This window comes from Salvelinus fontinalis, chromosome 16 (assembly GCF_029448725.1).
Source record: "Salvelinus fontinalis isolate EN_2023a chromosome 16, ASM2944872v1, whole genome shotgun sequence".
NCBI classification, from domain to species: Eukaryota; Metazoa; Chordata; class Actinopteri; order Salmoniformes; family Salmonidae; genus Salvelinus; species Salvelinus fontinalis.
The window spans coordinates 38,548,486-38,692,664 of record NC_074680.1 but is presented as its reverse complement, the minus strand read 5'-3'; the positions used below and the strand labels follow the sequence as shown (position 1 = coordinate 38,692,664).

Genomic DNA, 144,179 nt, shown 5'->3' with positions numbered 1-144,179 from the left:
GGGGGTCAGAAGGATTACTTTATCCTATCCTAGGTATTCCTTAAAGAGGTGGGGTTTCAGGTGTCTCCGGAAGGTGGTGATTGACTCCGCTGTCCTGGCGTCGTGAGGGAGTTTGTTCCACCAGTGGGGGGCCAGAGCAGCGAACAGTTTTGACTGGGCTGAGCGGGAACTGTACTTCCTCAGTGGTAGGGAGGCGAGCAGGCCAGAGGTGGATGAACGCAGTGCCCTTGTTTGGGTGTAGGGCCTGATCAGAGCCTGGAGGTACTGAGGTGCCGTTCCCCTCACAGCTCCGTAGGCAAGCACCATGGTCTTGTAGCGGATGCGAGCTTCAACTGGAAGCCAGTGGAGAGAGCGGAGGAGCGGGGTGACGTGAGAGAACTTGGGAAGGTTGAACACCAGACGGGCTGCGGCGTTCTGGATGAGTTGTAGGGGTTTAATGGCACAGGCAGGGAGCCCAGCCAACAGCGAGTTGCAGTAATCCAGACGGGAGATGACAAGTGCCTGGATTAGGACCTGCGCCGCTTCCTGTGTGAGGCAGGGTCGTACTCTGCGGATGTTGTAGAGCATGAACCTACAGGAACGGGCCACCGCCTTGATGTTAGTTGAGAACGACAGGGTGTTGTCCAGGATCACGCCAAGGTTCTTAGCGCTCTGGGAGGAGGACACAATGGAGTTGTCAACCGCGATGGCGAGATCATGGAACGGGCAGTCCTTCCCCGGGAGGAAGAGCAGCTCCGTCTTGCCGAGGTTCAGCTTGAGGTGGTGATCCGTCATCCACACTGATATGTCTGCCAGACATGCAGAGATGCGATTCGCCACCTGGTCATCAGAAGGGGGAAAGGAGAAGATTAATTGTGTGTCGTCTGCATAGCAATGATAGGAGAGACCATGTGAGGTTATGACAGAGCCAAGTGACTTGGTGTATAGCGAGAATAGGAGAGGGCCTAGAACAGAGCCCTGGGGGACACCAGTGGTGAGAGCACGTGGTGAGGAGACAGATTCTCGCCACGCCACCTGGTAGGAGCGACCTGTCAGGTAGGACGCAATCCAAGCGTGGGCCGCGCCGGAGATGCCCAACTCGGAGAGGGTGGAGAGGAGGATCTGATGGTTCACAGTGTCGAAGGCAGCCGATAGGTCTAGAAGGATGAGAGCAGAGGAGAGAGAGTTAGCTTTAGCAGTGCGGAGCGCCTCCGTGATACAGAGAAGAGCAGTCTCAGTTGAATGACTAGTCTTGAAACCTGACTGATTTGGATCAAGAAGGTCATTCTGAGAGAGATAGCAGGAGAGCTGGCCAAGGACGGCACGTTCAAGAGTTTTGGAGAGAAAAGAAAGAAGGGATACTGGTCTGTAGTTGTTGACATCGGAGGGATCGAGTGTAGTTTTTTTCAGAAGGGGTGCAACTCTCGCTCTCTTGAAGACGGAAGGGACGTAGCCAGCGGTCAGGGATGAGTTGATGAGCGAGGTGAGGTAAGGGAGAAGGTCTCCGGAAATGGTCTGGAGAAGAGAGGAGGGGATAGGGTCAAGCGGGCAGGTTGTTGGGCGGCCGGCCGTCACAAGACGCGAGATTTCATCTGGAGAGAGAGGGGAGATAGAGGTCAGAGGACAGGGTAGGGCAGTGTGAGCAGAACCAGCGATGTCGTTTGACTTAGCAAACGAGGATTGGATGTCGTCGACCTTCTTTTCAAAATGGTTGACGAAGTCATCTGCAGAGAGGGAGGAGGGGGGGGGAGGTGGAGGAGGATTCAGGAGGGAGGAGAAGGTGGCAAAGAGCTTCCTAGGGTTAGAGGCAGATGCTTGGAATTTAGAGTGGTAGAAAGTGGCTTTAGCAGCAGAGACAGAAGAGGAAAATGTAGAGAGGAGGGAGTGAAAGGATGCCAGGTCCGCAGGGAGGCGAGTTTTCCTCCATTTCCGCTCGGCTGCCCGGAGCCCTGTTCTGTGAGCTCGCAATGAGTCGTCGAGCCACGGAGCGGGAGGGGAGGACCGAGCCGGCCTGGAGGATAGGGGACATAGAGAGTCAAAGGATGCAGAAAGGGAGGAGAGGAGGGTTGAGGAGGCAGAATCAGGAGATAGGTTGGAGAAGGTTTGAGCAGAGGGGAGAGATGATACACATAGTGTATACAGACACTACACTCTGTACCATATGTCACACACACTTTTCCCCATATGATACACATAGTGTATACAGACACTACACTCTGTACCATATGTCACACACACTTTTCCCCATAACCAGGGACTGATTGCAACTCCCCACTGGAGTGATTGTCTTCCCAGCTTGGTCAGACATACTCACACAATCACCAATATTGCGTCTACACACACACACACGCGTACTGAAAACACTCAGATTCCTCCCCATCACCCACCTTAACCATAGTGGATTTGAAACACTTTCACAACTCTGTTGAGAAATGGACAGTTCTGGCTAGGCTAGGTTTCACCACTTTAAATCCATTTGTTTTTCGATGTCAAGAAACACCACGTATAGTTCACTTTACACCCCCATAGGAACCGACACACACTCCTACAAACACCACATATGTCGAATGGTGGAAAATGTAAAAGGTTCTTTAGATCTGGGTTGAGCAGGCAAAGTGAAGTAAAGGCAGACAACAGTTTCAAACAAATTCAATATTTAATAGGACACGGCTTAGTTGGTTACATCTTAGAAGTTCAAGTCAAATTTCTTTAGTCAATGCAAATTAAAAATAATAACAAACACCAATCACAAAGGAGGACAGGAAGTGGTGCAGCCCAGGAGACAGGCATCCATTGCCTTTCACAGTTCATCTCAAATATCTCCTTAGTTACCATGTGTCTCACCAAACAGCTGCAACGTGCTGTCTGCCACCGGTGATCCACCATGACTCTAGACTGAAACACTCACTGTGTGTGGCTGCCTGGAACACTAAATAAACAGGGGTTTAAATACACACAACAGAAGTCAGATGATCATCAATTAGCCAATGGGAGTTCTTGGTTGAAAGCGCAGGCAATTAGTCACACCTGTGATATAAACACAAGACATATACAGCCCAGTCTTTACTTTATTCCTGTGTCCCTTACTACAATACTGGGAGACTAAATGACTTGTGAAAGACCCTGTTGGTGTGTGTGTGTGTGTGTGTGTGTGTGTGTGTGTGTGTGTGTGTGTGTGTGTGTGTGTGTGTGTGTGTGTGTGTGTGTGTGTGTGTGTGTGTGTGTGTGTGTGTGTGTGTGTGTGTGTGTGTGTGTGTGTGTGTGTGTGTGTTGTAGGAATAGTGGAAGAAGTGAGACAGCCATAAGGATGTAGTGAATATAGAAAGGTTTACAGGATGTGAGAAGTAGCTGAGTAGCTGTGTGTTAGCTGCGTTATGTTAGGTGCATTTTGTGAGGGAGAGTGACCAGCCTGCAGACACCAGACCAGATCACCTACTACTGTCCTCTCCTCTGGGAACTTCTACTGCCCCCTGGTGGGACTGGACACGCTCAGTGAATGACCCTTACCTAATGCATCATGGCTTGACTGTTGCCTCGGCTTCAACCCCTCCAGAGGAAGAAGCTCTTTGAAGGCCTGTGTAGGGATGGTTAAGGAAGTTTTGGCCTCAGAGAGATTCAGAGAAGATCTTTGGTTTGTCCTTTTGAAGGGCGCCTGCAGAAGTAGAGCCCCCACAGACAGACGGACAGAGGGAGACCGACGAAACGCATACACACCAGAGGGATCATTCCAGATCCAAGGAGAAATTCCACACACACACTAGCAAGACAAAGGAAAGTGTGTTTCTATGACTGGAAAATCAGGTTTTCTGGGCTGTAGCTGTAGAATAGAATGTCTGGGAATGGTGCAGTCACACAGCACTAGGTGAGTCAGCATACCTGTCTGTCAACACCTGTTAACGTGTGTGTGTGTGTGTGTGTGTGTGTGTGTGTGTGTGTGTGTGTGTGTGTGTGTGTGTGTGTGTGTGTGTGTGTGTGTGTGTGTGTGTGTGTGTGTGTGTGTGTGTGTGTGTGTGTGCGTGCGTGCGTGCGTGCGTGCGTGCGTGCGTGCGTGCGTGCGTGCATGCGTGCGTGTTGGGAACAGTGTGTGTTGTGGGTGACAGACTGGGACCTTCTCGGCTACCGGGTCATTTTCCACTGGGCTGCTTTGATGTCTCCTCTTGGAATGCACAACAGTTGGTCCCTCTTTGCCCCTCCGCCGTTACACTTTCAGACCACCCAGACCCTCAGGAACGTCCTGCCAGGTTAAGGTTTTCCTAGGAATGTGTCTCCCTCTGCCAGGCTCGTCACTGCCAGATACCAGCCCATCTGTACCTCTCTTAACCTGGGACACCCCACAGCGATCGCTGTCGCTGAGTGTGCTGTACAACGATATGTGTCAGGGGTGTACAACGATCAGTGTATTTGTGTGGTGTACAGTGATCAGTGTGTCTGTGGTGTACAGTGATCAGTGTGTGTGTGGTGTACAGCGATCAGTGTGTGTGTGTGTGTGCTATACAGTGATCTGTGTGTGGTGGACAGTGATCAGTGTGTGTGTGGTGTACAGCGATCAGTGTGTGTGTGGTGTGCAGCGATCAGTGTGTGCGTGGTGTACAGCGATCAGTGTGTGCGTGGTGTTCAGCGATCAGTGTGTGCGTGGTGTACAGTGTGTTTGCGTGGTGTACAGTGATCAGTGTGTGCGTGGTGTACAGCAATCAGTGTGTGAGTAGTGTACAGTGATCAGTGTGTGAGTGGTGTACAGTGATCAGTGTGTGCGTGGTGTACAGCGATCAGTGTGTGAGTGGTGTTCAGCGATCAGTGTGTGCGTGGTGTACAGCGATCAGTGTGTGAGTGGTGTACAGTGATCAGTGTGTGAGTGGTGTTCAGCGATCAGTGTGTGCGTGGTGTACAGTGTGTTTGCGTGGTGTACAGTGATCAGTGTGTGCGTGGTGTACAGTGATCAGTGTGTGCGTGGTGTACAGTGTGTTTGCGTGGTGTACAGCGATCAGTGTGTGAGTGGTGTTCAGCGATCAGTGTGTGAGTGGTGTTCAGCGATCAGTGTGTGAGTGGTGTTCAGCGATCAGTGTGTGAGTGGTGTTCAGCGATCAGTGTGTGAGTGGTGTACAGTGATCAGTGTGTGCGTGGTGTACAGCGATCAGTGTGTGAGTGGTGTTCAGCGATCAGTGTGTGAGTGGTGTTCAGCGATCAGTGTGTGAGTGGTGTTCAGCGATCAGTGTGTGAGTGGTGTTCAGCGATCAGTGTGTGAGTGGTGTTCAGCGATCAGTGTGTGAGTGGTGTTCAGCGATCAGTGTGTGAGTGGTGTTCAGCGATCAGTGTGTGTGTGGTGTTCAGCGATCAGTGTGTGAGTGGTGTTCAGCGATCAGTGTGTGTGTGGTGTTCAGCGATCAGTGTGTGAGTGGTGTTCAGCGATCAGTGTGTGAGTGGTGTTCAGCGATCAGTGTGTGAGTGGTGTTCAGCGATCAGTGTGTGAGTGGTGTTCAGCAATCAGTGTGTGTGTGGTGTACAGTGTGTTTGCGTGGTGTACAGCGATCAGTGTGTGAGTGGTGTTCACCGATCAGTGTGTGAGTGGTGTTCAGCGATCAGTGTGTGAGTGGTGTTCAGCAATCAGTGTGTGTGTGGTGTACAGTGTGTTTGTGTGGTGTACAGCGATCAGTGTGTTGCCTGGACCTTTTCATCAATATCAACTTAAATAGTATGTGTCTGTGTTGTAAGTTAATACATATTATCAAGTCTAACATGCCAATAATAATGTGTGATACTAATTCATAGAATACATACTGATGTCCTCATCCTTCATGTCAGGGGTCGGCAACCCTGGTCCTTTTGTTGGGGTTTTAACTGACCTGGAAGACCAGGTGTGTTGAATTTAGGTCATCACTGAACTGATCAATTAGCTCAGTTGGTCAGGTGTGGTGCCTAGTTGGAACATCATCCTGCAGGACCTGTGTCACTCCAGGAGGGATTGCCTTCACCACAGCAGCTTAACTACCACTGTTTGACAGTGATGTCTACCTGAGACTTCAAGCCAAACGCTACAGACTCTGCCGGTTCTTCATCCGCAACACTGATAACACTAGGAGTATCTATAGTCTGAATGAGCCTGTCGTGTCTGCCTGGCATCCTCTGGGGTAGACAGAGTCCTGTGACTGTCTGCCTGCCTGCCTGTCATCCTCTGGGATGGACAGACTCCTGTGACTGTCTGCCTGCCTGCCTGCCTGGCATCCTCTGGGAAGGACAGAGTCCTGTGACTGTCTGCCTGCCTGGCATCCTCTGGGATAGATAGAGTCCTGTGACTGTCTGGCATCCTCTGGGATGGACAGAGTCTTCTGACTGTCTGCCTGCCTGGCATCCTCTGGGATAGACAGAGTCCTGTGACTGTCTGGCATCCTCTGGGATGGACAGAGTCTTGTGACTGTCTGCCTGCCTGGCATCCTCTGGGATAGACAGAGGCTTCTGACTGTCTGCCTGCCTGGCATCCTCTGGGATAGACAGAGTCCTGTGACTGTCTGGCATCCTCTGGGATGGACAGAGTCCTGTGACTGTCTGCCTGCCTGGCATCCTCTGGGATAGACAGAGTCCTGTGACTGTCTGCCTGCCTGGCATCCTCTGGGATAGACAGAGTCCTGTGACTGTCTGGCATCCTCTGGGATGGACAGAGTCTTCTAACTGTCTGCCTGCCTGGCATCCTCTGGGATAGACAGAGTCCTGTGACTGTCTGGCATCCTCTGGGATGGACAGAGTCTTCTAACTGTCTGCCTGCCTGGCATCCTCTGGGATAGACAGAGTCCTGTGACTGTCTGGCATCCTCTGGGATGGACAGAGTCTTGTGACTGTCTGCCTGCCTGGCATCCTCTGGGATAGACAGAGTCCTGTGACTGTCTGGCATCCTCTGGGATAGACAGAGTCTTGTGACTGTCTGCCTGCCTGGCATCCTCTGGGATAGACAGAGTCCTGTGACTGTCTGCCATCCTCTGGGATAGACAGAGTCTTCTGACTGTCTGCCTGCCTGGCATCCTCTGGGATAGACAGAGTCCTGTGACTGTCTGCCATCCTCTGGGATGGACAGAGTCTTGTGACTGTCTGCCTGCCTGGCATCCTCTGGGATAGACAGAGTCTTCTGACTGTCTGCCTGCCTGGCATCCTCTGGGATAGACAGAGTCCTGTGACTGTCTGGCATCCTCTGGGATGGACAGAGTCTTGTGACTGTCTGCCTGCCTGGCATCCTCTGGGATAGACAGAGTCCTGTGACTGTCTGGCATCCTCTGGGATGGACAGAGTCCTGTGACTGTCTGCCTGCCTGGCATCCTCTGGGATAGATAGAGTCCTGTGACTGTCTGGCATCCTCTGGGATGGACAGAGTCTTCTGACTGTCTGCCTGCCTGGCATCCTCTGGGATAGACAGAGTCCTGTGACTGTCTGGCATCCTCTGGGATGGACAGAGTCTTGTGACTGTCTGCCTGCCTGGCATCCTCTGGGATAGACAGAGTCTTCTGACTGTCTGCCTGCCTGGCATCCTCTGGGATAGACAGAGTCCTGTGACTGTCTGGCATCCTCTGGGATGGACAGAGTCCTGTGACTGTCTGCCTGCCTGGCATCCTCTGGGATAGACAGAGTCCTGTGACTGTCTGCCTGCCTGGCATCCTCTGGGATAGACAGAGTCCTGTGACTGTCTGGCATCCTCTGGGATGGACAGAGTCTTCTAACTGTCTGCCTGCCTGGCATCCTCTGGGATAGACAGAGTCCTGTGACTGTCTGGCATCCTCTGGGATGGACAGAGTCTTCTAACTGTCTGCCTGCCTGGCATCCTCTGGGATAGACAGAGTCCTGTGACTGTCTGGCATCCTCTGGGATGGACAGAGTCTTGTGACTGTCTGCCTGCCTGGCATCCTCTGGGATAGACAGAGTCCTGTGACTGTCTGGCATCCTCTGGGATAGACAGAGTCTTCTGACTGTCTGCCTGCCTGGCATCCTCTGGGATAGACAGAGTCCTGTGACTGTCTGCCATCCTCTGGGATGGACAGAGTCTTGTGACTGTCTGCCTACCTGGCATCCTCTGGGATAGACAGAGTCCTGTGACTGTCTGGCATCCTCTGGGATAGACAGAGTCTTCTGACTGTCTGCCTGCCTGGCATCCTCTGGGATAGACAGAGTCCTGTGACTGTCTGCCATCCTCTGGGATGGACAGAGTCTTGTGACTGTCTGCCTGCCTGGCATCCTCTGGGATAGACAGAGTCTTCTGACTGTCTGCCTGCCTGGCATCCTCTGGGATAGACAGAGTCCTGTGACTGTCTGGCATCCTCTGGGATGGACAGAGTCTTGTGACTGTCTGCCTGCCTGGCATCCTCTGGGATAGACAGAGTCTTCTGACTGTCTGCCTGCCTGGCATCCTCTGGGATAGACAGAGTCCTGTGACTGTCTGGCATCCTCTGGGATAGACAGAGTCCTGTGACTGTCTGGCGTCCTCTGGTATGGACAGAGTCTTGTGACTGTCTGCCTGCCTGGCACCCTCTGGGATAGACAGAGTCTTCTGACTGTCTGCCTGCCTGGCATCCTCTGGGATAGACAGAGTCCTGTGACTGTCTGGCATCCTCTGGGATGGACAGAGTCTTGTGACTGTCTGCCTGCCTGGCATCCTCTGGGATAGACAGAGTCCTGTGACTGTCTGGCATCCTGTGGGATGGACAGAGTCTTGTGACTGTCTGCCTGCCTGGCATCCTCTGGGATAGACAGAGTCCTGTGACTGTCTGGCATCCTCTGGGATGGACAGAGTCTTGTGACTGTCAGACTGTCTGCCTGCCTGGTGTCCTCTGTTTTTTTATTTAACCTTTATTTAACTCGACAAGTCAGTCGAAAAAACCTGGACGATGCTGGACTCCCGATCACGGCCGGATGTGATACAGCCTGGATTCAAACCAGGGACTGTATTAACGCCTACGCCACTCGGGATGGCCTGGGTCCTGTGACTGTCTGTGTGTCTGGAGAGGGAGGATAGGACAGTGTCCTGAGACTGTCTGTGTGTCTGGAGAGGGAGAATAGGACAGAGTCCTGTGACTGTCTGTGTGCCTAGAGAGGGAGAATAGGACAGAGTCCTGTGACTGTCTGTGTGTCTGGAGAGGGAGAATAGGACAGAGTCCTGTGACTGTCTGTGTGCCTAGAGAGGGAGGATAGGACAGTGTCCTGTGACTGTCTGTGTGTCTGGAGAGGGAGGATAGGACAGTGTCCTGAGACTGTCTGTGTGTCTGGAGAGGGAGAATAGGACAGAGTCCTGTGACTGTCTGTGTGCCTAGAGAGGGAGAATAGGACAGAGTCCTGTGACTGTCTGTGTGTCTGGAGAGGGAGAATAGGACAGAGTCCTGTGACTGTCTGTGTGCCTGGAGAGGGAGAATAGGACAGAGTCCTGTGACTGTCTGTGGCCTAGAGAGGGAGGATAGGACAGTGTCCTGTGACTGTCTGTGTGTCTGGAGAGGGAGGATAGGACAGTGTCCTGAGACTGTCTGTGTGTCTGGAGAAGGAGAATAGGACAGAGTCCTGTGACTGTGTGTCCCTGGAGAGGGAGAATAGGACAGAGTCCTGTGACTGTCTGTGTGCCTGGAGAGGTAGGATAGGACAGCGTCCTGTGACTGTCTGTGTGTCTGGAAAGGGAGAATAGGACAGAGTCCTGTGACTGTCTGTGTGCCTAGAGAGGGAGGATAGGACAGTGTCCTGTGACTGTCTGTGTGTCTGGAGAGGGAGAATAGGACAGAGTCCTGTGACTGTCTGTGTGTCTGGAGAGGGAGAATAGGACAGAGTCCTGTGACTGTCTGTGTGTCTGGAGAGGGAGGATAGGACAGTGTCCTGTGACTGTCTGTGTGCCTGGAGAGGGAGAATAGGACAGTGTCCTGTGACTGTCTGTGTGTCTGGAGAGGGAGAATAGGACAGAGTCCTGTGACTGTCTGTGTGTCTAGAGAGGGAGAATAGGACAGAGTCCTGTGACTGTCTGTGTGTCTAGAGAGGGAGAATAAGACAGAGTATAAAAAACACTTCCTGACCCTGTGGAGGCTAGGACATTAAGACTGTTGTGTGAACGCACACACCTTTCTTTCTCTCTGTCTTTCTTTTCAACTCCCAGACATCCACAGTCATCCTAATACCAGCAAGTGCAGGTCTGCGTTAGAGAGGCTGGTTGTGACTAAGGTAGAGAGTGACTCACCAGCCACTTCCAGACATGTCGGCCTGTGTGAATCAGAGATGTTGCTTGGCCTCTGTCTGTCTGTCTGTCTGTCCTTGCTCTTTATCTGGCACCTCTGGGTTGATGTGGCTATGTGTCACCAAGTCATACTCAGTGTTCTCTGCAACGTTAACTAATGTCACACACTTGACTCACCTCAGTGTTACATCAGGACTTACGCACGCACACACACGCGCTTGTTGAATGATGTTAACACCAGCATTTACAGTACAGTATGTTTTTCTATGTTTTGTCAATGCCAACAGGTATACCTTTTATAGAGCTAGTCATTACCTCAACAAAACATTACCTCATCAAAACATTACCCAACAAACCACAGAGAAAGCAAGGGGGAGGAAAAAGCATGAGTCTGGTTTTTGGGAGTGATTCCTGATAGTTTTTTCCACCAAGGCTTCCAACCAACTGTTTTCTCTCTCTTACTGTGCAAAAAGCAAGTGAGATAAGTCATGCTTCATTATGCCCAGAGCTCTTTTTCCTATGTCTCCTGTCAGAAAAGATGTAAAAACAAGCATCCTATAAGAGTTTTCCCCTCACACCTAATGTTCCTTAAGTGGCGCTTTAAAACCTTTTACAATAAACCTCCCTGGCCGGCACACAACATTGACTGGCTGGTTGGGGCTTGAAACTGAGTCAAGGGGCGCATTATGTTCTCCTACGGTGCTGTGGCCAGCCAGGCCCCGGGCCCTATAGCCAGAACCAATAACCAGGCCCTATAGCCAGGCCCTATAGCCAGGCCCCATAGCCAGGACCTATATCCAGGCCCTATAACCAGGCCCTATAACCAGGTCCTATAACCAGGCCCTATATCCAGGCCCTATAACCAGGACCTATAGCCAGGCCTTATGGCCAGGCCCTATAGCCAGGCCCTATAGCCAGGCCTTATAGCCAGGCCCTATAACCAGGTCCTATAACCAGGCATTATAGCCAGGCCTTATAGCCAGGCCCTATAACCAGGTCCTATAACCAGGCATTATAGCCAGGCCTTATAGCTAGGTCCTATTGTGTGTCTGTGCTCTTTCATTCAACTGTGTGTGTGTTTACAGACCAAATCCATCCATCACATAAGGACTTTAGAGAGGTCAGAGGCAGACCCCTCAGGTAGACTTCCCCTGTGTTACATCACAATGGCTCTCAACTCTCCACTTGTCTGGTGACTGGTTCTGGGCCAATCAGAACACAGTGTGGTGTGTCGCCAGTTAGGGTAAATAGCACAGTGGGAAGGGCCTGTCATGATTAGTTGATTGATGTGGATTAGGAGTATTAGGCCTGTTCTCTCTCTGTATGTAGGTTTGGCACTGATACAAACACTACAAATCTCACAGATTTCAAATCTCACTGGTCACATCATCATGCCTTTATATCCATATCCTGGTATCCACAAAATGAGAGAGACAGAGTGGGATAGATGGCAGCCATAGTTTGTTTACACAAACCAAGCTGAGCTCCACAGCCAACATCAACATCAGTTACACGAAACAGATGCTGTTCCTCCCTTTAAATGATGCTCTTACTTTACTATTTCACCCTCTTTATAGACAGCCAAAGGCTTGCTTCCCGAACGGCACCTTTTTCCCTTATTAGTGCACTACTTCAGACCAGAGCCCTATGGGATCAGAGATTACTTCAAGAAAAGGGAGAAGGGAAGGACACATGTGGAACAAATCTGAACAAGGCCCTCGAACCCCACAGGGTTGGATCAGACTTTGATTGGAGTGAGAGGATGTTTTTTTTTATAACTAGAGAAGTTTCTCCCCTTAGGATATAACTGATTAACTGATGAATGACAGCTCAACATTGGCCTGGTTCCAATAACATTAGTCCACACTGGCCCAGTTCCAATCTAATTACATGTGTTCGTCCCAAATGGCACCCTACTCTCTATATAGTACACTACTTTTGACCAGTGCTATGTGGCGCATGCTATTTGGGACGTATCCTACATCTCTATCACACTTCTGTCACATCAGACTTTCCTGTAAATAAACCCAGTCTCTTCCCATTGGCACTCAGTTTCTCTACTGGGATTCTATACAAGCACATGGCCCTCAGCCGGTCTACTGGGATGCTATACACACACATGGCCCTCAGCCGGTCTACTGGGATACTATACACGCACATGGCCCTCAGCCGGTCTACTGAGATACTATACACCCACATGGCCCTCAGCCGGTCTACTGGGATACTATACACCCACACGGCCCTCAGCCGGTCTACTGGTATACTATACACGCACACGACCCTCAGCCGGTCTACTGGGATACTATACACCCACACGGCCCTCAGCCGGTCTACTGGGATACTATACACCCACACGGCCCTCCGCCGGTTTACTGGGATACTATACACCCACACGGCCCTCAGCCGGTCTACTGGGATACTATACACGCACATGGCCCTCAACCGGTCTACTGGGATACTATACACGCACACGACCCTCAGCCGGTTTACTGGGATACTATACACCCACACGGCCCTCAGCCGGTCTACTGGGATACTATATACCCACCTGGCCCTCAGCCGGTCTACTGGGATACTATACACCCATATGGCCCTCAGCCAGTCTACTGAGATACTATACACCCACACGACCCTCAGCCGGTCTACTGGGATACTATACACCCACAAGGCCCTCAGCCGGTCTACTGGGATACTATACACCCACATGGCCCTCAGCCGGTCTACTGAGAAACTATACACCCACAAGGCCCTCAGCCGGTCTACTGAGATACTATACACCCACATGGCCCTCAGCCGGTCTACTGGGATACTATACACGCACACGGCCCTCAGCCGGTCTACTGGGATACTATACACGCTGTCATGTTCCTGACCTGTTTTCTGTTTAGTTTTGTGTGTTAGTTGGTCAGGACGTGAGTTTGGGTGGGCATTCTATGTTGTCTGTTTCTATGTTGGTTTAGGGTTGCCTGGTATGGCTCTCAATTGGAGGCAGGTGTTTGGCGTTCCTCTAATTGAGAGTCATATTTAGGTAGGCGGTTCACAGTGTTTGTTTGTGGGTGGTTGTCTCCTGTGTCCGTGTCAATGTTTGCACCATACGGGACTGTATACGGTTTGTTCATTTCATGTAGTCTGTTCCTGTTCATTTCGTTCGTCACGTTGTATGTAAGTTCGTCGTTCAGGACTGTCTACTTTCGTTTTGTTATTTTGTATCATTTTCAAGTATAGTTCGTTTTGTCTTGTTAAATAAATTCATCATGTCATTTCAACGCGCTGCACCTTGGTTCCCTCAATACTCCTCCTTTTCGGATGAAGAGGAGGAGGATTATCGTTACAGAACCACCCACCTATCCAGAGCCAAGCAGCGGGGTAAACGGAGTAAGGGACAGCGCAAGAAGGAGGAATGGACTTGGGACGATGTATTGGACGGTAAAGGTTGCTACACATGGGAGGAGATCCTGGCTGGAAGGGATCGCCTCCCATGGGAACAGGTGGAGGCACTGAGGAGAGCAGAGGCTACTGGAGTAAAGAACCGGAGTTATGAGGGGACGCGTCTTGCACGGAAGCCCGAAAAGCCCGTGAGTAATTCCCAAAAATTTCTTGGGGGGGGGCTAAGGGGTTGTGGGCCAAGGGCAGGTAGGAGACCTGCGCCCACTTCCCAGGCTAACCGTGGAGAGCGGGAGTACGGGCAGACACCGTGTTACGCAGTAGAGCGCACGGTGTCTCCTGTACGTGTGCATAGCCCAGTGCGGGTTATTCCACCTCCCCGCACTGGTAGGGCTAGATTGGGCATTGAGCCAGGTGTCATGAGGCCGGCTCAACGCGTCTGGTCTCCAGTGCGTCTCCTCGGGCCGGCATACATGGCACCTGCCTTACGCATGGTTTCCCCGGTTCGCCTGCATAGCCCAGTGCGGGCTATTCCACCTCGCCGCACTGGCAGGGCGACCGGGAGCATTCAACCAGGTAAGGTTGGGCAGGCTCAATGCTCAAGAGAGCCAGTACGCCTGCACGGTCCGGTATTTCCGGCGCCACCTCCCCGCCCCAGCCTAGTACCTACAGTGCCTACATTACGCACTAGGCTACCAGTGCATTTCCAGAGCCCTGTTCCTCCTCCACGCACTCTCCCTGTAGTGCGTGCATCTAGCCCGGTGCCTCCAGTTCCGGTCCCACGCACTAAGCTACCAGTGCGTCTCCAGAGCCCTGAACCCACTGTATCTTCTCCCCCTACTAATCCTGATGTGCTTGTCCTCAGCCCGGTGTCACCAGTGCCGGTACCACGCATCAGGGATAGAGTAGGCTTTGAGAATACAGTGTGCCCTGTCCCTGCTCCCCGCACTAGTAGGAAGGTGCTTATCATTAGCACGGTGCCTCCAGTTCCGGCACCACGCACCAGGTCTACAGTGCGCCATATCCGGCCAGAGCCATCCGTCTCCCCAGCGCCATCTGAGCCATCCGTCTCCCCAGCGCCATCTGAGCCATCCGTCTCCCCAGCGCCATCTGAGCCATCTGTCTCCTCAGCGCCATCTGAGCCATCCGTCTCCCCAGCGCCATCTGAGCCATCCGTCTGCCAGGAGCCTGCAAAGCCGCCCGTCTGCCATGAGCCTGCAAAGCCGCCCGTCTGCCATGAGCCTACAGAGCCGTCAGCCAGACAGGAGCCGCTAGAGCCATCAGCCAGACAGGAGCCGCTAGAGCCGTCAGCCAGACAGGATCTGCCAGAGCCGCCAACCAGACAGGATCTGCCAGAGCCGCCAACCAGACAGGATCTGCCAGAGCCGCTAACCAGACAGGATCTGCCAGAGCCGCTAACCAGACAGGATCTGCCAGAGCCGCCAACCAGACAGGATCTGCCAGAGCCGCCAACCAGACAGGATCTGCCAGAGCCGCCAGCGAGCCATGAGCAGCCAGAGCCGTCAGTGAGCCATGAGCAGCCAGAGCCGTCAGTGAGCCATGAGCAGCCAGAGCCGTCAGAGAGCCATGAGCAGCCAGAGCCGTCAGAGCGCCATGAGCGTCGTGAGCCGTCAGCCTGCCATGAGCGTCGAGAGCCGTCAGCCTGCCATGAGCGTCGAGAGCCGTCAGCCTGCCATGAGCGTCGAGAGCCGTCAGCCTGCCATGAGCGTCGAGAGCCGTCAGCCTGCCATGAGCGTCGAGAGCCGTCAGCCTGCCATGAGCGTCGAGAGCCGTCAGCCTGCCATGAGCGTCGAGAGCCGTCAGCCAGCCATGAGCATCGAGAGTCGTCAGTCAGCCATGAGCTGCCCTTCAGCCTGAAAAGGCTAGATACCCAGAACTGCCTATCAGTCCAGAGCTGTCTCTCTGTCCGGAGCTGCCCTTCAGTCCGGAGTTGCCCCTCTATCCTGAGCTACCTCTTTATCTTGAGCTACCTCTCTCTCCTAAGCTATCCCTCTGTCCTGAGCTACCTTGTCCCAGAGCTGTCCTTGATTCTGGTGTTGCCCCTAAATTTAGGTGGGGTTATTTGGAGGGTGGTCATTGTGGGGAGGCTACGGAAGCGGGGATTGATTATGGTGGGGTGGGAACCACGCCCGGAGCCTAAGCCACCACCGTGGTCAGATGCCCACCCAGACCCTCCCCTGGACTTTTTGGTGATGCGTTCGGAGTACGCATCTTGAGGGGGGGGTTATGTCATGTTCCTGACCTGTTTTCTGTTTAGTTTTGTGTGTTAGTTGGTCAGGACGTGAGTTTGGGTGGGCATTCTATGTTGTCTGTTTCTATGTTGGTTTAGGGTTGCCTGGTATGGCTCTCAATTGGAGGCAGGTGTTTGGCGTTCCTCTAATTGAGAGTCATATTTAGGTAGGCGGTTCACAGTGTTTGTTTGTGGGTGGTTGTCTCCTGTGTCCGTGTCAATGTTTGCACCATACGGGACTGTATACGGTTTGTTCATTTCATGTAGTCTGTTCCTGTTCATTTCGTTCGTCACGTTGTATGTAAGTTCGTCGTTCAGGACTGTCTACTTTCGTTTTGTTATTTTGTATCATTTTCAAGTATAGTTCGTTTTGTCTTGTTAAATAAATTCATCATGTCATTTCAACGCGCTGCACCTTGGTTCCCTCAATACTCCTCCTTTTCGGATGAAGAGGAGGAGGATTATCGTTACACACGCACACGGCCCTCAGCCGGTCTACTGAGATAATATACACGCACACGACCCTCAGCCGGTCTACTGAGATACTATACATGCACACGGCCCTCAGCGGGTCTACTGGGATACTATACACGCACACGGCCCTCAGCCGGTCTACTGGGATACTATACACGCACACGGCCCTCAGCCGGTCTACTGGGATACTATACACGCGCACGGCCCTCAGCCGGTCTACTGGGATACTATACACCCACACGGCCCTCAGCCGGTCTATTGGGATACTATACACGCACACGGCCCTCAGCCGGTCTACGGGGATACTATACACGCGCACGGCCCTCAGCCGGTCTACTGGGATTCTATACACCCATACGGCCCTCAGCCGGTCTACTGGGATACTATACACCCACAAGGCCCTCAGCCGGTCTACTGGGATACTATACACGCACACGGCCCTCAGCCGGTCTACTGGGATACTATACACGCACACGGCCCTCAGCCGGTCTACTGGGATACTATACACGCACACGGCCCTCAGCCTGTCTACTGGGATACTATACACCCACACGGCCCTAAGCCGGTCTACTGGGATACTATACACCCACACGACCCTCAGCCGGTCTACTGGGATACTATACACCCACAAGGCCCTCAGCCGGTCTACTGGGATACTATACACCCACATGGCCCTCAGCCGGTCTACTGAGAAACTATACACCCACAAGGCCCTCAGCCGGTCTACTGAGATACTATACACCCAAATGGCCCTCAGCCGGTCTACTGGGATACTATACACGCACACGGCCCTCAGCCGGTCTACTGGGATACTATACACGCACACGGCCCTCAGCCGGTCTACTGAGATAATATACACGCACACGACCCTCAGCCGGTCTACTGAGATACTATACATGCACACGGCCCTCAGCGGGTCTACTGGGATACTATACACGCACACGGCCCTCAGCCGGTCTACTGGGATACTATACACGCACACGGCCCTCAGCCGGTCTACTGGGATACTATACACGCGCACGGCCCTCAGCCGGTCTACTGGGATACTATACACCCACACGGCCCTCAGCCGGTCTATTGGGATACTATACACGCACACGGCCCTCAGCCGGTCTACGGGGATACTATACACGCGCACGGCCCTCAGCCGGTCTACTGGGATTCTATACACCCATACGGCCCTCAGCCGGTCTACTGGGATACTATACACCCACAAGGCCCTCAGCCGGTCTACTGGGATACTATACACGCACACGGCCCTCAGCCGGTCTACTGGGATACTATACACGCACACGGCCCTCAGCCGGTCTACTGGGATACTATACACGCACACGGCCCTCAGTCGGTCTACTGGGATACTATACACCCACATGGCCCTCAGCCAGTCTACTGGGATACTATACACGCACTTGGCCCTCAGCCGGTCTACGGGGATACTATACACGCACACGGCCCTCAGCCGGTCTACTGGGATACTATACACCCACAAGGCCCTCAGCCGGTCTACTGGGATACTATACACGCACACGGCCCTCAGCCGGTCTACTGGGATACTATACACCCACACGGCCCTCAGCCGGTCTACCCGGATACTATACACCCACACGGCCCTCAGCCGGTCTACTGGGATACTATACACGCCCACGGCCCTCAGCCGGTCTACTGGGATACTATACACGCACACGGCCCTCAGCCGGTCTACTGGGATACTATACACGCACATGGCCCTCAGACGGTCTACTGGGATACTATACACCCACACGGCCCTCAGCCGGTCTACTGGGATACTAGAGCCACACGGCCCTCAGCCGGTCTACTGGGATACTATACACCCACACGGCCCTCAGCCGGTCTACTGGGATACTAGAGCCACACGGCCCTCAGCCGGTCTACTGGGATACTATACACCCACACGGCCCTCAGCCGGTCTACTGGGATACTATACACGCCCACGGCCCTCAGCCGGTCTACTGGGATACCATACATGCACACGGCCCTCAGCCAGTCTACTGGGATACTATACACGCACATGGCCCTCAGCCGGTCTACTGGGAGACTTACACCCACACGACCCTCAGTCGGTCTACTGGGATACTAGAGCCACACGGCCCTCAGCCGGTCTACTGGGATACTATACACCCACACGGCCCTCAGCCGGTCTACTGGGATACTATACACGCCCACGGCCCTCAGCCGGTCTACTGGGATACTATACACGCACACGGTCCTCAGCCAGTCTACTGGGATACTATACACGCACATGGCCCTCAGCCGGTCTACTGGGATACTATACACCCACACGGCCCTCAGCCGGTCTACTGGGATACTATACACCCACACGGCCCTCAGCCGGTCTACTGGGATACTAGAGCCACACGGCCCTCAGCCGGTCTACTGGGATACTATACACCCACACGGCCCTCAGCCGGTCTACTGGGAGACTTACACCCACACGACCCTCAGACGGTCTACTGGGATACTAGAGCCACTCTCTGTGTGACCGACAGAGGAAACCAAGATGTTTTTTTTAACTCTAAAATGGCAGATTTCTATACAGAGCGACTGGTTAAAGAAGCAAATGCGTTGAATATCTCACATATTTTCATAACCAGACGTCATGCACCTGCACAAACAGCATTCCCACTGTAATTCTCCTTATCTGACACAGGCCTAATGCTTTAATGCTTTCTATAGTACAGTACATTCTACAAGTTGCACCAGCGTTTCCCAAACTCGATCCTCGTGACCCCAGGGGGTGCACCTTTTGGGTTTTGCACGACCCTTACAGAGGAAGATTGCAGTTTGGAAACTGCAGTAAAAGTGCAGTAATTGCAGTCGATGATGGTATTTAGCACGCAGTAATCGCAGAATAACTGCAGTTGAGCTGCAAAATTACAGCTGTAAAATGTGTATTTCTTTATACTGCAATCTTTTTTCGTAAGTGTAACACTACACAGCTGATTCAAATGATTAAAGCTGGATGATTAGCTGGTTGTTTGATTCAGCTGTATAGTGCTAGGGCAAAAACCAAAACGGTCACCCATTGAGGTCCTGAGGACCGAGTTTGGGAAAGCCTTCCCTACTATGTCAAACACACACAAACACACACACCCTTAATGACATTCTGGAGTTTCTCAGGAGTCAGTGGCACACACACACACACACACACACACACACACACACACACACACACACACACACACACACACACACACACACACACACACACACACACACACACACACACACACACACACACACACACACACACACATTGGGGCCAGTTTGGACAGTCGGTTTGGAAAACTCAACAGTCAACTCTTCTGCTGTTGGAAAAACTGATTCCAACCTCCACATGATGTTGATGAGGAGGCTTTGAATGGCTGCAGGCCTTGCTTTGAAGAGATGCCTGTAGCAGTAATGTCAGCTTCAGTTGACGGTTAGGTTAAAGATCACTAAATGTTTTCTGAACATGTACAACTCTTCTTCCAGATTCTCCATTGGTGATCTAAGCTCAGCTCGTACCTACAGTATAGCGATCACACCACATAGTGCTAACATGGCTTTAACAATCCTCTACATTCCTCTGAATATATCTTCCCCTTCCAGGCGACCAGCTTCTTTACAGACTGACGGAAATTAAATCTATTCCAACATGTCTGGTTGTAGGATCAAGCTCGCTGTGTGTTAGTTAGCTATCTGGTTGTAGGATCAAGCTCACTGTGTGTTAGTTAGCTATCTGGTTGTAGGATCAAGCTCACTGTGTGTTAGTTAGCTATCTGGTTGTAGGATCAAGCTCACTGTGTGTTAGTTAGCTATCTGGTTGTAGGATCAAGCTCACTGTGTGTTAGTTATCTGTTTGTAGGATCAAGCTCACTGTGTGTTAGTTAGCTATCCCACATGGCCTTGTCTGGCCTAGACAGACAGACAGAACAGCCCTGGTGTTCGGAACTTACTTCCTATCAGAACCTTTCTATGACGTCAGAATGGGCTAAGTATAAGGATCCCCACTTCAAAGTAGTGGCAGTGAGGACTAGACTCCAGGGCTGCGTACCAAGTGACACCCTAATCCCTATGTAGTGCACTACTTTTGACCATGTCCCACAGGGCTCTGATCAAAGTAGTGCACTATATAGGGAATAGGGTGCCATTTGGGACTAGGCTCCAGCACTGAGCCTGGTCTGTTTGGAGCCCAATGGAGCATGCAAAGACATTAAGCAGACTAGGGCCACAGGCCAGGGGGACTGACTGGTATCTGGCTGGCATTGGAGCAGTGTGGCGGTTGAAGCATTAGAAGTATTGCCCAAAACCTAGTTACAATGGAAGAACAAGAGGCGAGAGGACAGATATCTATAGCAGGAGAGACATTCACACCTGCCAGGTCAAGGGGGGAGGAAAGATATCTATAGCAGGAGAGACATTCACACCTGCCAGGTCAGAGAACAGATATCTATAGCAGGAGAGACATTCACATCTGCCAGGTAGAGAACAGATATCTATAGCAGGAGAGACATTCACACATGCCAGATCAGAGAACAGATATCTATAGCAGGAGAGACATTCACATCTGCCAGGTCAGAGAACAGATATCTATAGCAGGAGAGACATTCACATCTGCCAGGTAGAGAACAGATATCTATAGCAGGAGAGACATTCACACCTGCCAGGTCAGAGAACAGATATCTATAGCAGGAGAGACATTCACATCTGCCAGGTCAGAGAACAGATATCTATAGCAGGAGAGACATTCACACCTGCCAGGTAGAGAACAGATATCTATAGCAGGAGAGACATTCACATCTGCCAGGTCAGAGAACAGATATCTATAGCAGGAGAGACATTCACATCTGCCAGGTCAGAGAACAGATATCTATAGCAGGAGAGACATTCACACCTGCCAGGTCAGAGAACAGATATCTATAGCAGGAGAGACATTCACATCTGCCAGGTCAGAGAACAGATATCTATAGCAGGAGAGACATTCACACCTGCCAGGTCACTCGAGATCCAAGGCGATATTTAACGTTTTGTTTTAACCCTATTCCAAACCTTAAAGGGATAGTTTGGGATTTTGACAATGAAGCCCTTTATCTACTTCCCCAGAGTCAGGTTGTTTCCCGAGCCAATGCTAACTAGCATTAGCGCAATGACTGGAAGTCTACGGAAACAGCTAACACTAGTCAGAAATTGCACAAACGCTAGATAGCAACTTCCTTCAAACTTCACGCAGAATCATAAAAACAGTATCCATTAGTTCACCTGACGCTGGGGAAGTATCCATTAGTTCACCTGACTCTGGGGAAGTATCCATTAGTTCACCTGACGCTGGGGAAGTATCCATTAGTTCACCTAACTCTGGGGAAGCATCCATTAGTTCACCTGACTCTGGGGAAGTATCCATTAGTTCACCTGACTCTGGGGAAGTATCCATTAGTTCACCTGACTCTGGGGAAGTATCCATTAGTTCACCTGACTCTGGGGAAGTATCCATTAGTTCACCTGACTCTGGGGAAGTATCCATTAGTTCACCTGACTCTGGGGAAGTATCCATTAGTTCACCTGACTCTGGGGAAGTATCCATTAGTTCACCTGACTCTGGGGAAGTATCCATTAGTTCACCTGACTCTGGGGAAGTAAAGGGTTTCATTGCCAAAATCCCAATCTATCGCTTACCTTAACCATTCGGAATTAATGTCTAAACTCAACTATTTAAATTTGTGTTCATCCCCCCCATGGACAAACATTGAATACTGAAGTCAACCCGTGAGATTTTGTTGTACACACACACAGACATTCAGTCTGTCTCTAGAGGAATGGAGAGAAGCTGGCCTATGAATGAGGGACAGCTTGTTGAAAGGGCCGCACTAGTTCAGCCAAGACCCCCACACACACACACGCACGCACGCACGCACGCACACGCACACGCACGCACGCACGCACGCACGCACGCACGCACGCACGCACACACACACACACACACACACACACACACACACACACACACAGCTCTCCAGGTACTTTTTAAAATATTTGTATTTATTTAACTAGGCAAGCCAGTTAAGAACAAATTCTTATTTACAATGACGGCCTACCGGGGAACAGTGGGTTAACTGCCTTGTTCAGGGGCAGAACGACAGATTTTTACCTTGTCAGCTCGGGGATTCAATCCAGCAACCTTTTGGTTACTGGCCCAACGCTCAAACCACTAGGCTACCTGTCGCCCCAAAGGTACTTGACAGAGCGTGTATTATATTAATGGTTTCTGTCAGGAGAGAAAGTGAGATCAGTTATTAAAATTAATGATTGCTGCTTCTCCTGCGGTCTGATGGTTGGAGCAGGGGTGTCTGTCTGTCTGTCTGTCTGTCTGTCTGTCTGTCTGTCTGTCTGTCTGTGCTACCTGAAGACGAAAGTAGCCGTGCTGTTAAGAGGATGGACACAAATAAGAGAACAACAGAATAAAGAAGAGAAAGAGTGAGTAATAAGGCCGATACCCACTAATTATCAAAATCCAGAAAAGAGCCGTTAAATACAACCACCTAAAAGGAAATGATTCCCAAACCTTCCATAACAAAGCAATCACCTACAGAGAGATGAACCTGGAGAAGAGTTCCCTAAGCAAGCTGGTCCTGGGGCTCTGTTCACAAACACAAACACACCCCACAGAACCCCAGGACAGCAACACAATTAAACACAACCAAATCATGAGAAAACAAAAAGATAATTACTTGACACTTTGGAAAGAATTAACAAAAAAACAGAGCAAACTAGAATGCTATTTGGCCCTAAACAGAGAGTACACATTGGCAGAATACCTGACCACTGTGACTGACCCAAACTTAAGGAAAGCTTTGACTATGTACAGACTCAGTGAGCATAGCCTTGCTATTGAGAAAGGCCGCCATAGGCAGACCTGGCTCTCAAGAGAAGACAGGCTATGTGCACACTGCCAACAAAATGAGGTGGAAACTGAGCTGCACTTCCTAACCTCCTGCCAAATGTATGACCATATTATAGACACATATTTCCCACAGATTACACAGATCCACAAAGAATTCAAAAACAAATCCAATTTTGATAAACTCCTATATCTATTGGGTGAAATACCACAGTGTGACATCACAGCAGCAAGATGTGTAACCTGTTGCCACAAGAAAAGGTCAACCAGTGAAGAACAAACACCATTGTAAATACAACCCATATTTATGTTTATTTATTTTCCCTTTTGTACTTTAACCATTTGCACATCGTTACAACATTGTATATGGACAGACAGACAGACAGACAGACAGACAGACAGACAGACAGACAGACAGACAGACAGACACCCCTGCTCCAACCATCAGACCGCAGGAGAAGCAGCAATCATTCATTTTAATAACTGTAATGTCTTTATTATTTTGGAACGTCTGTGAGTGTAATGTTTAATGTTCATTTTTATTGTTTATTTAACTTTTGTATATTATCTACCTCACTTGCTTTGGCAATGTTAACATATGCTTCCCATGCCAATAAAGCCCCTTGAATTGAATTGAATTGAATTGAGAGAGAGAGAGAGAAGCGTCAAACACACTTATGGATTAGAACACTGATGTTTACTTAACAATTAAAGCTCGTTGAATTTGAATATAGTCAAATGTGTGATAAAATGTGAAAAGGATGTCGGTGGAACACATGACTGTTTGGCAAGTTATCCTTTGAGATCAGTTTCACTTGAAATGTCTTCATACATTTTCCATTTAAAAACCGACCACAATAAGCATGAAAGCATGAAAAGCCTTAGTACCATTAGTTTAAAGCTTGCTCACTGAAACACTACCAGCACAATATCACAGCTGGTGGTGATTGAGAACAACGCTACATCCTGTAAACTTGAGGCACACTACTAGACATCCTACCTTAGCCCTCTTGTCTGTTGTGGCCTGGGGTGGATAATGATGTTGCCTTCACAGCACATTTAGCCTACATAGACACATGAAGCTAAGATGCAGCAATACTCTGAAGAAGGTGCTAGTGTATTGTGAGACCTGTAACCACCTACTCATTTGGAACAATTGAATAAGATAATGACAACACATTTGAGGGAGAGAGAAATTGTTACAATTCTTATCTTCAGCATCACAGGACAACTCTCTGTTTACCATCAAACACATCTGTGTACAACAATGCAAAGCACCGTGGGAAACATCCACTCTCTGCTGTGGCGCTGCATCTCGTTATGCAAAGCTTGGTGGGCGATAAGAACACGCCATGCAACCGTTTACATAACGGCCACAACCTGCTAGAGTATGTGTGTGTGTGTGTGTGTGTGTGTGTGTGTGTGTGTGTGTGTGTGTGTGTGTGTGTGTGTGTGTGTGTGTGTGTGTGTGCGTGCGTGCGTGCGTGCGTGCGTGCGTGCGTGCGTGCGTGCGTGCGTGCGTGCGTGGGTGGGCGTGTGCATGTGTGTGGCGAGAGGAGCGGCCTGGAAGACCAAATGTCCACCGTTCCAAACTGTCAACAGGCAACATCAAACATAGCACTCAGAACCTGATGTTTGTTTTGGCATCGACAGATGAGGGTTGCCAAGTAAACACACAGCTTGGTTGAGGTTGAGATCGGTTGAGGTCGATCACAAAGGCGGATGCACGGATGCAGGACAGAATATGGATTATATTATATGGGGTGTATTCATTAATGCACGCTGTAGCAAAACACTTCATAACAGACACCTTTGAAATGTGCGCACACCCAAAAGTAAACAGCATAAAAAGAACAAAAGAAAGTTGCACACTAAATATGCTCCCAACAATTGACTGTAGTAGATAAGTTGCACACTCTAAATATGCTCCCAACAATTCACTGTAGTAGGTAAATCTAACCAAGGTTTTAGCACTGGATTCTTCAGGTGTTGGTAGCAGTATATAGAGTACCATTTATTTATTTTTCTAGAGCTATATGCTCAAACAGAAAGGTCACTCAGACCAACCAGAAAATAGTTCCTCTTTGACTGCAGTGGGATTAATCAGGGTCACACAGAGTGTTTCTTGGTAGTTTTAAACAAATCTATAGAAAAGTATACACCTCACACACATGGTTATGGGCTTAAAAAAAGAAGACACCTGTACCATGTCAGACCTACAGTTGCAATGTATTAAATGTTGAGTTTGCACCCAGTGTAAGTGTAATCTATAACACACACCCTGGTCTTCTGTACCGTCCAAACCAGACCGGAGGAGGAGAGACCCGGTTCAGTTTGCCAAGCGGACCAGATGGGGAAAGAGTGACTCAATGAGTCCAAGTTTTCCATAGGTCTTCACTAGACACACACACACACAGACACACATACACACACACACACACGCACACGCAAGCATGCACACACACACACTGCCACTGTCTACGGCTTATACAACCTCACACCCCTGTCCTCATACCACCCTACAGCCCTGCCCTTATACCACCCTCCAGCCCTGTCCTCATACCACCCTCCAGCCCTGTCCTCATACCACCCTCCAGCCCTGCCCTCATACCACCCTCCAGCCCTGCCCTCATACCACCCTCCAGCCCTGTCCTTATACCACCCTCCAGCCCTGTCCTCATACCACCCTCCAGCCCTGCCCTCATACCACCCTCCAGCCCTGCCCTCATACCACCCTCCAGCCCTGCCCTCATACCACCCTCCAGCCCTGTCCTCATACCACCCTCCAGCCCGGCCCTCATACCACCCTCCAGCCCTGCCCTCATACCACCCTCCAGCCCTGTCCTCATACCACCCTCCAGCCCTGCCCTCATACCACCTCACACCCCTGTCCTCATACCACCCTCCAGCCCGGCCCTCATACCACCCTCCAGCCCTGTCCTCATACCACCCTCCAGCCCTGCCCTCATACCACCCTCCAGCCCTGTCCTCATACCACCCTCCAGCCCTGTCCTCATACCACCCTCCAGCCCTGCCCTCATACCACCCTCCAGCCCTGTCCTCATACCACCCTCCAGCCCTGCCCTCATACCACCCTCCAGCCCTGTCCTTATACCACCCTCCAGCCCTGACCTCATACCACCCTCCAGCCCTGCCATCATACCACCCTCCAGCCCTGTCCTCATACCACCATCCATCCCTGCCCTCATACCACCCTCCAGCCCTGTCCTCATACCACCCTCCAGCCCTGCCCTCATACCACCCTCCAGCCCTGTCCTTATACCACCCTCCAGCCCTGTCCTCATACCACCCTCCAGCCTTGTCCTCATACCACCCTCCAGCCCTGTCCTCATTCCACCCTCCAGCCCTTCCCTCATACCACCCTCCAGCTCTGTCCTCTACCACCCTCCAGCCCTGTCCTCATTATCTTCATGCCTTTATAAACCACATGTGATGTGGGAATGGATGTCTAGTGTCGCTGTGGTTGCTTCCTCCTTGATTCTTGACTCAATTGAAAACTTGCCAAGAAGAACACAAAGAAGCCCACAAAGAAACAAACCACGACACACAAACACACACAAGGTTTAAAGACAAATACAGCTGCTCCTGGGAAAGTGGATTCCATTAATACAGGTGCATAACACCCCCTTTCCATATTTGAGCTGGACTGTGGTTGGAGGAGAGATGGTAAAGTAAGGTACAGGTGAAAGAGGGTGGGACCTGACGTGTGCGTGTGTGTGTGTGTGCATCTTCAGTGGCAGAGAGGACACACCCTCTCTTACCTCACCTCACCTCGCCTCACCTGTGCTTCAAGTGAGCTCATATCTCTACTGGCAGGGCCGTGACTGAACTGAGGGCCAAGCCCTGAGCCCAGGGGCCAGCAACTGGCACTTAAAGGATCTGTCAAGATAAGTAATTAACCTAGATCCAGGCTTAAAAACACACAAACACACACAAGTATGGGTTTCTGACAGACACAAAAAAGGTGAGGGATGCAGTGTAAGGAGATGAAGAAGAAATTCCTTCAAGGCCGTAATGTCATTGACAATTTAAAAACAGAAGAAAGTAAATTCCCATGAAGATGAGGTGAAACAGGAAATTGTCTTAAAAGCCCAACTGAACACGTGGTATGTATGGTAACTGATATTCCTGCTTGTGCTCACACCTAACATCCCTTTTAGAGTACCGCTGATGCATTCCCCATTGTCCGTTATCTCACGCTGTCACCTGCAATTAGAGTTGCCTCTTTTGTCATGCTCAGATGAGAGCTTGCATCTGTATTAGTTAGCGATATTGATTATTTATGTTCATGCTTAGACCGAGGCATCTCTTATTTTGCCTAAAAAAACACTGTTTCATTTGTACCATCACTACCGCCATATCTAGGCCTAGGACAGTGGTTGCCTAGGACAGTGGTTGCCATATCTAGGCCTAGGACAGTGGTTGCCTAGGACAGTGGTTGCCTAGGACAGTGGTTGCCATATCTAGGCCTAGGACAGTGGTTGCCTAGGACAGTGGTTGCCTAGGACAGTGGTTGCCATATCTAGGCCTAGGACAGTGGTTGCCATATCTAGGCCTAGGACAGTGGTTGCCTAGGACAGTGGTTGCCTAGGACAGTGGTTGCCATATCTAGGCCTAGGACAGTGGTTGCCATATCTAAGCCTAGGACAGTGGTTGCCTAGGACAGTGGTTGCCATATCTAGGCCTAGGACAGTGGTTGCCATATCTAGGCCTAGGACAGTGGTTGCCAACCTGTGGTTCCTCTTTTCTTTAAGGAACTCAGTCCAGCTTTCAACTTCATTTTGAAAGTTGTAATATTAGAATGCACAAGGGGAAATTTCGAAATCAGTATTTCTCGTGTCATGTCAGTCATTGTAGACCTTAGAGAGCTCTTTATAACTTGCCAGAAACGTCCAGATCAACTAGCCCACGTCAGCTAACGCGTTTCTATCTACGTGCTTTAGCCCATAGATTTTGTAGTAACGTTCGAGTCACTCAAATATCACACAAATACACATAAGACATGGCAGAATGTATAGAATTGCAAGAAAATTAGCTTTACAACTGCAAAATGTTCTCTGTACCCCATGACAAAATGTGTAGAATTGCAAGGAATAAACTTTAAACCTGCAAAATGTTCTCTCCACCAACAAGAGAGTTGTGAACAGTGCTTGTGCCCATTGAAATAGATGTGGCGTTTGGGAACCCCTGGCCTAGGCTACTCACCAGTTTGAGAATCTCATGTTCTAGAGAGTGCACACTTTACCCACGTAGGCCTAGATCACCACCCATTCTGAAATGTCAGTGACATAATATTACGTTTTGTACTATTTCAAATGAATGTACTATTACCAATTACTTTTTAAAATGTAAAATAAATGTTTATTGTAGCCTATCTCGTTTTAAGGTGATATTTAAGCCATTTGCTCTTGGTGGTCGGGTTGGTTGGTCTAGTATAGAGCTCTTGCTTTAGCTCATGTATGTGTGAGTGTTTAAGTTTTTGCCTAGGCCTACTTTGGATGATTTTTTTAAACTACAACCATTTTTGATTACAACTACAACTATTTTGGAATTGAATTTGTAGGCCTACACTGTAGACCTAAATAAAACCATAATCCCCCGAACTGTGTGTTCCGAAACCCAACATGCAACTGGCAAAACAACCCCTCTGACAAAACAACCCCACTGATCTCATTATTTTGTAGTGAAAGAGCGATACCGTGTGGCAGAACAACGTTACTGCACTGCAACACTGTGCAGCTTGAGGTAGGCGAGAATGAGAAATGTCAAATCAAATCAAATGTTATTTGTCACATGCACCGAATACAACAGGTGTAGACCTTACAGTGAAATGCTTACTTACAAGCCCTTAACCAACAATGCCGTTTTAAGAAAAATAATAATTAAGATATAAAGTAACAAATAATTCAAGAGCAGCAGTAAAATAACAATAGCGAGGCTATATACAGGGGGTACCGGTACAGAGTTGATGTGCGGGGGCACTGGTTAGTTGAGATAATTGAGGTAATATATACATGTGGGTAGAGTTAATAAAGTGAAGTGACTCATCCATAGATAATAACAGAGAGTAGCAGCAGTGTAATGGGGGGGGGGGGCAATGCAAGAAGTCTGGGTAGCCATTTGATTAGATGTTCAGTAGTCTTAAGGCTTGGGGGTAGAAGCTGTTTAGAAGCCTCTTGGACCTAGACTTGGCGCTCCGGTACCGCTTGTCGTGTGGTAGCAGAGAGAACAGTCTATGACTAGGGTGGCTGGGGTCTTTGACCATTTTTACCGCCTTCTTCTGACACCGCCTGGTATAGAGGTCCTGGATGGCAGGAAGCTTGGCCCCAGTGATGTACTGGGCCATACGCACTACCCTCTGTAGTGCCTTGCGGTCGGAGGCTGAGCAGTTGCCATACCAGGCAGTGATGCAACCAGTCAGTATGCTCTCGATGGTGCAGCTGTAGAAACTTTTTGAGGATCTGGGGACCCATGCCAAATCTTTTCAGTCTCCTAAGGGGGAATAGGTGTTGTTGTGCCCCCTTCACGACTGTCTTGGTGTGCTTGGACCATGTTAGTTTGTTGGTGATGTGGACACCAAGGAACTTGAAGCTCTCAACCTGCTCCACTACAGCCCCATAGATGAGAATGGGGGAGTGCTCAGTCCTCCTTTTCCTGTAGTCCACAATCATCCTCCTTATGCTTGATCACATTAAGGGAGAGGTTGTTGTTCTGGCACCACACGGCCAGGTCTCTGACTTCCTCCCTATATGCTGTCTTATTGTTGTTGGTGATCAGGCTGACCACTGTTGTGTCATTGGCAAAATTAATGATGGTGTTGGAGTCGTGCCTGGCCATGCAGTCATGAGAGAACAGAGAGTACAGGAGGGGACTGAGCACGCACCCCTGAGGGGCCCCTGTGTTAAGGATCAGCATGGCGGATGTATTGTTACCCACCCTTACCACCTGGGGGCGGCCCGTCAGGAAGTACAGGATCCAGTTGCAGAGGGAGGTGTTTAGTCCCAGGGTCCTTAGCTTAGTGATGAGCTTTGAGGGCACTATGGTGTTGAACGCTGACACAGTCGTCCGAAACAGCTGGTGCTCTCATGCATGTTTCAGTGTTACTTGCCTCGAAGCGAGCATAGAAGTAATTTACCTCATCTGGTAGGCTCATGTCACGGGGACCTCTCAGCTGTGCTTCCCTTTGTAGTCTGTCATAGTTTGCAAGCCCTGCCACATCTGATGAGTGTCGCAGCCGATGTAGTACAATTCTATCTTAGTCCTGTATTGACGCTTTGCCTGTTTGATGGTTCGTCGGAGGGCATAGCAGGGTTTTCTTATAAGCTTCGGGGTTAGAGTCCCACTCCTTGAGAGCGGAAGCTCTACCCTTTAGCTCAGTGCAGATGTTGCCTGTAATCCATGGCTTCAGGTTGGGGTATGTACATACAGTCACTGTGGGGACGACGTCATCGATGCACTAATTGATGAAGTCAGTGACTGATGTGGTAAACTCCTCAATGCCATCGGGAGAATTCCGGAACATATTCCAGTCTGTGCTAGTAAAACAGTCCTGTAGCTTAGCATCTGCTTCATCTGACCACTTTTTTATTAACCAAGTCACTGGTGCTTCCTGCTTTAATTTTAGCTTGTAAGCAGGAATCAGGAGGATAGAATTATGGTCAGATTTGCCAAATGGAGGGGGAGGGAGAGCTTTGTATGTTCTCTGTGTGTGGAGTAAAGGTGTCCTAGAGTTTTTCCCCCTCTGGTTGCACATTTAACATGCTGATAGATTAAAGTCCCCGGCCACTAGGAGCGCCACCTCTGGATGAGCGTTTTCCTGTTTATGGCAGTATACAGCTCATTGAGTGCAATCTTAGTGCCAGCATCAGTCTGTGGTGGTACGTAGACAGCTACGAAAAATACAGATGGAAACTCTTGGTAGATAGTGTCGTCTACAGCTTATCAAGAGATACTCTACCTCAGGCAAGAAAAAGCTTGAGACTTCCTTAGATATCGTGCACCAGCTGTTGTTTACAAATATACATAGACTAACACCCCTTGCCTTACCAAAGGCTGCTGTTCTATCCTGCCGATGCAGTGTATAACACGCCAGCTATATGTTATTCATGTCGTCGTTCTGCCACAACTCTGTGAAATGTTCGGTTGGTCGGATATCAAATCAAATCAATCAAATCAAGTTTATTTTATATAGCCCTTCGTACATCAGCTAATATCTCGAAGTGCTGTACAGAAACCCAGCCTAAAACCCCAAACAGCAAGCAATGCAGGTGTAGAAGCACGGTGGCTAGGAAAAACTCTCTAGAAAGGCCAAAACCTAGGAAGAAACCTAGAGAGGAACCAGGCTATGAGGGGTGGCCAGTCCTCTTCTGGCTGTGCCGGGTGGAGGTTATAACAGAACATTTTATTTTTTATTTTTTTATTTCACCTTTATTTAACCAGGTAGGCTAGTTGAGAACAAGTTCTCATTTGCAACTGCGACCTGGCCAAGATAAAGCATAGCAGTGTGAACAGACAACAACACAGAGTTACACATGGAGTAAACAATAAACAAGTCAATAACATGGTAGGAAAAAGAGAATCTATATACAATGGCCAAGATGTTCAAAATGTTCATAAGTGACAAGCATGGTCAAATAATAATCAGGAATAAATGTCAGTTGGCTTTTCATAGCCGATCATTAAGAGTTGAAAACAGCAGGTCTGGGACAGGTAGGGGTTCCATAACCGCAGGCAGAACAGTTGAAACTGGAATAGCAGCAAGGCCAGGTGGACTGGGGACAGCAAGGAGTCATCATGCCCGGTAGTCCTGACGTATGGTCCTAGGGCTCAGGTCCTCCGAGAGAGAGAAAGAAAGAGAGAAGGAGAGAATTAGAGAGAGCCAAGATTTTCAAAATGTTCATAAATGACAAGCATGGTCAAATAATAATCAGGAATAAATGTCAGTTGGCTTTTCATAGCCGATCATTAAGAGTTGAAAGCAGCAGGTCTGGGACAGGTAGGGGTTCCATAACCGCAGGCAGAACAGTTGAAACTGGAACAGCAGCAAGGCCAGGTGGACTGGGGACAGCAAGGAGTCATCATGCCCGGTAGTCCTGACGTATGGTCCTAGGGCTCAGGTTCTCCGAGAGAGAGAGAGAAAGAAAGAGAGAAGGAGAGAATTAGAGAGATCATACTTAAATTCACACAGGACACTGGATAAGACAGGAGAAGTACTCCAGATATAACCAACTGACCCTATCCCACCGACACATAAACTACTGCAGCATAAATACTGGAGGCTGAGACAGGAGGGGTCAGGAGACACTGTGGCCCCATCCGATGATACCCCGGACAGGGCCAAACAGGATATATACGTTCTTTTAGATTGTCCAATTTATTTTCCAGCCATTATACGTTGGCCAGTAGTACTGATGGCAAGGGCAGATTAGCCACTCGTCGGCACCCCGATCTCTTCCGCAATATCTTTTCCGTCTCTTTCTCCTGCGAATGACGGGGATGAGGGCCTGTTCGAGTAAATCCCTCTCGTCCAGAAGCTCTTTTCGGTCATAAGAGACGTTTTTTTTCGATGCTAAAATGCTAAAAAACTAACAAAACAATATGGTTGGTTTAAAGAGCCCATGAAACGGCAGACTTCCTCTCCGGCGCCATCTTACACAAAGGCTCGTATTAGTAAAGTTCATTATTTAGGTAGGATAACTGCGTTGTTTACTTTCTAAATGACCACAGGACTTGAGCCGAGGAAATATGACTTTCCCATTTATCCTGTTTCACATCTATCTCAGTTTTTTATATCGTTTTGGTACTATTTTCACAGGTATGTGGTAAAATTTCACAACTCATAGTACAAAACTAAAAACAGACCATCAAAAAGGCTGGATTTTTTTTCCAAAACTTTAAGCACATTTCAATTGACTAAGTACAACACACAAAATCACACAATAACTTTTTCACCAAACTAATCAGTGTTTCATCTAGAAATACCTTTCATATAAAGTAATTGCCTTTTACAATGCAATGCTCATAATACTTCCCATAGGATTCTCTTCTCATTTGTTTAAACACATTTCACTTCATCCAACTGTGCTTAATGGTTGATCACTTAAATGTTTGGTAAACCTATAGTATTTAAACTAGTTTGTCTACTATATATAGATTTTAAACTGGTTTGTCTACTATATATAGATTTTAAACTGGTTTGTCTACTATATATAGATTTTAAACTGGTTTGTCTACTATATATAGATTTTAAACTGATTTGTCTACTATATATGGATTTTAAACTGGTGTGTCTACTATATACAGATTTTAAACTGGTGTGTCTACTATATATATATTTTAAACTGGTGTGTCTACTATATATGGATTTTAAACGGTGTGTCTACTATATATAGATTTTAAACTGGTGTGTCTACTATATATAGATTTTAAACTGGTGTGTCTACTATATATGGATTTTAAACTGGTGTGTCTACTATATATGGATTTTAAACTGGTTTGTCTACTATATACAGATTTTGAGAACTACAGAAATGAAATATGTGTTTGTAAAGTATAAACATCTAAATTACTACTCCTTCTTGCTAATTTATTTCACATAGTGGTAACCACAATTGGTCACCATATAAAATGGGGTGTGTGAACATTTGCAATTTCTTTTAACATGGAGCAAGATTGACAGCAAGAGAGAGGAAGAAATCAAAGAGCTCATGGACAAGGGGTCAAAGAGGTGGGCATGGGCCCCATCAAAGAGGTCAAAGAGATGGGCATGGGCCCCATCAAAGAGGTCAAAGAGGTGGGAATGGGCCCCATCAAAGAGGTCAGAGAGGTGGGCATGGGCCCCATCAAAGAGGTCAAAGAGGTGGGCATGGGCCCCATCAAAAAGGTCAGAGAGGTGGGCATGGGCCCCATCAAAGAGGTCAAAGAGGTGGGCATGGGCCCCATCAAAGAGGTCAAAGAGGTGGGCATGGGCCCCATCAAAGAGGTGGGCATGGGCCCCGTCAAAGAGGTGGGAATGGGTCTCGTCAACGAGATGGACATCAGAGCGAGGGAGGCAGACGGTAGGAAACTGGTTGTGTCTAATGAAGTCTGGGCCATCATCGTTGACCATGTGGTAAAAAGCCCTTAACATTGCAGTTTGAAGGAAATAGAGTTAAGAAAATATTTACGAAATAAAGTTCAAAAAGTAACACAATAAAATAACAATAACGAGGCTATATACAGGGGGTGCCAGTACCGAGTCAATGTGCGGGGTACAGGTTAGTCAAAGTAATTGAGGTAATATGTACATGTAGGTCGGGGTAAAGTGACAATGCATAGATAATAAACAGAGAGTAACAGCAGTGTTAAAACATTTTGGGCCGGGTAGCCATTTGATTAATTGCAGTCTTCAGCAGCCATTGAGGAGAACGATGACACCTTTGCCAATTTGGCATTCATAAGCCTACCAATAATCGCCTGGCTTTTGAGGAAGCAGCAGGTATCTATGAAACACATTTACCTGGTGCCTTTTGAGAGAAACAACGACCACGTGAAACAACTGCGGGCCGAGTATGTTCAGGTACAGCTCTAGTGTCACGCCCTGACCTTAGAGAGCCTTTTAATGTCTCTATTTGGTTTGGTCAGGGTGTGATTTGGGTGGGCATTCTATGTTCTTTATTTCTATGTTTTGTATTTCTATGTTTTGGCCAGGTATGGTTCTCAATCAGGGACAGCTGTCATTCGTTGTCTCTGATTGGGAATCATACTTAGGCAGACTTTTTTCCTTTGGTGTTTGTGGGTAGTTATCTTTGTTAGTGGCACTATAGCCCTGTTAAGCTTCAGGGTTGTGTCTACGCTTCTTGTTTTGTTGGTGACATTTACCTTACCACGCTGCACCTGGGTCTCCTTCCGACGACGGCCGTGACAACTAGATACTGTATTACTGTTACTAATTGCTGCATGTGCTACTTCACAATATCATATTGGAACTATCCTGTAAAAATAACTAACCAAAATATATTTGTAGAGGGTGATGGTGCTTGATGCTGTGAACCATGACAAGTATATCTTTGTTAATGAAGCATGCTTCAACCTGGCCAAAACTCGGCTGATGTGGTTCCGCCCACGGCGCCAACAGGTGACGGTCCAATGTCTGGACAACATTGGGGAAACATCTCCATGCACACAACTATCACTGAAGATGGTGTGATAGGACGTATGGTTGTGGTGAGAGATGTTTACAATCCAAATGTATGCACAATGACAGGTTTTGAAAGAAAGACTGGCTGTGTCACAAGTGTGAACAGTTTTGGAGTTTTGTTCTCAGAGTTGTGAAAATGTACCACAAAGTAGTGCCAAAGTGATTAAAATAAAGCCATAAAAAAAAAACTCAAATGAAATTCCTTGGCTGGCATAGAGCGGCCCTCATCTGAGACTGTAGTGAAGCGAAGTGGTTATTTACCTAACTCACAAATGTATTTTATAAAGCTCTTTTGAAATCAACAGTTGTCACTGAGTGATTTACAGATACCCAGCCTAAAACCAAAGAGCAACAGATTTTATGGTCAAATAAATAAATTTATTCCACAAACTATACACAATACATCGTTAAAATGTGTGATATAATACAGTGCAGTATTTCATAATAATAGTTTTTTTTTGTCAAACCAAGAAAACTAAGGTTTGGAAAAAAGTACACCTGACAATAACAGATTTTGTTACATGCATACTAAGTCTTAGGTTTATGTGGTGAGAGATCAGCCTCTCCCCCACCATCACTAAACATGCAGACACACACACACACACTTTCCATTGCATATTTCATTTCTGTGGCTTGTAAATTCTCATTACTATAATTGTATCATCAAAGCAATGGATTTCTTGTATAAAGACATTAGCAGCACCCAATGTTCTAGGCCTACTGACATATACCGGTAGTAGTAAATTAGACTCAAATAACCAGTTAGGGACTACATTTTTAAATACATTTTTAAATAAAAATTGTAAATACCTTCGGTGAAATTTTCACAAATATGTGGTACGTTTGCTAATCACTGAACTGTTTGTTAAACCTATAGATTTTAAAGTGTTTTGTCTACCACAGATTTTGTACATAATGAAAATGTATGTCTGTAAACTAGAAACACATAAAGTATAATATACAGTATACTATAATGCACTATAATGATGACTAGGATTTGACTAGTTAGTTTTAAGAAATCTGATATTAACCAGATCAGAGATGTGATGTATGTAACAAATGCACCCCCTATACAGTAAATGTGTGTCCAGAATGAAGTTGCTGGGGTCTTTTTGATGGGGGGGGGGTCACACCGCTTAAATAAAGTTGCATTGTAACTGGGAATGGGAATTGACCCCATAACTCTGGTGTTGCTTGTGCCGTGCTCTTATGAACTGAGCCACGTACAGGGCCACTATAATACATAAGTACAATTCAATACTGTAAAATACAATACATGATTACAATACAGGTAGACGATGTATGATTGCAATCCCCATGAGCGTACCACCCTCATTCAGGCCATGGATGAAGCATGCAGCATGCAGTGACATCAGACCTATGTAAAGCTTGGATTCACCATGCCAAAAGGTTTTTCCCCACGAGCATGAACAATGAGGAATTTTACTGCCATGTCGATATGAGCCTATGGCCAAATTCTCAAGACAACGTTTGATGCAAACTAATGCCTGTTAATTGTTTTTTACATTCCTTTCAATTGGTTACAATACACCTACAGTATGCTGCAATGATACTTGAACAGTACATTACATTTCTGCATCAATGATTGTGAAAGATGTCTTCAATTTTCACACCTTTGATCACACATGGTATAGAAATGATGGACATTTGAGGTTCAGTACATTTTAATGGGTAGTGCAAGTGTAATGTGAAAACAGTGTAATGTACCATCATTTATAGTACAGTAGCATGTTACATTCAAATGGCAATTTTTAAACATGTATTTTTATTTTATTTTTACTATTGATTAACTGGTTGTTAAAATAACTAAATTGAGAAGATATCATTGTTGTGTTCTGGTGATTAAATCAATGTTCTCATTATATTTCACAGTAAACTTGGATCTTTGAATCAATGGTTGTGTGGTGAAAGATGTCTTCAAACAAAATGAATGCACAAAAAGTTTTACAAGTTACAGTGTAACTGCATTACAGTTTGGAGTTTTGTACTGAGTTTTGAAAATTCCCCACATACTTGTGAAAATAGTACCAAAGCGATTGAAAAAAAGAAAACTATAATCGTTATCACTTTGCATTGTTGATCTACTGCTTGTGATTCCGCGTGGCTTGAGGTAGCCTGGTTGTCCCACACACAGAATGTAATTCTATCTCTAAGGTCCCACATCTGTTTGTGCTGTCTTGTCAAATCCTATGGTTGTTGTTGGTGCCAATATAATCTCTGAAGGAACACAGAACCAAATCTCGCACCAGCTCCTGGATTTGGAAGTTGGGAAAGATTTGTGGTAATACAGTATTCATATTATATTGGTCCCGTGTGGCTCAGTTGGTTGAGCATGGCGCTTGCAACGCCAGGGTTGTGGGTTCAATTCCCACGGGGGGACCAGGGTTCAATTCCCACGGGGGGACCAGGATGAATATGTATGAACTTTCCAATTTGTAAGTCGCTCTGGATAAGAGCGTCTGCTAAATGACTTAAATGTAAATATGAGACTTCAGATCAAGCTTTCAGGTGCTGTATCATATCAATTCCTAGAGCACTACTCTCCTGTAGGTTTTCACCCCAACCCTAGTCTACCGCACCTGATTCTAATAATTAGCTGGTTGATAAACTGAACCAAGTTCAGCAGGTAGCCTTGTGGTTATAGTGTTGGGCCAGTAACTGAAAGGTTTCTAGAGCAAATCCCCGAGCCGACAAGGTGAAAGGTGTCGTTCTGCCCCTGAACAAGGCAGTTAACCCACTGTTCCTAGGCTGTCATTGTAAATAAGAATGTGTTCTTAACTGACTTGCCTAGTTAAATAAAGGTAAAATAAAATGACAAATGGGGTTAGAGTGCAAATCCACAAGAGGGTAACTCTAGACATTGTCACGGTTCTGGTTCTGAACATAGAAATCCTGATTTCATTCATTTGGAAGAACAGTAGATACAGCCCACAGTTAATGTAGGTACCTGAGACATCATTCATATAGCAGGCTAGGGCATGTGCAATACATACAGTACATTATAAGAGTACACCTAACTGAGTTGTAGACTACTCTAAATCATGTGTAATACATACAGTACATTATAAGAGTACACCTAACTGAGTTGTAGACTACTCTAAATGAATTGCCTTTTGAACCAGACTGCAGTGCATACAGAACTCTATCACTAACTTTAGAAAAACATTCTCCACATGACAAATGAATTGAAGCTATTGCATTGCTTTAGGACCCAGTCAAATGTGATAGTCAACACAGAACTTACTTCAGATTGCAACCTGAAGATACATAACTACAGTACTTTGAATGTTGTTAAATAAAAATACAGTGTACATTTCCCAGAAGGAAGAGTTACGATTCAGGGACCGTTTTCTGGACCCAGATTAAGCCTAGTCCTGGACTAAAAAGCACTTTCAATAGAGATTATCCATTGAGAAGGCTTTTTAGTCCAGTATCAGGTTAATCAGTGTCTTTAAAACCGAACCTCAGTGTTCTTTACTCAGTCCTCAGTCCACTTTCAGGAAACCATTGACCTCTGTACCTCCTTGTTCACCCCGTTGTCTCCTCCCCCCTCCTCCCCCATCTTCTCCCCCGCCTGCATAAGACTTGACGTCCTCTGTTCCGTCTGTGTCCATCCTTAGCCGCAGTGTGATGCGTATAACCAGTTGCTCCATCATGAACGACGCACAGAGCCATGGCAGGGCGTACTCTGCCGTGATCAACCCCATGAAGTTATACTGAAAATGGGAATAATCCCAGGGACATGCCCCGAACTGGGTCAACAACAGCCCTGTACTGAACTCCCAGATGTACGTCCATAGGGTATAGATGAGGCATCGCAGCAGCAGGGGGCAGTGGAGAGCTCGGAGGGCCAGGTACATGTGCTCCACAATGAGGATGCAGGTCCCGTAGATGAACAGAGCCCACACACTGGTAACACCAGGGAACTTCCAGTCGCGGTTGACCACAAACTCCCAGGCGGCGGTGAACATGACCTCACAGAAGTAGCCGTGGATGGCGTACAGGTACCAGCGACACAGGACCGTCAGAGGCACCGGCGTAGGGGCTGTGGTTGCCATTGTAGTAGGGGTTATTTGGAATCGCCACGCCTTCGTGATGAGGTAGTCGTGCCTGAGAGTTTTATGCCCAAATGTCACTTTGAGACCTCAAGGGTTTTCTCTTGGTCTAATGGTTGGTTTGGTGTGTGAAAGGTCCCCTGTTCAATTACTCCATTATGACCATCCCTCTCCTTTTATCTAGTGGATGAGAAATACAGGTCTGAGAGGGATAAAGGAGAGAAAAGTGAGTTAGGCAGTGTGGCGTTATAGAACCAGACAGGAGTAGCAGAGGTTCTCTGGCTCTCTAAAACCTACCTTGTGTCCTTGTGGTGATGGTGCACAGAGTATTACAATGACTGTTTTAAGTACATACAATAGGCCTATTGTGGAAAGTACACTGACTGCTAATGATTCAACTGTAGGTGTGCAGAGGACTCCCATTCCCTTCTAACGTTGTTGGCTACCGGTCCTCAATCAACATCAGTTTGCATTTCAAACCATGTCACTTTTCAATTATAGAACCATGAGAAGCAGTAAAACGACTGAACATAAAGTTCAGAATAACCTTTATTCACCAAATACATTTACACATACTAAACATGTTTCTTGGTGATATGGTGCTGCTAGTGATAGACAACATTTAGAGATAGAACACAGACAGTGGAGTTTACACAAAGTTTACATACAGTACAAGTCAAAAGTTTGGACACCTACTCATTCAAGGGTTTTTCTTTATTTTTACTATTTTATGCATTGTTGAATAATAGTGAAGACATCAAAACTATGAAATAACACATGTAATCATATAGTAACCAAAAAAAGTGTTAAACAAATCAAAATATATTTTATATTTGAGATTCTTCACACCCTTTGCCTTGATCACAGATTTTTGTACACTGTTGGCATTCTCTCAACCAGCTTCATGAGATAGTCACCTGAAATGCATTTCAATTAACAGGTGTGGCTTGTTAAAGGTTAATTTGTGGAATTTCTTTCCTTCTTAATACGTTTGAGCCAATCAGTTGTGTTGTGACAAGGTAGAGGTGGTATACAGAAGATAGCCCTCTTTGGTAAAAGACCAAGTCCATATTATGGCAAGAAGGTCAGTCAATCCGGAACATTTCAAGAGCTTTGACAGTTTCTTCAAGTGCAGTCACAAAAACCATCAAGCGCTATGATGAAACTGTCTCTCATGAGGACCGCCACAGGAAAGGAAGACTCAGAGTTACCTCTGCTGCAGAGGATAAGTTCATTAGAGTTAACTGCACCTCAGATTGCAGCCCAAATAAATGCTTCACAGAGATCAAGTAACAGACACATCTCAACATTAACTGTTCAGAGGAGACTGTGAATCAGTCCTTCATGGTCGAATTGCTGCAAAGAAACCACTACTAAAGGACACAAATAAGAAGAAGAGACTTGGTTGGACCAAGAAACATGAGCACAGTGCATTGCTCTACTGACTCACTCTGACAGAGCTCCAAAGTTCCTCTATGGAAATGGGTTGAACCTTCCGGAAGGACAACCATCTCTGCAGAACTCCAACAATCAGGCCTTTAGCGTGGCCAGACGGAAGCCACTCCTCAGTAAAAGGCACATGACAGCCCGCTTGGAGTTTGCCAAAAGGCACCTAAAGGACTCTCAGACCATGAGAAACAAGATTCTCTGGTCTGATGAAACGAAGATTGAACACTTTGGCCTGACAGATGGAGCTGAACATGTTCAGCTGGGAGAGTTGGTCTTGTAGCAGTTCTGGGATGATGGTTTTGAACGCAGAGTTTAAGTTGACAGCTTCGTCCAACAACCTGTAGGCAAACTGCAGTGGGTCGAGGTAGTGCTGTTTTTGTGATGAGACAGTACCAGGAGCTCAAAGATTTTCATGATGAGTGAGGGGAGCGCTACAGGTCTGTAGTCGTTCTGGCAGGACATCTTTTGTTTCTTCGGGACTGGAACAACGATGGAAGATTTGAAACAGGCAGGAACAGTGCATTGCTCTACTGACTGGTTGAATGCGTCCGTGGAAACCGGGGAGAGCTGGTCAGTGCAGCGCTTAAGTGTGGCTGCATGAAGATACCTTATCTGGGCCGGCAGCCTTCCTGCTGTTCTGTTTTCTAAAGAGTCTGTTGAACTCCTGCTCTGTGATGACAAGTGGTGGGGGAAGTGGAGGGCGGCCTTGGACAGGCTGGGGGAGGGAGGGTGGGGGGTTCCTGGGATGGCAGTGACCTAGAGGAGAGAGGAACCTGGAAAGGAATGGGGGAGGGAGGGTGAGGGGTTCCTGGGATGGCAGAGACCTAGAGGAGAGAGGAACCTGGAAAGGAATGGGGGAGGGAGGGGGGGGGGGAAGTGGCAAGGAGGGAGATGTGGGTGTTATTGTCTTTGTGATTGAAAAGCCTTTGTGAGTCAAATCTGCATTAAAGTTGGTTTAGTTTATTTGGCAGTGAGAGGGTCTGATGCCGGGGAAGCTTTTGGTTTATCAACTCAGCAAAAAAAGAAACATCTTCTCACTGTCTGCAATGACAACAAGCTCAGTCCGATGATGCTGTGACACACCGTCCCAGACCATGACGGACCCTCCACCTCCAAATCGCTCCCACTCCAGAGTACAGGCCTCGGTGTAACGCTCATTCCTTCGACAATAAACGCAAATCCGACCATCACCCCTGGTGAGACAAAACCGCGACTCGTCAGTGAAGAGCACTTTTTGCCAGTTCTGTCTGGTCCAGCGATGGTGGGTTTGTGCCCATAGGCGACGTTGTTGCCAGTGATGTCTGGTGAGGACCTGTCTTACAACAGGCCTACAAGCCCTCAGGCCAGCCTCTCTCAGCCTATTGCAGACAGTCTGAGCACTGATGGAGGGATTGTGCGTTCCTGGTGTAACTCGGACAGTTGTTGTTGCCATCCTGTATCTGTCCCGCAGGTGTGATGTTCGGATGTACCAATCCTGTGCAGGTGTGTTACACGTGGTCTGCCACTGTGATGACGATCAGCTGTCCGTCCTGTCTCCCTGTAGCGCTGTCTTAGGCGTCTCACAGTACGGACATTGCAATTTATTGCCCTGGCCACATCTGCAGTCTTCATGCCTCCTTTCAGCATGCCTGAGGCACGTTCACACAGATGAGCAGGGACCCTGGGCATCTTTCTTTTGGTGTTGTTCAGAGTCAGTAGAAAGGACTCTTTAGTGTCCTAAGTTTTCATAACTGTGACCTTAATTGCCTACCGTCTCTAAGCTGTTAGTGTCTTAACGACCGTTCCACAGGTGCATGTTCATTAAATGTTTATGGTTCATTGAACAAGCATGGGAAACAGTGTTTAAACCCTTTACAATGAAGATCTGTGAAGTTATTTGGATTTTTACGATTTATCTTTGAAAGACAGGGTCCTGAAAAAGGGACGTTTCTTTTCTTTCTGAATTTAGTTAGTAATGTGTTTTAGTCCGAGGCAGTAGGCACCACTGGCAGTAGGCACCACTGGAATCAGGAGTCTGGAGGCCTTGGCAGGGATGGCATCCTTCAACCACTCTGTCATACAACCACTCTGTCATATAACCACTCTGTCATATAACCACTCTGTCATATAACCACTCTGTCATACAACCACTCTGTCATACAACCACTGTGTCATATAACCACGCTGTCATATAACCACGCTGTCATACAACCACTCTGTCATATAACCACTCTGTCATACAACCACTCTGTCATATAACCACTCTGTCATACAACCACTCTGTCATACAACCACTCTGTCATATAACCACTCTGTCATATAACCACTCTGTCATACAACCACTCTGTCATACAACCACTCTGTCATACAACCACTCTGTCATACAACCACTCTGTCATACAACCACTCTGTCATATAACCACTCTGTCATACAACCACTCTGTCATACAACCACTCTGTCATACAACCACTCTGTCATATAACCACTCTGTCATAAAACCACTCTGTCATACAACCACTCTGTCATACAACCACTCTGTCATACAACCACTCTGTCATACAACCACTCTGTCATATAACCACTCTGTCATACAACCACTCTGTCATACAACCACTCTGTCATATAACCACTCTGTCATACAACCACTCTGTCATACAACCACTCTGTCATACAACCACTCTGTCATATAACCAGTCTGTCATATAACCACTCTGTCATACAACCACTCTGTCATACAACCACTCTGTCATATAACCACTCTGTAATACAACCACTCTGTCATACAACCACTCTGTCATATAACCACTCTGTCATACAACCACTCTGTCATACAACCACTCTGTCATACAACCACTCTGTCATATAACCAGTCTGTCATATAACCACTCTGTCATACAACCACTCTGTCATACAACCACTCTGTCATACAACCACTCTGTCATACAACCACTCTGTCATATAACCACTCCGTCATATAACCACTATGTAATACAACCACTCTGTCATATAACCACTCTGTCATATAACCACTCTGTCATATAACCACTCTGTCATACAACCACTCTGTCATACAACCACTGTGTCATACAACCACTCTGTCATACAACCACTCTGTCATACAACCACTCTGTCATATAACCACTCTGTCATATAACCACTCTGTCATACAACCACTCTGTCATACAACCACTCTGTCATATAACCACTCTGTCATACAACCAGTCTGTCATATAACCAGTCTGTCATATAACCACTCTGTCATATAACCACTCTGTCATATAACCACTCTGTCATATAACTACTCTGTCATATAACCACTCTGTCATACAACCACTCTGTAATACAACCACTCTGTCATATAACCACTCTGTCATATAAACACTCTGTCATACAACCACTCTGTCATACAACCACTCTGTCATACAACCACTCTGTCATACAACCACTCTGTCATACAACCACTCTGTCATATAACCACTATGTAATACAACCACTCTGTCATATAACCACTCTGTCATATAAACACTCTGTCATATAAACACTCTGTCATACAACCACTCTGTCATACAACCACTCTGTCATATAACCACTCTGTCATATAACCAGTCTGTCATATAACCAGTCTGTCATATAACCACTCTGTCATACAACCACTCTGTCATACAACCACTCTGTCATATAACCACTCTGTCATACAACCACTCTGTCATACAACCACTCTGTCATACAACCACTCTGTCATACAACCACTCTGTCATACAACCACTCTGTCATATAACCACTATGTAATACAACCACTCTGTCATATAACCACTCTGTCATATAAACACTCTGTCATACAACCACTCTGTCATACAACCACTCTGTCATACAACCACTCTGTCATATAACCACTCTGTCATATAACCAGTCTGTCATATAACCAGTCTGTCATATAACCACTCTGTCATACAACCACTCTGTCATACAACCACTCTGTCATATAACCACTCTGTCATACAGGTCCATAGTGCTGTTGACACCGCAACACTGGCAGTCATAAGTCATGACCGCAGTCAAATTCCACGTGACCATTGAGCCACGGTAATGTCCTCTTATGTACTCTGGACATGTGTTGGCAGTACCCACTCGCTAACGACCATCAGATAGCTAATGGCCTGGTACGCAGGGCTCTATTGTCCCTTTAACCACTCTGACATCAATGCAAACGTATTCGAAAATCACATCAAACACTTATCATCAAAACAGTATTGTTCTTTTAAAACTCACATCACTGTGATGATCAATTTCAAGAAAGAAGTTCAAAAACAAGTTGAAACTAAGTGGAATACATGGTCCTTGTGGATGTTGTTTCAAAGCCCAACACAATGAAAATGACAGCGCTTTCTAAGGTGATGATTCGTTCAAAACTCCCATATGCATATTAGAGCAGATGCATATGCATAGGCCTATATATGAGCCCAAGCCCCACAAAAAAAACAGAATTAAAATAATGATTGTGCCATTATACAATACCAGATTTATTTATTTTGGCAGGGATGGCATCTTGTGAAGTTATTTGGATTTTTACGATTTATTACAGACTTTATAATTTTTTTACTGATTTAAAGATGTCTTTAGTACATAATTGGTCGAGCCTATACTCCAGAATGAAACAAATTCTATTAATCACCTTTCAGTGTGGACTGTATTATGATGCATACTGGATGGACTGGTTACCTTCTGCTACGCTCCAAACTTTATATCCATGAGTCTGGGGGAGAACTTATAGGCTGGGGGAGAAGTCTGGGGGAGAACTTATAGGCCTATGCTATGCTGTTGGTTCACCTACAATTACATATTTGATTTTGTATAACCTAGTAAAAATGCATATTTCTATAATGAATAGGCTGACACATGACCTTTAGCTACAGAATATCTATTCTCTGTGCGTTTCCATCTCTTCCTCTCTCTCCTTCATTCCTTTCTCCAGCACGCAGAGAGAAGGGCTGTCAAACAGTTTAATGAAATATGTTTTGTTGTGAAAACATGTTACTATTGATGTTCAAAAAACAGATTTCACTTGGTTTCCCAAATTAAGCACTGGTTAGCGGCAGGAACAGGGTTGCAGAGCTCCTGGCATACAGAGCACTGGTTAGCTGCAGGAACAGGGTTGGAGAGCCCATGGCATACAGAGCACTGGTTAGCTGCAGGAACAGGGTTGGAGAGCTCATGGCATACAGAGCACTGGTTAGCTGCAGGAACAGGGTTGGAGAGCCCATGGCATACAGAGCACTGGTTAGCTGCAGGAACAGGGTTGGAGAGCCCATGGCATACAGAGCACTGGTTAGCTGCAGGAACAAGGTTGGAGAGCTCATGGCATACAGGGCACTGGTTAGCTGCGGGAACAGGGTTGGAGAGCCCATGGCATACAGAGCACTGGTTAGCTGCAGGAACAGGGTTGCAGAGCTCATGGCATACAGAGCACTGGTTAGCTGCAGGAACAGGGTTGGAGAGCCCATGGCATACAGAGCACTGGTTAGCTGCAGGAACAGGGTTGGAGAGCCCATGGCATACAGAGCACTGGGGTACCTGTAGGAACAGGGTTGGAGAGCCCATGGCATACAGAGCACTGGTTAGCTGCAGGAACAGGGTTGGAGAGCCCATGGCATACAGAGCACTGGTTAGCTGTATGAACAGGGTTGGAGAGCCCATGGCATACAGAGCACTGGTTAGCTGCATGAACAGGGTTGGAGAGCCCATGGCATACAGAGCACTGGTTAGCTGCAGGAACAGGGTTGGAGAGCCCATGGCATACAGAGCACTGGTTAGCTGCAGGAACAGGGTTGGAGAGCCCATGGCATACAGAGCACTGGTTAGCTGCAGGAACAGGGTTGGAGAGCCCATGGCATACAGAGCACTGGTTAGCTGTATGAACAGGGTTGGAGAGCTCATGGCATACAGAGCACTGGTTAGCTGTATGAACAGGGTTGGAGAGCCCATGGCATACAGAGCACTGGTTAGCTGCATGAACAGGGTTGGAGAGCTCATGGCATACAGAGCACTGGTTAGCTGCAGGAACAGGGTTGGAGAGCCCATGGCATACAGAGCACTGGTTAGCTGCATGAACAGGGTTGGAGAGCCCATGGCATACAGAGCACTGGTTAGCTGCAGGAACAGGGTTGGAGAGCCCATGGCATACAGAGCACTGGTTAGCTGTATGAACAGGGTTGGAGAGCTCATGGCATACAGAGTTTGGGCAAAATATCACCAGTCCCACAGCAAGAGGCTGCATGCACCTCAAACAGTGGTTGATGCAGGGAGTGAAATAGTTGCCTACCTGCATTATTGAAAAACGAACCGTAGGAAAGTGGACTCCATTTTCCCCCTGCCCCTGTTCCTGACCATTTGATAACGGAGCATTCTGAATCTAAACTAATTTGACAAATTAGTAAAGACAATTAAACTGAGAATAGTCTGATGGGTGAAAATATGATCACTTGATGAGAGAACAGCGACTTTCTCAAATTATCAAGAGCCTCTAGTCACATCATGCAGCCCATATATATTTTTATTTAAGACATTCCAAGTAGAATGGCCTTACTGAAGAGGTCAGTGACTTTCAACGTGGTACCGTCATAGGATGCCACATTTCCAACAAGTCATTTTGTCAAATGTCTACCCTGCTAGAGCTGCCCCGGTCAACTGTAAGTGCTGTTACAGTGAAGTGGAAACGTCTAGGAGCAACAACGGCTCAGCCGCAAAGTAGTAGACCACACAAGCTCACAGAACGGGACCGCCGAGTGCTGAAGCATGTAAAAATTGTCTGTCCTCAGTTGCAACACTCACTACCGAGTTCCAAACTGCCTCTGGAAGCAACATCAGCACAAGAACTGTTCGTCGGGAGCTTCATGAAATGGGTTTCCATGGCTGAGCAGCCGCACACAAGCCTAAGATGATCATGCACAATGCCAAGCGTCGGCTGGAGTGGTGTAAAGCTCGCCACCATTGGACTCTGGAGCAGTGGAAACACATTCTCTGGAGTATAAATCACACTTTACCATCTGGCAGTCCGGCGGACAAATCTGGGTTTGGTGAATGCCAGGAGAACGCTACCTGCCCGAATGCATAGTAAAGTTTGGTAGAGGAGGAATAATGGTCTAGGGCTGTTCTTCATGTTTTGGGTGAAGGAAATTCTTAACGTTACAACATACAATGACATTCTAGATGATTCTGTGCTTCCAACTTTGTGGCAACAGTTTGGGGATGGCTCTTTCCTGTTTCAGCATGACAATACCCCCGTGCACAAAGCAAGCTCTATACAGAAATTGTTTGTCAAGATCAGTGTGGAAGAACTTGACTGGCCTGCACATAACCCTGACCTCAACTCCATCGAACACCTTTGGGATGAATTGGAATGACAACTGCGAGCCAGGCCTAATCGCTCAACATCAGTGGCCGACCTCACTAACGCTCGTGGCTGAATGGAAGCAAGTCCCTGCAGCAATGTTCCAACATCTCGTGGAAAGCCTTCCTAGAAGAGTGGAGGCTGTTATAGCAGCAAAGCTGGGACCAACTCCATATTAATGCCCATGATTTTGGAATGAGATGTTCAACAAGCAGGTGTCCACATACTTTTGGTCATGTAGTGTATATGTCGACTAGGTGGGAATCTTATGAGTAAAGAGGCTTCACACATAGCTTTTATTTTGACCCATAAGAGTAGGATTAGAATGTTTCTATTCTCAGAAATGTCCTACTCTGAGGCACTGTGGATACGGGCCAAGGTATTGACCCCCGGCCAGTAACTGACAGTTGTATGGCTTCCTAAGTCACTCTTTATTTATCATGATTTTTGCAGGTACTGGGTTCCTGTCATGTACTGCATGCAGCAGCGGTTCACACACAGCAGCACAAAAAAAAGATGTTCCAAATGAATAGGAAATATGTTTTCGACTCCTCCTGAACAGTCTCCTGTGTGTTTTAGTAGACAGTAGCTCTGATACAGTGAAGCCCTAATGGAAATGGAACACAGAAGGAATAGAAGAAATGAAACAGTGACCTTCCTGAGGTCACTGACTGTGAGAGTCAAACCCACTGAGAGAGAGAGAGAATAGGACTGTGAGAGTCAAACCCACTGAGAGAGAGAGAATAGCATGGAGGATTATATAAAAAGAACAGAGTGATACTGATGGAAGAGAGAGAGAGATTTTTGCTTAAAAAGCTCATGTAACACTCCAGTAGGCATCAGTTCTCCTCAAGGTGAATCCTAAACAAAACACGGAGAGAGAGAGAGAGATAGAGAGAATAGTTAGGTCTATATCATTTCGTCATTATTTTCTACATCAGTGGCGTGAAGCACACCAACAATCTGAGGGGGCACAAAGTATGCGAGGATGGTCCGGAGAGGGGCTAGGCCATCTGTAACGGTAGTCCTCCTCCTCTTCAACCGAAAAGGAGGAGTATTGAGGGAACCAAGGCGCAGCGAAGTTTGAACACATAATGATTTATTAAATAAACAAAATAGACAAAGACGAAAACGAACTATACTGGATATAACTAACAAAATAACAAAACGATGTAGACAATCCTGAACGACGAACTTACATACAACGTGACGAACGAAATGAACAGGAACAGACTACATGAAATGAACAAACCGTATACAGTCCCGTATGGTGCAAACATTGACACGGACACAGGAGACAACCACCCACAACAAACAGTGAGAATGCCCTACCTAAATATGACTCTTAATCAGAGGCAAACGCAAACCACCTGCCTCTAATCAAGAGCCATACCAGGCAAACCAAAACCAACATAGAAACAGATAACATAGAATGCCCACCCAACCTCACGTCCTGACCAACTAACACACAAAAACTAACATAAATAGGTCAGGAACGTGACAGTACCCCCCCCACAAGGTGCGAACTCCGGACGCACCAGCACAAAGTCTAGGGGAGGGTCTGGGTGGGCATCTAACCACGGTGGTGGCTCAGGCTCCGGGCGCGGTTCCCACCCCACCATAATCCATCCTAACTTCCTCCCACAAAGAATGTCCACCCTCTTTCTTCCCCCACACAATTCTCTTAATAATATATTAAATAAGGATAACACCAGGACAGAGAGATAAATCAAGATAGAGGGATAGATAAGACTATAGAGATAGATGAAGATAGAGAGGGAGATTAGGATAGAGGGGCAACTCCGGACTGAAAGGCAGCTCCGGACAGAGAGACAGCTCTGGACTGATGGGCAGTTCTGGGTATCCAGCCTTTTCAGGCTGAAGGGCAGCTCATGGCTGACTGACGACTCTCGATGCTCATGGCTGGCTGACGGCTCTCGACGCTCATGGCAGGCTGACGGCTCTCGACGCTCATGGCAGGCTGACGGCTCTCGACGCTCATGGCAGGCTGACGGCTCTCGACGCTCATGGCAGGCTGACGGCTCTCGACGCTCATGGCAGGCTGACGGCTCTCGACGCTCATGGCAGGCTGACGGCTCACGACGCTCATGGCGCTCTGACGGCTCTGGCTGCTCATGGCTCTCTGACGGCTCTGGCTGCTCATGGCTCACTGACGGCTCTGGCTGCTCATGGCTCTTTGACGGCTCTGGCTGCTCATGGCTCGCTGGCGGCTCTGGCAGATCCTGTCTGGTTGGCGGCTCTGGCAGATCCTGTCTGGTTGGCGGCTCTGGCAGATCCTGTCTGGTTGGCGGCTCTGGCAGATCCTGTCTGGTTGGCGGCTCTGGCAGATCCTGTCTGGTTGGCGGCTCTGGCAGATCCTGTCTGGTTGGCGGCTCTGGCAGATCCTGTCTGGCTGACGGCTCTAGCGGCTCCTGTCTGGCTGATGGCTCTAGCGGCTCCTGTCTGGCTGACGGCTCTGTAGGCTCATGGCAGACGGGCGGCTTTGCAGGCTCATGGCAGACGGGCGGCTTTGCAGGCTCCTGGCAGACGGATGGCTCAGATGGCGCTGGGGAGACGGATGGCTCAGATGGCGCTGAGGAGACAGATGGCTCAGATGGCGCTGGGGAGACGGATGGCTCAGATGGCGCTGGGGAGACGGATGGCTCAGATGGCGCTGGGGAGACGGATGGCTCTGGCCGGATATGGCGCACTGTAGACCTGGTGCGTGGTGCCGGAACTGGAGGCACCGTGCTAATGATAAGCACCTTCCTACTAGTGCGGGGAGCAGGGACAGGGCACACTGTATCCTCAAAGCCTACTCTACCCCTGATGCGTGGTACCGGCACTGGTGACGCCGGGCTGAAGACAAGCACATCAGGATTAGTAGGGGGAGAATATATAGTGTGTACAGGGCTCTGGAGACGCACTGGTAGCTTAGTGCGTGGGGCCGGAACTGGAGGCACCGGGCTAGATGCACGCACTACAAGGAGAGTGCGTGGAGGAGGAACAGGGCTCTGGAAATGCACTGGTAGCCTAGTGCGTAATGTAGGCACTGTAGGTACTAGGCTGGGGCGGGGAGGTGGCGCCGGAAATACCGGACCGTGCAGGCGTACTGGCTCTCTTGAGCACTGAGCCTGCCCAACCTTACCTGGTTGAATGCTCCCGGTCGCCCTGCCAGTGCGGCGAGGTGGAATAGCCCGCACTGGGCTATGCAGGCGAACCGGGGAAACCATGCGTAAGGCAGGTGCCATGTATGCCGGCCCGAGGAGACGCACTGGAGACCAGACGCGTTGAGCCGGCCTCATGACACCTGGCTCAATGCCCAATCTAGCCCTACCAGTGCGGGGAGGTGGAATAACCCGCACTGGGCTATGCACACGTACAGGAGACACCGTGCGCTCTACTGCGTAACACGGTGTCTGCCCGTACTCCCGCTCTCCACGGTTAGCCTGGGAAGTGGGCGCAGGTCTCCTACCTGCCCTTGGCCCACAACCCCTTAGCCCCCCCCCAAGAATTTTTTGGGAATTACTCACGGGCTTTTCGGGCTTCCGTGCAAGACGCGTCCCCTCATAACTCCGGTTCTTCACTCCAGTAGCCTCTGCTCTCCTCAGTGCCTCCACCTGTTCCCATGGGAGGCGATCCCTTCCAGCCAGGATCTCCTCCCATGTGTAGCAACCTTTACCGTCCAATACATCGTCCCAAGTCCATTCCTCCTTCTTGCGCTGTCCCTTACTCCGTTTAACCCGCTGCTTGGCTCTGGATTGGTGGGTGGTTCTGTAACGGTAGTCCTCCTCCTCTTCAACCGAAAAGGAGGAGTATTGAGGGAACCAAGGCGCAGCGAAGTTTGAACACATAATGATTTATTAAATAAACAAAATAGACAAAGACGAAAACGAACTATACTGGATATAACTAACAAAATAACAAAACGATGTAGACAATCCTGAACGACGAACTTACATACAACGTGACGAACGAAATGAACAGGAACAGACTACATGAAATGAACAAACCGTATACAGTCCCGTATGGTGCAAACATTGACACGGACACAGGAGACAACCACCCACAACAAACAGTGAGAATGCCCTACCTAAATATGACTCTTAATCAGAGGCAAACGCAAACCACCTGCCTCTAATCAAGAGCCATACCAGGCAAACCAAAACCAACATAGAAACAGATAACATAGAATGCCCACCCAACCTCACGTCCTGACCAACTAACACACAAAAACTAACATAAATAGGTCAGGAACGTGACACCATCCAACCGTATATTGGAGAATTTTGGATTTTTCAAATACCTGAAACAGTTTTTTTCTGCAATCTAGAGCCATAATCATCACATAAAAATGTCTGCATATCTAAGTATACCTCTTGAGCTTCTGTATGCTCCTGACTGGCGGTTCTTTTTTTTTTAAAGAAACTAAAGAAAAAAGAAAAACAATATATTGCTTCTCTGCATGTCTGCCAAAATCTGGGTAAAATATTGAAAGGAATGTGAGTCTTAATCAGCACATTTATTTATTGCTTTTCTAAAGTCTACCAAACTTGCCAGCAGTCATGCCAGCTATGATAGAGTAGCCAGCTTGTCAAACTAACTTGATTGATAGCCTGAAATGGCTTCTTGGTATCTAGTTATGAGGTTGGGAACCTATCTAGACTAGCTAAACTTCATAAAATTGCTAGGTGGCTAGTAGTATTACAGAGAAACTATATATATATATATATTTAAATAGGACAAATCTTAGGGGGAATGTGCCCCCTATGGGCATGACACCTCTGCTCTTCATGATGGGTATACAGTACATACATTGTTGCAGTGTGTTGGGGAGAGGTCCACATTCACATAATAGTTATCTGGAGGCAATGGGTTTAATTTCAGTCGGGGAGGTTTTCGTATTTGTTTTATTTTGTCCAGGGGAGGGTCATGTAATTTGTAATCAATTGAATGTCATATTGCTCAGGGTTTGAAAATTAGTTGCTTATTATAATTTCTCATGGGTGCCCAATGATGCCCCTCATCCATCATTCTCTGCTGGGCGTGCAATATCAAGTGCACCTGGTTTGGTCTCAGTAAAAATGATCCATAGCCTATACCGGCCTTTCTCAAACCCCGGGTCTGTGGAGGAATGCTTGTCTGTCTGCAGCATATTTGTATTGAATATGATTGGGGGGGGGGTTATGGTCTGCGCCCTATCAGATGGTCTGCGCCCTATCTGACTCGAATAAATACTTGCCATGGGCCTACCTTTGTAATGCACTGAACTATGCATGCCACAATAAAGAAAATTGTGTTGCCATGACTAAGTCTAGCTACACCAAAACACACACACACACACACACACACACACACACACACACACACACACACACACACACACACACACACACACACACACACACACACACACACACACACACACACACACACACACACACACACACACACACACACACACACACACACACACGCTCTCTCTCTCTGGATTTGTTTCAAACAGCTGCCCGCCAAAACCGGTCTTTGTGATATGTCAGATTGGCCTCAGCAACGATGTTATGACGCCATGGAAAATGCGCAGATATTTAGAAACAAAGCATCCACATCCCAAGGATAAAGCAGATCATTTATTATGATGTTTTTATCAAAAAAGAGATGAACCAACCAAACAACAATGCTGCACAATAGTTTCCCAGACAACGAGAGTTTACTGAAGACTTCATACATACTCTCTCATAACATTTCCAAGTGCCAGGCTCCTTTCACTATAGTTGAAAAGCTGGTCATGCCCTCAGTCGTGGATGCTTACCGATAGGTTTTAGGCCCAACTGCCGTTACAAAGATCAGTGAAATCCCACTTTCCAACGACACTGTCAATGGTAGAATCCAAGATATGGCCGATTATATTGAATCACATGCAGGTTTTAGACACAGCCCGCACATCAAATTGGTTTGCCTTCCAATTAGATGAGACGACTGACGTTTCAAATGCCGCTTCTTGTATATATATTCGCAACATGAAAAATGTCTTTGTTGTAAAGAATTGCCTCAGAATACAAATGCAGGTGAAATATTCTGTGTTCTGAATGAGTACATAATGGGAGATGGATTATGATGGGACCGTTATATCGGGATCTGTAAAGTCTACCAACGAGACTGTTGCTCAACCTATCCATGCAGGGATGCGCAAGTGACAATTTCCAAGCAAACAATAAAATTGCTGATTTCATGAAAAAAACTGGGCATTTGGAGAGACCGAGAGGATAGAATAATTTTCGATATGCTCCCCCTATTCTCAATTCTGGCTGACGTGGGTTATGTAGACATGGATCACATTTGTAAATTGATGAGGTCACATCTGAGCCAAACTCTGCTCAAATTCGAGGATTACTTCCCTTCACAACCTGATTTACACCCGGGAAAGCAGTAGATGTGTAATCCCTTCACCCTGTCCAGTGACCAAGGCCTGCCGCTCATTTGAATGAGATGAGCCTGTCCACATTCTGGCTGTTCAGAAGCAGAGAATACCCGCAACTCGACGAGATGGCTGTGAAGACGTCAATCCTCTTTCATTCTACCTACTTACAATGCATTTGGAAAGTATTCAGACCCCTTCTCCTTCTCTACATTTTGTTACGTTACAGCCTTATTCTAAAATGGATTGGACATGATTTGGAAAGGCACACACCTGTCTATATAAAGGTCCCACAGTTGACAGCTCCGGGTTGGCGCCCCCCCTTGGGTTGTGCCGCCTTGTCTCAGGATGGTAAGTTAGTGGTTGAAGATATCCCTCTAGTGGTGTGGGGGCTGTGCTTTGGCAAGTGGGTGGGGTTATATCCTGCCTGTTTGGCCCTGTCCGGGGGGTATCGTCGGACGGGGCCACAGTGTCTCCCGACCCCTCCTGCCTTAGTCTCCATGCTGCAGTAGTTTATGTGTCGGGGGGCTAGGATCAGTCTGTTATATCTGGAGTATTTCCCCTGTCTTATCCAGTGTCCTGTGTGAGTTTAAGTATGCTCTCTCTAATTCTCTCTCTCTTTTTCTCTCTTTCTTTCTCTTTCTCTCTTTCTTTCTTTCTCTCTCTGAGGACCTGAGCCCTAGGACCATGCCTCAGGACTACCTGACCTGATGACTCCTTGCTGTCCCCAGTCCACCTGGCCGTGCTGCTGCTCCAGTTTCAACTGTTCTGCCTGCGGCTATGGAACCCTGACCTGTTCACCGGACGTGCTACCTGTCCCAGACCTGCTGTTTTCAACTCTCTAGAGACAGCAGGAGCGGTAGAGATACTATGAATGATCAGCTATGAAAAGCCAACTGACATTTACTCCTGAGGTGCTGACTTGTTGCACCCTCGACAACCACTGTGATTATTATTATTTGACCCTGCTGGTCATCTATGAACATTTGAACATCTTGGCCATGTTCTGTTATAATCTCCACCCGGCACAGCCAGAAGAGGACTGGCCACCCCTCATAGCCTGGTTCCTCTCTAGGTTTCTTCCTAGGTTCTGGCCTTTCTAGGGAGTGTTTCCTAGCCACCGTGCTTCTACACCTGCATTGCTTACTGTTTGGGGTTTAAGGCTGGGTTTCTGTACAGCACATTGTGACATCAGTTGATGTAAGAAGGGCTTTAAAAATAGATTTGATGATTTGATTTGATTTGACAGTGCATATCAGAGCAAACACCAAGCCATGAGGTCAAAGGAATTGTCAATAGAGCTCCAAGACAGGATTATGTTGAGACACAGATCTGGGGAAAGTTACCAAAATATTTCTGCACCATTGAAGGTCCCCTAGAACACAGTGGCCTTCATCATTTTTACAGAAGTTTGGAACCATCAAGACCCTTCCTAGAGCTTGCCGCCCGGCCAAACTGAGCAATCGGGGGAGAAGCGTCTTGGTCAGGGAGGTGACCAAGAACCCAATGGTCACTCTGACAGAGCTCCAGAGTTCTTCTGTGGAGATGGGAGAACCTTCCTGAAGGACAACCATCTCTGCAGCACTCCACAAATCAGGATTTTATGGTAGATTGGCCAGACAGAATCCAATCTTCAGTAAAAGGCACATGACTGCCCGCTTGGGACTCTCAGACCATGAGAAACAAGGTTCTCTGGTCTGATAAAACCACTATATGGCCTGAATGCCAAATGTCAAGTCTGGAGGAAACCTGGTACCATCCCTACGGTGAAGCATGGTGGTGGCAGCATCATGCTGTGAGGATGTTTTTCAGCAGCTGGTACTGGGAGACTAGTCAGGATCGAGGGAAAGATGAAAGGCATAAAATACAGAAAGATCTTTGATGAAAGCCTGCTCCAGAGCACTCAGGACCTCAGACTGCGGCGAATGTTCACCATCCAACAGGACAACGACCTTAAGGACACAGACAATGCAGAAGTGGCTTCTGGACAAGTCTCTGAATGTCCTTGAGTGGCCCAGCCAGAGCCCGGACTTGAAACCAATCGAACATCTCTGGAGATACCTGAAAATAGCTCCCCAAATACAGGTGTGCCAAGCTTGTAGCTCATACCCAAGAAGACTCAAGTCTGTAAACGCTGCCAAAGGTGCTTCAACAAAGTACTAAGTAAAGAGTTTGAATACTTATATAAATGTGTTTTTTCCGTTTTTTTATTTTAGAAATGTGCTAACATGGGGTATTGTGTGTAGAGTGGTGAAGGGAAAAAAACTATTTAATCAATTTCAGAATAAGGCTGTAAAGTAACAAAATGTGGAACAAAAGTCAAGGGGTCTGAATACTTTCCGAATGCCCTGTATGTGAGACCAGCTTCTCATCTCTTGCTGCAACAAAATCTAAATATCGCAACAGACAGGCTATTGAAGACACCTCTGGGGTGTCCCTGGTACAAAAGTGTGAGAAAGGCTCGCCAATAATGTAGGCCTAGACTATGTGAAGCGCATACTCAAAGAAGTATACTTCCTTCCCGGGCATTACACACTGCAATGGATAGGCTATCCCAATCATGAGCCCTGGCATGCCCTGCTCTTGCTGATGTAAACCCTTTTTGTGCTGCCTAACCAATGACTGTGCTGTGTATGCTGGCACTTCAGGAGGCGAGTCAATTTGTCAACCAATAATGCAATATCTGTGTGCAATGACTAGGCCTACTGATGTCCTGTTCAGCTTGAGAGGGAGAGCGTGAAGAGGAGAAGGAGGACCGGAGGTGAGCTTACTATTGGTAGAATTTATTTTAATAAAAATAATGTTTCATTGCCCATAATGAAGCTATTTATCAGAGTTATTGAACTCACAAATAAACCATATTCAAGTAATTTACATACATTACTATGAAGCGGAAGCCACAGAGATGGACAGCACATGGGTGCTGAAAGTAGGCTAATTCGAGAAGACCTAATTCATTTAAAACAGTCTAATTTGAATTAGACTTTAGGCTACTAACAACTAGAGGGCTTTGTGTTGGAGCCTATTTCTTCCTATTAAATAAAAGGTAGGCCTACCTGTTTGAAAGACTAAATTATAGGCTACTGTCCATAGACAATGAACTCCTTAAATATCTCAGTGTCAGTTAAGGGCTTGGTGTGTTAAGTTAAAACCAGGGCTCCAATTGAGTGGGTATGTGAGGGTATTGTGGCTTTTGTTAAAGAAAATGGCTAAAAGCATAGGCCTACTCTCTGTTAACTTAAAATGAAAAAAAAATTTGAACTGATTATATAAAGGGATCTATAACGATGCTGGATGGAAAATGCTGGGGAATGACGTGACTCCGGTGCATATGGGATATATTTGGTTTGTCTCTATGACATTCAGAAGCTGCGCTACAACCTTCTGTAGCTGAGGAGGAGACAAAAAAATGACTTTACTAGGGAAGTAAGGATTCTGTCACTATCAATTGAGGTTCGCCATTTCAACAGGCTATTAAACAACATACTAACTCTAAATCTGTCAGAAGCAAGCAAGGTAGCCTAAAATTAAATATTTAGGCTATATTATTATTTCAATGCTATAGCCTGCCATTTAAGAATTCAATTGTGAAACATTTTTGACACGCTACAGGCTGTCAGGAGCACTCAGCATTTCAACAATACATCAACAACAACACATCAACAACAGCACATCAACAACAACACATCAACAACAACACATCAACAACAACACTTCAACAACAGCACATCAACAACAGCACATCAACAACAGCACATCAACAACAACACATCAACAACACATCAACAACAACACATCAACAACAACACTTCAACAACAACACATCAACAACAACACATCAACAACAACACATCAACAACAACACATCAACAACATCACATCAACAACAACACATCAACAACAACACATCAACAACAGCACTTCAACAACAACACATCAACAACAGCACTAACAACATGCCTATAATTGAGCATGTAGGCTGTACATTTTTTTTTTTTACAAAATAACTACTTAGATTTAAATATCAATGAAACGAAAAATGTCTTATTTGCCTTTGAATTCACTTTAAGAAACATGAGTTTGGCCAGTCTTTGGTTTGAGGATCATGTGGTGAGCTATGCATGCCTAGCTTGTTCATTTAGCCTAGCAGATGCTCTTATTGAACCACAGTCAACACAAATCTGTTATGTAACAACAATAAAATGGAATAAAATAGAATGAATTAGAAAATTATAGTTGCCAAATGAAAAATAAATTACAAGTGCACACCTGATGATATGTGTCTGCTGTGTTAATCAATTAATGGCTTTTTCATTCATTGACGATCAGATTCATTGACGATCAGATACTTCAGTTGTAACCCTTTCTGTTGCTCTACATTTTTACACTTGATGGACAACTTTTCTAAACTTAGACTATCTTCTTTTTTAACAATAGTCTGTATAGAAATCTAAACGTCTCTGGTGCTGCAGCATGCGCTCATTCGTTTTCATGCTCTGTTGTGGTATATATAATAATGTTTTTTAAAAACTTTATATGACTAAAAGAGTATGCAAAGTTTGATGCGAAAATGTGGATTCGATTTGGTAGGTTACTGTGCTGTGTGGAAATTAATTCAGTAAAATGAATTACTAGCCTGTGGCCCCGCCCCCTATCTCTAGCTCTCTCCCTCTCTCTGTGTCATTGAGTTCAGGGACCCTGAAAGACCCTGATATGTGGAGTTAAAAAACTAAGCCCTCCAACCTGTGACATGGTTTATATCCATGGGATTATGAATCTTGGACACTCAAATGAAAAGAGGAAGAAGAAGGGTTGGCCACGACACCTTGACCAGGCTTGTGAACGAGGGGGAGGGGAGACTGCAGCATTACTGCGCGGATGCAAGATTCTCCATCTCTCCTGTCCCGGTTCTAAACGCTGCATTGGCAAACTCACAAAGCCTAGCTGATAGTGGGGGAAATGTCGATGACATGACACAAATAGGCTACGGTGGCCTACCCTACTGAGTACTCCCCCAAATCAAAATATTGATTGCTGACGATGGCTTTGTGTGCATTTATTTTAGGCTACACTACATATTGCCAATGCGACAAACTGTTCCTATAAAATCAGCGTGAGAATAAACATGTGCGAATATTTTCTGAAGAAACTGGAAATATCGGTGGAAACTCTGGTTATAATCCTTATAGATAAACATGAATTGTCTTGTCCGTGATAATTGCAGTGTTGTAAAATAAATTGGACAGAGAAAAAAAAATGACAGCGAACCGCGGACACAAACTGGCCCATATTTTATTTGGCTACATTTCATTCCATTGGTTCAATATGTCACTGCTGCATACCCATATTATCCTCGGGTCGTTTTGCAAGGGGAGATTTAAGTCAAATAAATATTAATTACTGTTGTGATGAAAAAAGTACAGTCTTGCACAATGTCCTGTCCGGTTTCAAGTACATTAATTTAAAGTGTAACAAAAATTATTCAAACCTAAACATCTTACCGTAATATTGTCGCTGCGGTGGTCCCACCGGATGCAGCACAGTCAATAATTTATATGATATATGGACTAACAGTCCATGCGAAGTCTCACCGTCCTGTTACCGGCACACCGTTCCCGGTCCCTCCACTGTCCGATCCTTCACGGACTGCAGTAGTAGCCACTAGCCAGGACAGCCGCACATGTTTAGAGACGGCTCCAGCACCGGCTCTACTCACGCCGTTCTTGCATCTTAACTCTTTCGTCACCTCAACAGCACTCCGAGCTGGGTCTTGTTCAGTAGGGAGAAACATTTTGAAACTGAGTGAGAGTGGAAAGGAAAGGGGGATACCTAGTCAGTTGCACAACTGAATGCATTCAACCTAAATGGTTCTTCCACATTTAACCCAACCCCTCCGAATCAGAGAGATGCGGGGCTGCTTTAATCGATATCCAAGGTATTGGTGTAACAGTATAACTTTAAACCGTCCCCTCGCCCCGACACGGGCGCGAACCAGGGACCCTCTGCACACATCAACGACGGTCGCCCACGAAGCATCGTTACCCATCGCTCCACAAAGGCCACGGCCCTTGCAGAGCAAGGGGCAACACTACTTAAGTCTCAGAGCAAGTGACGTAACTGATTGAAATGCTACTAGCGCGTACCCGCTAACTAGCTAGCCATTTCACATCCGTTACACTCACCCCCCTTTCAACCTCCTCCTTTTTTCCGCAGCAACCAGTGATCCGGGTCAACAGCATCAATGTCACAGTATAACTTTACGTCGTTCCCTCGCCCCGACACGGGCGCGAACCAGGGACCCTCTGCACACATCGACAACGGTCGCCCACGAAGCATCGTTACCCATCGCTCCACAAAGGCCACGGCCCTTGCAGAGCAAGGGGCAACACTACTTTAGTCTCAGAGCAAGTGACGTAACTGATTGAAATGCTACTAGCACGTACCCGCTAACTAGCTAGCCATTTCACATCCGTTACATTGGCTCCCAGGGAGCAGTTATTGTTGGCGGTTAACTGCCTTGCTCATGGGAAGAACGACAGATTTTTCCAACTTGCCGGCTCGGGGATTCGAACCAGTGCTACCGGAACTTGTCCAATTAGAACAAGTGTAGTTTCAATCTTCCTTTGTGAAACGTTTTGCTACAGTGTGCCCTACTGAACAGGACCCAGGCCTTTCTACCCCAGGCAGCCAATTTGTCATGAGATAATCAGAGGACAGAGCAGATGGCCACTAACCTCCAGGGACCCTGACCTATTATTGATTGATATGATTTATTTAAGTGTCATACACCTACTACTAAACAATAGTACCAATTTCCTTGTACTCAAAACATGTTTTTTGTTTTTTACAAATTGTACAAATATACAATAATCGTACAGCCAAAAACAGTACATTTCTCCTTCTCCTCCAGTCATTGTGAACAAACGGTGCAATCTCAAACACTGAAACAAAAGTTACACCTCTGCTCGTCCCTTAACCAAAATACTTTAGGGTTAGCACCAGAAATGAACAAAAAAAGAACGTCTCAGATTGCCATACAGAGGGCAAAAAAACACTAGATCACAGTCGGCAAATTGTCACCTCTTCAGGCACTCTGTTAAATGTACCCGTATCTATAGCCAGAGGGAGGGTGACGGATCTGAGTTGTGCACAAACTGACCCATTGGCTTTTTGTTAGGTAAACCCATCTAGTACCAGGTCGGAGCCCCCTTCACCTCCAGAACAGCCTGAATGGTTGCACCTGGCCAGCAACAATGTTCAGATACGCTGTGGCGTTCAATCATTGCTCAATTTTTATCAAATGTCCTAACGTGTGCCAGAAAAACATTTACCAGAAGGTTAAACCACTGCCACGGATCAATGGAATCCTGTTGGATTCATTGCGGTTTACGCCAAACCCTGACTCTGCCATCAGCATGACGCAACAGGAACCGGAATTCGTCGGACCAGGGGATATTTTTTCCACTCAGCCTGTCTAAAAATACAACACCGCCCATTTAAGACAAAAAAACTCTTTACCTGACTAGCTTTTCAAAGATGTCTAGAAATGTATGTTTTGTGCTCTTGTAGGAAGCACTCACTTCCCTACTGCTGACTACAAATGATTTATAACATGGGGCTAATAACTCACTAACTAGCAAAGGATATGAACAAAATGTGCACACGTGGCTACATGCAGCTCTCATGCAGCTCGCTTTGATCTCAAAACAAAAAGGGAAAGGGGGATACCTTGGTTGCGGTCCAGACACACCCTCGTCTTATGCCCCGTGCAGAAGATGAATGTGCAAGTAGAGATACTGGGGTGCAAAGGAGGGAAAAAAACTATATGGGGATGAGGTATTTGGGTGGGCTGTTTACAGATGGGCTATGTACAGGTGCAATGATCTGTAAGCTGCTCTGACAGCTGATGCTTAAAGTTAGTGAGGGAGATATGAGTCTCCAGCTTCAGTGATTTTTGCAATTCGTTCCAGTCATTGGCAGCAGAGAACTGTAAGGAAAAGTTGCCAAAAAGGATTTGGCTTTGGGGGTGACCAGTGAAATATACTTGCTGGAGCACGTGCTACGGGTGGGTGCTGCTATGGTGACAAGTGAGCTGAGATAAGGTGGGGCTTTACCTAGCAAAGACTTATAGATGACCTGGAGAAGCGAGGGCCAGCCAACGAGAGCATACAGGTCGCAGTGGTGGGTAGTATATGGGGCTTTGGTGACAAAACGGATGGCACTGTGATAGACTGCATCCAATTTGCTGAGTAGAGTGTTGGAGGCTATTTTGTATATGACATCGCCGAAGTCAAGGATCGGTAGGATAGTCAGTTTTACAAGGGTATGTTCGGCAGCATGAGTGAAGGATGCTGTGCTGTGATATAGGAAGCTGATTCTAGATTTCATTTTGGATTGGAGATGCTTAATGTGAGTCTGGAAGGAGAGTTTACAGTCTAACCAGACACCTAGGTATTTGTAGTTGTCCACATATTCTAAGTCAGAACCGTCCAGAGTAGAGATGCTAGACGGGCAGTCAGGTGTGGGCAGCGATTGGTTAAAGAGCATGCATTTAGTTTTATATGCATTTAAGAGCAGTTGGAGGCCACGGAAGGAGAGTTTTATGGCATTGAAGCTCGTCTGGAGGTTTGTTAGCATACTGTCCAAAGGGCCAGAAGTATACAGGAGGGTGTCGTCTGTGTAGAGGTGGATCAGGGAATCACCTGCAGCAAGAGCAACATCATTGATGTATACAGAGAAAAGAGTCGGCCTGAGAATTGAACCCTGTGGCATCCCCATAGAGATTGCCAGAGCTCGGTACAACAGGCCCTCCGATTTGACACACTGAACTCTGTCTGAGAAGTAGTTGGTGAACCAGGCAAGGCAGTCATTTGAGAAACCAAGACTGTTGAGTCTGCCGATAAGAATGCAGTGATTGACAGACGAAAGCCTTGGCCAGGTCGATGCACAGTATTGTCTTTTATTGATGGCGGTTTTATTGAGGATATAGTTTAGGAACTTGAGCATGGCTGAGGTGCACCCATGACCAGCTCGGAAACCAGATTGCATAGCGGAGGAGGCACGATGGGATTCGAAATGGTCGGTGATTTGTTTGTTATCTTGGCTTTCAAAGACTTTAGAAAGGCAGGGCAGGATGGATATAGGTCTGTAACAGTTTGTGTCTAGAGAGTCTCAACCTCTTCCGTGGCAGCTTTCCAATCTTTGGGGATCTCAGACAATATGAAAGAGAGGTTGAACAGGCTAGTAATAGGGGTTTCAACAATTACGGCGGATAATGTTAGAGTGGGTCCAGATTGTCTAGCCCAGCTGATTTGTAAGGCTCCAGATTTTGCAGCTCTTTCAGAACATCAACTATCTGGATTTGGGTGAAGGAGAAATGGGCGAGGCTTGGGCAAGTTGCTGTGGGGGGTGCAGGGCTATTGACCGGGTTAGGGGTGGCCAGGTGGAAAGCATGGCCAGCCGTAGAAAAATGCTTATTGAAATTCTCAATTATCATAGATTTATCGGTGGTGACAGTGTTTCCTAGCCTCAGTGCAGTGGGCAGCTGGGAGGAGGTGCTCTTATTCTCCATTGACTTTACAGTGTCCCAGAACTTTTTGGGAGTGTGTGCTACAGGATGCAAATTTCTGTTTGAAAAAGCTAGCCATTGCTTTCCTAACTGCCTGTGTATATTGGTTCCTAACTTCCCTGAAAAGTTGCATATCGCAGGGGCTATTCGATGCTAATGCAGTATGCCACAGGATGTTTTTGTGCTGGTCAAGGGCACTCAGGTCTGGAGTGAACCAAGGGCTATATCTGTTCTTAGTTCAACATTTTTTGAATGGGGCCTGCTTATTTAAGATGGTGAGGAAAGCACTTTTAAAGAATAACCAGGCATCCTCTACTGACGGAATGAGGTCAATATCCTTCCAGGATACCCGGGCCAGGTTGATTAGAAAGGCCTGCTCGCTGAAGTGTTTTAGGGAGCATTTGACAGTGATGAGGGGTGGTTGTTTGACCGCGGACACATTACGGACGCAAGCAATGAGGCAGTGATCGCTGAGATCCTGGTTGATGACAGCAGAGGTGTATTTAGAGGACAGGTTGGTCAGGATGATATCTATGAGGGTGCCCGTGTTTATGGATTTGGGGTTGTACCTGGTAGGTTCCATGATAAATTGTGTGAGATTGAGGGCATCTAGTTTAGATTGTTGGACGGCCGAGGTGTTAAGCATATCCCAGTTTGGGTCGCCTAACAGTACAAACTCTGAAGATAAATGGGGCCGATTAATTCACATATGGTGTCCAGGGCACAGCTGGGGGCTGAGGGGGGTCTATAACAAGTGGCAACAGTGAGATACCTATTTCTGGAAAGGTGGATTTTCAAAAGTAGAAGCTCAAACTGTTTGGCCACAGACCTGGATAGTATGACAGAACTCTGCAGGCTGTCTCTGCAGTAGATTGCAACTCCACCCCCTTTGGCAGTTCTATCTTGGTGGGAAATGTTGTAGTTGGGGATGGAAATGTCATAATTTTTGGTGGCCTTTCTAAGCCAGGATTCAGACATGGCTAAGACATCAGGGTTGGCGGAGTGTGCTAAAGCAGTGAAAAACAAAAACTTAGGGAGGAGGCTTCTGATGTTAACATGCATGAAACGAAGGCTTTTACGGTTACAGAAGTCAACAAATGATAGCGCCTGGGGAATAGGAGTGGAACGAGCAGAGTCAAAAGAGCAGCAATAGGTGAACTAGCGGGCCGGGGCTAGTAGATGGTTCTTCGGCGATATCATAACAGAATAGCCTGTTGAGACCACATCGGGCGGGGCTCCGTGTCGACAATAAAGGGTCCAGGCCAATTGGCAAAGGAGGTATTGTAGCCCTAGAATTAGCTGGTATATGGGCTAGCTCAAGGCTAGCTCAAGGCTAGCTGGTGCTTGCTTCGGGACAGAGGCATTAGCTAACAGTAGCCACTCGTTTGTAGCTAGCTAGCTGTGATGATCCGGAGTAATGATCTGGTGTAATGATCCAGAGCAGCAGAAATCCGGTGATATGGTAGAGAGAAGCAGTCCGATATGCTCTGGGTTGATATCGCGCTGTGCAGACTGGAAGGTCATTGTCCGAGCTAAGGCTGGCTGATGCCGGGGAAAAAGTGAGCTAATTAATTTGCTAGCTATCATACAGTAGCCGTGTATTAATAATTATATATTTAAGTAGACATGCAATCATAATTGACTGTAGCGCATATAAAGCACCTACAAGTTACCGGTGGCTGAAAACACAATCAACGCGGATGAACGAGTGATGAATTTTCGGCCAAGGTTGGTACATTTAAAGATTATTCCTGCCACCCTCGCCCCTTGCCCTGCAAGTGTATACTCGTCACACGTCATGAGACGTCATCAGAAGTGTCCACTTAAGTTGAGGGGGTAGGGTGTGTCTTTTAAGTGTTTGGACCGTAGCCTCGTCAGTTGTACAACTGAATGCCTTCAACTGAAATGTGTCTTCCGCATTTAACCCCCTGAATCAGAGAGGTGCAGGTGGCTGCCTTAATCAACACCCACGTCTTCTGCCCCTGAGCAAGACAGTTACCCAACCCACTGTTCTCCTTGCGCAGAAGACATGGATGTCATTAAGGCCCCCCGGCACCTCTCTGATTCAGAAAGGTTGGGTTAAATGCGGAAGCGCATCTACTCACGACCGCTAATACTGTAAACACAGCCCAGTGTAAAGTAAATGGCACAGATCATTTTTGGGAATGGTCTATTTGCATATAGGCCTGCTGCAGCTCTGATTGTTTATGCTGCACCAGTCTGTGTAGAGTACGGGCTGAGTAGTTGGTGTCAATGCAGTAGAATTTTGTACAAAATAATAAAATGCAGTACTACAGGATATTTCTTAACGTAGCTCTTTATTGGCTAGCTATATTGGCTAGCATGTTCACGTATCTCCAACCATGATCAACTGACCATGACCTAACCATCTGGGTGGTCTTAACCAATCATAGCACCAATCATACGGCGGTAAAATGCATCCAATTATAATTCAGTATGTTTACACATATGAATTTTACAGACTGTATGATCACACCGGTAATATATCAGTTATTGTATTACTTGTGAAGCACAGCTGAGTGAGCATACATTTACATAATTAGCTTTGTATTTTACTAGGCTGATGGTGCCCGTATCTGATGGTCAGTCTCAGTGGAGGGAGAGAGCAGCAGACTGAGGGTCAGTCTCAGCAGAGGGAGAGAGCAGCAGACTGAGGGTCCGTCTCAGCAGAGGGAGAGAGCAGCAGACTGAGGGTCCGTCTCAGCAGAGGGAGAGAGCAGCAGGCTGAGGGTCCGTCTCAGCGGAGGGAGAGAGCAGCAGACTGAGGGTCCGTCTCAGCAGAGGGAGAGAGCAGCAGGCTGAGGGTCCGTCTCAGCGGAGGGAGAGAGCAGCAGACTGAGGGTCAGTCTCAGCGGAGGGAGAGAGCAGCAGACTGAGGGTCTGTCTCAGCAGAGGGAGAGAGCAGCAGACTGAGGGTCCGTCTCAGCAGAGGGAGAGAGCAGCAGACTGAGGGTCCGTCTCAGCGGAGGGAGAGAGCAGCAGACTGAGGGTCCGTCTCAGCGGAGGGAGAGAGCAGCAGGCTGAGGGTCCGTCTCAGCGGAGGGAGAGAGCAGCAGACTGAGGGTCCGTCTCAGCGGAGGGAGAGAGCAGCAGACTGAGGGTCCGTCTCAGCGGAGGGAGAGAGCAGCAGACTGATGGTCAGTCTCAGCGGAGGGAGAGAGCAGCAGACTGATGGTCAGTCTCAGCGGAGGGAGAGAGCAGCAGACTGATGGTCAGTCTGAGCGGAGGGAGAGAGCAGCAGACTGAGGGTCAGTCTCAGCAGAGGGAGAGAGCAGCAGACTGAGGGTCCGTCTCAGCGGAGGGAGAGAGCAGCAGACTGAGGGTCAGTCTCAGCGGAGGGAGAGAGCAGCAGACTGAGGGTCCGTCTGAGCGGAGGGAGAGAGCAGCAGACTGAGGGTCCGTCTCAGCGGAGGGAGAGAGCAGCAGACTGAGGGTCAGTCTCAGCGGAGGGAGAGAGCAGCAGACTGAGGGTCCGTCTCAGCAGAGGGAGAGAGCAGCAGACTGATGGTCAGTCTGAGCGGAGGGAGAGAGCAGCAGACTGAGGGTCCGTCTCAGCGGAGGGAGAGAGCAGCAGACTGATGGTCAGTCTGAGCGGAGGGAGAGAGCAGCAGACTGATGGTCAGTCTGAGCGGAGGGAGAGAGCAGCAGACTGAGGGTCAGTCTCAGCAGAGGGAGAGAGCAGCAGACTGATGGTCAGTCTCAGTGGAGGGAGAGAGCAGCAGACTGAGGGTCTGTCTCAGCGGAGGGAGAGAGCAGCAGACTGAGGGTCCGTCTCAGCGGAGGGAGAGAGCAGCAGACTGAGGGTCAGTCTCAGCGGAGGGAGAGAGCAGCAGACTGAGGGTCTGTATCAGCAGAGGGAGAGAGCAGCAGACTGAGGGTTAGTCTCAGCGGAGGGAGAGAGCAGCAGACTGAGGGTCCGTCTCAGCGGAGGGAGAGAGCAGCAGACTGAGGGTCCGTCTCAGCGGAGGGAGAGAGCAGCAGACTGAGGGTCCGTCTCAGCGGAGGGAGAGAGCAGCAGACTGAGGGTCCGTCTCAGCGGAGGGAGAGAGCAGCAGACTGAGGGTCCGTCTCTCAACATCCCTCTGCTCTCCCTTTCCTCCGCGGACCAAAAAGGGAGTCTTTCAGCTCATGGCGAAACTGGAATCGCACCGCATTATTTCTGTCTCACGTACAAATTACTGGTGTTACTACTATGAGTAGAGAAAGTGAAATATTCCTCGACACTCATAAAAAACAGCATCTCTTTGCTGTATTTGTTGAAGGTCTCTCTAGTCGTGGTTTTAAACGTTTTCAAATCTCACAGTATCAACTTTGCTGTAGCTTTCTTTAATGCATGCTACTTTATTGCAGACACCGTCATCTGTGCCATCCGATTGGCCAGTGGTAACTATATAATGCACTTGATTTGCTCTCTGGGCCCGCCCGGAAAACAGCGTTTTTGCCTTCAGACACATGAAATGGTTCAAAATAGCAACAATTCGCATACCCACTTGCAGAGCAGCTGAATCGGGTGCACCTACATACAACGGACCTAGACAAAAAAATAGGAACACAAGGCTTTATCGTTGGGTTTTTTACAGAAATGTTTGGCGATCTACTGGGAATGCTTTGGAGATCGACCAGTCGATCGTGATTGAGGGGTTGGTGACCACTGCTCTAGAAAGTTGAGTTAAATTACAATCTCGTGCTTCTCTCTGTGGGCTGATATTTCTGCGCAGCAGTCCCGGGGGAGCTGCACGGAAGCCTCGGTACAACTGCACGCGCGTGCAGTTTGGCTATAAGGTCCCAGTCGGACACTTGGCATATTTAAAATATGAATATTTTAGTTTTCTGCTGTGTCAACAGTTCAGGATATCAGGTGTTAAAAGCAGAGGTACCTCATCCACTAATTACAGTCACTTTACAAGAGAATGCAGAGTTTAGCTGTTCATTTCATTTCACAGGGAAACTTGAATTACAACCTCAACCCCTGTCTTTCTCCTTCACACAGACAAATGAGACGTTAGGTGACTGCCAAGGCAACATTGATTTTGGATGGGGGCAGGGCTAGACCTCTGGAAGTAGTACATACAGTTGAAGTCGGAAGTTGACATACACTTAGGTACACTCATGCTTTCCATCATGTTGTGGGAGTGCTTTGCTGCAGGAGGGACTGGTGCTCTTCACAAAATAGATGGCATCATGAGGTAGGGAAATTATGTGGATTTATTGAAGCAACATCTCAAGACATCAGTCAGGAAGTTAAAGCTTGGTTGCAAATGGGTCTTCCAAATGGACAACGACCCCAAGCATACTTCCAAAGTTGTGGCAAAATGGCTTAAGGACAACAAAGTCAAGGTATTGGAGTGGCCATCACAAAGCCCTGACCTCAATCCAATAGAACATTTCTGGGCAGAACTGAAAAAGGGTGTGTGAGCAAGGCCTACAAACCTGACTCAGTTACACCAGCTCTGTCAGGAGGAATGGGCCAAAATTTGCCCAACTTATTGTGGGAAGGATTTGGAAGGCTAACCGAAATGTTTGACCCAAGTTTAACAATTTAAAGACAATGCTACCAAAAACTAATTGAGTGTATGTGAACTTCTGACCCACTGGGAATGTGATGAAAGAAATAAAAGCTGAAATAAATCATTCTCTCTACTATTATTCTGACATTTCAAATTCTTAAAATAAAGTGTTGATCCTAAATGACCTAAGACAGGGAATTTTTTGCAAGGATTAAATGTCAGGAATTGTGAAAAACTGAGTTTAAATGTATTTGACTAAGGTGTATGTAAACTTCCGACTTCAACTGTATTCCACTTTTGGCTCCTGCGTGGCGCAGCGGTCTAAGGCACTACATATCAGTGCTAGAGGCTTAACTACAGACCATGGTTTAATTCCAGGCTGTATCACAACCGGACGTGATTGGGAGTCCCATAGAGTGGCACACAACTGGCACAGGGTCGTCCGGGTTAGGGTTTGGCCAGGGTAGGCCGTCATTGTAAATAACATAACTTGCCTAGTTAAATAAAATGTTAAATAAAAAAATTAACTTTGACACAGGACTTGGCCTTAGCATTGATTTGACTTCACCAGGTAAAGACAGCTCTTATGGAATTGACCCATATCCTGAACCTGACATAGAGCCTGGTCTCTAAAAAAGTCTGTCATCAACAGAACCTGGGTGACCTGGAAGTGGTTTAGGAGAGAGGGGGCAGGGCAAAACCTCTAGCAGTCGTATTTCAGTTAACAGTCATCATATTCCATATATAGTACACTACTTTTGACCAGAACCCTGTGAGCCCTATATAGTGCACTACGTTTGACCAAAGCCATGGTCAAAACAAGTGCACTATATAAGGTTTAGGGTGCCATTTGGGACGCTATCTAGGAGTTCCAGAACAGTAATCCCACACAAGGCGAAAAAAATCTATTATCATTTTAATTACATCATTGAAGCATAGATGCATTACTTGTGAAAAAGGTAGAAAAAACAGCATGTTTCAGTCTTTCTCAATAAGTTAAACCTCTCTGGTCAAATAGGGTCGGGCCTGCTCACAAAACAGAATCCTCTTGAAGATTTCAAAATAATAATACAAATAACCAAGGAAGTATACTTATGTCATTGAAATGAATGTTCATCTCCTTGCCATATGTTTAATAAACCTGTTAAAAAAAGATGCAAGTGGCTTATATTACAATACAGACAGTCCTTCTTTCACCCTTTTCCACAGGGGTTTTCCACGCAACAACGAAAGCAGTTTTCATGAAACTAAGTTTCATCTTTTTTTATTTTTTTATTATCAACAATTAAACTTAAGCTTCGGGTTATAGTTGGTAAAAAAAATTAAACTAAAATAAACAAAATAATAATTACAGTAATGACAGTAATAACAAGAAAGGTTAAGTAATAAACACAGTCCTGTACAGTCAGGCAGACTTCCGATAGGCCACAGCCTTAGTTCTATTCCTTCCATTCCAAAAGACGATTGGTTGGTTGGTCTTTGACAGTTTGCAGGCTCATGCTGATTGTGTGAGATGGTGGCCAATCAGTGATGGTGCTGCGGCCTCCAGCCCTGCTCCACTCAAATCCCCCCCAACTCCATCTTTGGATGTGGAAAAATGCCTTCCCATTTCATTTACCTGGGGTAAGAAAACACAAGACGAGGGTTGAGACTTAATAATCCACTTTATGGTTCTAGTGCACAATAGTGTATTATTTAACACACTGTAAATGGATTACTTTTGGAATATCTAGCATTTTATAAGCCCATCAGGACAAATGCATCTTAATACATAAAATATTATACAACGGGTGGTTCTAATCCTGAATGATGGTTAAAACCACATTCCAGCCGGTGTCTATTCCACAAGTTACCACCGGCTAAATCTATGACGTTAAAATGCCTATTTACTCTGTTCCATCTGACTGCGCAATCCACTGTCTCATCAGCCCAGCCAGGCAATTTATAAACTTGATCTCCACTATAACCCTAGACATTATCTCAAATTTATTTTAGACTAACATCTAGTTTTCAACAGCAGAGATTTGTATAAACCTTGCTGGCTGTCTCTGACATTTGCTATATTGTTTCAATATTCAAATTTGATCTCCAGTTGTCCCATAGTAATGAATGTGTTGGGAGTCGGGACGAGACACACAGGCAGGCAGCGTTTCTCATCCAGTCAAAATCATGAATCAGCTAGCATAATTTTTATGGATATAAACAAAGAAATGTCAATTGAAAAAAGGTTAAAACATTTTTTTTTTTAAGTGCAGCTAGTTTGCAGTTTTTCCAGCTTCAGTTTGAAGGGATTGTGTTGCTGTGTTGTTGGATCGCTCCTCTGAACAACAGTGTCCTGATGAGAGAGCACATTTTCTATGCCAGGCGAAATCGCACCTCATTAGGTCATTATTATGGATGTATCCAAATAAATGTCACTAGAAAACAGCTTAAACAAATTAAAATGTTTTTTGTTTTATTTTTTATTTCACCTTTATTTAACCATGTAGGCCAGTTGAGAACAAGTTCTCATTTACAACTGCGACCTGGCCAAGATAAAGCATAGCAGTGCGACAAAAACAACACAGAGTTACATATAAAAAACCGTACAGTCAATAACACAAAAGAAAAGAAAAATAGAAAGATCGATGCACAGTGTGTGCAAATGTAGAAGAGTAGGGAGGTAGGCAATAAATAGACCATAGAGGCAAAATAATTACAATTTAGCATTAATACTGGAGTGATAGATATGCAGATGATGATGTGCAAGTAGAGATACTGGGGTGCAAAAGAGCAAGAGGGTAAGAAATAATATGGGGATGAGGTAGTCGGATGTGCTATTTACAGATTGGCTGTGTACAGTGATCAGTAAGCTGCTCTGACAGCTGATGCTTAAAGTTAGAGAAGGAGATATAAGTCTCCAGCTTCAGAGATTTTTGCAATTCGTTCCAGTCATTGGCAGCAGAACTGGAAGGAAAGGCGGCCAAAGGAAGTGTTGGCTTTATGGATGACCAGTGCAATATACATGCTGGAGCGTGTGCTACGGGTGGGTGTTGCTATGGTGACCAGTGAGCTGAGATAAGGCAGAGCGTTACCTAGCAAAAACGTATTGATGACCTGGAGCCAGTGGGTTTGGCGACGGATATGTAGTGAGGGCCAGCCAACGAGAGTATACAGGTCGCAGTGGTGGGTAGTATATGGGGCTTGGTAATAAAACGGATGGCACTGTGATAGACTGCATCCAGTTTGCTGAGTAGAGTGTTGGAGGCTATTTTGTAAATGACGTCGCCGAAGTCAAGGATCGGTAGGATAGTCAGTTTTACGAGGGTATGTTTGGCGGCATGAGTGAAGGAGGCTTTGTTGCGAAATAGGAAGCCAATTCTAGATTTAATTTTGGATTGGACATGCTTAATGTGAGTCTGGAAGGAGAGTTTACAGTCTAACCAGACACCTAGATATGTGTAGTGCAGCTGCAAATGCAACTAATTTGCTGTTATTCTGGTTGTACTTTTTGACGTGACTGTAAGTTAGCCATAGTTGGCTAGCTAGCAAGCAAGGGATAAGAATGTTGCCAGTATGGCAATGGAAACATTTAGAACAAACAACAGGGTCGCGTCCATAGATACAGAACAAAAAGACTAAATGACTGGGTCGCGTCTCTGGCAACCGAACCGATAGATCAAACGACCAGCCGGCTTGGGTATTGACCCTAGATGTCGGGACTGTATCTTGTGGAAGGATGAAATCGTATGAATAAATTAATCAAAATGTACAAAAATATGTCAATCATTATTTAAATATGTTGGTAACCCGTTGTATAAAGTGATAATGCCCTCGGGCCTCCCAACACCCGTACCGACATATGCTCTGGTATTATCACTTCATTACACCACAGATCGACATCCCGTCAACGAGACAGTTGTAAATCATGCTGCGCGTTATGTCAAGATCTCAGATTTTAGAGAAACAACAAACGTCGATACATATAAGTGTCTTATATCGGATTAAAGATTCCATACTTGTTAATATAACTGCACTGTCCAATTTACAGTAGCTATTACTGAGAAAAAAATGCCATGCTATTGTTTGAGGAGAGCTCCTAACAAAACTGTTTTTTCACCGCGATAGGTTTGATAAATTCACCTCTGAAGGTGAAATGTGTATTAAATCAGAGCAAGATTTCAGAATGTTATCATCCAAAGGGTCCCAGATATAAAGTGTCGTTTTGTTAGATAAAATCATTTTTCATATCCTAAAAAGGTCCATATGGCATGCACGATCGATTTTGTATTTCCACTCTTTCAATTTGCAAAGAAAGGAATCTGTGAAAATCTCACTCTAAATGTTGTTTCAATGAGTCAAATCACGTTTGTTATCTATTCCTCAGAGATCCTAGAAGGTAACAAGACTTCACTATTTCATTAGGGGTGTAGTATATCCTATAGGACACCATATTTGGTCAGAGAGCGACGCCTTCATGGCACACCGATGACACGGGCGGCCATCTCTTGAACGACTGTAGCTTTGTCAAATAAGCACCAATCAGGGTCAAACAAAGCTAGCTAGATAGCCAATGAGCTGGGCTTTAAGGGAGTATCCCTAAACCATGTATATGTTGTAAAATGAAGCTTCTAACCTTGTACGATAGCATGCCTTTTCATTTTGAAACAAAAATTACGAGGATATTCAGAGTTATGAAGTAATGAAACCTGGTTGTTTTGCTAATGTTGAACTTATAATATGGCTACTAATACTTGGAAAGCTAAATCAAAGTCCAAGTATACAGATTTGATGATATTCTTGCAGAAAAATGGAATATGAATGCGAATGTTTTCTTCACGATTTGCCCAAATGTACCTGGGGACTTCACACTAAAAGTCTTGAGGATCAGTCATACTCCAAGTTATCCATCTGAAACTTTGCACATACACTGCTGTCATCTTGTGGACACTATCGGAATTACAACCAGAGTGATGGCTATAACAGTGACCTTTCTCTTGCATTTCAAAGATGGTGGTAAAAAAACACTGGTTGTTTTTTTCTTTGTATTTTCTTCTGTCAGATCTATTGTGTTATATTCTCCTACATTCAATTCACATTTCCACAAACTTCAAAGTGTTTCCTTTCAAATGGTACCAAGAATATGCATATCATTGCTTCAGGGCCTGAGCTAGAGGCAGTTAGATTTGGGTATGTCATTTAGGCGAAAATGGAAAAAAATGGGGCTATCCCTAAGATTTATTGAAGGATGTACATTTTTATTCTGTACAGGCTTCCTTCTTTTCACTCTGTCATTTAGGTTAGTATTTTATTTTTTTTACCTTCATTTAACTAGGCAAGTCAGTTAAGAACAAATTCTTATTTTCAATAGTGGCCTAGGAACAGTGGGTTAACTGCCTTGTTCATGGGCAGAACGACAGATTTTTACCTTGTCAGCTCGGGGATTCGATCTTGCAACCTTCCGGTTACTAGTCCAACGCTCTAACCACTAGGCTATTGTGGAGTAACTACAATGTTGATCCATCCTGTTTTCTCCTATTACAGCCATTAAACTCTGTAACCGTTTTAAAATCACTACTGGCCTCATGTTGAAATCCCTGAGCGGTTTCCTTCCTCTCCGGCAACTGAGTCAGGAAGGACGCCTGTATCTTTGTAGTAACTGTATTGAACATATAGAATGAACAACTGGGTCGCGTCCATAAATATCGAACTAATCGAACTAACGTCTCTAGCAACCAAAAGATGAGAAAGTGTGAGTTATCTTATAAAGAAATATCAACCATTTTTCCCCCTACTGGTAAATGTGTGCTTTAGTATTGTTTTCTTTGGCAACTGTGGTGTAAGCAGGATAAGCACCTCTGTTCTGTACATTACCTTGGAACAATTAACTCTGCAAAGGGAAGAAGTGCCGTTCATTATTTCCAAGGTAATGTACAGAACGTCGCCGTTTATGCCTTACATAATATACCATTTAGCAGACGGTTTTATCCAAAGCGACCTACAGTCATGCGTGAGTGTCCATTTTACGTCAAATCAATCAAATCAGACATCAATCAATTCATCCTTGAATGAGAGGTTTCCTACCTTATATGAAGGTTGTAGTGAGGTCCCTGCTGTAGTCAGTCAGTCCAGTTCATGTACCTCGTCCTGCTGCATGGGGGCAGAAGTGGTCCTGCCTGGCTCAGCTGTTCTCTTGGCCATGATGTCCCACTGTGGGGCTTTGGGCTTTGTTCCTAGCAGAGGACAGAGGGATATTAATTCACACACAAACACACACATGGCAAATGCACACAGCCACACTATATAGTCTATCCCTTTGCCGCATTCATCACTTTGTGACTTATGCTGATGGAGCAGCAGCAATAAAATATGACCTCTCCTGCCCCCTGGTGGTCTATGTAGAACTACATGTTCATGTCTGCCATGTCTCTCCCCTGCGCTGCAGGAGAGCCATTCTACCCAGTGACACACCTCTTGTCCCAAACCCCAACCCTGAGGACAGAAAGACATTGCTACAGAGAGACAATTATAGACTCAGACTAAACAGGACTCTAATCCAACTGCTCTGTTCATACAACATATCACTGAGATTGACTGAAACTTGCAGTAGCCTATACATGTTATTCATGTAGTAGTGCAGTCTGTGATGTGTAGAAGTTTCTTTAAGCTCAGAGGATGTTTCCAAAACAAAGGAGAGAAAGACATGGAGTGCCGGTCAGACTAGTCAGACAGCACATATCCATGGAGACTAGGCTCCCGTCCAAACTCCGAACCCAGAGAAGATGTCTGTAGCTACTAGCTAGTCTGCACTGTAGAACTAAAACAACCACTCAGTGTAGGTAGCCTAAAGGCTTATCTCCTCCTCCACATATCTCTCTCTCTCTCTGCAGACATATTAACACACATGTTTTATATGTGCTCTTCCTTGGACATAGTCCCTAATGAGTGTGGTCTGGTCCAGGAGAGGAGCAGGGTTATTACCGGTGAGGTCCCACCGGACCAAACTACCCCTATAGTCTCAGATAGTTCCTGGCTACCTTCCGTTACCATGACAACACCCACCATATAGCCTGGAGCTATATAAACCACAGGGAGAGAAACCAGCATTCACTACAATCTACTGAGATGGATATACAGAGACAAAGAGAGAGAGAGAGGAGATATGGAGAAGAGAGAGCGAGATGGCGAGAAAAAGCGAGAGATATGGAGGGAGAGAGTGAAAGAGAGGGGGATGGCGATGGAGAGATGGGGGGGAGAGAGATAGAGGGGGAGAGGGAGAGATGGGTAGATAGAGAGAGAGCAGGGAGGGGGAAAAATAAACTGGAGAGAAAGAAGGTTGGGGAAGGTAGAGTAAGAGAAAGAGAGTGAAAGGTGAAGAGTTGGTGAGAAAAAAAGTAGACATCCGTAACCACATTTACAGTAGTACAGTATATTGAGACTGAAAGGGAAACTGAAAGGGAGTGGAGGGGTGGAGAAAAGGGGATGGAGTAAGGTAGAGGTGGTGGAGAAAGGTTGAGGTGGTGGAGGGGTGTTGAAAGGGAGAGGTGGTTGAGGGGTGGAGTAAGGTTGAGGTGGGGGAGGGGTGGAGAAAGGTTGCGGTGGGGGAGGGGTGGAGAAAGGTTGCGGTGGGGGAGGAGTGAAAAAAGGTTGAGGTGGGGGAGGAGTGAAAAAAGGTTATGGTGGGGGAGGGGTGGAGAAAGGTTGCAGTGGGGGAGGGGTGGAGAAAGGTTGAGGTGGGGGAGGGGTGGAGAAAGGTTGCGGTGGGGGAGGGGTGGAGAAAGGTTGAGGTGGGGGAGGAGTGAAAAAGGTTGCGGTGGGGGAGGAGTGAAAAAAGGTTGAGGTGGGGGAGGGGTGGAGAAAGGTTGCGGTGGGGGAGGGGTGGAGGAAGGTTGAGGTGGGGGAGGAGTGAAAAAAGGTTGAGGTGGGGGAGGGGTGTAGAAAGGTTGCAGTGGGGGAGGGGTGGAGAAAGGTTGAGGTGGGGGAGGAGTGAAAAAAGGTTGCGATGGGGGAGGGGTGTAGAAAGGTTGTGGTGGGGGAGGGGTGGAGAAAGGGCGAGGTGGTGGAAGGGTGGAGAAAGGGTGGTGGAGGGGTGGAGTAAGGCTAAGGTGGGGGAGAGGTGGAGTAAGGTTGAGGTGGGGGAAGGGTGGAGCAAGGGTGGTGGAGGGGTGGAGAAAGGGAGAGGTGAGGGAGGGGTGGAGAAAGGGAGAGGTGAGGGAGGGGTGGAGAAAGGGAGAGGTGAGGGAGGGGTGGAGAAAGGGAGAGGTGAGGGAGGGGTGGAGAAAGGGAGAGGTGAGGGAGGGTTGGAGAAAGGGAGAGGTGAGGGAGGGGTGGAGAAAGGGAGAGGTGAGGGAGGGGTGGAGAAAGGGAGAGGTGAGGGAGGGGTGGAGAAAGGGAGAGGTGAGGGAGGGGTGGAGAAAGGGAGAGGTGAGGGAGGGGTGGAGAAAGGGAGAGGTGAGGGAGGGGTGGAGAAAGGGAGAGGTGAGGGAGGGGTGGAGAAAGGGAGAGGTGAGGGAGGGGTGGATAAATATTGAGGCGGTGGAAGGGTGGAGAAAGGGTGGTGGAGGGGTGGAGTAAGGTTGAGGCGGGGGAGGGGTGGAGAAAGGGTGATGGAGGGGTGGAGTAATGTGGAGGCGGGGGAGGGGTGAAAAAAGGTTGAGGTGGGGGAGGGGTGGAGAAAGGGAGAGGTGGGGGAGGGGTGGAGAAAGGGCGAGGTGGTGGAAGGGTGGAGAAAGGGTGGTGGAGGGGTGGAGTAAGGTTAAGGCGGGGGAGGGGTGGAGAAAGGGTGGTGGAGGGGTGGAGTAAGGTGGAGGCGGGGGAGAGGTGGAGTAAGGTTGAGGTGGGGGAAGGGTGGAGAAAGGGTGGTGGAGGGGTGGAGTAAGGTTGAGGTGGGGGAGAGGTGGAGTAAGGTTGAGGTGGGGGAAGGGTGGAGCAAGGGTGGTGGAGGGGTGGAGAAAGGGAGAGGTGAGGGAGGGGTGGAGAAAGGGAGAGGTGAGGGAGGGGTGGAGAAAGGGAGAGGTGAGGGAGGGGTGGAGAAAGGGAGAGGTGAGGGAGGGGTGGAGAAAGGGAGAGGTGAGGGAGGGGTGGAGAAAGGGAGAGGTGAGGGAGGGGTGGAGAAAGGGAGAGGTGAGGGAGGGGTGGAGGAGGGTGGAGGGGTGGAGAAAGGTTGCGGTGGTGGAGGGGTGGAGAAAGGTTGCGGTGGGGGAGGGGTGGAGAAAGGTTGCGGTGGGGGAGGAGTGGAGAAAGGGAGAGGTGAGTGTTGGAGGGGTGGAGAAAGGGAGGTGGGGAGGGGTGGAGAAATGTGGGGGAGGGGTGGAGAAAGGTAGAGATGGTGGAGGGGTGGAGACATTTTTAGGTGGAGGGGTGGGAAAAGAGAGGCAGCAAAAAAGGAGAGGGAGACAAATACAAAAGATACAATGTTGGGGAGCAGATTAAAACCAGAGGAGGGTTAAGGTTAGCCATGAACTAGGGCTGTGGCGGTCACAACCTTTTGTCAGCCTGTGATTGTCAAGCAAATAACTGTCGGTCTCACGGTAATTGACCGTTAATTAGCATAAACACATTTAGCATCTCCTGGTTTCCACACATAGCCTACAAGTCATTTAAAAAAGTCTAATAAATCCATGTAATATAGCCTGCAATGAATCCATTATTTATTTTAGACAGGTCTGAAGAAGCATGATATGAAGAAAATGTAGTCTATTTCAGAAGAACAGAATAGCATACTCCGAGTTGTCCTTATGTTAGGTCCTGATGTGGCTATGCCAAATGTGGGATACACTAGTTCATTTAGCAGTTTACTGACACCGGCCATATTCAACGGGTGTTGTACACACGTAACGTTAGCTAACGAGCCAGCCAGACAACATTAGCCATGGCATTATTTTATATTATTTTATTGTATGAATAATTCAATTGAACAAAGCTGAATAAATGTAAATATTTCCTCCAAACGATCTGAGGGAGTGCGCACATGCGGCTATTCTGTGTTGAGAGGTTAACAAAGAAATAAGTACTCCTGTATGCTTAATTTAGAGTTATTAATGTAACTTTAGTTGTTCTACAAACATTGGGCTATATGTAACTCACCACCTGGATTCAGTCTTATGTAGCAAAATTTGAAATGGTGTTTTTTACATTATATAAAAGTAGACTCAGAGCTACAAAATGGTATATAATACACTGTATTTGAAGAACAACGGGAAAGTAATTCTGATTTGAAAGTTGATCAACTTGTAAACTCACTTTTGAGAAAATCGCCTTTGAATGTTCTGCTAAAGAGCCATCTTCACCCATTCAGCATCGTTCACACCCTCACCCTAACCTTTAGCCCCACCCATCTCGTTTCGCTCTCGAAGTGCACACTTGACGCTCTGGACGATGATTTGTTTACCTCTGGATAACATGAAAACAGCCTAACCAGCTCTGCTGGCAACAATTTCATTACGCTTTTTTGCTGACACCGGCCATATTCAACGGGTGTTGTACACACGTCACTTAACGTTAGCTAACGAGCCAGCCAGCCAACGTTAGCTAGTTAAACAATAAACAGTGCCAACAACGCCACAGTGCTGGGATCTAATCAACCATGTTCAATGTTAGCTATCTAACATTAGGCTCTAACTAGATCAGCATACGGCTCTGGGAAACGAATAATAACATCAGCTCGGGAGCCAGCCAGCTAATGTTAGCTTGAAACCACTTTGTCAAAATTACAAAACGTGTTGCCCTTAGTTTGAAGATGTAACCCGGAGACTTCCATCTCTTTAGCTATCAAACTCTAATTACACTGATTTCAAAACTTGATCCTCCAGAAAGTGGACAGCCACACTTATGCAGCTCCACTACACAATACATAAAAAAAGCTGCGTTCGACAGGATTACCAACACAGACTGACGAGCTTATATGGCAGACCAATCAGAACTCCGCTCTCGGGATGTCCAGCCAACTCATTATCTCAGCAAATCATGGCTAGTAGGAAGGTTGCTGACTTTTTCTGTGGCTTAAATCAACAAGGCTCGTAATTTAACAATTGTATTCCTATTTACAGATGGCATACTAGTTTATTATCAAGGCACATGAAAGTTCACATGTTCAAGATGGCATTTCTGCAACAAAAAAACGCATTTTGATAAAAAACATTTTTTCACATTCAAACGGCTCTCCTGTTAAGTCGTGACTTGCGACAAACGCCGAGTTTCCTGAATCGGGTCACAAATGTTTTGATTTTTAATACATTGTGAGGCTCTATGATGATTTGAAAAAAGTTGCTTGAAAAGGCATGAGCTCTGCTTTGTTTTTTTTGCACAGGCTGTACACACTCCAATAGTCTCTCATTCATAATTTGACAAGCACTTGATAATGCCTTGAATTTCCCGGCGGCATCCCCTTTGTGGCCGTAATGCACCCTAAAAAGATCCATGGCTTTTGCGGACAGGGATGCAGCTGTGTGCCCTTCTCCCTGAGTGTGATGCGCAATCCGAAGCGTCTCTCATGGCACTCCGTCACGTGATCAGGTCTTTCTCACAGGCTACAAGACAGACACATCAGGGACGCAACTGTGCTTGTCCTTATCCAATTCTGAGGTGCATATTGAAGATATTGGAAGTGTCCACATTTACTTTTCATCAGCCAACAAGATGAGTAGGCCTAACGAACAGCAAAAGCACTGGCCTGTCTACTGTCAACATAGTACAGAATTTGACCTATGCTATGCGAGAAATAAAGCTATTTAATTAAGCCCCTTAAATTTTAATTGAATTGAAATAAATATTCCAAACAGTCTGGGACAGTTGTGGGATGCGATAGATCCCAAATTAATACAACCACTAGCATCAACAAAAACTTTTTTACGCAATGTGGCTGAAGCAACAGATTAGAACGTTTAGCTTAAAATGTTGATCAACTATTAGGCTATTTCTTCACATTATAAGCGTAGCAATGCACACATGGTAGTAGGCTATAAGCACAAATGTTCCATTAGCGGAAAACACCATTATCAAAAGTGACCACACATGCAATTATCCATGTAATTCTTTATTATAAAAGGTGCATTTTATGGTGAAAATGATCTTCCCCAAACTTGAATCACGCGCTGTATACTTATGCCAGTTAGGCTCCACACCCCTTGTAAAGTGGATTAATGTGCTTCATTTTAACAAGTTATTTGGCCACTTTAGTTGTGATACAAACCTTATTAAAACATATAGGCCTATGGGTTAGGCTACATGAGGTGTGGGACTATGATTAAAAAAAGTCGCAAAAAAAGGCATTGTTTCTTATGCTGGGCATCATTCACAAGTGATCATATATCATTCACAAGCTAATATTGTCACCCATCAGAATATTCTTGATTTAATATTGTCTTTACATATACTAAATAATATATGTGTGACATTTGTTATGATTTAGAATTGACCATAATCACGTACCTGTATCGAAACAGGGGCAGCGGGGAAAAATACATGTCATCTATGCACTTAAATAGCCAATGGAGGATGTTTTTCCCCGTGGATTATTTTCATGCCAGCCAGGTAGGCTATACTCCTGTTGTAAAGAGAAGCAATGTGCTTAACATCAGGAAAGTTGAGAAATAAATATAGTAGGCCTAGCCTATAGAAAGTTGATGGGATCCTCCTCTTTTTAATAGAGGCCATCACTCTGTTTTCTCCCACAATTGTATAGCCTATAGAAATGTGGCGCAACATGAGCTCATGGGCTCTCATGAAGTGTTTGTTTAGATTTTCAAAAACTTTTGCATTGATGTCAGAGTGATTAGAGGAACAATAGAGTGCTGAGTACCAGACAGTTAGCAAGTTTGGTAGGCTACTAATGACCAGCAGCAGCATCAGAGCTTGGAGAAAAGGGTCATGTGGAATTTGACTGCCTTCATGACTCGTGACCGCCGGTGTGGCGGTAATATGGTCACCGCAACAGCCCTAGCCATGACCACACTGTCTTCCATCTAGGTTATCCTCCTCCAGCCCCTCTCTACCTCTGAACCTCTCTCCCTCTCCCCGGTCTCTCACCGTCCATGCCGTTGTGCTGCTCGTAGGTGCGTTTGCCCAGGATGGTGGGTGATCCGTTGTTGAGGATGTTAGGCGTCGACTTGATGGGTGTCAGGCTGCCCGTGGTTACGGTCTGGCCGCGCGGGAGGTCAGGTTTGGGTGGGCACGGGTGGGCCTCTGGGCATGGAGAGAGGGAGGGGAGAGAGAGAGGGGAAGGGAGGGAGAAAGAGGAAGGAGAGAGACAGATGTTTGAGTTTAATCAGCAAAGTTATGAATTTCAAATCAACACTAGCTAAAACAGACTATTATATTTAATATATGCCATTTAGCAGACTGAAAATTAGAGACTTCTCTATAGATGTGTGAGAATGAGATTCCCACCAAGATATCGGACCACTGACTCCAGAGGCTTCCTGTCAACCGGTTTCAGCGGCAATGGCTTTTTGGGCTCGTCTGGCAACCGCAGTGCACCTGGAAAACACCACAGCACAGGGTTAGTATGTGTGTCACACAAAAAATTACAACAGAAAAGGAAAATGGCATTTCTTATTGGACAATTACAGTCTCTCTGTTTTACTCAGTTTCCTTTGTGTGGTGCCTTAATGATCAGGACCCAGGTCTACTTAGTACTCTCAATAGGCCATGATTTGACCTGTGTTGAGGGGGAGGTAGGAGTGGAGGGGGAAGGTAAAGGTGGAAATAAAATAGTGGAGGATAGGGGTGGAGGATTGGACGATAGGGGTGGAGGATATGGGTGGAGGATAGGGGTGGAGGATTGGACGATAGGGGTGGAGGATATGGGTGGAGGATAGGGGTGGAGGATTGGACGATAGGGGTGGAGGATAGAGGTGGGGGAGTGGAGGATATGGGTGGAGGAGTGGAGGATATAGGTGGAGGAGTGGAGGATAGGGGTGGAGGAGTGGAGGATAGGTGTGGAGGATAGAGGTGGGAGAGTGGAGGATATGGGTGGCGGAGTTTTTTTATTTTTTTATTTCACCTTTATTTAACCAGGTAGGCTAGTTGAGAACAAGTTCTCAATTACAACTGCGACCTGGCCAAGATAAAGCAAAGCAGTTCGACACATACAACAACACAGAGTTACACATGGAGTAAAACAAACATACAGTCAATAATACAGTAGAAAAATAAGTATATATACAATGTGAGCAAGTGAGGTGAGATAAGGGAGGTGAAGGCAAAAAAAGGCCATGGTGGCGAAGTAAATACAATATAGCAAGTAAAACACTGGAATGGTTCATTTGCAGTGGAAAAAGGTGCAAAGTAGAGATAGAAATAATGGGGTGCAAAGGAGCAAAATAAATAAATAAATAAATACAGTAGGGAAAGATGTAGTTGTTTGTGCTAAATTATAGATGGGCTATGTACAGGTGCAGTAATCTATGAGCTGCTCTGACAGCTGGTGCTTAAAGCTAGTGAGGGAGATAAGTGTTTCCAGTTTCAGAGATTTTTGTAGTTCGTTCCAGTCATTGGCAGCAGAGAACTGGAAGGAGAGGCGGCCAAAGGAAGAATTGGTTTTGGGGGTGACCAGAGAGATATACCTGCTGGAGCGCGTGCTACAGGTGGGTGCTGCTATGGTGACCAGCGAGCTGAGATAAGGGGGGACTTTACCTAGCAGGGTCTTGTAGATGACCAGGAGCCAGTGGGTTTGGCGACGAGTATGAAGCGAGGGCCAGCCAACGAGAGCGTACAGGTCGCAGAGGTGGGTAGTATATGGGGCTTTGGTGACAAAAAGGATGGCACTGTGATAGTGTGGAGGATAGGGGTGGAGGAGCGGAGGATAGGGGTGGAGGATAAGGGTGGAAGATAGGGGTGGAAGAGCGGAGGATAGGGGTCGAGAAGCGGAGGATAGGGGTCGAGGAGCGGAGGATAGGAGTGGGGTGGGGGATTGGAGGATAGGGGTGGAGGATAAGGGTGGAAGATAAGGGTGGAAGATAAGGGTGGAGGAGCGGAGGATAGGAGTGGGGTGGGGGATTGGAGGATAGGGGTGGATGATAAGGGTGGAGGAGCGGAGGATAGGAGTGGAGGATAGGGGTGGAGGATAAGGGTCGAAGATAGGGGTGGAAGAGCGGCGGATAGGGGTGGAGGAGCGGAGGATAGCAGTGGAGGATAGGGGTGGAGGAGCGGAGGATAGCAGTGGAGGATAGGGGTGGAGGATAAGGGTCGAAGATAGGGGTGGAAGAGCGGCGGATAGGGGTGGAGGAGCGGAGGATAGGAGTGGAGGATAGGGGTGGAGGAGTGGAGTGGAGGATATGGGTGGAGGATAGGGGTGGAAGAGCGGCGGATAGGGGTGAAGGAGCGGAGGATAGGACTGGAGGATAGGGGTGGAGGATAGGGGTGGAGGATAGGGGTGGAGGAGCGGAGGATAGGACTGGAGGATAGGACTGGAGGATAGGGGTGGAGGATAGGGGTGGAAGAGCGGCGGATAGGGATGGAGGAGCGGAGGATAGGACTGGAGGATAGGGGTGGAGGAGTGGAGTGGAGGATATGGGTGGAAGAGCGGCGGATAGGGGTGGAGGAGCGGAGGATAGGAGTGGAGGATTGGAGGATAGGAGTGGAGGATAGGGGTGGAGGATAAGGGTGGAGGATAAGGGTGGAAGATAAGGGTGGAGGAGCGGAGGATAGGAGCGGAGGATAGGAGTGGAGGATAGGGGTGGAGGATAAGGGTGGAAGATAAGGGTGGAAGATAAGGGTGGAAGATAAGGGTGGAAGATAAGGGTGGAGGGGCGGAGGAGCGGAGGATAGGAGTGGAAGACAGGGGTGTAGGTAGAGGTATAGTACGTTACTCACATTCTTGTTTGATTTGGGCTGTGTTGAGGGGGAGGTAGGGGTGCCTGGCGAGGAAGCGTGGTCTGATGATGTCCTGACAGACGCGTCGGGCGGCGCGCGTCACCCGAGTGGTCATCAGGTAGAAGGCCTGTTTCGTCTTCACAGCAAACTTGGGGCTCCCGCTGTGACGCATTGGAACACCGTGGGGAGACTGGATAGGAGGGGAGGGGGGTGGGAGAGAGAAGCCAGAGAGATAGAGTGAGAGGGGAGAGGAGGAGGAGGAAGAGGAGAGAGAAGCCAGAGAGACAGAGTGAGAGGGGAGAGGAGGAGGAGGAAGAAGAGAGAGAGAATGGACAACAATCAGACAAGAGGAGTCCAAGACAAAGAGTTATAGGTTGACATTAAGGAGGGCCAGGAGATTCTCTAGGTTGACATTAAGGAGGGCCAGGAGATTCTCTAGGTTGACATTAAGGAGGGCCAGGAGATTCTCTAGGTTGACATTAAGGAGGGCCAGGAGATTCTCCAGGTTGACATTAAGGAGGGCCAGGAGATTCTCTAGGTTGACATTAAGGAGGGCCAGGAGATTCTCTAGGTTGACATTAAGGAGGGCCAGGAGATTCTCCAGGTTGACATTAAGGAGGGCCAGGAGATTCTCTAGGTTGACATTAAGGAGGGCCAGGAGATTCTCTAGGTTGACATTAAGGAGGACCAGGAGATTCTCTAGGTTGACATTAAGGAGAGCCAGGAGATTCTCTAGGTTGACATTAAGGAGGGCCAGGAGATTCTCTATGTTGACATTAAGGAGAGCCAGGAGATTCTCTAGGTTGACATTAAGGAGAGCCAGGAGATTCTCTAGGTTGACATTAAGGAGAGCCAGGAGATTCTTTAGGTTGACATTAAGGAGGGCCAGGAGATTCTCTAGGTTGACATTAAGGAGGGCCAGGAGATTCTCTAGGTTGACATTAAGGAGAGCCAGGAGATTCTCTAGGTTGACATTAAGGAGAGCCAGGAGATTCTCTAGGTTGACATTAAGGAGGGCCAGGAGATTCTCTAGGTTGACATTAAGGAGGGCCAGGAGATTCTCTAGGTTGACATTAAGGAGGGCCAGGAGATTCTCTAGGTTGACATTAAGGAGGGCCAGGAGATTCTCTAGGTTGACATTAAGGAGGGCCAGGAGATTCTCCTGCTCAGTTTAGATTACTTGGGAAAACCTTCTCATCCTAATCATGATCTCAGTTTGTTGTTGTTGTTTACATGTTGTTTACCATGTTGTTGCGGTTGGGTCCAGGCCTCTCTCCTTCCAGTCTTGTTGGCATCTTCAGTCCTCCATACTTCTTCCAGTAGGTCCAGCAGGAGGCACATAGACGACACTGCATGTTGGGGGGACCCCACGAGTACCACTGGTACGAGCTGATGGCTACACACACAGAGAGAGACAGAGACACATGGGGAAGGACACACACACAGACAGACACATGCACACACACGCAGAGACACGTGCACACACACACACAGAGTTAGTGACATTCTTTAATCATTTAAGACTGAATTAATTAACACTAAAATAGCTCTGACTAGATTACACTGAGCTCACTCACTCCATCTAGCTCTCACGCACTCTCTCCAACTCCCTCCATTGTTAAAGGACAGCCATAGAGGCAATGGCTTGGAGCCTTACTACAGTATGGAATGAATCACTCATTTCCATGCGGTCTAAATGAAGCAAAAACACTGAGTGTGGGTGGAGTGGAGTGGTACTCACTGTAGCAGCTTTCACAAGCGCGGCCCAATCCTGGGGTCTGTCCTGGGGGCACTGGTAGCACCCCCGGGACACCCCCAGCTCCGACTGTGGCTCCAGCTGCAGCCCCGGAGCCGTTCACTAGGCCTCCCACAATGCCAGGCTTCACACTGTTAGCACTCAGCTGGTTGGGGTTAGGTTTGTTGCTATGAGGAAGTGGGCAGAGGATCAGAGTCTCAGAAACGCAACATACTGCAGCCAGTCCCATTTTGCTCCCTGAAAAGTGTAAGCAATATGGTGGAAGCTCCACCACTACACGGCTTATGCCTATACAGAGCCTTCCGACCTGCAGACTTCATAAGAGTTAACGTTAGGGGTTTGGGAGGAGCTCATTAGGACTTGCTGTCTCAGTCTGTAGATACTCACTAGTTGGGGATGTAGACTTGCTTCAACTTGCTCTCTGCCTCCGCTGCTTTTAACCGTTTCTGCTGTACGTATCTGTCTGTGGTCTTCCACATGTAGTAATACTCTATGATACTGGTCAGGGACTTCCAGGGCAGCTGCAGGGGAGGACAAGAGAGACAACATTCTCAGCATAACATTTTTCTCATCATGCTTTAAAAGGCACCACCTTTTGTATTTTCTATTTTCTCTAAATTTTTTCTATTCAATACAATCTTTGTAAAGTGATATTTTATAGTTGAATTAAGACCGCTCTCTTTAAAAAGTTTCAAAGAGGTAACTGAATTGTCAGAATACCAGAGCTGGCAGGCCCCAACCCTAATGGCAGCACGTGGTTTGCTGTGGCTGTGGGATTGGGTAGAACAGTGAATTACACTAACTGTAATTGACCACCAGGTGGCATGGTGATACACAGTGTAAAGACAGCAGAACCCTCATTTATTCCTTCGCCTCAGGGTAATAGCAGCATAGTATATATATATATATATATATATATATATATATATATATATATATATAGTATGGCTATATATCGCTATCGTCACCAAAGCCCCATTTACTACCCACCACTGCGACCTGTACGCTCTCGTTGGCTGGCCCTCGCTTCACACTCGTCGCCAAACCCACTGGCTCCAGGTCATCTACAAGACCCTGCTAGGTAAAGTCCCCCCTTATCTCAGCTCGCTGGTCACCATAGCAACGCCCACCCGTAGCACGTGCTCCAGCAGGTATATCTCTCTGGTCACCCCCAAAACCAATTCTTCCTTTGGCCGCCTCTCCTTCCAGTTCTCTGCTGCCAATGACTGGAACGAACTACAAAAATCTCTGAAACTGGAAACACTTATCTCCCTCACTAGCTTTAAGCACCAGCTGTCAGAGCAGCTCATAGATTACTGCACCTGTACATAGCCCATCTATAATTTAGCACAAACAACTACCTCTTTACCTACTGTATTTATTTATTTTGCTCCTTTGCACCCCATTATTTCTATCTCTACTTTGCACTTTCTTCCACTGCAAACCAACCATTCCAGTGTTTTTTACTTGCTATATTGTATTTACTTCGCCACCATGGCCTTTTTTTATATTTTTATTTATATATATATTTTGTTTGCCTTCACCTCCCTTATCTCACCTCACTTGCTCACATTGTATATAGACTTATTTTTCACTGTATTATTGACTGTATGTTTGTTTTACTCCATGTGTAACTATGTGTTGTTGTATGTGTCGAACTGCTTTGCTTTATCTTGGCCAGGTCGCAATTGTAAATGAGAACGTGTTCTCAACTAGCCTACCTGGTTAAATAAAGGTGAAATAAATAAATCGCTCAGCCAGTTGTATCTATCTCTATGGCTGAGAGAGATACACTACATGACCAAAAGTATGTGGACACCTGCTCTTCAAACATCTCATCCCCGAGTGGCACAGCGGTCTAAGGCGCTGCATCTCAGTGCAATCCCTGGTTTCGAATCCAGGCTGCATCACATCCGGCCGTGATTGGGGTTCCCATAGGGCGGCGCACAATTGGCCCAGCGTTGTCCGGATTTGGCCAGGGTAGGCCGTCATTGTAAATAAGAAATTTGTTCTTAACTGACTTGCCTATTTAAATAAAAATATATATTTTTAATCCTAAAACATGGGCATTAATCTGTGTGGACTTCGCTTTGTGCACAGGGGCATTGTCATGCTGAAACAGGAAAGGGCCTTCGCCAAACTATTGCCACAAAGTTGGAAGCACAGAATCGTTTAGAATGTCATTGTATGCTGTAGCGTTAAGATTTCCCTTCACTGAAACTAAAGGGCCTAGTCCGAACCATGAAAAAAAAACGGACTATTATTCCTCCACCAAACTTCACAGTTGGCACTATGCATTTGGGCACGTAGCATTCTCCTGGCATCCGCCAAACCCAGATTGGTCCGTCGGACTGCCAAATGGTGAAGCGTGAATCATCACTCCAGAAAACGCGTTTCCACTGTTCCAGAGTCCAATGGTGGCGAGCTTTACACCACTCCAGCCGACGCTTGGCATTGCGCATGGTCATCTTAGGCTTGTGTGCGGCTGCTCAGCCATGGAAACCCATTTCATGAAGCTCCCGACGAACAGTTCTTGTGCTGACGTTGCTTCCAGAGGAACTCTGTAGTGAGTGTTGCAACAGAGGAGATACATTTTTTTTACACACTACGCACTTCAGAACTCGGTGGCCCCATTCTGTGAGCTTGTGTGGCCTACCACTTCGCAACTGAGCCGTTGTTGATCCTAGACGTTTTCACTTCACAATAACAGCACTTACAGTTGACCAGGGCAGCTCAAGCGGGGCTGAAATTTTCCGAACTGACTTGTTGAAAATGTGGCACCCTATGACGGTGCCACGTTGAAAGTCACTGAGCTCTTCTGTAAGGCCATTCTACTGCCAATGTTTTTCTATGGAGATTGCATGGCTGTGTGCTTGATTTTATACACCTGCTAGCAACGGCTGTGTCTGAAATAGCCGAATCCACTAATTTGAAGTGGTGTCCACATACATTTGTATATATAGTGCATCTCTATGGCTGAGAGAGATATGACCATACAGTATCTATCTCTATGGCTGAGAGAGATATGACCATACAGTATTTATCTCTATGTCTGAGAGAGATATGACCATACAGTATCTATCTCTATGGCTGAGAGATATAGCCATACTGTATCTATCTCTATGGCTGAGAGATATAGCCATACTGTATCTATCTCTATGGCTGAGAGAGATATGACCATACAGTATCTATCTCTATGGCTGAGAGAGATATAGCCTTACACTATATATCTCTATGGCTGAGAGAGATATGACCATACAGTATCTATCTCTATGGCTGAGAGATATAACCATACAGTATATATCTCTATGGCTGAGAGAGATATGACCATTCAGTATCTACAGTATATCACAAAAGTGAGTACACCCCTCACATTTTTGTAAATATTTGAGTATATCTTTTCATGTGACAACACTGAAGAAATGACACTATGCTACAATGTAAAGTAGTGTGTGTACAGCTTGTATAACAGTTTAAATTTGCTGTCCCCTCAAAATAACTCAACACACAGCCATTAATGTCTAAACCGCTGGCAACAAAAGTGAGTACACCCCCAAGTGAAAATGTCCAAATTGGGCCCAATTAGCCATTTTCCCTCCCCGGTGTCATGTGACTCGTTAGTGTTACAAGGTTTCAGGTGTGAATGGGGAGCAGGTGTGTTAAATTTGGTGTCATCGCTCTCACACTCCCTCATACTGACTGGTCACTGGAAGTTCAACATGGCACCTCATGGCAAAGAACTCTCTGAGGATCTGAAAAAAATAATTGTTGCTCTACATAAAGATGGCCTGGGCTATAAGAAGATTGCCAAGACCCTGAAACTGAGCTGCAGCAAGGTGGCCAAGACCATACAGCGGTTTAACTGGACAGGTTCCACTCAGAACAGGCCTCGCCATGGTCGACCAAAGAAGTTGAGTGCACGTGCTCAGCGTCATATCCAGAGGTTGTCTTTGGGAAATAGACGTATGAGTGCTGCCAGCATTGCTGCAGAGGTTGAAGGGTCAGCCTGTCAGTGCTCACACCATACGCTGTACACTGCATCAAATTGGTCTGCATGTCTGTCGTCCCAGAAGGAAGCCTCTTCTAAAGATGATGCACAAGAAAGCCTGCAAACAGTTTGCTGAAGACAAGCAGACTAAGGACATGGATTACTGGAACCATGTCCTGTGGTCTGATGAGACCAAGATAAACTTATTTGGTTCAGATGGTGTCAAGCGTGTGTGGCTTTGCGGCAACCAGGTGAGGAGTACAAAGACAAGTGTGTCTTGCCTACAGTCAAGCATGGTGGTGGGAGTGTCATGGTCTGGGGCTGCATGAGTGCTGCCGGCACTGGGGAGCTACAGTTCATTGAGGGAACCATGAATGCCAACATGTACTGTGACATACTGAAGCAGAGCATGATCCCCTCCCTTCGGAGACTGGGCCGCAGGGCAGTATTCCAACATGATAACGACCCCAAACACACCTCCAAGATGACCACTGCCTTGCTAAAGAAGCTGAGGGTAAAGGTGATGGACTGGCCAAGCATGTCCCCAGACCTAAACCCTATTGAGCATCTGTGGGGCATCCTCAAACGGAAGGTGGAGGAGTGCAAGGTCTCTAACATCCACCAGCTCTGTGATGTCATTATGGAGGAGTGGAAGAGGACTCCAGTGGCAACCTGTGAAGCTCTGGTGAACTCCATGCCCAAGAGGGTTAAGACAGTGCTGGAAAATGATGGTGGCCACACAAAATATTGACACTTTGGGCCCAATTTGGACATTTTCACTTAGGGGTGTACTCACTTTTGTTGCTAGCGGTTTAGACATTAATGGCTGTGTGTTGAGTTATTTTGAGGGGACAGCAAATTTAAACTGTTATACAAGCTGTACACACACTACTTTACATTGTAGCAAAGTGTCATTTCTTCAGTGTTGTCACATGAAAAGATATACTCAAATATTTACAAAAATGTGAGGGGTGTACTCACTTTTGTGATATACTGTATCTCTATGGCGGCGAGAGATATGACCATACAGAATCTATCTCTATGGCTGAGAGAGATATGACCATACAGAATCTATCTCTATGGCTGAGAGAGATATGACCATACTGTATCTATCTCTATGGCTGAGAGAGATATAACCATACAGTATCTCTCTCTATGGCTGAGAGAGATATGACCATACAGTATCTATCTCTATTGCTGAGAGAGATATGACCATACTGTATCTATCTCTATGGCTGTGGAGGATATTTATTTTTCAGTGGGCATTGTGTAGATTCACTTTTTAATCCCCATGATGCGTATCAAAGTAGTGTAGTTGAGGTATACGCCGTATCAATTAACAAGGCGGATGGAACAGATCAGATTGCTTAAAAACCTCTTATGGCTGAGATTGGCTAAGATCCCGTTAACGGGATCGATATGACAACAGCCAGTGAAAGTGCAGGGCGCCAAATTCAAAACAACAGAAATCTCATAATTAAAATTCCTCAAACATAGAAGTATTTTACACCATTTTAAAGATAAACTTGTTGTTAATCCCACCACAGTGTCCGATTTCAAAAAGGCTTTACAACGAAAGCACACCAAACAATTATGTTAGGTCTGCACCTACTCACAGAAAAACACAGCCACTTTTCCAGCCAAAGAGAGGAGTACCAAAAAGAGAAATAGAGATTAAATGAATCACTAACCTTTGATGATCTTCATCAGATGACACTCATAGGACTTCATGTTACACAATACATGTATGTTTTGTTCGATAAAGTTCATATTTATATCCAAAAATCTCAGTTTACATTGGCGCGTTACGTTCAGTAATGTTTTGCTTCAAAAACATCCAGTGATTTTGCAGAGAGCCACATCAATTTACAGAAATAGTCATCATAAACTTTAATATAAGATACAAGTGTTTTGCACAGAATTAGAGATATACTTCTCCTTAATGCAACCGCTGTGTCAGATTTAAAAAAAACTTTACGGAAAAAGCAAACCATGCAATAATCTGAGTACAGAGCTCAGACACAAAACCAAGCCATACAGATATCCGCCATGTTGTGGAGTCAACAGAAGCCAGAAATAGCATTATAAATATTCACTTACCTTTGATGATCTTCATCAGAATGCACTCCCAGGAATCCCAGTTCCACAATAAATGTTTGATTTGTTCGATAAAGTACATAATTTATGTCCAAATACCTCCTTTTGGTTCACGTGTTTAGCCCAGTAATCAAAATTCATGAGGCGCGATCACTAGGTGCAGACAAAAAATCTAAAAGTTCCGTTACAGTCCGTAAAAACATGTCAAACGATGTATAGAATCAATCTTTAGGGTGTTTTTAACGCGCGGTCAGCTCATGGCACTCTGCCAGACCCCTGACTCAAAGAGCCCTCATTTCCCCCTCCTTCACAGTAGAAGCATCAAATAAGGTTCTAAAGACTGTTGACATCTAGTGGAAGCCTTAGGAAGTGCAATATGACCAATATCCCACTGTATATTCGATAGGCGATGAGTTGAAAAACTACAAACCTCAGATTTCCCACTTCCTGGTTGGATTTTTTCTCAGGTTTTTGCCTGCCATATGAGTTCTGTTATACTCACAGACATCATTCAAACAGTTTTAGAAACTTCAGAGTGTTTTCTATCCAAATATACTAATAATATGCATATCTTAGCTTCTGGGACTGAGTAGCAGGCAGTTTACTCTGGGCACCTTATTCATCCAAGCTACTCAATACTGCCCCCAGCCATAAGAAGTTTTAAGGAACAGGAAAAATATAGCGATACTAATGATAGACCTACCTGTCTTCTAGCAGAACGATATCAAGATTACTTGCATCAATCCAGTGCCCATTTGTTTTACAAACTCCATCTCATGTGCTACAGAAACACCACTAATCAAACAGTGCTAGGTGCCTGTGCACTTGATTTAAAGGGCAACTACACTCAAAAATCGAAATTTCTAATATTTTTCCCAGACCTCAAAAGTGGTCTCCTAAAGTGGTTTAGCATTGTTATTTACTTACATTTTGTTTTTTCTATTCTATTCTATTTTTAAAAAGTGTGAATGCGAGCAAAAACCTGAAAAAAAAATGAAAAACAGAAACTTGTGAATTTCTGACTCAGTTGACAGCCTCATTTATCTGTTTCAATAGTAGGCTTACTATTAGCCTACTGCACAGTACAGCTGACTGAGTACAAAGACCAATATGAGATTTATAATTTTAGCTCATTCAGAGTGTACAGTACCAGTCAAAAGTTTGGACACTTACTCATTCAATGGTTTTTCTACCATGTAGAATAATAGTGAAGACATCAACACTATGAAATAACACATATGGAGTCATGTAGTAACCAAAAAAAGTGTTAGATCAAAATATATTTTATATTTGAGGTTCTTCAAAGTAGCCACCCTTTGCCGTGACAGCTTTGCACACTTTTGGAATTCTCTTAACCAGCTTCATGAGGTAGTCAACTGGAATGCATTTCAATTAACAGATGTGCCTTGTTAAAAGTTCATTTGTGGAATTTATTTCCTTCTTAATGCGTTTGAGCCAATCAGTTGAGTTGTGACATGGTAGGGGTGGTATACAGAAGATGTCGTATTTGGTAAAAGACCAAGTCTTTTATGGCAAGAACAGGTCAAATAAGCAAAGAGAAACGACAGTCCATCATTACTTTAAGACATGAAGGTCAGTCATTCTGGAAAATTTCAAGAAAGTTTCTTCAAGTGCAGTCGCAAAAATCATCAAGCGCTATGATGAAACTGGCTCTCATGAGGACCGCCACAGGAAAGGAAGACCCAGAGTTACTTCTGCTGCAGAGGATAAGTTCATTAGAGTTAACTGCACCTCGGAATGCAGCACAAATAAATGCTTCACAGAGTTCAAGAAACAGACGCATCTCAACATCAACTGTTCAGAGGAGACTGTGTGAATCAGGCCTTCATAGTCAAATTACTGCAAAGAAACCACTACTAAAATACACCAATAAGAAGAGACTTGCTTGGGCCAAGAAACACAAGCAATGGACATTAGAAATCTGTCCTTTGGTCTGATGAGTCCAAATGTGAGATTTTTGGTTCCAACCACCATGTCTTTGTGAGAAACACAATAGATGAACGGATGATCTCTGCATGTGTGGTTTCCACTGTGAAGCATGGAGGTGGTGTGATGGTGCTTTGCAGGTGACACTGTCAGTGATTTATTTAGAATTCAAGGCATACTTAACCAGCATGTCTACCACAGCATTCTGCAGCGATATGTCATCCCATCTGGTTTGCGCTTAGTGGGACTATCATTTGATTTTCAACAGGACAATGACCCAACACACCTCCAGGCTGTGTAAGGGCTATTTGACCAAGAAGGAGAGTGATGTAGTGCTGCATCAGATGACCTGGCCTCCACAATCACTAGACCTCAACCCAACTGAGATGGTTTGGGATGAGTTGGACTGCAGAGTGAAGGAAAAGCAGCCAACAAATGCTCAGCATATGTGGGAACTCCTTCAAGACAGTTGGAAAAGCATTCCAGGTGAAGCTGATTGAAATAATGCCAAGCGTGTGCAGAGCTGTCATCAAGGCAAAGGGTGGCTACTTTGAAGAATCTCAAATATATTTGGATTTGTTTAAACATTTTTGGTTACTACATGATTCCATGTGTGTTATTTTTAAATGTTGGTGTTTTCACTATTATTCTACAATGTAAATAGTAAAAATAAAGATAAACCCTTGAATGAGTAGGTATGTTCAAACTTTTGACTGGTACTGTATGTCATTGTTTCTCATACAATTTTCCATGGCCAGGTCTGCAGTTTGAGAAATGTTCGGCAATATTAGAGTATACATACCCAGTTCTCTAGGAACCACTACAACACCAGATATAGCCATAGAAAAAACAGAAAGATTACTAATTTCCAAGATTTTTTCTTCAAGTTTTCACTCTCAAAATAACCCCCAAAAAATAAATACAAAGAAAATAATAATAATAATAAGAGAAATGTTGATTTATTAGTGTACTTACACTTTAATTCAGGAGCCACCAGCCAGACCGTTGTTTGGCTAGTGGTGTTTCTGTAGCCATAGACGGCACTTTAGTTTCAAGCATGGGGAAGCTTATTTTTACGATAAAAATTCACCTTTATAATAAATCATTCCATGCATAATCACATTTGCAGACATATGTAAGGTAGCGTACTATTCCTAATGTGATGAGTAGATTGGATAGTCATAATTTAGGCTAATTATATACAGTGCATTCGGAGAATTCAGACCCTTTGACCTTTTCCACATTTTATTACGTTACAGCCTTATTGTAAAATTGATTCAATTGTTTTTCCTCATTAATCTAAAACACAATACTGAATAATAACAAGGAATAAACAGGTTTAAAATATAAATAAAAAACTACATTTACATAAGTATTCAGACCCTTTACTCAGCACCTTTGGCAGCGATTATAGCCTTGAGTCTTCTTGGGTATGACGCTACAAGCTTGGCACACCTGTATTCGGGGAGTTTCTCCCATTCTTCTCTGCAAATCCTCTCAAGCTCTGTCAGGTTGAATGGGGAGTGTCGCTGCACAGCTATTTCCAGGTCTCTCCAGAGATGTTTGATCGGGTTCAAGTCCGGGCTCTTTCTGGGCCACTCAAGGACATTGAGACTTCTCCTGAAGCCACTCCTGCATTGTCTTGGCTGTGTGCTTAGGGTTGCTGTCCTTTTGGAAGGTGAACCTTCACCCTAGTCTGAGTTCCTGAGCGCTCTGAAGAAGGTTTTCATCAAGGATCTCTCTGTACTTTGCTCAGTTCCTCTTTCGATCCTGACAAGTCTGCCAGTCCCGCTGAAAAACATCCCCACAGCATGATTCTGCCACCACACTTCACTGTAGGGATGGTACCAGGTTTCCTCCAGACGTGACGCTTAGCATTCAGGCCAAAGAGTTCAATCTTGTTTTCATCAGACCAGATAATCTTGTTTCTCATGGTCTGAGTCCTTTAGGTGCCTTTTTGCAAACGCCAAGTGGGCTGTCATGTGCATTTTACTGAGGCGTGGCTTCCGTCTGGCCACTACCATAAAGGCCTGATTGGTGGATTGCTGCAGAGATGGTTGTCCTTCTGAAAGGTTTTCCCATCTCCACAGAGGAACTCTGGAGCTCTATCAGAGTGATCATTGGGTTCTTGCTCACCTCCCTGACCAAGGACCTTCTCCCCCAATTGCTCAGTTTGGCCGGGTGGCCAGCTCTAGGAAGAGTCTTGGTGATTCCAAACTTATTCTATTTAAGAATGATGGAGGACACTGTGTTCTTGGGGACCTTCAATGCTGCAGAAATGCTTTGGTACCCTTCCCCAGATCTGTGCCTCAACACAATCCTGTCTCTGAACTCTACAAACAATTAATTCAAATCTCATGGCTTGGTTTTTGCTCTGACATGCACTGTCAACTATGGGACCTTATTTAGACAGGAGTGTGCCATTCCAAATCATGTCCAATCAATTGAATTTACCACAGGTGGACTCCAATCAAGTTGTAGAAACATCAAGGATGATCAATGGAAACAGGATGCACCTGAGCTCAATTTTGAGTCTCATAGCAAAGGGTCTGAATACTTATGTAAATAAGGTATCTGTTTTTAATTTTTAATACATTTGCAAACATTTCTAAAAACCTGTTTTTGCCTGGTCATTATAGGATATTGTGTGTAGATTGATGAGGATTTTTTAAATTTTATCTATTTTAGAATAAGGCTGTAACGTAACAAAATTTTGAATGAGTCAAGCGGTTTGAATACTTTCCCGAACGCACTATATAGCCATACCATATCGATCTATATGGCTGAGAGAGATATAGCCATACAGTAACTATCTCTATGGTTGAGAGATATACAGAAACTATCTATATCTATTGTTGAGAGAGATATAACCATACAGTATCTACAGTTGAAGTTGGAAGTTTCATATATATGTACATATATATGGGCGGCAGGTAGCCTAGTGGTTAGAGCATTGGGCCAGTAACCGAAAGGTTGCTAGATCGAATCCCCGAGCTGACAAGGTAGAAATCTGTCATTCTGCCCCTGAACAAGGCACTGTTCCTAGGCCATCATTGTAAATAAGAATTTGTTCTTAACTGACTTGCCTAGTTAAATAAAGGTTAAATAAAATGTTTAAAAATAAACACTTTGGTTGGAGTAATTAAAACTCGTTTTTCAACGATTCCACAAATTTCTTGTTAACAAACTATAGTTTTGGCAAGTCGGTTAGGACATCTACTTGTGCGTGACACAAGTAATTTTTCCAACAACTGTTTACAGACAGATTATTTCACTTATAATGCTTCTGATAGACTAACTGACATCATTTGAGTCAATTGGAGGTGCACCTGTGGATGTATTTCAAGGCCTACCTTCAAACTCAGTGCCTCTTTGCTTGACATCATTGGAAAATCAAAAGAAAATCTGAAAAGAAAATTGTAGACCTCCACAAGTCTGGTTCCTCCTTGGGAGCAATTTCCAAACGCCTGAAGGTACCACGTTTATCTGTACAAACAATAGAACGCAAATATAAACACCGTGGGACCACGCAGCCGTCATACCGCTCAGGAAGGAGACGCGTTCTGTCTCCTAGAGATGGACGTACTTTGGTGCGAAAAGTGCAAATCAATCCCAGAACAGCAGCAAAAGACCTTGTGAAGATGCTGGAGGAAACAGGTGCAAAAGTATCTATATCCACAGTAAAATGAGTCCTATATCGACATTACCTGAAAGGCTGCTCAGCAAGAAAGAAGCCACTGCTTCAAATCCGCCATAAAAAAGCCAGTCTACGGTTTGCAACTGCACATGGGGACAAAGATAGTACTTTTTGGAGAAATGTCCTCAGGTCTGATGAAACATAATGACCATCGTTATGTTTGGAGGAAAAAGGGGATGCTTGCAAGCCGAAGAACACCAGCCCAACCGTGAAGAACGGGGGTGGCAGAATCATGTTGTGGGGGTGCTTTGCTGCAGGAGGGACTGGTGCATTTCACAAAATAGATGGCATCAAGAGGAAGGACAATTATGTGGATATATTGAAGCAACATCTCAAGACAACAGTCAGGAAGTTGAAGCTTGATCGCAAATGGGTCTTCCAAATGGACAATGACCCCAAGCATACTTCCAAAGTTGTGGCAAAATGGCTTAAGGACAACAAAGTCAAGGTATTGGAGTGGCCATCACAATGCCCTGACCTCAATCCTGTAAGAAATTTGTGGGCAGAACTGAAAAAGCGTGTGCGAGCAAGGAGGCCTACAACCTGACTCAGTTACACCAGCTCTGTCAGGAAGAATGGGCCAAAATTCACCAAATTTATTGTGGGAAGCTTGTGGGTGGCTTCCCAAAACGTTTGACCCAAGTTAAACAATTTAAAGGCAATGTTACCAAATACTAATTGAGTGTATGTAAACTTCTGACCCACTGGGAATGTGGTGAAATAAATAAAAGCTGAAATAAATAATTCTCTATTATTCTGACATTTCACATTCTTAAAATAAAGTTGTGATCTTAAATGACCTAAGACAGGGACTTTTTACTAGGATTAAATGTTAGGAATTGTGAAAAACAGAGTTTAAATGTATTTGGCTAAGGTGTATGTAAACTTCCGACTTCAACTGTATCTATGGCTGAGAGAAATACACTATTTATATCTATGGCTGAGAGAAATACACTATTTATATCTATGGCTGACGTAGACATCCAGTATTATCTTTTCTGCTCTCAATAGATGCCTGCCTGATAGTCTCTGAGTTGAGTCTCACCAATAGTTACATTATTATGAGCCTTTAACAGTTCCTCTCAGTCTAAGCATCGTTTCCTTTACATTTGTGAGAGTAGTTCTAGAAATAAATAATGCAATCTGATTAGTCCCTAGTGGTGGACCAGGCTGGCAAGCTGCAGCCCAACAATTCCCCTGAAGATTTGGTGATATGCACATCAGAGTTTCCTTGTGGAGGGTAGTCCAAGCCAAGGCAGCAGAACCGTACCTGTCTGTTTGTCTGAAACATGTCTGTCTGCCCGTTGTCCGTCTGTACTCACAAAGTCCTGTTGTATGTCTGTGAAGTCTTTTCCGTATTTCTCCAGGGCCTCTTCAAACAGGTTGGCCTCTGAGGCGCTCCACTCCTCCATCTCGTCCCGGCAAAGAATAGGTCCTCCCTGGGGAACCAGGGCAGCGATGGCCCGCGTCATGTCATAACCCGTCTTATCCAAGGTGTCCATGGCATGGAACTAGGGAGAAGATGGGAGGGGGGGAATATTGTGTTGTGTTCAGTAGGCAGAAAACACAAAGAAACAGGGAGGTACCATCTGTATTTGTCCAATAAGAAACACTTCCGTGGGGTTTACTGTGTGCCCTGATGAACATGTATGCCCCTGGATTTCACCTTTACCCAGCCAACAAAACACACCCTTGTAACAAACAAACCAAGCAAAAGGTCCCTATTTTTCTGTCTGTCAAAGCCACCAAGGTTAATGGTGCTGAATAGTCTATTATGGATGTGCTATTATCTTGTCACTTGTCTTAGTCAGTGTGAGGGTCTCTCTATTTATGAGTGTAAGAGTTGATTTGTGTGCTGTGCGCATGTTGTTTTCATGTATATGTGTGTGTGCTGTGCGCATGTTGTTTTCATGTATATGCATGTGTGCTGTGCGCATGTTGTTTTCATGTATATGCATGTGTGCTGTGCGCATGTTGTTTTCATGTATATGCATGTGTGCTGTGCGCATGTTGTTTTCATGTATATGTATGTGTGCTGTGCGCATGTTGTTTTCATGTATATGTACGTGTGCTGTGCGCATGTTGTTTTCATGTATATGTACGTGTGCTGTGCGCATGTTGTTTTCATGTATATGTACTGTGCGCATGTTGTTTTCATGTATATGTATGTGTGCTGTGTGCATGTTGTTTTCATGTATATCTATGTGTGCTGTGTGCATGTTGTTTTCATGTATATGTGCTGTGCGCATGTTGTTTTCATGTATATGTACGTGTGCTGTGCGCATGTTGTTTTCATGTACAGTACCAGTCAAAAGTTTGAACACCTACTCATTACTGACCATTTCGAATCCCATCGTACCTTCTCCGCTATGCAATCTGGTTTCAGATCTGGTCATGGGTGCACCTCAGCCACGCTCAAGGTCCGAAACGATATCATAACCGCCATCGATATAGAGACATTACTGTGCAGCCGTCTTCATCGACCTGGCCAAGGCATTCGACTCTGTCAATCACCACATTCTTATTGGCAGACTCAATACCCCTTGATTTCTCAAATGACTGCCTCACCTGGTTCACCAACTACTTCTCAGACAGAGTTCAGTGTATCAATTCAGAGGGCTTGTTGTCCGGACCTCTGGCAGTCTCTATGTGGGTGCCACAGGGTTCAATTCTAGGGCCGACTCTCTTCTCTGTATATATCAATGATGTCGTTCTTACTGCGGGTGATTCCCTGATCCACCTCTACGCAGACGACATCATTCTGTAATACATCTGGCCCGTCTTTGGACACTGTGTTAACAAACCTCCAGACAAGCTTCAACGCCATTCAACTCTCCTTCCGTGGCCTCCAACTGCACTTAAATGCAAGTAAAACTAAATGCATACTCTTTAATCGATTGCTGCCCACACCTGACCACCCACCCAGCATCACTACTCTGGACGGTTCTGACTTAGAATATGTGGACAACTACAAATACCTAGGTGTCTGGTTAGACTGTAAACTCTCCTTCCAGACTCACATTAAACATCTCCAATCCAAAATTAAATCTAGAATCGGCTTCCTTTTTCGCAACAAAGCATCCTTTGCTCATGCTGCCAAACATACTCTCGTGAAACTGACCATCCTACCAATCCTCGACTTCGCGATGTCATTTACAAAATAGCCTCCAACTCTACTCAACAAATTGGATGCAGTCTATCACAGTGCCATCCGTTTTGTCACCAAAGCCCCATATACTACCCACCACTGCGACCTGTATGCTCTCGTTGGCTGGCCCTTGCTTCATACTCGTCGCCAAACCCACTGGCTCCAGGTCATCTACAAGTCTCTGTTAGGTAAAGCCCCGCCTTATCTCAGCTCACTGGTCACCATAGCAACACCCACCCGTAGCACGCGCTCCAGCAGGTATATCTCACTGGTCACCCAAAGCCAATTCTTCCTTTGGCCGCCTTTCCTTCCAGTTCTCTGCTGGAACGAACTGCAAAAATCACTGAAGCTGGAGACACATATCTCCCTCACTAGCTTTAAGCACCAGCTGTCAGAGCAGCTCACAGATCACTGTACCTGCACATAGCCCATCTGTAAATAGCCCATCCAACTACCTCATCCCCATACTGTATTTATTTATTTATCTTGCTCCTTTGCACCCCAGTATTTCTACTTACACATCACATCTACCATTCCAGTGGTAATGCTAAATTGTAATTACTTCGCCACCATGGCCTATTTATTGCCTTACCTCCCTTATCCTACCTCATTTGCACACACTATATAGACTTTTTCTACTGTATTATTGACTGTACGTTTGTTTATTCCATGTGTAACTCTGTGTTGTTGTATGTGTCGAACTGCTTTGCTTAATCTTGGCCAGGTCGCAGTTGTAAATGAGAACGTGTTCTCAACTAGCCTACCTGGTTAAATGAAGGTGAAATAAAAAAATAAAAAAACTCTATGATGAAACTGGCTCTCATGAGGACCGCCACAGGAAAGGAAGACCCAGAGTTACTTCTGCTGCAGAGGATAAGTTCATTAGAATTAACTGCACCTCAGATTGCAGCCCGAATAAATGCTTCACAGAGTTCAAGAAACAGATGCATCTCAACATCAACTGTTCAGAGGAGACTGTGTGAATCAGGCCTTCATGGACTAAAGGACACCAATAAGAAGAAGAGACTTGCTTCGGGGAAAAAAACACGAGCAATGGAAATTAGACCAGTGGAAATCTGTCCTTTGGTCTGATGAGTCCAAATTTGAGATTTTGGGTTCCAACCTCCATGTTTTTGTGAGACGCAGCGTAGTTGAACGGATGATCTCTGCATGTGTTGTTCCCACTGTGAAGCATGGAGGAGGAGGTGTGATGGTGCTTTGCAGGTGACACTGTCAGTGATTTATTTAGAATGCAATGCACATTTAACCAGCATGGCTACCACAGCATTCTGCAGCGATACGCCATCCCATCTGGTTTGCGCTTAGTGGGACTATCATTTGTTTTTCAACAGGACAACGACCCAACACACCTCCAGGCTGTGTAAGGGATATTTGACCAAGGAGAGTGATGGAGTGCTGCATCAGATGACCTGGCCTCTACAATCACCCGAACTCAACCCAATTGAGATTGTTTGGGATGAATTGGACTGCAGAGTAAAGGATACGCAGGCAACAAGTGCTCAGCATATGTGGGAACTCTTTCAAGTCTGTTGGAAAAGCATTCTTCATGAAGCTGGTTGAGAGAATGCCAAGAGTGTGAAAAGCTGTCATCAAGGCAAAGGGTGGCTACTTTGAAGAATCTAAAATATATTTTGATTTGTTTAACGCTTTTTTGGTTACTACATGATTCCATATGTGATAATTCATAGTTCTGAGGTCTTCACTATTATTCTACAATGTAGAAAATAATCAAAATAAAGAAAAACCCTTAAATGAGTAGGTGTGTCCAAAATTTTGACTGGTACTGTATATGGATGTGTGTTGTGAGCATGTTGTTTTCATGTATATGGATGTGTGTGTTTGTGTGTACACTGTAGCTCGGAGGCCTGTGTTCCATGTTTATGTATGAGGTGCAGAATTGGGCCAGAACATGGCCACATGGGTCGTCTGGGGCCGCTGAAGCCTGCTCGTTACTGATACTCAGACACACACACGCAATATCACACACACGCTCAGTCACACAGAGATGCCCCATACACGCACACAGACACACATGCGCATGAATGCACCCACTCACACCCGCTACTGAAGCTCCCAGCATACCCCTAGGCTAACAGCAATCCTGCCGAGCATTCACCTCTGGCCTGACCCTGACCTTACCTAAGGCAGTGGGCAATGTGTGTATGTGTGTGTGTCTTACCAGGGTGATGTCTCTAGAGGCAGCAGCGGCACTCATGTGAAGACTGGGCTGCCGGACAGAACTACTGCAGTCTAGAGCCCGCGCAAAGGTACCCACTGACCTGAGAGACAGAGGAATGGAGAGAGGAAGGGGGAGAGAGGGAGGGGGAAGGATGAGAGAGACAATGGGGGGGAGAGACAAGGAGGGAAAGAGCGAGCAAGAGACAAGGAGGGAAAGAACGAGGGAGAGACAAGGAGAGAAAGAGAAAGAGAGAAAGAGAGAGACAAGGAGGGAAAGAGATGGGGAAGAAGAGAGAGATAAGCAAGAGGAGTTTGTGTTAACCCTCCAGATTTAGAGGTATGACAACATAGTGCAGAGCTAAGAGGAAGAGGTGTCAATAAACCCCTCCACCTTCCACCAGACCAGTCTTCTAACCCCTCCACCTCCCACCAGACCAGTCTTCTAACCCCTCCGCCTCCCACCAGACCAGTCTTCTAACCCCTCCACCTCCCACCAGACCAGTCTTCTAACCCCTCCACCTCCCACCAGACCAGTCTTCTAACCCCTCCGCCTCCCACCAGACCAGTCTTCTAACCCCTCCGCCTCCCACCAGACCAGTCTTCTAACCCCTCCACCTCCCACCAGACCAGTCTTCTAACCCCTCCGCCTCCCACCAGACCAGTCTTCTAACCCCTCCACCTCACACCAGACCAGTCTTCTAACCCCTCCACCTCACACCAGACCAGTCTTCTAACCCCTCCAACTCCCACCAGACCAGTCTTCTAACCCCTCCGCCTCCCACCAGACCAGTCTTCTAACCCCTCCACCTCCCACCAGACCAGTCTTCTAACCCCTCCACCTTCCACCAGACCAGTCTTCTAACCCCTCCATCTCCCACCAGACCAGTCTTCTAACCCCTCCACCTCACACCAGACCAGTCTTCAAACCCCTCCACCAGACCAGTCTTCTAACCCCTCCACCTCTCACCAGACCAGTCTTCTAACCCCTCCACCTCCCACCAGACCAGTCTTCTAACCCCTCCACCTCCCACCAGACCAGTCTTCAAACCCCTCCACCAGACCAGTCGTCTAGCCCCTCCACCTCCCACCAGACCAGTCGTCTAACCCCTCCATCTCCCACCAGACCAGTCTTCTAACCCCTCCATCTCCCACCAGACCAGTCTTCTAACCCCTCCAACTCCCACCAGACCAGTCTTCTAACCCCTCCGCCTCCCACCAGACCAGTCTTCTAACCCCTCCGCCTCCCACCAGACCAGTCTTCTAACCCCTCCACCTCCCACCAGACCAGTCTTCTAACCCCTCCACCTCCCACCAGACCAGTCTTCTAACCCCTCCACCTCCCACCAGACCAGTCTTCTAACCCCTCCACCTCCCACCAGACCAGTCTTCTAACCCCTCCACCTCCCACCAGACCAGTCTTCTAACCCCTCCACCTCCCACCAGACCAGTCTTCTAACCCCTCCACCTCCCACCAGACCAGTCTTCTAACCCCTCCACCTCCCACCAGACCAGTCTTCTAACCCCTCCAACTCCCATCAGACCAGTCTTCTAACCCCTCCGCCTCCCAGCAGACCAGTCTTCTAACCCCTCCACCTCCCACCAGACCAGTCTTCTAACCCCTCCACCTCCCACCAGACCAGTCTTCTAACCCCTCCACCTCCCACCAGACCAGTCTTCTAACCCCTCCAACTCCCACCAGACCAGTCTTCTAACCCCTTCGCCTCCCACCAGACCAGTCTTCTAACCCCTCCACCTCACACCAGACCAGTCTTCTAACCCCTCCACCTCACACCAGACCAGTCTTCTAACCCCTCCAACTCCCACCAGACCAGTCTTCTAACCCCTCCGCCTCCCACCAGACCAGTCTTCTAACCCCTCCACCTCCCACCAGACCAGTCTTCTAACCCCTCCAACTCCCACCAGACCAGTCTTCTAACCCCTCCACCTCCCACCAGACCAGTCTTCTAACCCCTCCGCCTCCCACCAGACCAGTCTTCTAACCCCTCCACCTCCCACCAGACCAGTCTTCAAACCCCTCCACCAGACCAGTCTTCTAACCCCTCCACCTCCCAGCAGACCAGTCTTCTAACCCCTCCACCTCCCAGCAGACCAGTATTCAAACCCCTCCACCAGACCAGTCTTCTAACCCCTCCACCTCCCACCAGACCAGTCTTCTAACCCCTCCACCTCCCACCAGACCAGTCTTCAAACCCCTCCACCAGACCAGCCGTCTAGCCCCTCCACCTCCCACCAGACCAGTCGTCTAACCCCTCCATCTCCCACCAGACCAGTCTTCTAACCCCTCCATCTCCCACCAGACCAGTCTTCTAACCCCTCCAACTCCCACCAGACCAGTCTTCTAACCCCTCCGCCTCCCACCAGACCAGTCTTCTAACCCCTCCGCCTCCCACCAGACCAGTCTTCTAACCCCTCCACCTTCCACCAGACCAGTCTTCTAACCCCTCCGCCTCCCACCAGACCAGTCTTCTAACCCCTCCGCCTCCCACCAGACCAGTCTTCTAACCCCTCCGCCTCCCACCAGACCAGTCTTCTAACCCCTCCACCAGACCAGTCTTCTAACCCCTCCGCCTCCCACCAGACCAGTCTTCAAACCCCTCCACCAGACCAGTCGTCTAGCCCCTCCACCTCCCACCAGACCAGTCGTCTAACCCCGCCACCACTCACCAGACCAGTCTTCTAACCCCTCCAACTCCCACCAGACCAGTCTTCTAACCCCTCCAACTCCCACCAGACCAGTCTTCTAACCCCTCCAACTCCCACCAGACCAGTCTTCTAACCCCTCCGCCTCCCACCAGACCAGTCTTCTAACCCCTCCACCTCCCACCAGACCAGTCTTCTAACCCCTCCGCCTCCCACCAGACCAGTCTTCTAACCCCTCCGCCTCCCACCAGACCAGTCTTCTAACCCCTACACTTCCCACCAGACTAGTCTTCTAACCCCTCCACCTCCCACCAGACCAGTCTTCTAACCCCTCCACCAGACCAGTCTTCTAACCCCTCCACCTCCCACCAGACCAGTCTTCTAACCCCTCCACCAGACCAGTCTTCTAACCCCTCCACCAGACCAGTCTTCTAACCCCTCCACCAGACCAGTCTTCTAACCCCTCCACCAGACCAGTCTTCTAACCCCCTCCATCCTTATACCACAACAGAGTTTATCTTACCAACGACTACCCCAAAAACCCTGCTCCATCTCCTCCTAGTCCCACCAGAGTCTTACTGAAAAAGCATTTTACATTTCCTATCCATCTCACAGCAGTCTTACCAAGCTACTAGCACCTCCCACCATAGTAGAGCCACAACCCTTCCACCATAGCCCACCGGACCGGAGCCACTTACCTAGCCACAACCAGGAACTGGTCGATCTGTTTCTCTGTTAGGGGACTGCTGGGGTCCCACACCTTCTCCTCCAGCTTGGCCAGGTCCCTGCCATCCTCCTCACCTGGAGGTCCAGTTAGCACAGTCACTGTTAGAAACCAGTTAGCACAGTCACCCCATACAAACCAGTTAACACAGTCACTGTTAGAAACCAGTTAGCACAGTCGCCCCATACAAACCAGTTAACACAGTCACTGTTAGAAACCAGTTAGCACAGTCGCTCCATACAAACCAGTTAACACAGTCACTGTTAGAAACCAGTTAGCACAGTCACCCCATACAAACCAGTTAACACAGTCACTGTTAGAAACCAGTTAGCACAGTCACCCCATACAAACCAGTTAACACAGTCACTGTTAGAAACCAGTTAGCACAGTCACCCCATACAAACCAGTTAACACAGTCACTGTTAGAAACCAGTTAGCACAGTCACCCCATACAAACCAGTTAACACAGTCACTGTTAGAAACCAGTTAGCACAGTCGCCCCATACAAACCAGTTAACACAGTCACTGTTAGAAACCAGTTAGCACAGTCACCCATTACAAACCAGTTACAGTCACCCAGTATGCTACACTACACCAACCTGACTAAACCGCCCTGTGGGTATTTAAACTAAACTTATGACGGTGCAGTAAAGTGAGGAGACAGACGTGCCCTCTGGCTCTCCATCAGTCTTGGGGTGATGTGGCTCTGGTTCCTCATAAAACTTGCTTGTAGACACATCCACACACTTTGACATAATGTTATATATCCTGCCCTCTGGCCCTCTCAAACATTATTGGTGAGAAATAACTTCTCACTAAAACTCACACTTTGATTCACACTTTGACATAATGTTATATATCCTGCCCTCTGGCCCTCTCAAACACTATTGGGGTGACATGGCTCCTCACTGAAACTCACACTCTGATTCACACTCTTTGACATAACGTTGCATAATAGTCTCCAGTGCAGTGTGATAGACGCCCATGCCCTCCCACTGACTGCGCCCTGAGATGAGATAGGACCCTGCCTGCAGTACCAAAGAGAATACTAGCCAAGAGGCTAATCTACAGGCTAGCGTGACACATTTTGCTATGGGAAAGGCTAACAGTTCAGTCTTTCGTATGAGTGTCTTTGGCGTACGTACCCTAATTGCTCCTGTAAGTCACTCTGGATAAGAGCGTCTGATAAATGACTAAAATATAAATGTACCCTCTTTGAGGAAGTCTGTGATGTCTGCCTGGTACTTGTTCCCCACCCTGATCTCCCCTTTATCAGCCAGAAGAGTCTTCTGCTGGGGGTCGTAGACCAGGGAGTAGAAGAACGCATCCTGGAGAGAGGGATGGCGAGAGGGATGGAGAGGGAGGACAAGAGAGAGGGACAGATAGGGGGGAGAGAGGGATGGAGAGGGAGGTGAGAGGGATGGAGAGAGGGGTGGAGAGAGGGATGGAGAGGGAGGACAAGAGAGAAGGACAGATATGGAGGAGAGAGGGATGGAGAGAGGGATGGAGAGAGAGATGGAGAGAGAGATGGAGAGAGGACAAGTGAGAGATAGGGAGGCGAGAGGGATGGAGAGAGAGATGGAGAGGGAGGAGAGGGATGGAGAGAGAGATGGAGAGGGATGGAGAGAGAGATGGAGAGGGATGGAGAGAGAGATAGGGAGGAGAGAGGGATGGAGAGAGAGATGGAGAGGGTGGAGAGAGGGATGGAGAGAGAGATGGAGAGGGAGGAGAGAGGGATGGAGAGAGAGATGGAGAGGGAGGAGAGAGGGATGAGAGAGATGGAGAGAGGGATGGAGAGAGATGAAGAGGGAGGAGAGAGGGATGGAGAGAGATGGAGAGGGAGGACAAGAGAGAGGGACAGATAGGGAGGAGAGAGGGATGGAGAGAGGGAGAATAAGAGACAAAGGATTGAAGAGGTTGAGTGGGGCTGTGTGTGTATGTGTGTAGCAGCTAGTCTCTCGTCTTCTCATTACTGACTGTGAAAAGAACATTCTGGTTCAACACACTGAATTATTAATCCGGCATCAAGACACACACACATTAATTTAATATAGAGTACATTTAGACAGTACATCCCATTCTCCATCCAGCAGTTCTATGTGACGACAGTGTGTGTGTGTGTGTGAGTGAGTGAGAGATTGAGAGTCAGTGAGAGAGAGAAGGGCAGTGTTTGAGAGGTGAGCCACCTACCTCACGGTCCAGATAGGACTTCAGAGCCTCCGTCTCGTTCAGCAGAGTGACACAACACTTCCCCCTGAGATTACCACACACACACACACACACACACACACACACACAGAGAAAGTCAGAAACAACCCCTTACATGTATTATATAATGAAGCACAGTACAGCCTATATTAGGGGTGTAACGGTTCACCAAACCCATGGTTCGGTACATATTATGGTTTTGGGGTCATGGTTCGCTTTCGGTACACAAGTTTCCCACTAGTAATTACAAGTTTGAGGGCTGGAGTTTACCAGTCGTATCTGGTAAATTCCCACTTCCCACTTGCTTACACTGCCTAGTTCAGTGCAATATTCGTACTTGTGCCTCTCATAAAGGGGGCGTATCTGTAGCACAGTACATCTCCCACTCTGGGGTAATGTGATGGACTGTCACTGATAAGCAAGCACAACACAGGGTCCATTGGCCAATTCATTGAAACCTTCGGCTTTAGTTCGCTTACATAGAGCGAGTACTACCTGTTTGCTGAATTGGGTGCAGAAGGGAAGTTCTTAAGGTGGCTCAAAATCTTGAGGGCCTGAAACCCCCTATTCATGAGGGCCTGAAACCCCCACCGAGAATGGACGCATATCCGCAACTATAAACCAAAGATTGTTTGAAATATAAACACAGCCTACCTGTCGCTCTTGTAATTTCTTTGTCCCGTTTACAAATCAGCTCGCAAGGGCTAATCTACCGGTGAGCCAAAATGTAGATTTAAACGAAGCCGGAGGATCCTCCAACTCTGGTTTATCGACCCCACCACTAGCCATCATAAAGAACTAGTTCCCGTCCGCGCCTCAAAAAAGCACCGTTTGAAATGTGCCAGTTAAGATGAAAATGTTGATTACGTGTACATAGGCTGTAGTTGTTTTAACGGAATAGCCTGAAGGAAAAAAACGTCACCTCAGATTTACTCAAGAGGCATAGCTTTTTATTTATTTATTATGTATTCATTAAGATTCACAATGCGGATCGATCAGAGGTCCCCAAACGGTTCGTTACGAATATGTGTACCGTTACATACCCAGCCTATATGTGTTCCCAGCCGTGAGAGGAAGAGTCGTCTATTTTCCAGGCAGCGTTAATACAAAAAAGGGAATATAGCGTACCTGAAGTGTGTAGCTAGCTGGTATAAAGGTGTGACTAATTGGTCTAGTAGCAGGTATATAATGTAGTTGGTAGTGACTCTAGCTGGTCTAGTAGCAGGTATATAATGTAGTGGGTGGTGATTAACTGGTCTAGTAGCAGGTATATAATGTAGTGGGTAGTGACTAGCTGGTCTAGTAGCAGGTATATAATGTAGTGGGTGGTGACTAGCTGGTCTAGTTGTAGGTATATAATGTAGTGGGTGGTGACTAGCTGGTCTAGTAGCAGGTATATAATGTAGTGGGTAGTGACTAGCTAGTCTAGTAGCAGGTATATAATGTAGTGGGTGGTGACTAGCTGGTCTAGTTGTAGGTATATAATGTAGTGGGTGGTGACTAGCTGGTCTACTAACAGGTATATAATGTAGTGGGTGGTGACTAGCTGGTCTAGTAGCAGGTATATAATGTAGTGGGTAGTGACTAATTGGTCTACTAACAGGTATATAATGTAGTGGGTGGTGACTAGCTAGTCTAGTAGCAGGTATATAATGTAGTGGGTAGTGACTCTAGCTGGTCTAGTAGCAGGTATATAATGTAGTGGGTGGTGACTAGCTGGTCTAGTAGTAGGTATATAATGTAGTGGGTAGTGACTAGCTAGTCTAGTAGCAGGTATATAATGTAGTGGGTGGTGACTAGCTGGTCTAGTAGTAGGTATATAATGTAGTGGGTAGTGACTAGCTAGTCTAGTAGCAGGTATATAATGTAGTGGGTGGTGACTAGCTGGTCTAGTTGTAGGTATATAATGTAGTGGGTAGTGACTCTAGCTGGTCTAGTAGCAGGTATATAATGTAGTGGGTGGTGACTAGCTGGTCTAGTAGTAGGTATATAATGTAGTGGGTAGTGACTAGCTAGTCTAGTAGCAGGTATATAATGTAGTGGGTGGTGACTAGCTGGTCTAGTTGTAGGTATATAATGTAGTGGGTGGTGACTAGCTGGTCTAGTTGTAGGTATATAATGTAGTGGGTAGTGACTCTAGCTGGTCTAGTAGTAGGTATATAATGTAGTGGGTAGTGACTAGCTAGTCTAGTAGCAGGTATATAATGTAGTGGGTGGTGACTAGCTGGTCTAGTAGCAGGTATATAATGTAGTGGGTAGTGACTAATTGGTCTACTAACAGGTATATAATGTAGTGGGTGGTGACTAGCTAGTCTAGTAGCAGGTATATAATGTAGTGGGTAGTGACTCTAGCTGGTCTAGTAGCAGGTATATAATGTAGTGGGTAGTGACTAGCTAGTCTAGTAGCAGGTATATAATGTAGTGGGTGGTGACTAGCTGGTCTAGTAGCAGGTATATAATGTAGTGGGTAGTGACTAGCTAGTCTAGTAGTAGGTATATAATGTAGTGGGTAGTGACTCTAGCTGGCGGGACAGGAACAGCTCCCGGTGTCTCAGCTGGTGTATGGGTTTCTCTGATGTGTGTGTAGCAGGTATATAAGGTATGATGGATGAAGGGAAAGGTGTGACAGTGTCATGGTGTACCTGATGTGTGTAGCGGGTAGTGACTCTAGCTGGCGGGACAGGAACAGCTCCCGGTGTCTCAGCTGGTGTTTCTGTTTCTCTGGCAGGTCAACTGGGTTCAACTCTGGGTTCTCCATCTCCTCCTCCATCTCTCCTGGATAGGGGTCAGAAGTCAAACACTAACGTTAGTTAGGCGTGCGCACACACACACACAAAACGGGTGCACACACAGCGACACAGACACACACACAGTTCAGCATCTCCTCCATCTCTCCTGATATGGGTCAAAGGTAAATACTCACATTTGGTTAGCTCAGTTTTCACGAAACCAGTGGAATCTTGCCACACACACGAAAAATGTTATTAAAAAAATAAATAATATGGTTAATGTGTTAGAACAGTTAAGTCCCATCTACACAGAACTAAAATATAAACACAACATGTAAACTGTTGGTCTCACGTTTCATGAGCTGACATTTTAAAAATCCCATATGCACAAAAAGCTTACTTCTCAAGAAAGAAAAAAATTCTACAAATGTGTTTCTATCCCTGTTAAGTGAGCATTTCTCCTTTGCCAAGATAATCCATCCACCTGACAGGTGTGGTATATCAAGAATCTGATTAAACAGCATGATGATTATACATGCATCAAGCACCCCCAGAAAAGTGCAAGAAATTGCCCACGTTAACATATGTAGCCTAAGAAACAAGGTTCATGAAGTCAATAACATGCTTGTAACACATGATATTCATATTCTGACTATCTCTGAAACTCACTTAGATAATACCTTTGATGATACAGTGGAAGCAATACATGGTTATAACATCTACCGAAAAGACTAAATGCCAATGGGGGCGGTGTTGCCGTTTATATTGAGAACCACATTCCAGTAAAGCTTAGAGAGGGGCTCATGTTAAATACTGTTGAAGTAATATGGCTGCAGGTTCATCTGCCTCACCTAAAGCCCATTCTGGTGGGCTATAGAACACCAAGTGCTAACAGTCAGTATCTGGATAATGTGTGAGAAATCCTTGATAATGTATGAGATAAACAGAAGTCATTTTCTGGGTGATTTCCATATTGACTGGCTTTCATCAAGCTGCCCACTCAAGAAAAAGTTTCAAACTGTAACCAGTGCCTGCAACCTGGTTCAGGTTATCAGTCAACCTACCAGGGTAGTTCCAAATAGCATAGGAAGGAAATCATCAACATGTATTGATCACATCTTTACAAATGCTGCAGAAATGTCCTTTAAAACAGTATCCAAATCCATCGGATGTAGTGATCACAATATAATAGCCATATCGAGGAAAACCAAAGTTCCAAAGGCTGGGCCTAATATAGTGTATAAGAGGTCATACAATAAGTTGTGTAGTGATTCTTATGTTGATGATATAAAGAATATTTGCTGGTCTGTGGTGTGTAATGAGGAGCAGCCAGATGCTGCACATGACACATTTATGAAATTGCTTATTCCAGTAACTGATAAGCATGCACCCATTATGAAAAGTACTGTAAAAACGGTTAAATCCCCTTGGATTGGTGTTTGAGCAGATACAATGCTATTTTACTGTAAACAAATTGACAGCAGACTTTGAGCACGCTTATAGGGACGGACATTCAACAAGCACAGCACTTAAACAAATTACTGATGATTGGCTAAGAGAAATTGACGATAAAAAGATTGTGGGGCTGTTTTGTTAGACTTCAGTGTGGCTTTTGACATTACCGATCATAGTCAGCTGCTGGAAAAACGTATGTCTTATGGCTTTACACCCCCTGCTATAATGTGGATAAAGAGTTAACTGTCTAACAGAACACAGAGGGTGTTCTTAAATGAAAGCCTCTCCAACATAATCCATGTAGAATCTAGAATTCCCCAGGTCAGCTACTACAGCAAAGAGCTGCAAATGGTTTCAGAATGGGTGGCAAGGAATAAGTTAGTCCTAAATATTTCTAAAACTAAAAGCATTGTATTTGGGACAAATCATTCACTAAACCCTGAACCTCAACTAAATCTTGTAATGAATAATGTGGAAATTGAGCAAGTTGAGGACACTAAACTGCTTGGAGTAACCCTGGATTGTAAACTGTCATGGTTAAAACATATTGATACAACAGTAACTAAAACGGGGAGAAGTCTGTCCATAATAAAGCGCTGCTCTACCTTCTTAACAGCACTATCAACAAGGCAGGTCCTACAGGCCCTAGTTTTGTCGCACCTGGACTTCTGTTCAGATGTGTGGTCAGGTACCACAAAAGAGGGAGTTTGTGCATGTCAATCTCTCCTGGCTCAAAGTGGAGGAGAGATTGACTTCATCACTACTTGTATTTGTGAGAGGCATTGACATGTTGAACGCACCGAGCTGTCTGTCTAAACTACTGGCACACAGCTCGGACACCCATGCATACCCCACAAGACATGCCACCAGAGATCTCTTCACAGTCCCCAAGTCCAGAAGAGACTATGGGAGGCGCACAGTACTACAGTCGTGGCCAAAAGTTTTGAGAATGACACAAATATTAATTTCCACAAAGTTTGCTTCTTCAGTGTCTTTAGATATTTTTGTCAGATGTTATTATGGAATACTGAAGTATAATTACAAGCATTTCATAAGTGTCAAAGGCTTTTATTGACAATTACATGAAGCTCATGCAAAGAGTCAATATTTGCAGTGTTGACCCTTCTTTTTCAAGACCTCAGCAATCCGCCCTGGCATGCTGTCAATTAACTTCTGGGTCACATCCTGAATGATGGCAGGGTTAACTGCCTTGTTCAGGGGCAGAATGACAGATTTTTACCTTGTCAGCTCCGGGATTCATTTTTGCAAGCTTCCGGTTACTAGTCCAACGCCCTAACCACCTGCCTTAGTCAGATTGCACAGCCACAAAGTCAAATTGCACAGCCAAAGTCAAAATTGGCTACAAAAATGAGCTTTCGGTCTTAATTTAAGGTTACGCATAAGGTTAGCAGTGTGGTTAAGGTTAGGGTTAAGGTTTCAATCAGATTTTAAGATAAATTGTAGAAATAGGCAAGGTTTATGACTGCGATAACGATACATTGTGATAAATTATATTTTGGGGTGGTTATTCTCCATTAGCGCCTTTTTTATACCAGGTCAAAGAAAGTTACTTGATTACCAAGTGATCCAGCAAAAGGCTGAAAAGGAGAAAAAAAAGGCATTATTCAGAAAATGTAACACATTAACCTGGGATATGGAGAAATTGACAAGGGCAAAGTACCTAAAAGGTCAAAATCCTGCAAAAACATGGTCAACTTTTTTAATGTGATTACAATTCTCAACTCTTTTATTTAGTTTCAGTTATTTGACATGAGTAGCTACATAACATGTTATTTTTTATCTTGAATAATAGGCTAACTATTCTCTTCAATTAAAAATATTAGCAACAAAAAGTTCTGTTCAGTTTCGCTTTATCTCAGTGTCAGTACATTTGTAAACTGTACATTTGTAAACTGAAAAACTATAAAATTAGATTCAACATGGCCTTCAGTCTCAACCTACTAAAGGCTTTTAGCCAGAAAAACCAACATATTGACCATGTCTGGTTTCAAACATGATCGGTGGCATGTAACAATGCTGCCGCCTGTGCTGAAAACTCGTTCAGACGGCGAGCTGGTGGCAGGGATACACAGGTGCTTCTGTGCCAGTTTGTTTACTGTAGGAACGTTGACATGATGCAACTTCTACTCAGCCAGTGGATCCTCTTCACTGTCTACCAAAGGAGAAAACATGTAGCTATTCATCTCTGCTTCCAGTGCTTCCCTTAAGTGACACACTGGGGACAGAACCCCACCAGTGGAGAGGCCCACAGTGAGTACAGAACCCCAGTAGTGGAGAGGCCCACAGTGAGCACAGAACCCCAGTAGTGGAGAGGCCCACAGTGAGTACAGAACCCCACCAGTGGAGAGGCCCACAGTGAGCACAGAACCCCACCAGTGGAGAGGCCCACAGTGAGCACAGAACCCCACAGTGGGGACAGAACCCCAACAGTGGAGAGGCCCACAGTGAGCACAGAAAACCACAGTGGGGACAGAACCCCAACAGTGGAGAGGCCCACAGTGAGCACAGAACCCCACAGTGGGGACAGAACCCCAACAGTGGAGAGGCCCACAGTGAGCACAGAACCCCACAGTGGGGACAGAACCCCAACAGTGGAGAGGCCCACAGTGAGCACAGAACCCCACAGTGGGGACAGAACCCCAACAGTGGAGAGGCCCACAGTGAGCACAGAACCCCACAGTGGGGACAGAACCCCAACAGTGAGTACAGAACCCCAGTAGTGGAGAGGCCCACAGTGAGCACAGAACCCCAGTAGTGGAGAGGCCCACAGTGAGTACAGAACCCCACCAGTGGAGAGGCCCACAGTGAGCACAGAACCCCACCAGTGGAGAGGCCCACAGTGAGCACAGAACCCCACAGTGGGGACAGAACCCCAACAGTGGAGAGGCCCACAGTGAGCACAGAAAACCACAGTGGGGACAGAACCCCAACAGTGGAGAGGCCCACAGTGAGCACAGAACCCCACAGTGGGGACAGAACCCCAACAGTGGAGAGGCCCACAGTGAGCACAGAACCCCACAGTGGGGACAGAACCCCAACAGTGGAGAGGCCCACAGTGAGCACAGAACCCCACAGTGGGGACAGAACCCCAACAGTGGAGAGGCCCACAGTGAGCACAGAACCCCACAGTGGGGACAGAACCCCAACAGTGAGCACAGAACCCCACAGTGGGGACAGAACCCCAGTAGTGGAGAGGCCCACAGTGAGCACAGAACCCCACAGTGGGGACAGAACTCCAGCAGTGGAGAAGCCCACAGTGAGGACAGAACCCCACCTGTGGAGAGGCCCACAGTGAGGACAGAACCCCACCTGTGGAGAGGCTCACAGTAGGGACAGAACCCCACCTGTGGAGAGGCCCACAGTGGGGACAGAACCCCACCTGTGGAGAGGCCCACAGTGGGGACAGAACCCCACCTGTGGAGAGGCCCACAGTGAGGACAGAACCCCACCTGTGGAGAGGCCCACAGTGGGGACAGAACCCCACCTGTGGAGAGGCCCACAGTGAGCACAGAACCCCACAGTGGGGACAGAACCCCAACGGCGGAGAGGCCCACAGTGGGGACAGAACCCCACCGGCGGAGAGGCCCACAGTGAGGACAGAACCCCACCGGTGGAGAGGCCCACAGTGAGGACAGAACCCCAACGGTGGAGAACCCCACAGTGGGGACAGAACCCCACCAGTTAGTGCACCATAGGAGAAAATAAAAGGCCCAGGAAGTCTTTGTGGAGCTTTCAAGGGAAGCGACACAGCAGCTTCAACATCTGTCCCCGCTGTGTCACTACGGGAAGCAGAGATGAATAGCTGCATGTTTTCTCCTTTGGTAGACAGTGAAGAGGATCCACTGGCTTGGTGGAAGTTGCATCAGATCCACTTTGGCTGTTGTAGTTTTGGTTCAACTAAAACAGCATAGATGAAAGTGTCTTTTTCTATGCCGCTTTGCTTTCATATATGCCGCGCCGCTCTGTAGGCTATTGTTTAATGCGCATATGAATATTGTGTAGGCTAATCACCAAAAATGACCTACATATGCAAAATTGCTTCGGTATGATGTCGGTGTCTGTAATTTTCTACATTGTGGCTGTGTTAACTGGTGATGACCCTCTCCCGCCTCGATTTAGAGCCACGCCTCATAGTTGTGACACCTGTGATTCGCTCAGAATTTAGGGTGAGGTTAGGGCACGACATATTAAAGAACCAGAGAATTGAGACAAACAAGAGGATTAGATACCACAGGGATCGGTTTTTCCAGGAAAACAGTGAAGACACCTTGTGACACTGTAGGTCCCTGGCTCATTTAGGAATAAATAGGGATATAGAACCCTGCCTGGACTGGTGTGCTTCTCTATAACACCCTCTCTCCCCACTCCCCTCTTTTCTATAACCCCCACTCTCCTCTCTCTCTATAACCCCCCTGAAGGAAAGAGACTGAGGGGGACAGAGAGGGGGGGGGGGCAGAAACCAGTTGAAGCATGCTCCAGCTCATTTGGAGTTTCATTAGAGAAGGTGAGAGACAGAGAGAGGGAGACAGAGAGGAGCGCAGAACAGAAGCAATCAAAAGGGATTTTCAGGAGAAGGGATATGGGGCCAAAATCAATAAGTTCTCTCTCACTCTCACTTACCAGACAGACTGGCTCATAGACTCTTGTGCACACACCATCACAGAGTGAACATGCACCCCAATCCAAGAGCCCCCGAGCCGATTCAATCTTACAGGCAGCCAGGCAATCCAAATCTGATATCAATTCAGTACAATCTGAGGCATCATTATCACTACCAGCTCCTGACTGACTGACCCTCTACCCCCAGACAGACAGAGCCAATCCACGGACACAGCACCTAGACCATACCCTCCACAAATTGCCTCTCCATCTCACCTGTTCCTACCAATTATCAGTTATTGATGAGTGAGTCGCCTTACCAGACGAAAGGAGAGGAAGAGGAGAGGGAGAGAGGACCAACACCTATAATCCTGAGTTTCGAAGGACTTCAATTTTATTTCAAATAGTATACTATGTAGTGTGGCCTATTGAGCAACAGTTATGCTATACTTTGCCGCTAGATTGTTTAGTATTTGTGAATAGATTTATAGTCAACATTGATGTCTATTGTTTAGTGAAACTAAGGGCCCAGAGTTCTAGACTTAGAATTGAAAGGCCCATTAAAGAGAGGCTAAATGCTTCCCAGCCGAAACAGTTCAGAAGAGTTTGTGCATATTTTATGACAACATTTTCTGACGTTTTTGTTTGTTTTGGAGTTTGGTTAGGGTTTTTTCGGCTGTTCGGGCACGCATTATTGTTCAAGGGCCAGTCAAAGTTCGGAAGCCGAAGTCTACACCCTTCATCTGTGATTGGTGAACTGTAGGGGGCGACACGAGTTTCTGCTTCTTGTTGATTCAGCCCGAAATTCAGTGTGGGTTCAACATGGCGAACGACAACTTGGAGCATCGATTGACCGAGGAGGTACAAAAGTACCTTCACCAGTACGATTCTAGCCATGCATTATATAAAAACATCCATGTAAATGCCAATTCATGGAAAGAGATTGCGGAGACGCTGGGGTCCGACCCAAACACTAATTCTAAAAATGGGGTAGGATTCGCAACAAGTTTGTCAAGGCAAAGAAATAAAGGCCACAGTGGAAAGGCTACTCCACAGTGGAGATCCCGGCGGAAAGGCTACTCCACAGTGGAGATCCCGGCAGAAAGACTACTCCACAGTGGAGATCCCGGCAGAAAGACTACTCCACAGTGGAGATCCCGGCAGAAAGGCTACTCCACAGTGGAGATCCCGGCAGAAAGGCTACTCCACAGTGGAGATCCCGGCAGAAAGGCTACTCCACAGTGGAGATGCCGGCGGAAAGGCTACTCCACAGTGGAGATGCCGGCGGAAAGGCTACTCCACAGTGGAGATCCCGGCAGAAAGGCTACTCCACAGTGGAGATCCCGGCAGAAAGGCTACTCCACAGTGGAGATCCCGGCAGAAAGGCTACTCCACAGTGGAGATCCCGGCAGAAAGGCTACTCCACAGTGGAGATCCCGGCAGAAAGGCTACTCCACAGTGGAGATCCCGGCAGAAAGGCTACTCCACAGTGGAGATCCCGGCAGAAAGGCTACTCCACAGTGGAGATACCGGCGGAAAGGCTACTCCACAGTGGAGATACCGGCGGAAAGGCTACTCCACAGTGGAGATACCGGCGGAAAGGCTACTCCACAGTGGAGTTCCCGGCGGAAAGGCTACTCCACAGTGGAGTTCCCGGCGGAAAGGCTACTCCACAGTGGAGTTCCCGGCGGAAAGGCTACTCCACAGTGGAGATCCCGGCGGAAAGGCTACTCCACAGTGGAGATCCCGGCGGAAAGGCTACTCCAGTGGAGATCCCGGCAGAAAGGCTACTCCACAGTGGAGATCCCGGCAGAAAGGCTACTCCACAGTGAAGAAACCGGCGGAAAGGCTACTCCACAGTGGAGATACCGGAGGAAAGGTTACTCCACAGTGGAGATACCGGCGGAAAGGCTACTCCACAGTGGAGATACCGGCGGAAAGGCTACTCCACAGTGGAGATGCCGGTGGAAAGGCTACTCCACAGTGGAGATGCCGGCGGAAGGCTACTCCACAGTGGAGATGCCGGCAGAAAGGCTATTCCACAGTGGAGATGCCGGCGGAAAGGCTACTCCACAGTGGAGATGCCGGTAGAAAGGCTACTCCAGAAATGTTACTGCTACCTTGTTCGGCACGTGAAGTATGGGAAGACTTAAACCAACATGCTGTCTACACCAAAGGATGAGGTATGTTGTTGTATTTTCTATTATAGTCAAGGAAAAGAGTAGAAATGTTTTGCTAACAATAACTAGACAGCTAACTCTAGCTACTTGGCTGGCTAGCCTAGCAGCATACTCGTGCAGGGAAAGCAAGCCAACCAACTAAACATCTTTACAACTTTTGTTCAAACATCATTTTGTTATAGAAAGAAAAATCATAAGCTTCAGACATTGGTAACACCAAAGTCAAAGTTAGGTTGCAAGGTCCAGCTAGTCAAAATGTTGCTAGGCCAGGCCTACTCAACTCTGCTCAAACGTTTGCAAAATTACATAGTCTATCGTAGTCACGGTTAATGATATTTTCACAGTTAATGATATTTGATGTTCAACCATGTTCTGGATATGTGTACTAAATAGCCCTCTCCTTTTTTTATTTAAGGCTCAAACACCAGTGAGTGGAGACAGCACCTGGTTTTGTTCTCTGCGCCCCAGCACTGCCTGTTCACCGGCCCCAAGCACTACCTCTGCCCCAGTACTGACTGGTGACCGGCCCCCAGCCCATCTCCCGCACTGAGTTGCAGTGAATAAATTAGAACTGCTCTTCATGCAGGACCTGGGAAGCTCTATCCTGGGCCCACCTCCAAGACCTAATCCACTGGCTTTCCCCTCAGCGATACCACAGAGCAGCAGCAGCAGGGGTGTGAGAAGGGGGGGGGGGGGGCTGCAGACTCAGTCATTCACACATCACTCACACAGGCATTGCAAATGATTGAAGACGTCTCAAGATCTGGACAACGTCATGCACCGAGCCACCAGCTTGTCCCGGAGGCAAATAAATAAAAATGATTTGACTTTACTCTGATCCCCTTTCTTCTCTTCTGTTGTCCTTTTTCCTCCTTACCATGCACACCTCTCTCCAGACACTCCTAACCCCCTCTCTTCTCATCCTCTCTCCAGACACTCCTAACCCCCCCTCTTCTCATCCTCTCTCCAGACACTCCTAACCCCCCCCTCTTCTCATCCTCTCTCCAGACACTCCTAACCCCTCCTCTTCTCATCCTCTCTCCAGACACTCCTAACCCCCCCCTCTTCTCATCCTCTCTCCAGACACTCCTAACCCCCCCCTTCTCACCTTCTCTCCAGACACTCCTAATCCCCCCTCTTCTCATCCTCTCTCCAGACACTCCTAACCCCCCCCCCCTCTTCTCATCCTCTCCAGACACTCCTAATTCCCCCCCCCCCTCTTCTCATCCTCTCTCCACACACTCCTAATCCCCCCCTCTTCTCATCCTCTCTCCAGACACTCCTAATTTCCCCCCCTCTTCTCATCCTCTCTCCAGACACTCCTAATTTCCCCCCCTCCTCATCCTCTCCACGGGGTCCTAGCACCTATAGCTGATTTCATGGATGAACTCTCACCAAAACTCCAGAACTCGATCACCAGCTGCATGACTTCAAGAGGACATGGACCGCAGGACTGAGACCACAGTGAAATTAACAACTTGTTCTGTTGTTCAGACATCTCAGGAGTCAAAAACTAGGCACTTTAATTTTATTCCAAAGACACTTGTTATTTACATGTCATTTCATAAAGACACTTACTATTGTTCTGAAATATTTATATTCAGAAATGTGTAACTACACTGACACTTTATTCCATAGATACTTGTTTTCATGTCTGTCCTCAGCAGACACTTCTATTGTGGTTTACTTTCAGAAGCAAGAATAAAGGTTTATTTGTGTGCTGAAAATGTTCTGTTGGCATTTCTTCAAGGAGTTTCAATGCATTCTATTTGAACATCAAGTGCTGACGATGTACAGAAGAGCTGTGCCACAGGCTTTCTACCTGTGGTGTAGTTCAATCTAAATGACTGCAGACAGACCTCCCAGAATCAGGTTAAAACTCTACTGGCTCACAAAGAACTGAGTCTGTGTGTCCATCATGAATCCTCATACTTGCAGCCATGATACTGAATGCTTTCTCTTGACTCTCCGTCAACGAGAGTGAAAAGTTCCAGGTACGCCCAGGTTTATTGAGATGGACACCTGTGAATGAGAGGTAAAAAGTGAATGTCAGATATAGTGTATATTCGGTAAACCAAAATAAATAATAAAACCCCATACCATATTCCAAAAGCCTAGATAAAAATGGCATTTCTCAGAGGTTCATTCATGTATGCAGTAACAAGGGAAATTAGAAACAGAAAAAGTGAAATTGATTCCAACATTCTATTATAAACATACCTGGATAAGGGCGCATGAGGTTCTCATGTTGGGGGAAAGCTGCATCTCCCAGGAAAACATGAGTTGGAGCTGTGGTACCTGGCAGGACAGCTTGCGGTGGTAAATCGAGGGTCTTTTACGGGCAGTTTGGATCCAAAAGAACTCTTGTAACACTCCACCATAGCTCTCTCGGCCGTATGCCCCTACATCCACCATAGCTCTCTCGGCCGTATGCCCCTACATCCACCATAGCTCTCTCGGCCGTATGCCCCTACATCCACCATTGTGAACCTGTAGCGGGCATCTTCTCCGTCTCCGGATCTCGCCTATTATACAGTGCATTCGAAAAATATTAAAGACCCCTTCCCTTTAACATTTAGATTTTAAAAAATCTACACAGAATACCCCATAACGACAAAGCAAAAACTAGTTTAAGCACATTTAAAAATAAGTTACGTTATTTACATAAATAAAAGGTTAAATTAAAAATACTTAACTAGGCAAGTCAGTTAAGAACAAATTCTTATTTACAATGAAAGCCTAACGAGGAACAGTGAGTTAACTGCCTTGTTCAGGAGAAGAACGACAGATTTTTACCTTGTCCGCTCGGGGATTCAATCCAGCAACCTTTCAGTTACTGGCCCAATGCTCTAACCACTAGACTACCTGCCGCCCCAAAGGGTATTCAGACCCTTTGCTATGAGACTCGAAATTGAGCTCAGGTGCATCCTGTTTCCATTGATCATCCTTGAGATGTTTCTACAACTTGGAGTCGACCTGTGGTCAAATCAATTGATTGGACATGATTTGGAAAAGCACACACACCTGTCTAGATTACGATCCCACATGTCATAGCATGTCAGAGCAAAAACCAAGCAGAGGTCGAATGAATTGTCCGTAGAGCTCCGAGACAAGATTGTGTTGAGGCACAGATCTTGGGAAGTGTACCAAAAAATGTCTACAGCATTGAAGGTCCCCAAGAACACAGTGGCCTCCATCATTCTTAAATGGAAGAAGTTTGGAACCACCAAAACTCATCCTTGAGCTGGCCGCCTGGCCAAACTGAGCAATTGGAGAAGAAGCGCCTTGGTCAGGAAGGTGACCAAGAACCCGATGGTCACTGACAGGGCTCCAGAGTTCCTCTAGAGATGGGAGAACCTTCCAGGACAACCATCTCTGCAGCACTCCACAAATCAGGCCTTTATGGTAGTGGCCAGACGGAAGCCACTCCTCAGTAAAAAGGTACATGACAGCCCGCTTGGAGTTGGCCAAAAGACACCTAAAGGAAACAAGATTCTCAGGTCTGATGAACCCAAGATTGAACACTTTGGCCTAAATGCAAAGCTTCATGTATGGAGGAAACCAGGCACCGCTCATCACCTAGCCATTATTATCCCTTCAGTGAAGCATGGTGGTGGAAGCATCATGCTATGGGGATGCGTTTCAGTGGCAGGGACTGGAAGACTAGTCAGGATCGAGGGAAAGATGAACAGAGCAAAGTACAGAGAGATCCTTGATGAAGTCCTGAGCGCTCTGGAGCAGGTTCTCAGACTGGGGCAAAGGTTCACCTTCCAACAGGACAACAATCCTAAGCACACAGCCAAGACAAAGCAGGATGGGCTTCAGGACAAGTCTCTGAATGTCCCAGCCAGAGCCCGATCGAACATCTATGGAGAGACCAGAAAATAGCTGTGCAGCAACGCTCCCCATCCAACCTGACAGAGCTTGAGAGGATCTGCAGAGAAGAAATGTGAGAAACTCCCCAAACACAGGTGTGCAAAGCTTGTAGCGTCCTACCCAAGAAAACTTGAGGCAAGAATCGCTGCCAAAATGTGCTTCAAGAAAGTACTGAGTAAAGGGTCTGAATACATAAATGTAATATTTCAGTTTTTTTTTAATTACTTTAGAAAATTATGAAGGCCTGTTTTTGCTTTGTCATTATGGGGTGTGTCAATAGATTAGGGATTTTTTTATATATCCATTTTAGAGTAAGGCTGTAACGTAACAAAATGTGGAAAAAGTGAAAGAGTCTGAAGACTTTCCCGAATGCAATGTCTGTTGCTAGGTACAGCAAATCTAGTAGATCCCAGGAAATTCTCACAAATTAAATTCGCCAGTCAAGTGTCTCTCTGGGAAAACGAATTCATTCTCCCGCGTATGTCTTCCTTGTTTGGGTGTGTCGTCCCATCCTTGTTTGGCCGTAGATGGCTATTACCAGCTTATCATTCTCTACCGTCCCGGGGTAATATCCCCTTTGAATTTTTTTCAAGGGAACATCTTTTGAGGAAGCATGCGAGCACACTCGTTCGGCTAGCCGATAGCCGACCTGAAGCATGCTGACGCCTAGCGTTGCACATTTTCGGGAATATTCAGAGGTGGAAACTTTCCGTGGGAATTAACTGGAATATATGCAAATTTATATTAATACCATTTAAATGTAGATTCTTTGCATTGGATATATTACCATATGGAACAAACACCTTTTATCTTATAAGTAGACAATTGCAAATGATTAAATCCTGCCAATAGCAATAAAAATACAATTTAGTTACAAATTTAACTTTAATTAAATGAGTTGACTCTTCAAATAGGATGATTTCACAAAAGAAAAAAAAACAAAAGAAAGGGAATATTGAATGATCCCCAATGATCCATCGCATCTCCCAAAAACGTTTTCAACATACATCTGTAAAATGATAGTCTAGAAACTAAAGCTTTGGTTATCTTCCTCTCAAGCTTCCATGTCGTCTCCCTGGACCTCCTCAATGTCCAGCTCTTGAACAGACTCTTGAGGCCTGATCTTCACTGTCACGCTAGTAGAAGGATGGCTCGTTGTCAGGCTCAAAAAGACAAAAAAATTCCCCCCGATGGCCTCCAATTTTTCAACCCTTGTATTGGTCAGCCTGTTGCGTGCTTTGGTGTGTGTGTTCCCAAACCAGGACCAGTTGCGCTCTGAGGAGGCTTATGTTGGTGGGATTTGGAGGATGATGGAGGCAACAGGGGAAAGAGCCTCAGATCCACAAAGGGATTCCACCAGATGGCTGATGAGATATGTTGGCACAACTGACATATTGCATCTCCATCCCAAAGCCCTAACTTGGAAGTGTACGTCGCCAGACTGCCAAGAATCCTGCCCTCATCCAGGCCAAGGTGGCGAGACACGGTAGTGATGACACCATAGACCTTGTTGATCTCTGCCCTAGACACAATGCTCTTGCCAGAATACTTGGGGGTCCAACATGTACGCTGCGGCGTGTGTGGGCTTCAGGCAGAAGTCTTCACGCATTTTGATGTATTTCAGAACTGCAGTTTCCTCTGCTTGGAGCAACAGTGAAGTGGGCAGGGCAGTACAGATTTATTCTCTTACATCTGCAAGCAGAATCTGAACATCAGACAGGATGGCATTGTCTCCCTCAATCCGTGCAATGGCTACTGCTATAGGTTTCAGGAGTTTCAGGCCGCTTACCACTCTCTCCTAAAATACATCATCCAGGAGGATCCTCTTGATGGGGATGTCCATAATGGCCATTTCTTGGAGAGACTCCTTCTCCTCCAGGAGACTATCAAACATGATGACAACACCACCCCAACAGATGTTGCTGGGCAGCTTCAATGTGGTGCTCTTAATTCTTCTCACTTTGCTTGGTGAGGTAGATTGCTGCTACAACTTGATGACCCTTCACTTACATAACAATTTCCTTGGCTCTCGTGTAGAGTGTATCCATTGTTTTCAGTGCCATGATGTCCTTGAGGAAAAGATTCAATGAGCAGCACAGCCAATGGGTGTCATGTGAGGGTAGGACTCCTCCACTTTAGACCAAGCAGACTTCATGTTCGCAGAATTGTCTGTCACCAGTGCAAATACCTTCTGTGGTCCAATGTCATTGATGACTGCCTTCAGCTCATCTACAATGTAGAGACCGGTGTGTCTGTTGTCCCTTGTGTCTATGCGCTTGTAGAATACTGGTTGAGGGGGTGGAGATGTAGTTAATCATTCCTTGCCCACAAACATTTGTCCATCCATCAGAGATTATTGCAATACAGTCTGCTTTCTCTATGATTTGCTTGACCTTCACTTGAACTCTGCATCCAGCAAATTAGTAGATAAAGCATGTCTGGTTGGAGGGGTGTATGCTGGGCGAAGAACATTCAGAAATCTCTTCCAACACACATTGCCTGTGAGCATCAGACGTGAACCAGTTGCATACACAGCTCGAACAAGATTCATCAGCATTTCTCTGACTACGTTCCTCCATTGAATCAAAAAAAACTTCTGATTCCAGGAAGACCATGAGCTGTTGCTATTGATAAGGTGTCCGATTCATCATTTTCACCTCGAATAGAAGTAGAGGGACTTTTGTCAGAGGTTGCTTGTTGTGAGTGCTGAGGGAACTTTATGCACTTGGCCAGATGATTCTGCATCTTTGTTGCATTCGTCACATATGATTTGGCACAGTATTTGCAAATGCGCACAGCTTTTCCTTCTACATTAGCTGCAGTGAAATGTCTCCACACATCAGATAGTGCCTGTGGCTTTTTCCTGTAAAGATTAGAAGAAAAAATAATAATACAATTCCATATACAGATAAATAGTTAAGCAGTTAGATTAAAACAACTCCTTTGTAAGATAAATGTTAAAATGAAACATGTATGGAAACAGGTGAATTAACACTCAGTTAGCAGGCTCAAGCAAGCTAAACCCCACATGATAGCAAAAACTAACTAGCAGAAATTGTTAACAAGTTAAAAATTATTTAAAAACACACTTTGCTGTAGGATACTATTTACTAGTTTAAAAAATTATGTCATAAAATATATTCACCCCAACCAGTATTGTAATCAAAACTTACCAGAAAGCATGTGGTCCTTGGCTTAGACAGTGCAGTATTGTGGACTCAATAGCATCTCATTAGTTTACAAGATATTGAGAATCAGCTGTAAATGTGATGGAAGAATGCACGGTGCATGCAGAGGATTGCAATTCCAATTAATTGGGGATAGTTCAACCAAAATATGCCACAATACCTAGAATTGCCTTATGTGTATCCCACAAAAAAGGTTCACTGTTAAGCTAACTTTTTTTATGAAATGAAGCTAAATTCCCGGGCTCAACTTGCCATGGAAAATTTCTGGAAAGTTTCTGACCCTTTGCAACCCTACTGACGCCTTAAGTCATATGACTGGAGGGAAGGGCCAGAGGAGCAAAAGGCTTTGTCAATCCCTGGGACCGACCACTCAGGAGGCATCTCTGCCGGCAGGGGAGGGGCTAAGACACGTAGGGGCCCTCTGAGTTAAGGCTCTAACCGAATCTTAGCAAGGAAAATATTTAATCTATGACTCACAGCACACACACAGGCGAACACGCGCACACACACACACAAAGACAAGCACACAAACAGGCGAGAATACACACACACACAGCCATTCTGAAATGATCCAGTCCAGAAGGGAGAAAGAAAGCCATCCAGTACCACACAAGGACAATGTTCCACACAAGGACAATGTTCCACACAAGGACAATGTTCCACACAAGGACAATGTTCCACACAAGGACAATGTTCCATCATTCATATCATTTGTTAGCCTAGCCTAACAGTAATTCTAAAGTATCATTCATATAATTTGTTAGCCTAGCCTAACAGTAATTCTAAAGTATCATTCGTATCATTTGTTAGCCTAACAATAATTCTAAAGTATCATTTGTATCATTCGTTAGCCTAGCCTAACAGTAATTCTAAAGTATCATTTGTATCATTCGTTAGCCTAGCCTAACAGTAATTCTAAAGTATCATTTGTATCATTCGTTAGCCTAGCCTAACAGTAATTCTAAAGTATCATTCGTATCATTTGTTAGCCTAACAGTAATTCTAAAGTATCATTTGTATCATTCGTTAGCCTAGCCTAACAGTAATTCTAAAGTATCATTCGTATCATTTGTTAGCCTAACAGTAATTCTAAAGTTTCATTTGTATCATTTGTTAGCCTAGCCTAACAATAATTCTAAAGTATCATTTGTATCATTCGTTAGCCTAGCCTAACAGTAATTCTAAAGTATCATTCGTATCATTTGTTAGCCTAACAGTAATTCTAAAGTATCATTTGTATCATTCGTTAGCCTAGCTTAACAGTAATTTTAAAGCAATAAAGACATTGATAATCTCGCAAGGTCTTATTTATTAACGAAGGCATAGGCTATTCATATGAATGTTATGATACATTTATTTAATTATCAACATCTGACATCCATAAAATAAATACATTTGGGATGTTCATCAGATATGCTAAATTAGGCTTGGACCGAAAACCTACAGGACAGTAGATCTCCAGGAAGAGGGTTGGGCAGCCCTGCCATAGGCCTACCAACTGCATTTCAAGGTGGTGTTTACAGTTTCAGCATAAACAATATGCTTAAACAACATAGTAAATACGATAGGCTAGTACAACAGCGCACGCACTCAGAGACACACACTGAGCGTTGATGATTGATCATGCAGTTAGTAAAGAAGGATGTGAGAAGACAGATTTGGACATTGCATATAACAGTTCCATTTCACCCCATGCTGTTCATAGAAATACATTATTATAATATACTGGTTTCTCCAAGTTATTTTACCCGGTCGCCGCTATTAAACAAACAGAAAGTCTGGACAAGATACCAGGCCCTCTGATCATCCCCTCTTCTCTCTTACAGGTCCTTGGTGTCAGTCTGGGCAGCTGGCTCCAGAATACAGACAGGATACAGCAGCAGCCCACCAATGTACACACACACACCCCCGAGCCCACCATATGTACACACACACACACCGCAGCCCACCACGTACACACACACCACCATGTACACACACACACCCCACCACGTACACACACACCCCTCCACGTACACACACCCCCCAGCCCACCACGTACACACCCCAGCCCACCACGTACACACACACCCCAGCCCACCACGTACACACACACACACCCCCCAGCCCACCACATACACACACACACCCCCCAGCCCACCACGTACACACACACACACACCCCAGCCCACCACGTACACACACCCCCCAGCCCACCATGTACACACACACACACCCCCCAGCCCACCACGTACACACACACACACACCCCCTAGCCCACCATGTACACACACACACCCCCCAGCCCACCACCTACACACACATACACCCCAGCCCACCACGTACACACACACACACACCCCAGCCCACCACGTACACACACACACACACCCCAGCCCACCACGTACACACACACACACACCCCAGCCCACCACGTACACACACACACACACCCCAGCCCACCACGTACACACACACACACACCCCAGCCCACCACACACACACACAACCCAGCCCACCACCCAGCCCACCACATACACACACCCCAGCCCACCACATACACACACCCCAGCCCACCACATGCACACACACCAGCCCACCACATGCACACACAACAGCCCACCCATGCGGTGAGGAGCCATTCCGTACATGCATACTTCACATATTGTAAATGTCTGTCTGGGTCTTGCATCCCAAATGGCACCCTATTCTCTACATAGTGCACTATGAGTCCTGGTCAAAAGTAGTGCACTATGAGTCCTGGTCAAAAGTAGTGCACTATATAAGGACGCAGGTTGGGAGTAGGTGGAAGGACGCAGGTTGGGAGTAGGTGGAAGGACGCAGGTTGGGAGTAGGTGGAAGGACGCAGGTTGGGAGTAGGTGGAAGGACGCAGGTTGGGAGTAGGTGGAAGGACGCAGGTTGGGAGTAGGTGAAAGGACGCAGGTTGGGAGTAGGTGGAAGGACTTACTGCTGGTGCTGGCAGCACATAGAGCAGGACAGAACAGAGGGAGTACTGCTCTAGAACGATTCACTTTTTTCCCTAGTCAGGCCCTCACAGCTACAGACAGCCCTCACAGCTACAGTCTACTGCACTGATAGAACAGATACAAGCAGCCCAAAACAGCAACAGCTCGAAGATACAGCACACAGCTAGCTACAGCCGCTAACACTGCAGAGCCCTCTCACACACACACACACACACGAGGATGAGTACACAGTTACGCTGGCCTGAAAATAGTCATTCACACACAGTCCTGCTTAGATGAGCAAACGTAAACAAACACTGACATTTGCCTAGACTAGTCTAGAACTGATAGAGCTATTAGCTGTGTTCGAATACCCATACTAACATCTACTATTAGTTCATTTTAGTATGCTGTAAACTAACGGTATCCTTTCAGTTGAGCATACTAGCGCTTCACCTAGTCTACCGGAAGTTGATGCTGTTGCTATGCAACCTCTTGCTAGCTTGTTAGCATAACGAATTACTAGCTAGACTTCGGGTGTGTTCTCAAATTCAATCTGAAGTGCCAGGGTGCGCTCTGGGCGTTTGTATATTCAGGGCGTTGTCAGATTGTCAGTTCGTAAATTCAGAGCATGTCGCTCTTGGAGCGTACAGAGCGCACACTGGACGCTCTGGCCGAGGAGTATGGTTGATCCGAGCGTGCTGACCTCACAACCGCAGTAAAGCACCCAAACTAACTGGCTAAAGTTGGCTAGCTATTCCCAGACACAAATGAGAGAACACATCACTCTGACCATTTCACTCACCCTAGCAGAGCTGGTTAGGCTGTTTTCATGTTATCCAGTGTTGGTGACTAACCGTGCCGCCGGCAACAATTTAATTACACTTTTTTACCGACGTTTACTGACACTGGCCACAGCGTTTGTCAATTAATCAGTTATTCTGAGCTCTGCCTCTGGCAGTCAAACGAGAGTGCTCTGTAATTGGAGTGGATAGCCAGAGCGAGTTTATGAACGAATCCAAAAACGACTATGCCAAGCTATGAATGACGTGAATAATCAAGTCAATAAACATTGGGTAGTTAGTTAGATAGCATAAAGTAAATATACTGGCAAGTTCGATGTACTAGTAGCCAACTAACGTTGCAGTAGGTAGCCAACATAGCATATCATTACAGCAGTATGTACCGGGTATGCGGTTTATAAGGATAGCCTAGCTAACAAATTGTCAGCCAACATAACGTGTAATGTAACTTATTTGAAAAGTAATTAGTTTATTACATTACTCAACATTTTATTTACATTTGTTATAATTGGTTAAAGCAATAAAGATTAAATAAAACTAATATAGTTAAAGCAACGAATTTGTATACCCTCCCGTCGGACTTCGGCTGCAAATTTTTCGTCATTTTCTTCAAATCTGAAAACATTGTGAAGCTAAGCCCATTTTCTGAAGAATTGCATTATGGGCCTTAAAAGCACAGAACGTGTCCACTGCGTGTATACTATAATTTAGAACGACTTCCGGGAACTTTTTGCATAGTAACTATATACTCAATTCACGTCACAAATAGTACAGTTAGTATGAGTATTCGAACACAGCTATTGTCTTTCACTATACATGACAGAACTCATCAGATTGAATTAGCTTTACTGGCACATTTGAAAACAGTTCAGTCCAACCATCTCTCTGTGAACTAGCCTATACAAGGGAATGAAGTGGCATTGGATGCTGAATGGTGCTTAGTCAATCAGTGTAGAGGGAACAGGTCCCTCTTGCAAGAGGTTGAATCTGAATGACAATAGCTTAACCTGTATAAATAATGGTTACATTAATACGTGGTTTCTGACTGAACAGTCACTATTACTAGGGGATTTGAACACTGACATTCAATGTTGAACAGTCACAGTGGTTAGCTGGTGAAGAAATAGTGGATTCTGACTGAACAGTGAACCGTGCGTGTCACTCACGTGCGTGTTTGTCGGCGAGGGCGATGAGCGTTGAGGAGATGTCTCTGCGTCGGTAGAAACAGACCACTTTAGCCTCCACGTTTCCATTGGCCGTCTGTAAACAATACGAGACAGAGAGAGAGAACTGAAGACTGAGGGTTGCCATGGTAACTGACCACAAGCCGCGCGCGCCTGCCACACGTCATTGGTCACACACACACAGTGTCGAGTTGGAGTTCAGGTTTGCTTACGATATCAGAACGAGCAGAAACTCTGGTGAAGTCTGGTGAGCAACAGTAGAACTAGCCTAGGTCATGTAATAACTATGCTATAAGAAGTCATTTACATGCCAGTGTTGATTGATCAAAGTGGGGTGACTAACGATTATTGGTGTTAATCTCGTCACCTTCTCAAACCATATTGGGCCCTCCCCTCTGACCTTCTCCTCCAATGCATTTTTTTTTTTTAGGAGTGAAAGAAAGAGAAAGCAAGGGATCTGAGACTATTTGGGAAAGAGACACTGCTATGCCTGTCTGGGCAGACTGACAGTGGCATGAGTGAGTGCAGCAGCTAAGCTAGGCCTAGGCTCAGGTCTGTGTCCATCTGTTAAAGGGACACTTCGGATTTTGGCAATGATTGGCACTTTATCTACTTCCTCAGAGATGAACTCGTGGATACCATTTGTATGTCTCTATGTCCAGTATAAAGGAAGTAAGACGTAGTTTTGTGAGTCAATGCTAACTATTATTAGCACAATGACTGGAAGTCTATGGGAATCTGCTAGCAATTGCACTAGCGCTAGTTTGCAACTTCCTTCAAATGGCACACAGAAACATAAAAATGGCATCCACGAGGTCATCTGACTCTTGGGAAGTAGATAAAAGGACTCGAGAGACTGAGCGCGTGCACACACACACACACCACGGTCTCACCTTGTTGAGCTCTTCTATCCGCCGGATCAGCAGTGGGTTACTGGATGAGTTTTCAAAATAAACATAATCTGTGGAGGAAGAGGGAAGGAGGGAGAGAGAACGTCAGTACAGTGTCTTAACAAGGTCACTCTGTATATCCAACTGACAGAGACAGTGGCAACTGGATTCTCACTGAGTGGTTGAGCCCCTCTGACCAATGGATGACTTCAATAGCATGTTGTACAGTAAATCAAAACGTGCAGACCCACAATTCAATATTTTCTTCCTTTCCATTTCCAGCTCCCTCGGTCTGTGCTCTTGACCCAGCTCCTTCTCTCCCCTCTCCCCTCCCCTGCTCTCCTACCCTCTCCCCCTGCTCTCCTCCCTCTGCTCTCCCATCCCCTCCCTCTGCTCTCCCATCCCCTCTCCCCTCCTGCTCTCCCATCCCCCCTCCTGCTCTGCTCTCCTCCTCCTCCTCCTCCTCTCTCTCCCCCCTCTGCCGCTTCTCTCCCAACCATCCCCTGCTCTCCCATCCCCTCCCCACTTGCTCTCCCCTCTCGCTCTGCTCTCCCATTGCTCTCCCCCTGCATTGCTCCCCCCTATCCCTTCCTGCTCTCCCATCCCCTCCCCCCTGCTCTCCCCTCTCCTCCAACTCTCCCCCTGCTCTCCCATCCCGCTCCCCTCCGCCGCTTCTCTCCCATCCCCTCCAATCCCCCCCTGCTCTCCCATCCCCCTCCAACCCCACCTGCTCTCCCATCCCCCTCCCATTGCTCTCCCCCCCTCTCCCCTCCGCCGCTTCACTCCCATCCCCTCCATCCCCTGCTCTCCCCTCCCCCTCCAATCCCCCCCTGCTCTCTCATCCCCCTCTGATCTCTCATCCCCCTCCAATCCCCCCCTGCTCTCTCATCCCCCCTGCTCTCCTATCCCCTTCCCCCCCTGCTCTCCTATCCCAATGCTCTCCTATCCCCCCTCCTGCTCTCATTCCCCTCCTCGCCCCCTGCTCTCCCCTCCCCCGCTCCCTGATCTTGGCCCAGCTCCAGGCCCATAGCAGCCTCAGTACTCAGCCTGACATCCCTTTAGGCCCTGGGCTTGGTAGGGTGCCTAGTCTTAATCTGACGTTAGCCAAGACGCATGCAGGGTTATCACACCGCACACTTGGTAGGCTGCCTGGAGCTAAACCCCCCCTTGTCTCCTCCTCTATTCTCCCTACATCCATTCACTCGCATCCTCCATCTTCCCCCCACCCCCCTTCTCCATAGTCTACTCCCACCCCCTCAACCCTCCGTAGTCTACCCCGTACTCTCTCACCCCTCCACAGTCTACTCCCACCCCCTCAAATCTCCCCCATCCACACTACCTAGTCTAAGCCCTCCAACATCCCCCCTCCACTTTCCCTAGTCGACCCCTATCCAGGCCTCCCATTTTCATGCCTTGCAGCCAAAGTGGCTGTTGTGCCATGAGTGTAATAATTATAATTCCATTCTCCCGTCTGCCAATCACCCTGTTCCGAAGCACCTCTCACTCACATGGCTCTTTCAGATATCTCAATTCTTATTAGCCAATGCCCGTCACATGATGGGGTCCTTCTCACAGGCGTCGCAGCTCTGAAGTAGGCTACTAGTGAAGACAGATCGGGAGGAAACGACACACATCCTTCTTATCAAATTCCAAGACGCTAGAAGAACTGTCCACATTAACTTTTCGTAAGCCAACTAGATGAGTAACAAACAACAAAAGCACTAGCCTATGTCAATCTACTATCCCCCATAGTACGAAAGTTGACCAATTCTATTGGTCATTCTGGGCGAGAAATAAATATTCCAAAACGACTCTGGGATAGATTCCAAATGATTACACACACTGTACACCAAAAACATTTTAAAAACAATTACGCTGATGCAACAGATCAGCACATTTAGGTTAAAATGTTGATAAGCCATTAGGCTATTTCTTCACATTATAAGCCCAGCAACACGCACAAGACAGTAAGCCATGTAGCGGGAATACACCGTTCTCCAAATTGCGCCGCAAATGAGAGCAGTTTCATAAATGCATAAATGAAAATCTCCTTTAGAAATAAATAAAGAGAGAAGATGTAGAAATGCAACAACTAGCACATGGTTGTTAATATGACTAGGAGTGTGTCTTTGGCTGCTGGACAACAAAGGAAAATTGAGAACATGAGAGAAATACTGGTTTCAATGGCATATGAGGAAGTTTTTATAAAACAATCCTTTTAACATTCCTATGGTCAGAACATGGGGAAAAAATATATATATATAAAAATCCAGGTTTTGAACAATTGCATTTATGGTTAAATAGTTGTAAAAAATGGTAACTGCGTCTGCTCAGATTGCAAGGTGGCTGATGATGTGGTGCGGAACAGGCACTGGCCTTTCTCTGCCATCTGAAAACATTGGCGCTAGTACTACAGAATCAAGCCTTAGATGTTCATGTTAATTATCCTGCATTCTAATTGTTAAACAAGACAGCTCCTTAAGCCTGTGTGTGTGTATCTGTAAATAAATAAAAGTCTAATTAAAGTTTGGCTACATTTTCAGGCACCTTCCTCCTGTCAGTGTGGACATGACAGACTGTAACCAATTCCCATAGGCTATCACCTACCCTTTGAACTGTAGGCCAATTACTTATGTACACTTACATACACTTGTGTTTTTCATAACAGAATAGCTAGTCTTTTTCAGTTTTCAAATCAATTTCAAATTGGCAATTTTTGGTTAATGGCCTTGTCGGCATATGGCCTTGCCCCTAAAAATCACTAAATTCCAGGCCTGCCCCATTCCCTCCAGTCCGAATCTTCGTCTCGTCTGAGTAAGTCTCCACTCTCCCAGGAAGGGAGGAACACACACACATACTTCAGGGTTCATGTAAACAAAGAGAGAAAGAGAGAGGGGCTCCTAGAAAAAAACAACAAGCAGAAAACTGTTATACAGCTAAAATACAGAACAGGCTCCATGCAAACCAAACTGTCTGTCTGCCTACCCTCCTGCCACCTACATGTGCCCACAGCCAGCGTCTGCTACACCCACCCCTCCCCCACTGCCAGCCTCAACCAATCACGCGCCCTCATTAACCGCCACGTCACAGTGCAGTCAAATATCCTCTGAGCCAATCGTACCATGTTGCTGAGCTGAGACCCAAAGAGACAGTCAGCCCGCTCTGAGTGGAACCAAACCAGGCCAGAGTCAGACAGAAAGACAGACATGCAGAGAGACGGACAAACAGACAGACGGAATGAGAAAGAGCCAGACAGACATCGACTGACGTACAAGCAGAAATAAGTAAATAAGTAAGCATTTAAAAACAGACAAAGACATGGGCATAGGGACTAGCGGGAGATACAGACAAGAGGTAGAGAACATCCTCCCACGCAAGTCCAGTCCACACTTACACAGCGGTATGTTCTTGTGGAGAGGAGCAGACACCACAGGCCATATCAGGGTCAGTCTCAGTGTGCAGGGATATGGTATGGGGGTTACTATGGCAATGGCAGTCAGGTAATTCAATCCCCCACTGAACCTATCACACTCTTCTTTTCCCACTTACTCTCCAACTCTCATATACGCTCTGTCCATCCAACTCACTAAAATAGGTCCTGCATTTCCTCTTATGAACAACAGCCAAACTGACTATGATAATCGGTGCTGTCCGTTACTGTTGGGAAAAAGGTGGAGGCGATGCCTTCTATCAGAGACGCACGGTGTCATGTTCTCTCTGTCTAAAACCTGCGGCAATCCTACTGACAATCTATGCTGTGTGTTTACCACCTGTGTGATGGAGTCTGTTCGGCTCCATGGAGACGCTGTGTGTGTGTGTGTGTGTGTGTGTGTGTGTGTGTGTGTATATACAGGTGTGCACACCTCTGTGTGGCCGCAGGTCATTTATTTGTCACCTAACCATCACACAATATGTTACTGATCTGCTGAGGAAATTTGTACAGTTATTTCTGCTGTTATATATCACATCTCTATCACAGTGACTGAACGTCAGGGGACTTGTCACTGAAGACAGTGATGCTCTTTGTCCTAACAGTGTTCATCGAAACATCGATCCCACCATGGGCTGTCTCTGCATGACATGTAACCTACTCTGATGAGCCAATGCCATTTGTCAGGAAGATGCCATGTGACCGTGCCATGGGGGGGGGGGGGGGTTCCACAGGAGAACCAATCCAACTAAACACTTAGTAGAGCTTGTTCAAGCAACTAGGTTAACTAACTGGATCCTCTCCTGGCCTTTGATCCCAGGGCCTGAGACTACACGCCTACAGGGAAAGTAGGCATGATGGCAATTAGGTGATCATTTAGTGTGAGCCTGAGAAAATAAGCTGAAGATGCCAGGTAGATAATGCTGATCAAGCAACTCTGGCTAACTCTCCTACGATGTAAGAAGGAAGGCTACAATGGGTTTTGTTAAGGGTAATGTTCAGGGACACTCAATGCCAGGACAACTCATCTGTTTTGGATATTATGATGGTACAGGTAACTGCCAAAATAATGGAAACATTTGAGTAAATGAGGGATACAAAGTATATTGAAAGCAGGTGCTCCCACACAGGTGTGGTTCCTAAGTTAATTAAGCAATTAACATCCAAACATGCTTTAGGATCATCTATAAAAATGCTGGGCAGGCCATTATTTTGACTACCATGGCTATGCCCCCATAGGATGACAATGCCCCCATCCACAGGGCACGAGTGTTCACTGAATGGTTCGATGTGCATGAAAATGATGTAAACCATTCGCAATGGCCGTCTCAGTCACCAGATCTCAACGCAATTGAACCCTTATGGGAGAAGTGTCGCATCCTTCCAATAGAGTTCCAGACATTGGTAGAATCTACACCACGTGCATTGAAGCTGTTCTGGCTCCTGGTGGCCCAATGCCCTACTAAGACACTATATGTTGGTGTTTCCTTTATTTTGGCAGTTACCTGTAGTTCACAATAATGATGTGTGACTAACATCCAATAACAACCATCCAGACCCTTGTTTTAAAAATGTTCCTTGGGTTTTGGAGGATAAAATGTTCAGGGTACCTAAATGCCAGAGGTGGCGCTCTCTCGCTCTCCAGAAGAGTGATGTACTAGAAAAGACAAATGATCTATTGGATGAGGGCCTCCCGGGTGGCGCAGTGGTCTAAGTCCTGATCTAATGGGGGAAACAAAGACATTAGGGCCTGGCAAGCGTACTGTGTTCATAATTCAGCCACAAGGAAAGTCCTCAGTGCCTCTGATGATCTAGCATTGTCTCCAGAATTGTCTTGCTAAGTGTTGGCCATCTTTGAGAGGAGCCAGGCTTTGTTTTGATGCCAGCCAAGCCTGGAGGAGGGGACAAGGCAGCCACAGAGGCATCTGTTTTATCCTGGATCTTCGCACAGACCTTCAAAGTGTGCCATGGGTGCTTCTTCTGACAATGGTTCACTGACATGTGGGACTCTCTTCAGAACCCTAATTGTGACCAAAGCCATTTCTGAACATCAGTGTACTGCCATTGTACCGAAGAGCTAAGGCAATGACTGGGGTGGTAGGTCCAAACAGGAGACCTACAGGGAATGTAGAGGGTCAGAAGAGAACCATCCACCACTTGGTTCCTCCCCAGTTTCCAGCCTTCTAGGGAGTTATTCCTGGCCACTGTGCCTCTGCATTGTTTGCTCTATTGGGTTCTAGGCTGGGTATCTGTAAGGCAGTTTGTGACAACTGCTGATGTAAAAAGAGCTTTATAAAATAAATGTCATTGACATGGAAATTCAAAACCATTTCACTCCTTAAAATCTAGGCCTACTTTTACTATCTTGGTACTGATTGATTGGCCATTCATCAGAGCTTCTTGAGATACTGGCAAACAGTTCCATAATTTCTAAAATGAGTGTAAAGCAGTAGTGAATCTGCTGTCAAAAGTTGCATTTCCAGCTATCAATTAAAATGATCTGCTGGAAATGGGGGAAAAAATGTAGCTCGTCTCAGTGTGCACCGAGTGACTGTTTAACACAGAAGACGAGTGGCTTCAATTCACCTGTTTCCACAACAACTCATGAGTCTCTTCCATACAGCAGCATGGGCCTGATCGCATGCAGACAGGCACAACAACACACACACACACACACACACAATCCTCACCATTTATACACAGTGCTTGAAACAAACCGTAGGCTATATTGTATGAAATCTAGCTATCTTAACAGTGAGTTGTCTCACTTGTCTGAAAAACAACTTGTTCATAACAGCTGACAGCCAGTTGACATGTATGAATAATAAGAGTGGGAAGACTAGGCTGTGTTGTTATATAGTATTGTCTCCTCCATGACTGGTCCCATTGACCCCATCTGTCACATTCACAATCTACAACTGGTGCTGCTGACACTGTGTTGAGGTTAGGGCTGTGACGGTCATGACATTTTGAATGATGGTTATTGGTTAGCCAAATGACCGTGGTCACCGTTAACAATTGTTTGGGAAAAAAAGGGGGAAAAAACACAGAACAAAAATATAAACGCAACATGTAAAGTGTTGGTCCAAAGTTTTATGAGCTGAAATAAAAGATCCCAGAAATGTTACATAGCTTATTTCTCTCAAAATGTGTGCACAAATGTGTTTGCATTCCTGTTAGTGAGCATTTCTCCTTTGCCAAGATAATCCATCCACCTGACAGGTGTGGCATATCAAGAAGATGATTAACAGCATGATCATTACACACGTGCACCTTGTGCTGGGGACAATAAAAGGTCACTAAAATGTGCAGTTGTGTCACAACACAATGCCACAGATGTTTCAAGTTGAGGGAGTGTGCAATTGGCCTGCTGACTGCAGGAATGTCCACTAGAGCTGTTGCCAGAGAATGTAATGAATGTAATTTCTCTACTCTAAGCCACCTCCAATGTAATTTTAGAGAATTTGGAAGTATGTCCAACCGTCCTCACAACCACAGACCACATGTAACCACGCCCAGGACCTCCACATCCGGCTTCTTCACCTGCGGGATCGTCTGAGACCAGCCACCCAGACAGCTGATGAAACTGAGGAGTATTTCTGTCTGTAATAAAGCACTTTTGTGGGGAAAAACCTCATTCTGATTGGCTGGGCATAGATCCCATGTGGGTGGGCCTAAGTCCTCCCAGGCCCCACCCATGACTGCGCCCCTGCCCAGTCATGTGAAATTCATAGATTAGAACCTAATGAATTTACTTAAATTGACTGATTTCCATATATGAACTGTAACTCAGTAAAATCAGACATTTTAGCATTTTTATTTTTGTTCAGTGTAATATATATATATATATATCTATGCAACAATTTCACTGAGTTACAGTTCATATGAGATCAGTCAATTGAAATAAATGAATTAGGCCTTAATCTATTGATTTCACGACTGGGAATACAGATATGCATCTGATACCTAGATACCTAAAAAAAAAGAAGGGCCTTAGGATCTCATTACTGTATTTTAGAGCATTCTAATTGCCATCGATAAAATTGAATTGTGTTCGTTGTCCGTAGCTTATGCCTGCCCGTACCATAACCCCACCGTGGGGCACTCTGTTCATAACGTTGATATCAGAAAAACACTCACCCATGACACCATACACGTGGTCTGCGGTTGTGATGCCAGTTGGACGTACTGCCAAATTCTCTAAAATGAAGTTGGAGGTGGCTTATGGTAGAGAAATTAACATTCAATTCTCTGCCAACAGCTCTGATGGACATTCCTGCAGTCAGCATGCCAATTGCACACTCCCTCAAATCTTGAGACATCTGTGGCGTTGTGTGACAAAACTGCATATTTTAGAGTGGTCTTTTATTGTCCCCAACACAGGATGCACCTGTGTACTGACCATGCTGTTTAATCAGCTTCTTGATATGCCACACCTGTCAGGTGGATGGAATATCTTGGCAAAGGAGAAATGTAAACAAATTTGTTGACAACATTTGAGAGAAATATGCTTTTTGTGCATATGGAACATTTATGGGATCTTTTATTTCCGTTTATGAAACCAACACTTTACACACACAGTTGTGGTCAACAAACATTTTCACACTAGCTAACAAGCTTGGTTTAAAAAGTGTGGCTTGACTAACGTTAGCTTACTGGATAGTCACCCATTTGTTGACAAACTCCTCTTCAAATGTATTGCAGGAGAGTGAAACACCTGACCTCAGTCTTCTAACTATAATCAATCCCCCAACACTAAAAGATCCAGGTGAGTTGGATAGCTAGACTCTCAGGTAAATTAACTCAACCTGAACCTGAGTAGACTAAATTGTAATTTATTATAATTCTGGAAGGTAGCTCGCTCCCGTATTTAAGTTAGCTAACTTCAGAGACCAGCAGTAGTCATCCTGCCCTGCCTCATAACACTCGCACCAGAGATAGCTAGAAAACTAATTTAATACTAATTCCTTTAATTCTAACTCACTCTATCCACAGAGCAAAATAACATGTTAGCAACCTAGCTAGCTAACGTTTGGTAGCTGCCTGGCAAGCCAAACTTTACTTTTAAAAGCGAATCGCGGTTTAACTATTTTAGTGAAAACAAATGCTGTTAGGCCTACCAAAGACGATCATATTGGTTTGTGTAACAACTATAGCGACACGGGATGGAAACAACAATAAAAACCCGGGGTCGATCCCTAGCTCTACGAGACTGCCCTTCATCACCATCCTCCTCCTCACACAGTCACCATCGTCTTCATCACTCTGACTGAAACACAAGGCGCTTTAGGAAATAAGAGGAAGGGTAAAAACATGTTGCAAATCCTGCGACGAACCGGGCGAGCGCAACATAAAGGATACAAAATTGTCCCAAAATGTGTTCCCCCTTACCTCCAACCCGGTACATGTTCGCTGCCATGACTGCCCCGGGTCCTGGCGTCTCCAGGTAGGGTTAGCTGTCGCTGTGTTACCACTGCCGCCGCTGTGTGTTGGAAAATGGTGGATTGATCAATACGAAGCAAACTAGCCAAGGGATCTTAAAGAGACAGTACACGTTATTTCTCCAAAACCTACTTCTCTGGGGCTACTGTATTTTAATTGAGTCGGACTTGGGTAACCCGCGTAAAATTTGGATACGGTTGGTAACAAAGCGGTTTCCCCTGGAGGTCGGTGCAGGAGCGAGGAGTGGGCAGCCGCTAAATCGGCGGAATTGGGAAGGGGAGGAGGGCACTATTCAGCGTCACTGCCCTCTCACTACCCGCCTCCCTCACACAACACAACAATGCTGTTGCTGGTGTGACCTTGCTGGTTACTTACCTCAGACTCACTACTAGATGGAAAATGTATAAACTATTCAACTGTTTAGCTGTTTGATTGAATTAAACTTTCATATGAGTAGACCACAATACATTTGTGTGGTCAATTCCTTTTAAAATGTCTGTTAATCTCCCATGGCCTCATTGTCCCATCATGTTCAAATGGAAGACAGAGGCGGAGATGGATAATGTTGTAGTCTTACTAGGCTGTATGTAACAACCTCTGTTTTCAATATGTTTCAAATCACATTAATTCTCTTCATCATTAATTTGTTTTCTAAAGGATAAGAGTAAAACAGGATTAGGCAACACGTCCTGAACTGTCCTGAACTGCTAGGCCAACATTGACATCACACAACAGCTAATTCTGAACAGAATTGGGTAAAACATCATTAGGAGACATGCTGTTTAGGACAGTTTGATAAAATAGTTAGGTACCCACTACCCACACAGTAGTCTTTCTGGTTTGGACAGCTTCAATGATTGCTCATCTAGAGAGCTGTGGTGTGTGAAATGTCTGGGTCCAAGAAAGGAGATTATTACTATGAAAACATGTCAGAGTCCAGGGAGATAGACAGGCAGGAGGGCAGGCAGAGATGGACAGGGACAGAAACAGACAGGCAAGCAGACAGACAGAGAGACAGAGGCAGACAGACAGACAAACAAACAGACAGACAGACAGACAGGCAGGCAGTCAGACAGACTGACAGACCAAAACCCCAGCAGAGAGGTAGAGAGAGCCAGACAGACAAAAAGACAGATGGACACAGAGAGACAGACCGACAGAGACACAGATAGATAGGGCATTTTATCAGAGCAGAGATTGTCTCCTAGGTCTCTGGTTCTTCCTCTGATGGTGAACTGAATCTGTACTGTATTTGGCGAGGTGGTTTTCAATGTAAATGGAGACTTGGAGGAAGTCTGTGGTTAACATCTGATCTATATCATGTGGAAACCTCAATTACTAAGCCAATTGTAAACGGACCAAAATCTGCAGTCATGTGACCATGGTAAGCCAATCACAGGTCTCTATATATTTTTTACCTCAAATACACTCGCAGTGAAGTAGTTCTA

At 46.3% G+C, this 144,179-nt stretch overlaps 2 protein-coding genes across 3 annotated transcripts; both read right to left on the bottom strand.

Moving 5' to 3' along the window:
• Nucleotides 1–35,721: 35,721 nt before the first annotated feature.
• On the bottom strand, nucleotides 35,722–60,557 carry LOC129813134 (transmembrane protein 229B-like). The gene is made up of 2 exons (XM_055865341.1): nucleotides 60,177–60,557; nucleotides 35,722–39,643 (listed from the first exon to the last, which is right to left on the bottom strand). The coding sequence occupies exon 2, from the start codon at nucleotides 39,442–39,444 to the stop codon at nucleotides 38,872–38,874; it is 573 nt and encodes a 190-aa protein (XP_055721316.1). The 5' UTR covers nucleotides 39,445–39,643; nucleotides 60,177–60,557; the 3' UTR covers nucleotides 35,722–38,871.
• A 10,114-nt stretch (nucleotides 60,558–70,671) lies between these two features.
• On the bottom strand, nucleotides 70,672–143,000 carry LOC129813131 (metastasis-associated protein MTA1-like). Of its 2 annotated transcripts, XM_055865337.1 has the most exons (18): nucleotides 142,864–143,000; nucleotides 142,681–142,771; nucleotides 133,863–133,930; nucleotides 132,952–133,045; nucleotides 112,631–112,763; nucleotides 109,971–110,034; nucleotides 108,991–109,108; nucleotides 107,755–107,857; nucleotides 104,397–104,496; nucleotides 100,371–100,559; nucleotides 87,707–87,840; nucleotides 87,305–87,486; nucleotides 86,808–86,959; nucleotides 85,564–85,753; nucleotides 83,137–83,226; nucleotides 82,777–82,932; nucleotides 75,835–75,983; nucleotides 70,672–71,389 (listed from the first exon to the last, which is right to left on the bottom strand). In XM_055865337.1, exons 2-17 carry the CDS (start codon nucleotides 142,706–142,708, stop codon nucleotides 75,874–75,876), a joined length of 1,911 nt encoding a protein of 636 aa, XP_055721312.1. In that variant the 5' UTR covers nucleotides 142,709–142,771; nucleotides 142,864–143,000; the 3' UTR covers nucleotides 70,672–71,389; nucleotides 75,835–75,873. The 2 variants fall into 2 exon arrangements, with proteins under 2 accessions (XP_055721312.1, XP_055721311.1); XM_055865336.1 differs by having other exon boundaries at nucleotides 142,681–143,000.
• Between the last annotated feature and the right edge of the window lie 1,179 nt (nucleotides 143,001–144,179).

Bases quoted from the DNA above. Each gene is read 5' to 3' on its own strand.
- LOC129813134 (XM_055865341.1), bottom strand. From the start codon at position 39,444: ATGGCAACCACAGCCCCTACGCCGGTGCCTCTGACGGTCCTGTGTCGC.
- LOC129813131 (XM_055865336.1), bottom strand. From the start codon at position 142,708: ATGGCAGCGAACATGTACCGGGTTGGAG. The intron at 133,931-142,680 runs GTAAGGGGGAAC...CTTCCTCCACAG, and splicing joins GAACATGTACCGGGTTGGAG to ATTATGTTTATTTTGAAAAC. The intron at 85,754-86,807 runs GTAAACAACATG...CCTCCTATCCAG, and splicing joins GACCCAACCGCAACAACATG to TCTCCCCACGGTGTTCCAAT.